Here is a 144,179-nt window from a genome sequence, read left to right as displayed (position 1 = left end):
CCTGAGACCCAGAGGCCCTGAGACCCTGAGACCCAGAGGCCATGAGATCCTGAGGCCCTGAGACCCTGTGACACTGAGACCCTGAGACCCAGAGGCCTTGAATCCCTGAGACACAGAGAGCCAGATGCCCTGAGACCCTGAGACACTGAGACACTGAGACACAGAGGCCCTGAGACACTGTGACACTGAGACATTGAGACTCAGAGACCCAGAGGCCCTGAGACCCTTAGAAACTGAGACACTGAGACACAGAGACCCAGAGGCCCTGAGACCCTGAGACACTGAGACCCTGAGACCCAGAGGCTCACAGGCCCTGAGACCCTGAGACGCTGAGACACTGAGACACCAAGACTCAGAGACCCAGAGACCCAGAGGTCCTGAGACCCTGAGACACTGAGACACAGAGACCCAGAGGCCCTGAGACACAGAGACCCAGAGGCCCAGAGACCCTGAGGCACTGAGACACAGAGACCCAGAGGCCCGGCGACACTGAGGCTTTGCGACTCAGAGACCCAGAGACCCAGAGGACGTGAGACACTGAGACACTGAGACACAGAGGCCCTGAGACACTGTGACACTGAGACGTTGAGACTCAGAGACCCAGAGACCCAGAGGCCCTGAGACCCTTAGAAACTGAGACACTGAGACACAGAGACCCAGAGGCCCTGAGACCCTGAGACACTGAGACCCTGAGACCCAGAGGCTCACAGGCCCTGAGACCCTGAGACGCTGAGACACTGAGACACCAAGACTCAGAGACCCAGAGGTCCTGAGACCCTGAGACACTGAGACACAGTGACCCAGAGGCCCTGAGACACAGAGACCCAGAGGCCCAGAGACCCTGAGGCACTGATACACTGAGACATTGAGACTCAGAGACCCAAGATCCAGAGGACCTGAGACCCTGAGACCGTGAGACACAGAGACCCTGAGACGCATGAGGCCCTGAGATCCTGAGACACTAAGACACTGAGACATTGAGACTCAGAGACACAGAGATCCAGAGGCCCTGAGACCCTGAGAGCCTGAGACACAGTGACCCAGAGGCCCTGAGACCCTGAGACACTGAGACCCTGAGACCCACATGCCCTGAGGCCCTGAGACCCTGAGACACTGAGACCCTAAGACCCAGAGGCCCTGAGACCCTGAAACACTGAGACTCAGAGACCCAGAGGCACTGAGAACCTGAGACACTGAGACACAGAGACACAGAGACCCAGAGGCCCTGAGACACAGAGACCCAGAGGCCCTGAGACCCTGAGACACTAAGACACTGAGATATTGAGACTCAGACACCCAGAGGCCCTGAGACCCTGAGACACTGAGACACAGAGACCCAGAGGCCCTGAGACCCTGAGACCCTGAGACACTGAGACACTGAGACATTGACACTCAGAGACCCAGAGGACCTGAGACACTGAGACCCTGAGACACTGAGACACTGAGACATTGAGACCCAGAGACGCAGAGGCCCTGAGACCCTGATACACTGAGACCCTGAGACCCAGAGGTCCTGGGAACCTGGGACCCTGAGACACTGAGACACAGAGACATTGAGACTCAGAGACCCAGTTGCGTCTGAGACCCTGGGACCCTGAGACACTGAGATACTGAGACACTGAGACAGTGAGACATTGAGACTCAGAGACACAGAGACCCAGAGGCCCTGAGACCCTGAGACACAGAGACCCAGAGGCCCTGAGACCCTGAGACACAGAGACAGAGAGACCCAGAAGCCCTGAGACACTGAGACTCAGAGACCCAGAGACCCAGAGGTCCTGAGACCATGAGACACTGAGATACTGAGACATTGAGACTCAGAGACCCAGAGACCCCGAGACACTGAGACACTGAGACACTGAGACGCATAGACCCAGAGGCCCTGAGACCCTGAGACACTGAGACATTGAGACCCAGAGGCCCTGAGACCATGAGACATGGAGACCCTGAGACCCAGTGGTCCTGAGACCCAGAGGCCCTGAGACCCTGAGAAACTGAGACACTGAGACATTGAGACTCAGAGACCCAGAGATCCAGAGGCCCTGAGACACTGAGACACTGAGACCCAGAGACCCAGAGACCCAGAGGCCCTGAGACACTGAGACCCAGAGGCCCTGAGACCCTGAGACCCTAAGACACTGAGACCCTAAGACACTGAGACATTGAGACTCAGAAACCCAGAGACTCAGAGGACATGAGACAAGCAGACCCAGAGGCCCTGCGACACTGAGACACTGAGACATTGAGACTAAGAGACCCAGAGGCCCTGAGACACTGAGACATTGAGACTCAGAGACCCAGAGGACGTCAGACACTGAGACACTGAGACCCAGAGGCCCTGAGACCCTGAGACCCTGAGACCCTGAGAAACTGAGACATTGAGACTCAGAGACCCAGAGGACGTGAGACACTGAGACACAGAGACATTGAGACTCATAGACCCAGTGACCCAGAGGCCCTGAGGCCCAGAGACAATGAGACCCAGAGACCCAGCGGCCCTGAGACCCTGAGACACTGAGACCCTGAGACCCAGAGGCCCTGAGACCCTAAGACACTGAGACACAGAGACCCAGAGGCCCTGAGACACTGAGACAGTTTCTCTGACAAAATAGAATTAAATATCTAACGGTTGAAAACAAAGTTTTTTTTATTAACACATATTTCAACACTTTTCCTACATGATGATGTCTCAACCCAATAAAGGAACAATACTCTTTGCACATTGTTCTCTCTGAATGTTTACAGTCAAGTAATAAAGACATTATACAGTGGGTAACAAAATAAGGAAAACATCAAATCTAACAACTGTATAATGTTTCCCGGTAGATCGGAATTTACCAGGGGATGTATTACTCTCACAGGCACACAGAATGACTGACTTTGTTCAACTTGATCAGTGAATTATCGGTATAAGTTAATATACATGAGAATATGAGTGATTCAGACCCAGCACTAAATTAGGGAAAATGTGATGAGGATTTGTACGGAGCAGGCTGAAGTTCATGTTTATGACTCTGCTGTGTGACAACATTTATCAAATTTTAACGTAGGGAAATTGTGAAATATTGACTTTTTGGTGCAGTCGTTATCTATCTATCTGTCTATCTATCTATCTATCTATCTATCTATCTATCTATCTATCTATCTATCTATCTATCTATCTGTCTATCTGTCTATCTATGTATCTATCTATCTGTCTATCTATCTATCTATCTATCTATCTATCTATATATCTGTCTATCTATCTATCTATCTATCTGTCTATCTATCTCTCCCTCTCTCTCTCTATCTATCTGAGACACGTATATAAGTCCTCTGTGAAATTGGATTAGAAGTTTCTGAATCCTGTCACCAATTGTAACAGAGTCACACGAGTTAATGCTCAAAATGTCCATCATTTTGTACAACATTTAAATTTAGTGTTTGAGAGCAAGTATGTTTCAAAGAAGAGAGTTTATTGTGTCCTGTTCTCTGCCGGATGAAACCCATAAATGAACATTGATCTTTGAACCTTGTTCTCCCGGGAATTGCCTCATTAAATAATAGATAAGTTAGACAGTGAGTGATAACATCTAACAACTGCTGACTATTTCTCTGTGGGTCTTAAAGAATCTGTGGACAATACTCTCTGTTATTAGGTACACAGAATGAATGTCTTCGTTTAAACTGATTACGGATTTATTGAAAGGATTCAGTAAAATTATACTGTTTAATTCAGACCCAGCTGGCATTAAGAGAAAGGTGTGGTGAGGAGTTGCACTGATCAGACTGAAGGTCGTATTTATGACTGTGTGTAACTGATCTTTACCCAGGGTGTGTTTGATAAGCGGTTGAATCCACTGTACTAATTTGTTCAGACTTTCTGGAACCAGGAGCGGGAACGGCTGTTCACGGTAAGAGCCCAGAATATCCTCACCACCTTTACGTTGTTTTAATGTAGGGAATCTGAACAATCTCGAGTTTTGGTGCCATGGATCGATAGGTTAGAAAGTTCTAGGAGGTCAGTGTGTCTGTGTTAGTTTTCCATAATACCAATCCAGCCAGTCCATCTTTCCCCTATTTGTCCATGTACCCCGTCATCCTTTCCTTCAAGAATTCTTCATTTCTGTTTAAACAAAGTGAAATGGGATAAAAATGCTTCCAAATCCTTCTAACAATGATAACAGTTTATCTGCAGTTAATATTAAACTGTTCAGTGTTTGTAACATCACGTGAAAGCTTCTATCGACCTCCCTTCCACATGTGCTGACAGTAATCATGCAACTGAGTTCCTTCATCCATGTATGATTTTACTAATTTTTCTTTGTCCTCTGTGAACCTTACATCTTCACTCTCGTGTGTGTCTTTTACTCGAGGGGATATTCCTGCTTGAAGCTGGAACAAAGTTTCATAAAGTTTCATCGTAACCTCCTAGGTCTGAGCAAGTCACTGAGTCATCTCATTGAGACGTATAAGATGATGAATGGGATGGATAGGATAGAGGTGGAGAGACTCTTCCCGCTCAAAAAGGACAGTAGGACTAGGGGGCACAGCCTCAAGATAAAGGGGGGGGCGGTTTAGAACGGAGTTGAGGAGGAACTTCCTCTCTCAAAGGGTGGTGAATCTCTGGAATTCTCTGCCCGTTGAAGTGGTGGAGGCTGCCTCGCTAAATATTTTTAAGACGCGGGTTGATGGGTTTTTGATAAGAGAGGGGATTAAGGGTTATGGGGAGAGGGCGGGAAAGTGGAATTGAGCCACGACAGATCAGCCATGATCTTATTGAATGGCAGGGCAGGCTCGAAGGGCTAGATGGCCTACTCCTGCTCCTATTTCTTATGTTCTTATGTTCTTATGTTCTAAGTCACGTCTGACATGCAGTGTGGGGCCGGGGACATCCTAACTGTGAGGTGTCCAAAGATGTCCCTACAACAGGCCAGAGGTCCTTTAGTCAGGGTTGTACCACATTGCCCAAGAAGTTCAATTCTGAGGGTTCCCACCACCTCTCCTGTGATAATACTGCCACTCCCTCTGGTAGATCTGTTCTCTCACGGGACAGACATTGAGTGATTCCATTCCAAAAAATGAAACCAGCAGACAAAGCTAATTACCAAATATTGAGGCTAATTAGCTGCTATATTCCTGATCACATCTCAGGCTGTGAACAAAAAATAGCGCAGATAACCAACTGGAGACTAGTCTGAGACATTCTCCTCATTAATCTACTGTTGCTGGGAGAATTATCGATGATGGAAAACACACAAGTTCAGGGCAGTAGAATAGAATAGAAGCCTGGGTACCGAGATTAATGCATCAACAATATCAATAAATTACATTTACACAGATAGAATTGTAGCAAAATAAAGTGAAAATCTAGTGATTGAAAATGAAGATATTTTAACGGTAAATCTCAGTGTTTCCTATCCTCTGGTGTGTGAACCCAATAAACCAACAATGTTTGAGTTTTGAACTTTGCTATGTTTGAAAGTTGATATTCCAATAATAAAGACATTATACAATACGTAATACAAAGAGAAAAAAAAACATCACAGCCAGTAAATGGAGACTGTTTTTCTGTGTTTCTAAAAGAGCAGGGGGAAATGTAATCACTATCAACAGGCAACAAAATGAACATCCTTGTCAAAATTGGTCAGCAACTAATCAGAACAATTCAATTAAAATGAAATGCCATTTAATTCGGATGCAGCTCTAAATAAAAGTACAATGTGTTAATGGTTTGTGCTGATCAGGTTGAAGGTCTTGTTTATGACCCTGATGTGTAGTTATTCTTTACCCAGGGTGTGTTCGATAATCTGCTGTAAACTCTACACTAATTTATCAGGACTCTCTGGAACCAGAATCAAGAACCACAGCACAAGGTAAGAACCGAGAATATACCAACAACTATTCCAGTGATTTGAGAAAGGAAACATGAGCCTTTGTTGCATTTTACAGGGTGGCCCAGTAGATTTATTGAATGGTTAACAGCACTGAGGAACGTCAGCGAGTCTGTGCCAGACACTGCAAGGTCAATCCTTCTAACCCAAATATCCCACCTCCCTTATCACCCTGTTTCCTTCAAATCGATTGGTTTTCTTTGGAAGATATCGGTGAAATTGAGACAAATATGTTCAATTTTTCCAGCAATAGTTACAGTTTCTCTGCACTTCGTCTAAACCGCTCAGAACTTTAAACATCTATTGAAAATACTTCTCAATGCTGTTCTCCATGTTGCTAATGTATCTGAATGTTATCAGTGTAACTGAATGTAATGTTACCAATGTCATTTCTGGCACCATTTTTATCAACATTTTCTTCACCTCTCTGAACAGGTTATGTTCTTGTTTAAGTACATGTCCAATGTTCAACTCATTATTCCTGCTTAAGGCTGAACTAATGTTTTAGGTTATATTCAATTTGGGCTCATACTTTTCACACTCTGAGACATCCTAATTGGGCATACCCAAAAAAGATGCTGGGGACACCCATGGCCATGCCCCAGAAATCCCCCGGTAAATCTTGTGTGACAATTACCCGAGAAGTTCAATCTTTAACTGAGCCCATCGTCCTGTAATGGATCCACCAGATATTGTGATGTAAATTACAAACTTCCAATTGTTCAGATTGACTGACAATAGTCATCACTTAGACAAATTTAGAAGAATTAAATCTACTTCAAATTTAGATCTCACTAGATTACTAAGGTATCTGTTGATAATATGGTGATCGATAGATCTTTAGATCCATAGACCACCCACCAGTGGCTAATAATCCAATAAGAACAATAGACTGCCATGACACTCCATGTTATTCCACATTTAACTTTCTAACATCCTGACCGTCCCCTCGATCCCCTCTGGCCAAATCCATAGAACATCTGTTCCCCTCCCCGTGTCCCCTGGCCCCCTGGCCATCCATCCCTCTGGCAACTTCCTTGACCACCCAAAGGCCTAACATTGCCCACTGGTCCAACGCTACACCCTAACTCCACTCCCACTACGTAACCTGTCTACAAACCTCCCAGAGATCCATGGGACAAAGCCATTTCTCTTCACCACAAGATTAGCCCCTCCATCCTGAATAGGGCAACATAACTGTCCCCCCACCAGCTGATGGATACAACACTGCCTCACTTGCAGCTCAGTGCACCCATCGAGAACCACCCAACATAGCACAGAATTCCAGCCCATCTTCCACAGCCAGGCCAACACCCCACTGACTAATCTGATAATGATTTTCCAATCGTCACTAGATATAGAGGAGATAACTGAGGGCTGCAGAAAGGCAAACTTTCTTCAATTGTTTTAAAAAAAGGTGTCAAGGGAAATGCCAAACAATTATAGGCCAGTTCGCCTTAAATTGGTGGTGGGCAAATTAATGGAAATAATCCTGAGTGGGCGGATTAATTGTCAAGTAGAAAGGTACAGATTTATCAGGAATGGTCAATGTGTATTTGTTAAAGGAAGATCTTGCTTCACAAATTTGATTGGATTCTTTGAGGATGTGATGAGAAAGGATGCTGGAGGTAGTGCTGTGTACATTGTGTACATGGAACTTAGCCAGGTCTTTGACAAGGTCCCATATGGCAGATTGGTGAAAAGTGTAAAAACCCACGGGGTAGAGTGTAATGTGGCAAACTGGATAAAATGTTCCACAGTGCTCGCTTTTGCAGCTCCTTACACTTTGTGTTACAGATTAACATTGTGGAAATGAATGGGGCAGCACGATTTGGAAATCACAGAGTCATAGCCATAGAGGTTTACAGCATGGAAACAGGCCCTTCGGCCCAACTTGTCCATGCTGCCCTTATTTTTTTAAACCCCTAGTTTAATCCCAATTGCCCGCATTTGGCCCTTATCCCTCTATACCCATCCTACCCATGTAACTATCTAAATGTTTTTTTAAAGATAAAATTGTACCCGCCTCTACTGCTACCTCTGGCACCTTATCCCAGACACTCACCACCCTCTGTATGAAAAAAGATGCCCCTCTGGACACTTTTGTATCTCTCCCCTCTCACCTTAAACCTCCAGTTGTAGACTCATCTACCTTTGGGTAGGGGAGTCTAAAATTTGCAGATGGAAAAACATTGGCCCAGTAGTGAACAGTGTAGAGGGTAGCTATAGTTTTGAAATAATATAAATGGGTTGGTGGAGTAGGTGGTGAAGAGGCAGACACATTTTAACACAGAAGAGTGTGAAGTCATGTCATTAGGGAGGTAAAGCAGTTATAGAGATTACACGATAAATGGAAATATATTAAGAGGAATAGATGAGGTGAGTGATCATGGTGTACAACTACACTGGTGCCTAAATGCAGCAGTTCAAGTAGATAAGGTTGTAATGAAGGCATAGGGAATGTTCTCCTTCACTGCCAGAGGTATAGAATATAAAACTAGGGATGTAATGTTGGAATTGGACAAAATACTGATGAGGCCACAGCTGAAATGTAGTGTGCAGTTCTTGTCCCCATATTACAGTAAGAATGGAATTGTTCTGGAATGAATGTAGAGGAGGTTTACAAGAATGGTGCCAGGGCTAGAATACTGTTGCTATGAGGAGAGATTAAATAGGTTGTGGTTATTTTCCTTGGAAAATAGTTAACTTAACCCAAAAATTACTTGAGCCCGGGCACATTATTGGAATCTGGAGCTTTTTCCTTCACAAGTGATGAACACTGCGCTATGGTTTTGTGACCGAGATATCCCACACTTTGCGCCTAGAAAATGCATTTGGTACAATTCTGATGCAATGCTGTTTCTGAAGACTCTAACACTTGATTCAGGGTTGCTGAGGTGTTCCTCCTCAGTTTTCCCTGTAATTAGATGTCATAAAAATGAACTCCTCCAGGAGGAAAACCTTGTCACAGATTATCCGTTGTTCCCAGCACGGTTTGAAAACAGAAACTCCAGGTAATCACATACACAGTATCATCATTTTTAATAACAGGGATATTTGATGCTCCCCAACTGAATGGACTCATTGAGTGGCTGCAAAGAATCAAACTCCTCCTCCTCCACTTTACCTTTCATGGTGAAGGACACTGTCCAGTACTTGAAAAAGTGAGGAGGATAATCTGTGGATCAACAAACAACTTCACTGTGGTGCCACGCAATGTGTCCAGTTCACCTGAATATTTCTGACTGGAATCCTCTGTCACCTTTGTGTGCTTTATTTCATCCCAGTTCTACAGAACTTCACTGAGCAGCCGTGTCCTATGGATAAGGCTCCTTCCCTTTTACCACAGGGACATGTGTCCTCCCTTTGTGTACAATGCCCATTTCTAACACTGGAAGCAATGGTATGGGCTTTCTGGTGTACGTCTGAAGTTTGATCCCTGTCTGAGGAAGGGCTGGTGCCTGGTTAGAGTCCCAAGTTGTCTTGCTGGTCATTTACAGAGGCAGAGACTCCCGTGTCCACCACCACCTTGGTTTGTTTTCCACCGACCTTCATTGTTTCATAGATAGGTTTCACACACCCTGACTCACATTAAAAATCCTCCTAGAGCAAAGAAAAATACAACACAAGAACACAACCTTCAGCCCTCCAAACCCTCAAGTAACTGAAATAAAAAGCCCTTCTGCCCTTACTCAGTCTGTATCCCTCTATTCCTTCCTTTTCCATCTACCCATCCAGATGCCATCTAGGGGTAACACAGTGGTTTGCACTGCTGCTTCACAGCTCCAGGGACCTGGGTTTGATTCCCGGCTCGGGTCACTGTCTGTGTGGAGTTTGCACATTCTCCTCGTGTCTGCGTGGGTTTCCTCCGGGTGCTCCAGTTTCCTCCCACAGATGTGCGGGTTAGTTGATTGGCCATGCTAAAATTGCCCCTTAGTGTTCTGAGATGTGTAGTTTAGAGGGATTAGTGGGTAAATATGAAGGGTTGTGAGGATAGGGAATGGGTGGGATTGTGGTCGGTGCAGACTCAATGGGCCAAATGGCCTCATTCTGCACAATAGGGTTTCTATGATTCTATGATGGCCTTAAATGTTGCGAATGTGCCTGTGTCAACCACCTCCTCTGGCAGCATGTTCCAGGCTCTAAATCTCTATCAGGTCTCCACTCAGCCTCTGGCTGTTCAGTGAAAACAATCCTTGTTTATTCAACCTCTCACCATAGCCAACAGCCTTCAGACCAGGCAACATCCTGGTGAACCTTATTTGTACTCTGCAAAGCTTCCACATCCTTCTGGTAGTGTGGTGACCAGAACTGCAGGCAGTACTCCAAATGTGGCCGAACCAAGGTTTTATATAGCTGCAGCATGATTTGCCAACACTTGTAATCAATACCCTGGCCATATGTCTTAATAACTATGGCCACCTATGTTGCCATGTTTAGGGAACTGTGGACCTGCACACCCAGATCCCTCTGTGTCTTAATGTTCCAAAGGTTTCTGCTGTTTACTGTACAATTCACACATAAACTTGATCCTCCAAAATGCAGCACCTCACATTTATCCAGATTACATTTCATTTGTCATTTCTGTGCCCAAGTTTCCAATCTATCTATATCCTGTTGTAAACTGAACACTATTGCCCTCTCCACCAATCTTCGTGTCACCCGCAAACTTACTAATCAGCCCATCCAGTTTTCCCCAAATGAAATAGGTCCCAGCACTAATTCCTGCAGAACATTACTAACTATAGATCACCATTCTGAAAAAAAAACCCTTGCCCTGCTGCTTTCTGGGGCGAATTTTCCTCTTCTGCCCACCATGGGAATCGGAAAGCCGAGGTAAGGTTTGTTGACCTCGGGTTGGCTTTTACAGTTTTGGGACGAGCACAGCCGTAACATCCTGCCCTCTGTCTTCTATCACCAAGCCAGTTCTGTTTCCGTCTAGCCAGCCCACCCAATTCCTTGTGATTTCAGTTGTTGTACAAGTCTGCCAGGTGGGATCCTGTCAAACGCCTTAGTACAGTCCATATAAACTACATCCACAGACCTTCCCTCATCATATATCTTTATCACCTCTTCGAAAACCTCAATCAAGTTGGTGAGACATGAATTTCCCTTATAAAAACCACGCTGCCTGACACAAGCTAGTCAATGTCTTCCAAATGTGCACATATCCTCACCAGAAGCTTCTCCACCACAGACGTTAGGCTCACTAACCCTTGATTTCCTGGATTATGCTGACTTTCTTTCTGAAACAATGGATCAACAATGGCTATTCTCCAGTCATCTGGAATCTCGTCTGTGGTTAAAGAGGATGTGACGATATCTTTTTTATTCCCCTATTTCTTTCCCCCCACAGTAAACTGGGGTCAATCCCATCTGGCCCCAAGGACTTGTCTACCTTAATTTAATTGAGATACTTATCGCTTTCTTCTTTGATATATTGACATTCCCTAGAGTGTTCACACACCTATCCTTGGCCTCAACATCCTCATGCCCAACCCTTGATGAATATGGATACAAAGTACTTATTAATGATCTCATTGACTTCCTGTGATTCCACACATACCATGTGCCCATTGCCCATGATTGGGCCTATTCTTTCTTGGGCTACTCTCTTGCTCTGAATACATGCATAAAAGATATGGGATTCTCCATCCCCCTGTTTGCTAAAAACGTTTTAGCCCTCATAATTTGATGATTAAATTCATTTTTTATTTTCTCCACACTCCTCAGAGGCTTTGTCAGTTTTTGTTTCGTTGCCTCGATCTATTTTTTGATTTTTTTTTGACTAAGCTTACAATTTTCCTGGTCATCCATGGTTCCCGAATTCTGGTATTTCTATCCTTCATTTTCTCCAGGTCAGGCATTTCCCGCATTTCAATCAATTGGCCTTTAAAAGCTTCCCACATGCCAGTCCTGTATTTGCCCTCAAAGAGCTGCTCACAATCCGCACTCCCCTGTTTCCTGTCTAATTTGGATGTATTTGGCCCTTGTCCAATTGAACCGAGGGTCACTCTTGTCCTTATCCATTCCTACCCGAAGTCTTATGGAATGATATGGAATCCTTTGCTCCTGTATCTGCTCTGAGCTTTCCAGGTGATGTATAGCTGACTGATGCTTTTTCAGATTTGAATTCCCTCACTCTGCTTTCGACTTGCTCTTAGCACCTTTACAGTTCTTCATTAAACGCCCCCTTTTTGTTGCAGTGGTGACAAACAGCATCAATAAATTTGTGATGTGTCCCTCGATACCTGAAACATCCCATTGCTTTCGCCTTTCTTCTTGCTGCCTCTTTGTTTTCTTGATGCAGTGTCCCCCTCCTGCACACCACCATTGGTCTTCTGGATATCTTTTGCTGCTGTTGAGATGGGGAATATCATTCTGTCTCAGGCAAGATTAGTTCCAAAGGAAGGTGGTGGAACTTGAAACTGAACCTTGAGAAATGAGAAATACGTAGTCGGCAGGAATCAAACATGTGCAGGGAAACCTCAGTGGATTTCTAGTGCTTCATCCTAACCACTTGGTCATGACTAAACATAACATAGCATCTAAAATCACACTGATCTCCAGTCAAAGAAATTACCAATGTTACTAAAAATGTTACCAAGTGTTTCAGCATCTCCCCAGGCTGATGTTAACTTTTCTACCCCAATCTCTCTCTCCTTTTTTCTGCATCTTGAGGAGAATTGTTTGATAGAGCAGATGCAGCACGGTTGAGGGGAAGTCGTGTCTGACAAATTTACTGGAGTTCTATGAGGATGTGTCTAGGGCAGTGGATAGAGGAGAGCCGGTGGATGTGGTCTTTCTAGATTTTCAGAAGGCGTTTGACAAGGTACCTCACAAGAGGTTACTGCAGAAGGTCAGAGGGCATGGAGTTGGGGGTAGGGTGTTAGCGTGGATAGAGGATTGGTTGTCAAATAGGAGGCAGAGAGTGGGGGTCAATGGGTGCTATTCGGATTGGCGGTTGGTGACTAGTGGAGTGCCCCAGGGGTCGGTGCTGGGGCCTCAGCTATTTACCATTTATATAGATGATCTGGAGGAGGGAACCGAATGTAGGGTGTTGAAATTTGCTGATGACACAAAGGTTGGTGGAAAGGCAAATTGTGCGGAGGGTGTGGAGAGTCTGCAGAAGGATCTAGATAGGCTGGGCGAATGGGCCAGGAACTGGCAAATGGAATTTAATGTTGGCAAGTGCGAGGTGGTCCACTTTGGTAGGAAGAATGGTAGGAAGGATTATTACTTATGTGGAGAAAAACTGCAGCAGGAGACGGTGCAGAGGGACCTCGGGGTCCTTGTGCATGAGTCGCAAAAACCCAGCTTGCAGGTGCAGCAGGTGGTCAGGAAGGCGAATGGGATGCTGGCCTTCATAGCGAGGGGGATTGAATATAAAAGTAGGGAGGTCTTGCTGCAACTGTATAGGGCATTGGTGAGGCCGCAGCTGGAGTACTGTGTGCAGTTTTGGGCGCCGCACCTGCGCAAAGATATTTTGGCCTTGGAGGGAGTGCAGAGGAGGTTTACTAGGCTGATACCGGAGTTGAGGGGGTTGAACTATGACGAGAGGCTGAATAAACTAGGCTTGTACTCGTTAGAGTTTAGAGGAATGAGGGGAGATCACATTGAGACGTATAAGATAATGAATGGGATGGATAGGATAGAGGTGGAGAGACTCTTCCTGCTCAAAAAAGACAGTAGGACTAGGGGGCACAGCCTCAAGATAAAAGGGGGGCGGTTTAGAACGGAGTTGAGGAGGAACTTCTTCACTCAAAGGGTGGTGAATCTCTGGAATTCTCTGCCCGTTGAAGTGGTGGAGGCTGCCTCGCTAAATATTTTTAAGACGCGGGTTGATGGGTTTTTGATAAGAGAGGGGATTAAGGGTTATGGGGAGAGGGCGGGAAAGTGGAACTGAGCCACGACAGATCAGCCATGATCTTATTGAATGGCGGGGCAGGCTCGAAGGGCTAGATGGCCCGACTCCTGCTCCAATTTCTTATGTTATGTTCTCATATCTCTTTCCACATATTCACTCCTTCGATCCTCCATCTCTTCAAGAGATATGGGGGGATGGGAGGAATGAGGATATTAAATTCGATGATCAGCCATGATGGAAATGCATGGCGGATCAGGCTCGAAGGGCAGAATAGCAAACTCCTCTTTCTAGTTTCTCAAAACAGAAGCAGGCCATTCCCCATCCCTGTCCCATCCTCTCTGTTCCCCGGTCATACACTGAAAATTTCCATTCGAATTCAGTAGAACGCTGAAAGACAATTCAATAAAATATTGATCAGGATAACTTTGGTGACAGACATTGTCCTATCAATAGAATAAGATGAGACTGAAAATAAAATGATCAGCTCCTTTAAATCAAACGAAAAACTGCGAGAAGTATAACTTGTAGTGGGTGAGAATGGATCTGTTGCGGTTATATTGGAATTGTTGAATGCCATAAATATCTATAACCTGATAATGTGCTGTATTCAAACTGGAGGTGGTTCTTCCACAGCCAAGATACATTCTCTGAATTTAATTCCGTGTTTAGTTCAATAATAATAGAATTGTGTTTCTCGGGTAGAAGGAGAGAAGTTTAGTTTTCAAACAGGTTCTGTAAATTAGTTCGATAACTGGCTGAAGATAGGTTTAGACATTTGAATCAGAGAGCATAGAATGATCTGTTTCTGAGTGTTGCTTTGGTCGATTTTGGTGAGCAGTTTTGCAGTTCTTAGATTCACATTTGCTGAGCGAGAGAGTTGGGTGAAGCGACACTCGAGGTGCTCCATTCATTTTTGATTATTCCTCAGAGATGAGCGACGGCCTGGTTAAGTAGGATTTGGTAGTTATTTGTGTAACCCTCATAATTATCAAAACTAGATGAAGTATAAGTCATGGGGTTGTGTTAAGGAGAGGTCATGACTCGACAGTTTGGCCATGTGGAAAGTTGATGTGGGAAGGAAAGGACATTTCCAGAGCCCACAGTGTGTCCACTTTCCTGAAGAGTTTCACGTTGTAACTACCTGGAGCTGGAACTGTGGCTGGAGTCACTGTGGAGCATGCACAACGATGTGATTACATCACATTTAGGTGGCCCTACTGCAGTTAAAGACTGAGATCCTTGCTCTTGAAATTTATATATTTATGTTAGTAAAACCCAGACGCCATTCCATGGGCCTAAGTTAGCATTGTTATACTGCAAGTAGCATCACATTATGAATCCATTGTCGAACAGGTTTCAGATATGTGGGAACAACAGTATTTTTTTGTTAAGGCTGGGCAGCAGTTGACTGCCGGTGAAGTCCTGATTAAGACACTTTGCTAAAAGGGGCAGAATGTTAGAGATAGAATCGTGCTGCTCTGGAGCATAGAACAAGGCCTTTCGGCCCATCTTGTCTCTGCCGGCCATCAAGCACCTATGTTTTCTCATCTATTTTCCAGCACTTTGCATGTAATGCCTCTGCCATAGTATTGCAACCATTTGCGTAGATGCCAAAATACTGTGAGAGTTCGCTCACCTCTACCACCCTTTCAGGCAACGAGTTTCCAGATTACCATCACCCTCTGGGTGAAAACATTTTTTTCTCAAAACCGCTCTGAATCTCCTTCTCCAAACGTAAAATCTTTCCTCCCTTTTTATTGAACTGTCTTGTGAGATGAAAAGTTTTTTTTATCCTATCTACCCAATCTATATTCCTTCATCTGGGCTAACATATTTCCCCAGGAACATATCAGTAACTTAATCAACAATGAAACTCCACTCTCTCTCTCTTTCTGGTGGTACTTCTTAAAACATTGAATACTCCTCAATGCTTATTTCCAATACTTGGTAACCTAGCAACCATTGCTCTGTATTACAAAATAAAACAATAACCATTGACAACTATTCACACAACTATTCTGTTTTGATTTGGAAGCTGTGAGCATTCAGGTATGAAATCGTAAGGTAAACACTTTTGATGTTTCTTGTCCCATTCCGTAAATTTTTACTGAGTCCTTATCTGACCCTGGTCCTTGATTTCACTGCCAATCAACATTCGTATTCACCTTGCTGTATTTCCGTCTTTTTTCTTGATTACCCCAACTTGGAATAGTCACATAGATTCCCATCCCTCTGGCAAATTGATTTGAAGCCTGTCCAACCATTCTAGCAAGAACTCCCCAAGGATATCAGTCCTGTTCCTGCCCCGATGTAATTCATGTCTTGGCCTAAAATGATTCGAGGGTTAATTGAGTAAATCAATTGAAAATGTCCTTGTGTGTAATTGATAAGGAACTCATTATGAGAAAGTGAGGTTTGGAGGGATTATGATTTCATCATAACATCCTGTGGTTGAGAAAGTAATGTCTGTACTTTGGGGCACCCTAACTACGGAGTTCCCCAGGATGTCCACACCTGGGCTGGAAGTTCTCAGTTAACACCATATGTTAATTTCCTGAGATGTTCAATCTTGATTAATCCCTTCCAGGTTTCTGCCACCACCTCTGGTCGATCTATCCTCTGGTGGGACAGACATTGTGTAATTTAATTCCAAAAAGTACAAGCGCAGAGAAGAGTAACAATACAATATTGAAGTTACGTATTAGTCACATTGCTGTTTCGAACGAAGGTTGGAAACAGAATTACCACATGTAATGAAACAGAGACCATCTCCACAACATTTCAATCATTACTCCACTGTTGCTGGAAAATAAGCTATGAAGGAAAGTGCACACATTCAAGGCTGTTTAAACTGGTTAAAATGATAGATGCCTGGATACCAAAATTAATGGAGCAAAGATGCAAATACATTACATTTACTGAGATAAAATTGTAGCAAAATAGAATGAAAAATCTAGTGATTGAAAGGAAAGGTTTTCTTCAACAGGAGAGCTCAGTGTTTCCTATCTTCTGTTGTCTGAACCCAAACAAGGGACAATGTTCTTTTCACTTTTCTCTCTCTGTACATTTATAGTCAGAGAATAACATTATAGAGTGGGTAATAAAATGAGGAAAACATCAAATTGAACAACTTCAGACACAGTTTTTCTGTGGGTCTGAAAGAGCCAAGGAAGGCAGTCACTGTAAACAGGCACACAAAATGAATGATTTTGTCTAATTCGATCAGAGATTTTTCAGAATAAGTTAATATAAATAAGGGTGTGTGAGATTCAGACCCAGCAGTAAATGAGAGCAAAACATGGTGAGGGATTGTACTGATCAGGCTGAAGGTCGAGTTTGTGATTCTGGTGTGTAATTGTCCTTAATCCAAGGTGTGTTGAATAAACTGTTGATTTCCCTACATTAATTTATCAGGAAGCAGGAATGATAATATTTGCACAAGGCAAGACCCCAGAATATCCTAACCATCACTATAATATTTAACATCGAGCACCAATGCCAAATCGACTTCTGATGAAGTTGTACAGCAGATGCATTTAAAACTTAGGTCGCTGAAGGAGCTCAGTGGTTCATACTAGGTTTCTGTCAGGACAATCCAACCAATATCACTACCCTGCCTTTTCCCCGTGACCCTGCTTCCTTTCCTTTAATACTTACTCATTTCCATTTGAAGACATTTATGAAAATGGGTTAGAAATCTGATGAATCCTTCCAACAATGGTAATAGTTTCTCTGTGGTCACTGTTCAATTTGTTTGTTGTTTTGAACATCATTTGCAAGATTCTATCAGTCTCTCTTCTTCCTGTCCAGATCCTGTCCATGCAGCTGAGGTCCTTCAAATCTAGTTTGATATTCATCAATCATTTATTCACCCTATTTAACATTGTTACCTTTTTTTCTCAAGTGAATGTTCTTTATTCTTTACGTGACCTCGTTCTGCTTGAAACTGAACGAAAATTTTATGAAGTTTCATCATAACTTTCTGTGTCTGATTGATTAATATTGGAGCTGGGGTTGGTGGTGGGCAGGGAGGAGTGTCTTAACTGCAAATTCCTCCAAAGATTTGCCCTAAGTGCAACCAGCAGAGAATCGTAATCACAAATTATTGAATATATTTGCTTTTGATTTTCCTGTTGAGAGCTAAGACTAAATATAAATATTGCAAATAACTGACTGGAGACATTTCCAGAGCAAACTAATCACTGTTCTGTTGTTACTTGGAAAGGGACCTGTGAAGGACATTGCACAAACTCAAGGCTGGAGTACTTGGCTAATATGATACTGTTGCTGGGTTTTTGATAAGCGAGGGGATTAAGGGTTATGGGGAGAGGGCGGGAATGTGGAACTGAGCCAAGACAGATCAGCCATGATCTTATTGAATGGCGGGGCAGGCTCGAAGGGCTAGTTGGCCTACTCCTGCTCCTATTTCTTATGTTATGTTCTTATGTAAGATGGAAGCCTGGATAGTGAGATTAATAGAATCACGATGCCAATGCGTTATATTTACTGGGATAGAATCGTGACAAAATATCTAGTGATTGAAAGCAAAGAAAATTCAGCATGAGAATTGGGTGTCTCCTATAATTTGGCCTCTGGAATCAATAAACAAAAATGTTATTTGAACCTGATTCTCTGTGAATTTTACAGTTGAGTAAGATGTGAGTTATACTGTGGGAAATAAAATATAACCACTGCAGATGGCCTCTCTCTGGGTCTGGAATGCCCTGGGGATGATATTTGCTGTTTTCAGGCAAACAGAATGAGTGACTTGGGTATAAATTGATCAGTGATTTATTGAAACACTTCAGTAAAATGATACTGTTTAATTCAGGCCCAACTCTCAAAAAGAGAAGGGTGCGGTGAGGGATTGTACTGATCAGGCTGAAGGTCGTGTTTATGACTCAGGTGTGTAACTGATCTTTGACCAGGGTGTGTTCAATAAACGGCTGAATCAACCACACTAACTTATCTAGATTCTCTGGAACCAGGATCGGGAGTGGCTGTACAAGGTAAGAACCAGAATATTCTGATTGTCATTATATCACTTTAAAATAAATAATCTGAGCCAAGTCGACTTTTGGTGCAGTAATTCCACAGTTTCATAGTTTAGAAAGCTGAAGGAGGTCAGTATATCTGTCTTTGCTCTCTGTCAGAACAATCCAACCATTCCCTTTATCCAGTGTTTCTGTCGGGAGCTCTCTGCCTTCCGTTCAATGGTTCTTCCTTTCCATTTGAATTTGCTCAAATGGGATAAAATGCATCTCAATCCTCACAGCAATGATAACTGCTACTCTGCAGTTAATATTAAATTGCTGATTGTTGGAACATCACATAAAACTTTCTGTCAACCCCTCTTCGCCAAGTGCTGACAGTAATGATGCAACTGTGTTCTCCCAAGCCTGGTATGATTTTCGCCACTTTCTTCTTCATCCTCTGTGAAACTGTTACATCTTCTCTCAAGTGTGTGTGTTTTATTCAAGGCAAAACTCCTGCTTGAAGGCCAACCAATGTTTCATAAGATTTGACCATAACTTTCTGAGCCTGAGCAAGTCAGCTCTGACCTGGAGGGCGGGGGCATCCTAACTGTGGCGTTACCCAAAGATATTCCTATAACTGACCCAGGGTCCTTTAGACAGGATTGCATGGCATTGCAAGTGATGTTCAATTTTTAGGGCTCCCACCAACTCCCTCACGACGACTCTATTTTCACACTTTGTAGAATTGCTAACATCTCCTCCTTATGAACCTCAATCCCATCTGTTCTAATAGCCTGTATCTCAGTATTCTCCTCAACAACATTGCCTTTTTCCTATGTGAATACCGATGAAAAACATTCATTTAGCATCTCTCCTGTCTTTTTGGACTCTACGCACAACTTCCCACTCCTGTCCTTGACTGGCCCTAATCTTACCCATGTCATTCTTTTATTCCTGACATACCTATAGAAAGCTTTAGGGTTTTCCTTGATCCTACCTGCCAAAGACTTCTCATGTTCCCTCCTGCCTCTTCTTTGCTCTCTCTTTAGCTCCTTCCTGGCTAACTTGTAATTGTTACCTAAATAAGCCTTCACGTCTCATCTTTACATAAGTCTTCTTCCTCTTCACAAGCGATTCAATTTCTTTAATAAACCTCACTCTACCACTCCCTCCCTGCCTGACATGTATATATTTATCAAGGATACGCAGTAGCTGTTCCTTGAACAAGCTCCATATTTCAATTGTGCCCATCCCCTGCAGTTTCCTTCCACATTCTATGCATCCTAAATCTCGCCTGATCGCATCATAATTTCCTTTCCCCCAGCTATAACTCTTGCCCTGTGGTATATACCTAACCCTTTCCATCACTAATGTAAACGTAACCGAATTGTGGTCACTATCACTAAAGTGCTCACCTATCTCCAAATCTAACACCTGGCCTGGTTCATTACCCAGTACCAAATCCAATGTGGCCTTACCTCTTGTTGTCCTATCTATATACTGTGTCAGGAAAGCCAGCACACATTGGCCAAAAGCTGACACATCTAAAGTACTCCAACTATAGTCTTTCCAGTCAATATTTGTAAAGTAAAAGTCCCCCATAGCCACTACCCTGTTACTTTCGCTCTGATCCAGAGTCATCTTTGCAATCCTTTTCTCCTCATCTCTGGAACTTTTTGGAGGCCTGTAGAAAACTCCCAACAGGGTGGCCTCTCCTTTCCTGTTTCTAATCTCAGTCCATACTACCTCAGTAGAGGAGTCCTCATCAAACATCCTTTCTGCCACCGTAGTAATGTCCTTGACTAACAATACCACACCTCCCCCTCTTTTATCACCTTCCCTGATCTTACTGAAACATCTAAACCCTGGAACTTGCAACAGCCGTTCCTGTCCCTGCTCCATCCATGTCTCCAAAGTGGCCACCACATCGAAGTCCCAGGTACCAACCCATGCTGCAAGTTCACCCACCATATTCTGGATGCTCTTCAAACCACCTTCCTGCCTGCTGGTACACTCCTGTGACCTTCAAACCTTATTCATGACCTCACTACTCTCAACTCCTGTATACCGGAGTGACAATTCAGGTTCCCATCCCCCTGCTGAATTAGTTTAAACCCTCCCAAAGAACATTAGCAATTCCCCACACACACACACACACGCACACCCCCCTCTGCCCATTCCACCAGGATATTGGTACCCCTTTGGTTCAGGTGTAGATCATTCCGTTTGTAGAGGTTCCACCTACCCCAGAATGAGCCCCAATTATCCAGGTATCTGAATCTGATTTATTGAATGGTTAACAGCACTGAAGAACATTAGCGAGTCTGTGCCGGGGAGTGCAGCATCAATCCTTCTGGTCCAACTATCCTGCCTCCTTGTCACCCTGTTTCCATCAAATCTATTTGTTTTCTTTGGAAGATACCGGTGAAATTGAGTAAAAAGATTGTCAATTCTTCCAGCAACAGTTACAGTTTCTCCATACTTTCTCTAAACCGCTAAGTATGCTGGGGAGTAGGTACAGAGGAGATGTCAGGGATAAGTGTTTCACACAGAGGGTGGTGGGTGCATGGAACCGGCTGCTGGTAGTGGTCATAGAGGTGGATTCGCTAGGGTCTTTAGAGACTTTTGGATAAGTACATGGAAATTAGTAAGATGGAGGATTATAGATATGCCTAGTAGGTAGGGACATGTTCAGCACAACTTGTGGGCTGAAGGGCCTGTTTGTGGTGTAGTTTTTCTATTTTTCTACTTTAAACATATCTTGAAACATTTCTCAGTCTCTGTTCTCCATGTCCCAATGCCTAATCATGTAACTGAAGATCTTCATTGCTGGAACCATTTTTATCAACATTTCATTTGTTTCTCTGAACCAGTTATTTATTTTAAGTTTTAGTCCAATATCCAACACATTATTCCTGCTTAAAGCTGAACCAATATTTTAAATTATCTGCATAGTGCTAGGGCTGGTACCTTTCAGGCTCTGAGGCATCCTAACTTGGAATTGTCACAAAAGATGTTGAGGGACAGCGCTGGCCACACTGCAGAACTTCCCACTAACACTTGCGTGACGGTTGCCCAATTACCCATTGGTTCATTGCCCTGCAATGGGAATCACTAGATACTGTGATGCAAATCACAAACTTCCAGTGGTTCAAACTGTCTGAAAATAGTCATCACTTTGAGAAAGTTAGATTAACTAAAACTACTTCAAACTTCAAACTAACTACAGTACTGAAATATCTGTCGACAACTTGGTGATTATCCTATCCACAGATCACCCACCAGTAGCGAATAGCGCTGAGCCCACGGGCCAGCCCCACTCACCACAGAAGAACTCTAGCCTGTCCTCTGAAACAACCCACACTCACTACTTTACTAACCACTGGCAACCCATAGCACCATAACGCTCGATGGTACTCCACATCTGACCTCGAAACCTCTCAGCTGCCGCCTTGATCACCTCTGGCCAAGCCAACAGAGCATCAGTTTCCCTCCTCTTGTGTGAACTACTCCATCTCCAACCTTCCATGGAATCACACAAATAACCGTGTGATCTGCAGAGCACTTCTGATTGTGATACCTGTGTGACCTTCACCGGTCCATGCCTGTCTACCCAGAGGGTCCCAAATGAGCTCTTACGAGCCCCTCGAATAACCCACTCCCCTTTCATCACAATTACAAACTTAATTACCCCCGGCCAACTGCCCGTTGCCTGAATCCCAGTGAGCACTATTCACGACTGAGCACTGTCTCCACTGATTATTCCCAGCACCTGAACGTCCCACAAACCACCCCTGACTGACCACAGTTTTCCACAGAACACCAGAATTTCCCACTGACTACCCGAACTGAACTCTACCAAGAATGAGGCCATTGAAAATCTAACATCCACTTTATTCACCACCTGACAACCCACACCTGAACACCTCCCAAGCAAGTCTTCCAATGACCATGTCCGTGACTCATCCATTCAGCCACTCCCCTGACCACCGAAATGTCTAACATTCCCCACAGCCCCACTCTACACCCCATCCCCATTCTCAAATGTGACCTGTCTTCTACCCTCTTGGAGATCCATGGGACAAGATGACTCCACTCTGCCACAAGATTGCTCCATCCATCCAGGATAGGGAAACACAACATCCCTCCCCAGTTGATGAATACACTCACAGCCTCGTCTACAGCTCAGTGCACCCACTGACAACCATCCGATAAAATCCAGCCCAGCTTCCACAGCCGGACCAACACCCCACTGATATTCTGAGATTCTAACTATAGAGGAGGCAACTGAGGGCTGCAGATTTGCAAACTTAGTTCCATGGTTTAAAAAGAGGGAAACGTCAAACAATTATCAGACAGTTAGCCTTATATAGGCGATGGGCAAATTATTAGAATCAATCCTGAGAGATCGGATTTACTGTCATGTAGAAAGGCATGGACTTGTCAGGGATGGTCAACCTGCATTTGTTGAAGGAAGATCTTGTCTCTCGAATTTGATTGAATTATCTGAGGACTTGAAGAAGGGTTGATTGATAACGGTAGTGCAGTGAATGTTTTCCATGTGGAATTTAGCAAGACATTTGACAAGGTAGGCTGAACAAAAGAATAAAAGCCCGTGGATGCATTGTAATGTGGTAAACTGGATTGAAAAGTTGGTTTAGTAACAGGAAATAAAGGGTCATGTTCGATCGATACCCTTACAACTGGAAAATTGTTTCAAGTGGTGTTTCACAGTTTTGCAACCCCTTACTGTTTGTGTTACAAATTTATGATGTGGACATGAATGTGAGGGCATGTTTGGGGAGTTTGCAGATGGCAAAAAAACTGGCAGAGTAGTGAATAGTGTAGAGGGCAGCTATAATTTTGAAATGTTCTAATGGGTTGGCGAGTGGGAGGCAAAGATAGATTCCAATGCAGAGAAGTGTGAGGTCATGCAATTAGGGAGGTCAAGTAGTTACAAAGAGTACACAATAAATAGGAATATAATAAGAGGGGTAGATGAAGTGAAAGATCATGGTGTACTGATTCCTTAAGGTAACAGTTCAAGTAGACAAGATTGTTAAATGGCATAGTGAATGTTCTCCTTCATAATGTAAAGTTTATGTATTAGTCACAAGTAAGGCTTACATTAACATTGCAATGAAGTTACTGTGAAATTCCCCAAGTCGCCTCAGTCTGGTGCTTGTTTGGGTCAATGTACCTAACCAGCACGTCTTTCAGAATGTGGAAGGAAACCAGAGCACCCAGAGGAAATCCACGCATACAACGTACAAACTCCATGCAGACAGTGACCCAAGCTGGCAATCGAACCCGGGTCCCTGGCGCTGTGAAGTAGCAGAGCTCACCACTGTGCTGCTGTGTCACCCAGAGGTATGGGATAATAAAGTAAGAATATAATGTTGTAATTGGATAAAACACTGATGAGGCCACAACTGAAGTCAAGTGTGTAGTTCTTGGCATCTTTGTAGAGAAAGGACGTGATTGTTCTGGAGAGAATGTAAAGGAGGTTTACAAGAATGTTGCCAGTGCTGGCAAGTTGTTGCTCTGAGGAGAGATTGAATGGCTTGTGGTTATTTTCCTTGGAGCAAAAGTACACAACATGATGAGGGGAAGAGATGGTGAGAATTCTAGAAACATGGGGTATAGATTCAAGATAAGTGTCAGAAGGTGTAGAGCAGACATGTGGATAATCTGTTAATCTGTTTTATTCAGAGGGTAATGCATGCCAGGAGTTCACTGCCCAAGTTCCTGATGAAGGCAAAAACCCTAAACTGTTTTAAAAGGTAGCAGAATCCGCATCTTAAGTGCGAGATTAGAAAGGATACCTGAATGTAATCGAGCTGGCATGGGCAATATGGGCTTCAAAGTTTCAATGACTCTACCCTAATGTATCCAACTATCTCCTGACTATTGCTGCAGCTCTATCCATCACTGACTCCCTCTGTACAAAACCCAGCAATGATCACTGAAAGCATGGCTCCCACTGTCTTCCCCCACTGACTACCCCATGGCTTAGCAGCTGACTACCAGACCCTCACTAACCACTGCCGCTGCCCCCAATCTGATCCACCAATTGACCACCACCCCAGGGAATTGCGCACTGATCTCCACCAATGTGAAAACACAAAGGTCAACCTCCCAAATATTCTATGGAAGCTGTTGACTATAATATCAGACGTGATGCCGGATTGCTGTTAGAGCACAGATCTTTTGGGGTATCTGGTATGTTCAACACTTAAAAAAAACTGTTGACATGAAGATAATTACGTTTCCCGAAGACTGGTTTCTGTGACATGGGAAACCTCAGGGTGATGCCGCTATAGCTTTGCATCACGTGACTCAACATCTTGTGAGTGAGGTTGACACCTCACTTTGGCAGAGACATAGTTCTACCCCTCCCATACCCTCCTGAACACTGCGTTATTCTGGGATTGGTTTCCTGGCTCACTGGTAATATCAGAGTTGTGCTGTGAAGGGCTTTGATGTTACAATTCGTTGGTTGACACAATTCTGTCGTTGATTATGAACAACAACATTTCATTGATCCCCAATCCTGAGTCTATTGATCTGTCCAAAACATATCACACTTCGTACGCTGTTAGTGCCACAAATGACGATATTGGCTATTGTAAACTTGTAGTTGAGCCCTGATTTCCACAAGGATTGAATGCTGGTCACTCTTGCTGATACTGTCATCAACAGATCTGTCAGAAACTGGTAGATTGGTGAGAAAGTTTTGAAGTAGCATTTCCCTCTTGTTGATTATCTTGTCACCAGCTGCTTTCCCAGACTAAAACTATGCCCTTTACACCCGAAAAGCAAGGTCAGATGTGTTACAACCGAGTCACTCTTCAAGTTCAATGACATTGAGGTCCCCAACAGAAAGTAGATCATGAGAAACTAAATTAATATTTCTCATCATTATTTGCTGTTGAGAAAAACATGAATGTTAGGGAACTTGGGGAAATAAATAGTGATGTCTTGAGGAGTGTATATATAACAGAGAAGGAGGTGCTGTGGAAGTCTTAAAGAACATCAAAGTAGATAAATTGCTGGGACCTGATGAGGTATATCCCAGGAAACTGTGGGAAGTTAGAGAGGAAATTGCGGGTCCCCTAGCAGAGATATTTGAGTCATCGCTAGTCACATGTGAGGGGCCTGGATATTGGAGGGTGGCAAATGTTTTGCCTTTGTTTAAGAAGAGCTGCAGGGAAAAGCCTGGGAACTACAGGCCTGTGAGCCTCACATCTGTGGTGGATAAGTTGTTAAAAGGTATTTTGAGAGACAGGATAGACAGGCATTCAGAGAGACAAGGACTGATTAGGGACTGTCAGCATGGCTTTGTAAGTGGATAAGCATCTATCACAAATTTGATTGAGTCTTTTGAAGGGGTAAGCAAATAGGTAGATGAGGATAGTGCAGTTGATGTTGTCTACGTGGACTTTAGCAAGGCCTTTGACAAGGTGCTGCATGGTAGGTTGGTGCATAAGTTTAAATCTCACGGGATCCAGGGTGAGGCAGCTAAATGGATATAAAATTAGTTTGACAGAAGACAGAGGGTGGGTGTAGAGGGTTGTTTCACAAATTCGATGCCTGTGACCAGTGGTGCCCCTCAGGGATCGGTGCTGGATCCACTATTATTTGTGATTTATATTAAAGATTTGGATGAGAATTTAGTAGGCATGGTTACAAGTTTGCAAATGACACCAAGATTGGTAGCATAGTGGACAATAAAGAAGACTATCTCGGGTGGCAACGGGATCTTGATCAATTGGGCCAGTGGAGATGTGAGGTGATTGATGCATTTTGGCAGATCGAACCAGGGCATGACTTATTCAGTTAATGGTAGGCCGTTAATGGGAGAACAGAGAGATCTCGGGGTTCAGGTTCATATCTCCTTGAAAGTGGGGTCACAGGTGGGCAGAGTGGTGAAGAAGGCATTCGGCACACTTGGTTTCATTGGTCAGAGCATTGAATACTGGGACAACTTGTTGAAGTTGTACAAAACAATGGTAAGGTCACACTTGGAATACTGGTCACCCTATTATAGAAAGGATATTATTAAACTAGAAAGAGTGCAGAGAAAGAATTACTAGAATGCTACTTGGACTTGATGGTTTGAGTTATTAGGAGAGGCTTGATAGGCTGGGACTTTTTTCTTGGAGTGTAGGAGGCTTAGGGATGATCTTCTATAGGGCTATGAAGTAAAGAGAAGCATAGATCAGCTGGATAGTCAATATCATTTCCCAAAGGTAGGGGAGCCTAAAGCTAGAGGACATAGGTTAAGGTGAGAGGGGAGACGTATGAAAGGGTCCATAGGGGCAACTCCTTCAAGGTGAGTGTCTGGAACAGGCTGCCTGAAGTAGTAGTAGCAGATACGGGTACAATTTTGTCTTTTAAAAAATGTTTAGACAGTTACATGGGTAAGATGGGTATAGAGGGCTATGGGGGCAAACGTGGGCAATTGAGGCCAGCTCAGTGGTTAAAGAAGGGTGGCATGGAGAAGTTGGGCCGTAGAGCCTGTTTTCACACTGTAAACCTCTATAACTCTATGACTGTGTGCACTCAACATTCTCAGTGCTACTTTCAAGTAATAATTAACATGAAGGAGTACTGATTCACCGGCAGAGGTGGGTGTGTCAAGGATTAAGCAGCCGGACGTTTGTGACCCTTTGATTCAATGTTATAAGCGCTGTTGGGGCCTAGAGTCAATGTTAAGTATTACCAGTAACTTCCTCCCAACAGCTGTGCCATCACATCCCTTCTATCTGTCCTGTTAGTGGGACAGACATTTACTAAATCAGTTCCCAGAAGTGAAATGATCACAGAAGCAGAATCAAAAATTATTACTGGGAGGTGCCTATAACCTGCCTGAAGGCAGTTCAAAGACTGTTAGTTATTAACTGGAGATTATGACCACTGGATATTACCTTGGTTCTGCTGTTAATGATTATCCAGTCTATCACGGAAACAGTACAAAGTCAGAGCAGAATAATCTGCTAAATTTTATAGAAGGCTGGATGCCGAGGTCAATAAATCTGAAACCCACATTAATACTACATTTAACCGTTAGAATCGGGACAGAAACAAGAGCCAGTGATCAAATACAGATATGGTGCAATATGAAAGTTCAGTGTGCTCTTCTCTCTTGTGTCTGAACCCAAAAACTGAACAAAGTTATTTGCATCTTGCTCTCTCTAGTCTTTTCTCATCAAATGATCCATAAGTTAAACAGTGAGCCATAAAATTCGAACAGCATTGCCTCTAACTACAGCATATGACTCTTTTTTGCGTTATTCATTAAACCTCACATGAGAGAGTCAGGGAAAGGCAGTCACTGTCAAGAGAGACAGCATTAATGGCATTCCCTAAATAAGCCGTGAAATTAAAACAATTAAATCCAAATGAGTTTGAGTGTAATTCAGATCCTGCTCTGTATGAGAAAGTAGTGTGGGTAGAGATTTCACTGGTCAGCCTGAAGGTTCAGGTTAATGTTTGTCACTATGTTGTATAACTGATGTTTACCCAAGGTTTGTTCAGCAAACTGCCAAACCCATTACACAAATATTCCCAGACTCTCTGGAAGCAGTATCGGGAATTGCAGCACAGGGTAAATCCCAGAATGCAGTAACCAGCCTGATATTTTAGTTTAGTCATTGTGACCCATCGTACATTTTGGTGCACCGGTTGAAAGCACGGGTAGAATGTTTGTCAGCACTGAGGGAGGTGAGCGAGTCTTCACCGAGCCCAGCAAGATCATTCCTTCCAGCTCCACTATCTCATTTTCATTGTAGTCCTGTTTTCTACAAATCTCTCTTTCCTCTATGGAATATGTTGGTGGAGTTTGATACAAAAATTCATGACCCATTTAGCAGTGGAAACATTGTGTTTCTATTTACCCTGTCTAAACTGTTCATTGTGTTTCATAGCTTTCAAATCATCTCTCAATCTCGCTTCTCTAGGGACAAGCATTCCAAGCTTCTGAAATATATCCATGTCACTGAATATCCTCCTTCCTGCTCCATTCTCATCAACCTTTGCTGAATTGTGTTTGAAGCTGTTAGATTCTTCTTTCGGTATTGCTTTTGAATTCACCACTATATCCCTATTCAAAACTGCATATTTAAGAAATAGATCGTTCTTGAGTTTATACTCTATGCCTCAGTCTGCAAAGTCCCGTATCCCCCAAGCTTATGAATCATTTTTTTCAAGCTGCTCCTCCAATGTTAACTATTTGTCTATCTGTACCCCAAGTCTCTGCTCCCACTGCCCCTTTAGAATTATTGCCTCCTTTCTTCCAAAATGTATGACTTCTAAATTTTCTGTGATGAATTTCATCTGCTTATGTTGGCCTGTTCCAGCAATCTGCCTGTGCAGTTGAAATATTACCACCATCCTCCACGCAACTTTCATGTTCTCTAATGTTTGGATTATTCCTGTTCCACTAATTCAGAAGCACTTACAGATATTAAGATAACAGTTGTCCTAGTTCTGAACTGGCATAACCCAGCTGTTTACCCCCCTCCAATCCCAAAATTCGCGGTTCATCACTGCACTGCAATTCATGTTATTCCATTAACTTTGTATTTATGCGACCATTGGATCTTTTATTTTCAAGGACATGAAATTTGCTGACCAGATTGATATATGGAACTTTGCAAAATATAATTTCACAGATGTCAAATCAATTGCATTTTCCATCAAATTTAGTCTGATCCATCCTCAAAAACATTAATGAATTTAGTCAAATATGATTTTGTGGATCGCATCACACGGGCTTCTCTGAATTATTACAGAGCTTTATAATAACTTAATGATAACTTTTCTTTAGATCAGATAAATGCAATGTTCTCATCCTGTGCTTCAGCTATGGTCTCTGACTCATTGGTACATCTTTTTTGTCACTTGTCACTATTTCTCATCTTACTATCTATTTTGCATTTCATATAATTTTCCAGCACATGTGCATTGTCCTTAATGTTAGCATCCAATATCTATTATGGTCAGTTTTAATATTACATGGCATGTGACATAACTGGCAAGGCCATCATTTCTCACCCATGTCATAAGAGCTGACGGGGGCCACCATATCGAATCATTATTAAGATTTAATGAAGAATTTGTTGTCTACTTGAAGGAAAATTAAACACCAATGATCGCACTTTAATTAGAAGGAAAATCAATTACAAAGGCAGAAATTTACTGTGTTCATAGAATTTAAATTAGTCACGGATAATTGATCCGATGCTGGAAACATCTCTTCTGTCTGATAGCTGCTATCCCGGGTACATAAAAACAAGAATGGCTATGTAGGAATTTCAGAAGTGGTAGTCATAATCTTTCAAATCTGACTTGATTCAAAGTTCTGCTTTAAAAATGGAAATTTTCTCACTCTGTTATTTAAATGTGTGTGTGTGTGTGTGAGAGAGAGAGAGAGAGGAGCCAGGCACTTAACAGGCCTGTCAGTTCAAATTATGCTGTGTGAAAGCTTACCAGCACCAGTCAGTGAGGACTGAATGAATGAATGGAAGAACAAATCTGACCTGATCAGTGAAAGCCAAAAAGGGTTTATTAAATAAAATCCACATCTGCATAACCCAGTTGATATGGCTGGGGGAATCGCTGAAAAAGTGGATGAATGGTATGTTCCATCGTTTACAAATAATATAATCTGTGTTGCTTTAAATAGATTTCAGCTGATTAAGAACTGATCAATTAATCATGTAACCATGTCAGGGATCAACTATTTCCTGTGATAGCGAATGAAAAACATGCTGATTTCATGTTAAATTAGAGCAAAATTATACCGGATGGAAATCAGGAAGTTTCTTTTGAAAAAGGATTGCAGAAATCTGTGGCGAGCTGCTAAAAAGACCCGTGCAAGCTGATACAATTAGAGTTTCAAGGCTGATGTCGATAGTTTTGTATTCTCTATTTTTTTAGCAATGCCACGTAAATGGTGGTGAGACATGGATCAACCATCATAACACTGATTTCCAAGATCTTAATGATCTCTTACCCCTCAGATATTCCACAAGTATTGTGATTTCCTGGCCTGGGAGATTCCACATAACCCAATAATACAAAAAAAAACTTCTAATGGATAGAAAAGAAAAACATTAATCAATGACAAACACAACAAAAATGTAATTTAGAATGAGAGCCATAATGGTAGAATATGGAAAAAAAACAGCTTGTTTTTAACAATGGCGATGTGTAATCAAACAGGAAAACCTAGTGAGGGGTATTTATTTGACTCACGATTGTTGATTCCATTCATGGAGCTTATACCGGTGATGATGACATTAGTTGGGCAGTATATGGAGTGTGATATACAGAATAACGTAATGATGTTTCCCTGTTGCTTGATGGGGAGTCAGACTTGCTTTAGTTTGGTAATGGACAGTTTTCAAGAGACAGCTGATTATTTGTAGGGTTCAATCTCCATCTGGATAAACAGAGTTAGATTGCCCATCGAACTGAGTGGTATTGCATGTGCGGGGCCTACTCCTGTTCTACTCCTGTGTATAAGATGGAGAGACTGTAACAGACTTACCAGCTTCCATGATATTTAGTTCTGTAAATCTCCAGGACATTCCCTACTTAAATGGATCCCTGCATCTGCCTTGAAATTGCATCATCCTGGTTCACATTTCTAGTAAAACGGCAGCAATTTGAACTTCTAGCCACTCAATTAACTTTAACATGACATGCAGCAATCTGTCTCCAGACATCCAGTACTTGATGTTTTAGCGGCACTTTAGATTTGGATGTTTAGCTGCAATCTGTGAGTTTGCTGAAGCTGAAATCCAGAATATCGGAAGGAATGGCCATTCCATGATCAATCCCTGAGGGAAAAAATGGTAGCGTTGCAATCTGAGTGAATTAAAACTGTTGCTCACTATCGATTGTTTTTGATAGTAACTAAATTGTTACTCACCAAAGCAATTTCAGTTTTGCTAATATGGATGTTACATGGTATTTGATCAGACATTTGTTCAAGGTTCACATATATAAGCTAGGATTCTACCATCCTGCTGCACTAATGTATTTAGCGCAGTGGGCTGGGAAAGTGCGGGAGTTCCCGTGACAGTTCACCTGCTGTGGTTACTCCTCCCTGTCCCGGATTTCCAGCAGCATCTGCTCAGTGCTGGAAATCGGCTGGGAGGTGGGGTTAGCCTTTAAATAGTATTTGTAATAGTATTTAAATGTTATTAGTGGGCCTGGGACTGTATTCTCTGGGCTCGCTAGCACCCCCTCACCCCACCAGAGTGTTTGATTCCAGTGGTGATTACAGCCTCTCGTGACTTTTGGGGACAGTAAAAAGTCTCTCAGCACCAGGTTAAAGTCCAACAGGTTTATTCGGTGCTTCCGAAAGCACATGCTTTTGGAACGTTGCCCCTCATCAGGTGAGTGAAGAGTTTGGTTCCCAACAGGGCATTTATAGACACAAACTCAATTACATGATAATGGTTGGAATATGAGTCTGAACAGGTAATCAAGTCTTTTCAGGTGCAGAAAATGTGAGTGGAGATAGAGATAAGCACAGGTTAAAGAGGTGTGAATTGTCTCCAGCCAGGACATTTAGTGAGATTTTACAAGCCCAGGTAAGCTGTGAGGGTTACAGAGAGTGTGACACGAACCCAAGGTCCCGATTGACACCATACCCATGTGTGCGGAGCTTGGCTATCAGTTTCTGCTCAGCAATTCTGTGTTGTTGTGTGTCCTGAAGGCCATCTTGGAGAATGCTTACCCAAAGATCAGAGGTTGAATGCCCATGATTGCTGAAGTGTACCCCGACAGCAAGAGAACACTTCTGCCTTGTGATTGTTGAGCGATGTCCATTGATTCGTTGTTGTAACGTCAGTATGGTCTCACCAGTGTTGCATGCCTCGGGACATCCTTTCCTGCAGCGTATCAACGTTGGCCAAGTAATGAGAGTATGTAACATGTACCTGGTGGATCAGGTGAGACGATGGCATCCGTGTTGATGATCCGGCATGTCTTGCCTTAGTTGCTGTGGCAAGGTTGTGTGGTATCATGGTCACAGTTCCCCTGAAGGTTGGGTAGATTGCTGCGAACAATGGTCTGTTTTAGGTTGTGCGGTTGTTTGAAGGCAGGTAGTGGAATTGTGGGGAAGGCCTTGGTGAGATGGTCATCTTCATCGATGACATGTTGAAGGCTCTAGGGAAGATGCCATCGCTTCTCCATTCTGGGGAAGTACTGGACAGCGAAGGGCACTCTCTGCCGTGCCCTGTGTTTGCTTCTGAGGAGGTCTGTGCGGTTTTTCACCATGGTGCATTGGAGCTGTCGATTGACGAATTGAGCGCCATATCCTATTCTTACAGGGGTGTATTTCATCGTCTGTAGATGATGTTGCGATCCTCCTCATCTGAACAAATCCCGTGTATACGGAGGGCTTGTCCGTAGGGGCTGGTTTCTTTTGATTGGGGTGGAAGCTGGAGAAGTGGAGCATCGTGAGATTATCCATGGGCTTGAGGTACAGTGAAGTGCTGAGGTGACCGTCCTTGATGGAGATGCCTGTGTCCAAGAATGCAATGGATTCTAGAGAGCAGTCCATGGTCAGTGTGATGGTGGGATGGAACTAGCTGATGCGAACATGTATTTGTTTCAGTGATTGTTCACCATGAGTCCAAAGGAAGAAAATGTAATCAGTCTATCTAATGTGTAGTATCGGTTGAAGGTCCTGTGTGGTGAAGAATTTGTGTTCAAACCTGTGCATGAAGATATTGGCATATTGAGGTGTGAATTTCGTTCCCTGACTGTTCCATGTGTCTAGATGAAGAACTGGTTGTTGAATGTGAAGATATTGTAGTCCAGGATGAAGCAAATGAGTTTTAGAATTGTGTCTGGAGATGTTTGTGTTGAGTATTGAGTTAGTTGCATCAATGCCGTTGTGGTGGATGCTGGTGTAGAGTGCTGAGACATCCATTGTGAAGAGGAGTGTTCCTGGTTCAACTGCTCCATGGGAGCTGAGTTTCTGTAAGTCCGTAGTGTCTCTACAAAAGCTGGGGGTTCTTTGTACAATGGGTTTCAGGATGCCCTCGATGTAACCAGAGAGGCTGTTACACAGGGTATCATTGCCTGATACGATAGGATGGCTGGGTGTGTTAGCCTTTTGTATCTTCGGGAGGCCAAGGCCATCTCCATACCTCCACTACTTGCCTTCAAACAACTGTGCAATCTCAAACAGACCATTGTACCAGCAAACTACCCGCCTTCAGGAGAACTGTGACAAGGACATCACACAGCACTGCCACAGCAACCTCGAAGACATGCCGGATCATCAACACGGATGCCGTCGTCTCACCTGAGAACACCAGGTACACGATAAATACTCGTGTGACTTGGCCCACATTGTTTACCTGATACGCTGCAGAAAAGGATGTCCTGAGACATGGTACATTGGGGAGACCGTGCAGATGATATCACAACGAATGAATGGACACCGCTCAACAATCACCAGGCAGGAGTGTTCCCTTCTTTTCTGGGAATTTCAGCAGTCAGGGGCATTCAGCCTCTGATCTTTGGGTAAGCGTTCTCCAAGGCAGCCTTCACAACACACGATAACGCAGAATCGCTGAACAGAAATTGATAGCCAAGTTCTGCACACGTGATGACGGCTTCAATCGGATCTTAGGTTCCTGTCACACTATCTGTAATCCCCGGAATTTCTCTGGGCTTGCAAAACCTCAATAACTGTCCTGGCTGGAGACAATTCACACCCCTTTCACTTCAGGTGTGATTCAATGAACCCACAAGGAGCTTTTATCAAAAACAATGTTTAATTAAGAATATTCTCAACATGTATAGTAAGAATCTTAGCAAGAATGTTTAACAATTATGAACAACAAACACATCAGCCATGATAATATATTAACTCTAAAGGGAATATTTCTAATGTCTTCCAACCAAAGACAACGTCCAACACACAAAACCCAACAAACAAACACGTTACAGCAGAGGTTAATGCCCACTCATTACAGGAATCCCGCCTGCTGGTTTGAATGCTGAAAATCCTTTGTGAAGAATCTCAGAAGAGGTTATAGAAAAAAAAATGTTTCCCCTAAACTCAGCTTCTTTCAGGCAGATCCAAAAAAAAACAGGGAGAGAAAGAGATTGTTTCTTATCTTCCTGCTAAACTGCTTCCCAAAACAAACCTGAAAGCCCCAAGAATAAACAAACCTATCACCTGACTGACACGGTTTAGCTCCACCCCCAATGACATCGCTGAGTCTTTAAACTACAGGATTTAAAAAAAAGCTTCCTTAAGGGTATACTCACATGACAGTATAGACAAGCTGCTGGCGTGGACACATCGTTGGCAACTATAATTCTTTGTGTTGAGGTGTAAATTGGTTATTTTGGCTGGAGGAGAATGGACAGATGATAAAAAATAAGGTGTAAAATCTCAATGAGGGCAGAAACAGGGGAACGTGTGCACATGCACATCGATCATTCAACACGACAGGAATAGGTCAGCTTTGCTAGGGGTACAATTGTGCCAAGCCCTACAGTAATTTACTTCAAGGTGAAAGTATATGGAAAATTTTGGTTTGACGATATAAACCTACAGGAGGATGGAGTCAGTGAGGTCAGGCTGTGTGTAACCTGAGGAGGGTGGAGATAGTGATGTCAGGCTGTGTGTAACCTGGGGAGGATGGAGACAGTGATGTCAGGCTGTGTGTAACCTGGGGAGGATGGAGACAGTGATGTCAGGCTGCGTGTAACCTGGGAAGGATGGAGTCAGTGATGTCAGGCTGCCTGTAACCTGGGGAGGATGGAGTCAGTGAGATCAGACAGTGTGTAACCTGGGGAGGATGGAGTCAGTGAGGTCAGGCTGCGTGTAACCTGGGGAGGATGGAGTCAGTGAGATCAGACCGTGTGTAACCTGGGGAGGTTGGAGTCAGTGAGGTCAGGCTGAGTGTAACCTGGGGAGCATGGAGTCAGTGAGGTCAGGCTGTGTGTAACCCGGGGAGGATGGAGTCAGTGAGATCAGACAGTGTGTAACCCGGGGAGGATGCAGTCAGTGAGATCAGACGGTGTGTAACCCAGGGAGGATGCAGACAGTGAGATCAGACAGTGTGTAACCCAGGGAGGATGGAGTCAGTGAGGTCAGGCTGTGTGTAACCCGGGGAGGATGGAGTCAGTGATGTCAGGCTGAGTGTAACCTGGGGAGGATGGAGTCAGTGAGATCAGACAGTGTATAACCCAGGGAGGATGGGACAGTGAGATCAGACAGTGTGTAACCCGGGGAGGATGGAGTCAGTGAGATCAGACAGTGTGTAACCCGGGGAGGATGGAGTCAGTGAGATCAGACAGTGTGTAACCTGGGGAGGATGGAGTCAGTGAGGTCAGGCTGAGTGTAACCTGGGGAGGATGGAGCCTGTGAACTGAGACTGTTTGTAACCTGGGGAGGATGGAGTCAGTGAGATCAGGCTGAGTGTAACTTGGGGAGGATGGAGCCTGTGAACTGAGACTCTATGTAACCTGGGGAGGATGGAGTCAGTGAAATCGGACTGTGTGTGTCAAAGGGAGGAGGGATTATGATCCAGTTAATACATTAGTATCAGTTCTCAGCTGTGTCACAGAGCAGACTGTTATCAAGGAGTTCAAATGCATTTTTGCATCTGTCACGAGCCATGCTCATGAATCAGGTTTGATGCTGCAGTGAAATGGACCTGTGATGGGTTACCGTCATTCAGTGTAACAGTGACAAGACAGCTCTTATTTCCATTGTGTTCTCCAGCCTGGGGAGATTAAAGGTCAGAATCAATCCCTGCTTCAGCTCAAGATCAAACCTCCTCGATTGGAGGGTGTGAATGTAGGGTATGGAACATGAAATAGATAATTGTGCAACAGAACATTTTGCTAATCTGAGCATTAGAATCTGTCCAACACAAAGAGGTGTTTACACCTGGAGGCGTGCAGTCTCTGTAATAATCACCCAGCCCTTCTCCAGGTAACACAATGGATAGATTTCATAGAGAGGGAATTGAACCCGGACTGTTAGTTTACCAGACAAAGAGGTCCTTAGGAAACTGAAACCTGTTATTAATAACAAAGTAAAAATATGCTTGTTTCCAGGAAAGATGCTGCATTTTGTGAGGTAAGTATTTCTAATGGCTGGGTAGAAAGAGGGAGCTGAGTGACCATCTGGAGGGACATCAGTGTCACAGGTGAGGGAGCTCCTGAGTACTGGAATTGTCCTATAGATAGCTGGTATTGGGAACTGCCTAGATTGAGCTGAAACAACTCAGCATCTTGTCTGGAACTGAACATAATTTAAATTATAATTATTAATAACTGGTTATTGAGGACTGACAGGGAATGTCAGCGGTCTCTACCTGTGATTCTGCTGAAAGAAAATCAAGGCCAAAGGAGAGAGAGCATTTGCAGATTGTCTGGGCTTGGCTAGACGTGTTTCAAATCAGGAGACACAGGCTGAGTAAAAACAAAACACACCGGATACTGGGATCGGGGGAAAAAAAAACAGAAAATGCTGGAATAACTCAGTAGCTGTGGCAGCATCAGGGAGAAAGAAAGAGATAACATTAAGGTTCAAACCAAGAATCATCTTGGACTCAATGTGTTTACTCTGTTTATTTTTTCCTCAGATGTTGCCAGACCTGCTGGGATTTTCCAGCACCTTCTCTTTTTATTTTGAGAATTGAACAGAATTATCAGTGACCCTGCGTCGCAAATAAACTCCCTGAAATATCGTGTGTAAAATGTATGGCTGTTATGAGGAGTTTCTTGGTGTAATTTTACATGGAAAATTGTATTTTTTACAGACAATCAGAATTTGGAATTGTCTAACACCACCATGGCTGAAGGATCAGATCCAACATCTTCAACAAGAGTGAAAATGGATGTGGGTAGGTTCAGAAAATAATTCAAATAGTAATTTCTCACAGGACAGAGTTCCAGACTTTGAGCAAGAATCTACAGTTCAAATGGGAAGTGAAAATGAGAACAGGGGCTGAGCAGGAAGAGGGATTGAGTGACCATCTATCAGTTCATCCTAGTCACAGATAGAGGGGGCTCATGAGTTCTGTATGAGTGATTCCAATCTTTGCTGATGAAGAAAACGCTTTGGAATCTTCTATTGAATATCTTCACCAAGGATACACAGCCAGGATTTCAGCCTCTCTTTATTCGTATTCCTCTGTCCTGGATCACTACATAGATTCAAGCTTCACTTGTCACAGACACCCTGTGGCATGTAGCCATGAGGGGGAGGGGTAGTGGGGAAGGGAGGGAGGGGAAGGAGGGACAGGGGAATGGGGGGAAGGGGGGAGGGGGGGAGAGTGGGTTGGGGGAGGGGTTGAGAGGGAGGGTGGAGTGGGGAGAGGGTGGAGCAGGGGCAAGTGTGGATGATGGTGGGGGTGGGGGAGGGTGGATGGTGGGGGAGGGGTGGGCGGGGGGAGGAGGGGGCTGAGGAGAGGGGGTGAAGAGAAGGAGTGAGGAGAGAGGGGGAGAAGGGAAGGAGCAGGAGTAGAAGGGGAAGGGCAGGGAGGAGGTGAAGGGAGAGGAGGGAAGGGGTAGGGGAGGAGGGGGAGGGGTGGGAGCGGAGGAGGGGGAAGGGGGAGGTATTCTTTCTTGGGCTACCTTCTTGCTCTGAATACATACATAAAAGACCCGGGATTCTCCTTCTCCCTGTTTGCTGAAAATGTTTTATGGCCCATTTTAGCTCCCCTAATTTGGTGTTAAAGTTCCTTCCTATTTTCTCTCTACTCCTCAGGGGCTTTGTCAGTTTTTTAGTTGCTGAGACCTATTGTATGTTTTCTTTTTGGCTAAGCTTACAATTTTCCTGGTCATCCATAGTTTCTGAATTCTGGCATTTCTTTCCTTCATTTTTCCGGTTCAGGTATGCCCTGCATTTCAATCAATTGGCCTTTAAAAGCTTCCCACATGAGAGAGGTGGATTTGTCTTCAAAGAGCTGCTCACAATCCACATTCCCCTGTTCCTGTCTAATTTGGATGTATTTGGCCCTTGTCCAATTGAACCAAGGGTCACTCTTGTCCTTATCTATTACTATCCAAAGTCTTTTGGAATTATATGGAATCCTTTGCTCCTGTATCTTCTTTGAGCTTTCCAGGTGACGTGCAGCTGACTGATGCTTTTTTTCAAGTTTGAATTCCTTTGCTCCACCTTCGACTTGCTCTTAGCACCTTTGCAGTTCTTCGATAAATGCCCACTTTTTTTTGCAGTGATGACAAACAGCATCAAAACATTTGCAATGATTCACATAGTGTGTCCCTCAACACCTGACACATTCCATTGCTTTCACCTTTCTCCTTGCTGCCTCTTCCTTTCGTTGATGCAGTGCCGCCTCCTCACCACCATTGGTCTTCTGGATATCTTTTACATTGCAGCCATTTCCATGCATTGAAAGTCACTGTGGCTTCACCCCATAACTGATGCTGACTCGGTGTGCGAGGACGGGTCATTGGGGATGATGAGGAATAAATCCGGATCCGTTCAGATGACCAGAGCCTCGCTGGAATGATATTGTAAATTTAGTGTTAAATTGAAGAGACCCATAAGGGAGAATGAATTTGTGCTTTGGGATTTTTTTCACAATCAGACACACTGGAAATCTGAGTAGTTGTATGAGATTAAGAATGAAATGGGTAGCTGCATTTTACATTGTTGGTTTTAAACCTTGGTTGTAAATTATTGCTGTTGAATAACTTTGAGTTCTCAATTGAAGGAATTAAATGTCTGAATCACTTTTCCGTTTCCATGTTGGAGAAAGGAGAGGACATCAGCTGAGTTTGATTAGGGGGTACAGGTATAGGGACACAGACACTGACACATCCACACCAGTGGAGAATATGGAGCATTTGTAAAGCATCTTTAACATTCCCAGACACTCAGCAAGAGAAAAATTCAGTGGGAAAACAAATATGTAGTGTGTACATATATATATATATATATTCGAAGGAATAGCTGGGCAGGTGACTAATTTTAGTCAGATTGTTAATCTTTAAGGTGAATCTGAGAAAAGGAAAAAGTAAAGCAGCCGAGTGCCTTCGGGAGGGAATTCCAGAGCTCAGGAGTTGGCCTGAATTGTGGACAAATTATCTTAAAGATATACAACTTGTCAGATTGGGCAAGGAAGAGATGTCGCTGGTTTCTGGGGCTGCTGTTTGCGACGTGAATAGGAAGAGAGGGGCCATGGAGAGATTGAAAAGCTGTTTAAAATTGAACTGTTCTCACACTGTGAGACAGTGTGGGTTGGTGAACACAGGTGAATTAACTGAGACATGGTGTGAGTTGGTATGGATTTCGCAAACAGAGTTTCAGAGCGGTGAGAACATGGAGCTGAATACCAGCAGTTTGCGTGTTGAACCTGCTGCCAGGTTACCGAGGGACCTGATGAGGGTGACTGGTATTTTGTGAAACAGCTGCCACTAATATCGCGGTAACATGTGTAATTGTAATATTCTGAAATATATCTTACATCACAGTGAAGATCTTAATGCTCTGCTTTTGGGCTAGCGCTTAATATAAAAAAGGATAGTAAGAGTTTTTATAAATATATAAAAAGGAAGAGGCTGGCTAAGGTGAACATTGGACCCCTAGAGGATGAGAGGGGGGACCTAGTGGTAGGGGATGGGGAAATGGCTGAGGTCTTGAATAACCTTTTTGTTTCGGTCTTCACGGAGGAGGACGTGAATAATTTGCCGGGTGTTAGCGATGGAAAGATGGTAGGAGTGGAGAGCCTGAATGGCATTATTGTTACTAGAGAGGCTGTGTTCGACAGACTGGAGGGACTGATTGTGGACAAGTCAGTAAAAAGTCTGACAACACCAGGTTTCAGTCCAACCTATTTATTTGATAATATACTCACTAGCTTTCGGGGTTACCCCCTTCGTCAGGTGAATGGAGAGTTCTGGCCTCAGACAGAGCATATAAAGCACAGACAGTTTAGAGATTACTGATTAGAATGCGAATCCTTACACCTAACCTGCTGTTCAAGACCTGAAGTGGCTGATAATGTGAGTGGAAGGAGCACTGATCACAGTTTAAAGAGATGTGTATTGTCTCCAGACAGTACAGTAAGTGAGGTTTTGCAAACCCAGGCAAGTCACGGGGGTTACAGATAGTGCGACATGAACCCAAGATCCCTGTTGAGACCGTCCTCATGTGTGCAGAACTTGGCTATCAGTCTCTGCTCAGCGACTCTGCGCTGTCGTGTGTCGTGAAGGCCGCCTTGGAGAATGCTTACCCGAAGGTCAGAGGCTGAATGCCCGTGACCACTGAAGTGTTCACCAACAGGAAGGGAACAGTCTTGCCTGGTGACTGTCGAGCGATGTTCATTCATCCGTTGTCGTAGCGTCTGCATGGTCTCCCCAATGTACCATGCTTCGGGACATCCTTTCTTGCAACGTATCTTTCTTGGACACACGCATCTCCATTAAGGACGGTCACCTCAGCACCTCACTGTACCGCAAGCCCACAGACAATCTCACAATGCTCCACTTCTCCAGTTTCCACCCTAAACATGTTAAAGAAGCCATTCCCTATGGACAAGCCCTCCGTATACACAGGATTTGCTCAGATGAGGAGGATCATGACAGACACCTCCAGACCCTGAAAGATGCCCTCGTAAGAACAGGATATGGTGCTCGACTCATAGATCGGCAGTTCCGATGCGCCACAGCGAAAAACCGCACCGATCTCCTCAGAAGGCAAACACAGGACACAGTGGACAGAGTACCCTTTGTCGTCCAGTACTTCCCCGGAGCGGAGAAGCTACGACATCTTCTCCGGAGTCTTCAACATATCATTGATGAAGACGAACATCTCGCCAGGGCTATCCCCACACCCCCACTTCTTGCTTTCAGACAACCACGCAACCTCAAACAGACCATTGTTCGCAGCAAACTACCCAGCCTTCAGGAGAACAGTGACCACAATACCACACAACCTTGCCACAGCAACCTCTGCAAGACATGCTGGATCATCGACATGGATACCATCATCACACGTGAGAATACCGTCCACCAGGTACATGGTAAATACTCTTGCAACTCGGCCAACATTGTCTACCTGATACGTTGCAAGAAAGGATGTCCCGAAGCATGGTACATTGGGGAGACCATGCAGACGCTACGACAACGGATGAATGAACATCGCTCGACAGTCACCAGGCAAGACTGTTCCCTTCCTGTTGGCGAACACTTCAGTGGTCACGGGCATTCAGCCTCTGACCTTCGGGTAAGCATTCTCCAAGGCGGCCTTCACCACACACGACAGCGCAGAGTCGCTGAGCAGAGACTGATAGCCAAGTTCCGCACACATGAGGACGGTCTCAACAGGGATCTTGGGTTCATGTCGCACTATCTGTAACCCCCGTGACTTGCCTGGGTTTGCAAAACCTCACTTACTGTACTGTCTGGAGACAATACACATCCCTTTAAACTGTGATCAGTGCTCCTTCCACTCACATTATCAGCCACTTCAGGTCTTGAACAGCAGGTTAGGTGTAAGGATTCGCATTTTAATCAGTAATCTCTAAACTGTCTGTGCTTTATATGCTCTGTCTGAGGCCAGAACTCTCCATTCACCTGACGAAGGGGGTAACCCCGAAAGCTAGTGAGTATATTATCAAATAAATAGGTTGGACTAAAACCTGGTGTTGTCAGACTTTTTACTGTGTTTACGCCAGTCCAACGCCGGCATACCCACATCATGTGGACAAGTCCCCAGGACCGGATGGAATGCATCCAAGGATTCTGAAAGACATGGCGGAGGTGATAGTGGATGTCTTGATGGTTATTTTCCAGACGTCGCTGGATTCCAGGGAAGTGCCGGAAGATTGGAAAACGGCTAATGTTAACGCCGTTGTTTAAGAAGGGTGGCAGGCAAAAGGCGGGGAATTATAGGCCGGTTAGTTTAACGTCTGTTGTAGGTAAAATGTTAGAATCCGTCATCAAGGAGGAAATAGCGAGGCATCTTGAGAAGAATTGTTTGATAGAGCAGACGCAGCACAGTTTCGTTAAAGGGAAGTCGTGTCTGACGAAATTATTTGAGTTCTATGAGGATGTGTCTAGGGCAGTGGATAGAGGAGAGCTGGTGGATGTGGTCTTTCTTGATTTTCAGAAGGCGTTTGACAAGGTATCTCAGAAGAGGTTATTGCAGAAGGTCAGGGGGCATGGAGTTGGGGGTAGGGTGTTAGCGTGGATAGAGGATTGGCTGTCAAATAGGAGGCAGAGAGTGGGGGTCAATGGGTGCTATTCGGATTGGCGGTTGGTGACTAGTGGAGTGCCCCAGGGGTCGGTGCTGGGGCCTCAGCTATTTACCATTTATATAGATGATCTGGTGGAGGGAACCGAGTGTATGATGTCGAAGTTTGCTGATGACACCAAGATCGGGGGAACGGCAAATTGTGTGGAGGGTGGGAAGAGTCTGCAGAAGGATCTAGATAGGCTGGGCGAATGGGCCAGGAAATGGCAAATGGAATTTAATGTTGGCAAATGTGAGGTTGTGCACTTTGGTAGGAATAATGGTAGGAAGGACTATTACTTACATGGCAAAAAACTGCAGCAGGCGATGCAGAGGGACCTCGGGGTCCTTGTGCATGAGTCGCAAAAACCCAGCTTGCAGGTGCAGCAGGTGGTCAGGAAGGCGAATGGGATGCTGGCCTTCATCGCGAGGGGGATCGAATAGAAAAGTAGGGAGGTCTTGCTGCAGCTGTATAGGGCATTGGTGAGGCCGCAGCTGGAGTACTGTGTGCAGTTCTGGTCGCCGCACTTACGCAAGGATATTTTGGCCTTGGAGGGAGTGCAGAGGAGGTTTACTAGGCTGATACCGGAGTTGAGGGGGTTGAACTATGAGGAGAGGCTGAATAAACTAGGCTTGTACTCGTTAGAGTTTAGAATACTGAGGGGAGATCTCATTGAGACGTATAAGATGATGAATGGGATGGATAGGATAGAGGTGGAGAGGCTCTTCCCGCTCAGAAAGGACAGTAGGACTAGGGGGCACAGCCTCAAGATAAGGGGGGGCAGTTTAGAACGGAGTTGAGGAGGAACTTCTTCACTCAAAGGGTGGTGAATCTCTGGAATTCTCTGCCCGTTGAAGTGGTGGAGGCTGCCTCGCGAAATATTTTTAAGATGCGGGTTGATAGGTTTTTGGTGGGCAAGGGGATTAAGGGTTATGGGGAGAGGGCGGGAATGTGGAACTGAGCAGCGACAGATCAGCCATGATCTTATTGAATGGCGGGGCAGGGTCGAAGGGCTAGATGGCCCGACTCCTGCTCCTATTTCTTATGTTCTTATGTTCTTATATTCATATTTACATCTGACCCTGACATTGATATTATCCTTATTACAGAGTCTCAGAATCAGGGAACGTCTGTCAATATCATGGCTGAAGGTTCAAACAGGGGAGAATGTTCAACATCTCCAAAAAGAATGAGTTTGGACACAGGTAGGATCACAAAAAATACAGATATAATTTCTGTCTTGTCTGCTGCTCTCACAGGAAGAGGGAACAGGACAGGGACTGAGTAGAAATTGGGAGTGAGGCACCATCTAGAGCAGGTTTATCCAAAGTTCAGCCCAGGGGCCGGGTGTGATTTGTGAATCTCCTCTGTGTGTCCCCGGAGGCAGTTTTCAAATTGTTGTCAAACAGCTGAGTTCAAATTCAAATTTGGACATTGTAAGGTTGACAAAGGGTGACTCGAGCAGAGTGTTCCTGAGTAACAGTGAGAGACGTGGGCCACAGAAATAGGAGTGATAGTGGCTGGAGATTCTGTTGTCAGGGGAATAGACAGATTCTTCTACAGCCCTGGCACATCACACATGGTAAGTTACCCCCTCGTACCAGAGGGAAGAATATCCTGGAACTGGTGGGATCGTCTTTGAGAAGGAGGAAAGACCAAAAAGATCCATGTTTTGAAGTAGTGACACAGATGGAAAGATGTTCATAGAGAAGCTGTTAAAACTGAAGCACTGGAATGAAAAACAAAGCATGAGTTAGTGATATCGGGATTATTCTGTGCTGGGTCAGGTCAGGAGGGAAATAAGAGGCTGGGTCAATGTGAAACTGCAAGGCTGGAACAGGAATGGGGTTTCTCATTCTCGGTTTCAGAAGGAAGGGCCCCAGCGTCTGGACCATGAACCCATCAAGGACAATGGAAAGATAAGTGGAAAAGGGAGAACAAACAATTCATACGAACATCTGAAATAGGAGCAGAAGGAGGCCATTCGGCCCCTTCATCACTTCTGCTGTTCAATGGGATCATCACTGATCTGTTTGTGTTTCAAAATCAACAGCCTCTGAAAGAAAAAAAACTCATCATCTCTGACCTAAAAAGACAACTTTGTTTTAAATAGTGTCCTGGACGTACCCACAAGGGGAAACATCCTTTCCATGTCCTCAGTGTCAATGCTGGATTTTAGAGGCTTCAGTCAAGTCACTGCTCACTTTTCTGGACTCTGAAGGAAACAAGCCCAGTCTGTCTCGTGTTTCCTCATAAGATAACCCGCTTCTTCTGGATATTAATCCAGTTAACTTCCTTTCAATAGCATCTAATGCACGAATTGTTAAATAATGAGCTCGTTAACTAGGCACAATATTCATCAAGTCATTTAGTCAGAGGTTTACAGCAGGGAAACAGGCCCTTCGGCCCAGCTTCTCCATGCCAGCCTTTTTTTAAAACCAGTAAGCTGGTCCCAATTGTCTGTTTAGCCCATATCCCTCCATACCCACCTTACCCATGTAACTTCTAAATGCTTTTTAAAAGAAAACATTGTATCTGACTCTATTAACACCTCTGGCAGCTTGTTCCAGACACTCACCACCCCCTGTGGAAAGAAATTGTCCCTCTGGTCTGTTTTGTATCTCTCCCCTCTCACCCTAAGCCTATGGCCTCTAGTTTTAGACTCCCCCACCCCCTACATTTGGGAAAAGTTGTTGACTGTCTACCTTACCTATACCTCTCATTAATTTACACTCTGTATAATATGTCCCCTCAGCCTCCTACGCTCCAGGGGAAAATGTCCCAGCTTATCTAGCCTCTCCTTATAACTCAAACCATCAAGTCCCAGGAGCATCCTAGTAAATCTTTTCTGCACCCTTTCTTGTTTAACACTATCATTTCTAGAATAGAGTGACCAGAACTGTACACAGTATTCCAAGTGTGGCCTCAACAATGTCTTGTACAACTTCGACAAGACGTCCCAACTCCTGTATTCAGTGTTCTGACCAATGAAACCAAACATGTGGAATGCCTTCTTCATCACTCTGTGACTTCACTTCTGAGGAGCTGTGAGCCTGTTCCCCAAGATCTCTTTGTTCTGTAACTCTCCCCAACGCCCTACCATTAACTGAGTAAGTCCTGCCCTAGTTCAGTCTATCAAAACACATCAACTCGCATTTATCTAAATTAAACTCCATCTGCTTTTCATCAGCCGTTTGAGATGTGGCCTTCCCAATTCCCTGTAAAACTGAAGCATAATATCCTTTTATCTTCAAATCCCCTCAAAATAAAGGACGATATTCTATTAACCTTCTAAATTATTTGCCGTACATGCAAATTATTATTTTCTGACTCATGCACTAGAACACCCAAATCCAAATGCATCAGAATTCTGCAGCCATTCTCCTGTTTTGTAATTCTGCTTATTTTGTTCTCCCTGCCAAAGCAAACAGATTCACATTCTCTCACATAGTCCATCTGTCAGTTTTACTCACCCATGCACAACCTCCTTGTATCCCCTTCACAATAACTTTTTCTACCGATGTTTGTATCATCTGTAAATTTAACCTTGGTGCCATTGCTTCTCTCAACTATTTCATTCATTAAAAAAAAACAAGTTGATGTCACAGCATAGATGCTTGCAGCATTCCACTTGTCCCAGCCTGCCAATCAGATAAAGCACCCATTCATAAATACTGTTTTCTACCAGTCAGCCAATCTTCAATCAATACTATTATGTTAATCCCTGCACTGTCATCTTTCATTTTCCACAAAACTTGCCCCTGGAATCCACGTGCAGCATGTCTACAGACTCCTCTTTATCCTTCATAGAACAGTAAGAAGTCTCACAACACCAGGTTAAAGTCCAACAGATTTATTTGGTAGCAAAATCCACTAACTTTCAGAGCACCGCTCCTTCATCAGGCAACTGGGATTTCAGTTCACAAACAGGGCATCTAAAGACACAAACTCAATTTACAAAATAATGGCTGGAATGTGAGTCTCCACAGGCAGTCAAGTCTCAAAGGTACAGACAGTGTGAGTGGAGAGAGGGTTAAGCACGGATTAAAGAGAAATGTATTGTCTCCAGCCAGGACAGTTAGTGAGATTTTGCAAGTCCAGGCAAGTCATGGGGTTACAGAGAGTGCGACATGGACCCAGTATCCTGGTTGAGGCCATTCTCGTGTGTGGAACTTGGCTATCAGTCTCTGCCCAGTGACTCTGCGTTGTTGTGTGTCATGAAGGCCGCCTTGGAGAACACTTATCCGAAGATCAGAGACTGAATGCCCGTGACTGCTGAAGTGTTCACCAACAGGAAGAGAACAGTCTCGCCTGGTGATTGTTGAGAGATGTTTATTCATCCTTTATTGTAGCGTCTGCATGGTCTCCCCAGTGTACCATGCCTCGGGACATCCTTTCCTACAGCGTATCAGGTAGACAATGTTGGCCGAGTTACAGGAGTATGTACCGTGTATCTGGTGGATGGTATTCTCACGTGTGATGATGGTATCCGTGTCAGTGATCCGACATGTCTTGCAGAGGTTGCTGTGGCAGGGTTGTGTGGTATTGTGGTCACTGTTCTCCTGAAGGCTGGGTAGTTTGCTGAGGACAGTGGTTTGTTTGAAGGCAGGAAGTGGGGGTGTGGCTACTTTCAAAGAACACCAATGAATTAATTAAGCACGATTTCCCTTTCCATGCTGACTCTCCCAGATTTCCTTGAGTTTCTCTGTGTCCAGGTACAATCTTCTTAATGATCGATTTGAGTGCTTTATCTGTGACAGAACTCAAAGTAACTGGCCTAGAGTATATTTTTTTAACCTCCATCCCTCATTGAATACACAGGTTAAATTTATCAGGTTTTCAGCCTGATGGAACCGTTTCACAAACTAGGGAATTTTTGAAAATTAACACCAATGTATCCAGTACCTCATTACCCATCTCTTTGTGATCCCACGATGAATGCCATCTCAATCTGGAGATCTGTCAGCCTCAGCTCGAGCAGTTTGCTCAGTACCATCCTTCTCGTGATTGCAATTTCATCAAATTTCTTTCCTAATCGCTGTCCTACAGATATTACTGAATGTTTCTGTATCCTCTAGAGTGTAGATAGCAACAAATTGTGTTCACTTCATCCGCTAGTTCATTATTATCTGCTAGTCTGTCCCCATTGTCACTCTCCACAGGGCCAGCACCAACTGTACCGACTCTCTTCCTGTTTGAATACTTGTAAAAACTCCTACTATCAACTTTCACCATTTTTACCTGCTACCTGTTTATTTCAGTGGAGAACACAAGTCTTAGACCCATTCTTCAGCCTCAACCTGGTTCTTGTCAGGCAACATTTTTTACACTCTTGCTGTTTACTGCAGTGAACAGTGTCATTCCCCCTCACTAAATTCTTTTGGAACAAAGTGTCCGGCTATTTCTCTCCCTGCCTGATATTACACAGTGTCTTCAGTTCAGCTTCCAGATCAGTAATCCTGATACGAATTTCCTCCAGCTGCTTATACTTTTCCTGACAAATACATCAGCAAATCGCCTTGTAATCCAAAAGCTCCCACATTTCCACAGCTGCAACGTAGCACCAGTGGTGCCTTTGCTACTTATGTTATTTACTTAAATTGATTGCTCATTTAATTAACTTAGAATAATTCCTATGTATACCACACCTCTCTCCCATGCACTGAAGTCCCACTTGAAGCTAATTTGCTGCTCTCGGTCACCGTCTTACTCTGGTGTAGTTATGTATTCCTTACACCCCTTTTACACAATACAAAATTAATATAGATACTGTTACCTGGAAAGAACAGCAATGAGTGAAACAAACATATTTCGAGAGTGTGAAATGAAACTTGCAGTGGTATTAAATCAACAGTTATTTTTTTGGTTACGTTTGGGAACAGACGGTGGTCAGTAATAATGTAGACCCTGTGAAAACTGATAATAGTGATATTGTCGGTAAAAATATGGAAATGGGGATATGTCAAATGCCAAATTTGCATCAGAATTTACAGTGAATTAGGGAATAACATGCCAGACATTTCCAGGAATCTAATGATGAATCAGAGATAAGGTTCATTCCAGTGTTTGAAACAAAGTCGGTGAGGCATTTTTCTCAGATTCATTATAGAGGTTTGAGCCTTGTTGGTGAAGCCAGTATTTATTACCCATCTTATCTTCCCTTGAAAGGTGGTGATGAGCTGCTGCTGACTTGAACCTTTGCAGTCCATGTGGTGCAGGTAGACCCACAGTCTAAGGGAGTCCGGGATTTTGAAAGAAGTGGGATATCAGTCCAAGTCAGGAACTTTCATGTGGTCATGTTCCCATACATATGCCACCCTGCTGGGGGTAAAGGTCATGGGCTTGGAAGTTGCAATAGTTTGCCAATCAAGCATGTTGTTTTGTCGTTAATAATGTTGAGTTTACTGCATGTGAATGGAGCTGGTTTCTTCTGGGCAAGAGATGAATATTCCATCACTTTACTGATTGTGCATTTTAAACAGTGAACGGGCTTTGGGGAAATCGGGAAATGAGAAATATCTGCTGTAGAATTCCCAGCCTCTTACCTGCCCTTATAGCCACAGAATTTATATTGTTTGTCAAGTTCAGTTTTGTCTCAATGGTAACCCAGGGAATATGGTCAGTGGAAGATTCAGTGATGGTAATTCTGTTGAATGCCATGGGGAGATGATTAGATTCTCTGTTGGCAGTGCTCGTTGTGTGGCAGTTGTCTGGTGTTAGTGTTACCTGCCACTTATCTGTCCATGCCTGGATACAGCCTTGTTCCTGTTGTATAGGGACAGATAGCTCAATTGAACAGCACCTCACTCCCTTAGCCACCAATGCATAAGAACATAAGAAATAGGAGCAGGAGTAGGCCATCTAGCCCCTCGAGCCTGCCCCGCCATTCAATAAGATCATGGCTGATCTGAAGTGGATCAGTTCCACATTCCTGCTTTCTCCCCATAACCCTTAAGACCCTTGTCTATCAGAAACCTATCTACCCGTGACTTAAACATATTCAATGAGGCAGCCTCCACCACTTCAATGGGCAGAGAATTCCAGAGATTCACTACCCTTTGAGAGAAAAAGTTCCTCCTCAACTCTGTTCTAAACTGAACACCCCCCCCCCCTTCCTTATTTTGAGGCTGTGCCCTCTTGTTCCGGTTTCCTTTTTAAGTGGAAAGTATCTCTCTACCTCTATCCTATCTAGCCCCTTTATATTCTTATATGTCTCTATAGATCACTCCTCAGCCTTCTAAACTCCAACGAGTACAGGCCCAATCTACTCTATCTCTCCTCAGAAGCGAACCCCTCATTTCCGGTATCAACCTGGTGAACCTTCTCTGTACTCCCTCCAAGGCCAAAATATCCTTTTGCAAATAAAGGGACCAAAACTGCATACAGTACTCCAGCTGCGGCTTCACTAGTACCCTGTACAGTTGCAGCAAGACCTCCCTGCTTTTATATTCTACCCCCCTCGCTATAAAGGCCAACATCCCATTCGCCTTCTTGATCACCTGCTGCACCTGCAGACTGGGTTTTTACGATTCATGCACAAACCCCCAGGTCCCTCTGCACAGTAACATGTTGTAATTTTTCACCATTTAAATAATAATCCATTTTAATACTATTTCTTCCAAAGTGGATAACCTCACACTTGGCAACATTATACTCCATCTGCCAGGCCCTCGCCCACTCACTTAGCCTATCCAAATCTCTCTGCAGACTCTGTGTCCTCCACACAATTTGCTTTTCCGCTCATCTTTGTGTCTTCAGCAAACTTTATTACCCGACACTCAGTCCCCTCCTCCAGATTGTCTGTGTACATGGTAAGTAGCTGAGGTCCCAGCACCGATCCCTGCGGCACTCCACTAGTCACCAACTGCCAATCAGAAAAAGCACCCATTTATTCCAATTCTCTGCTTCCTATTAGACAACGAATCCTCAATCCATGCTAACACCTTACCCCCAACTCCGTGCACCTTAATCTTCTGCAGCAACCTTTTGTGAGGCACCTTATCAAATGTCTTCTGGAAATCTAAAAACACCACATCCACCTGTTCCCCTCTGTCTACAGCACTAGTCACATCTTCATAAAAAAATCCAGTAAATTCGCCAAACACGACTTCCCCTTCATGAATCCGTGCTGTGTCTGCTTGATCGAACCATTCCTTTCCAGTGCAATATATCCAATATATGCACAGTGACAGTAATATGTATCATTCACAGGAGGAACTGCAGCAACTCACCAAAGCTCCTTCAACATTTCCCAATCCATGATCTCTGTCACCCTTGAGCGACAAGGGCAGCAGATATATGGGAAGGCCACTAACTGCAAGTTTCCCTCCAATGGCAGTTCAGGAAAGAAAACAAATTCAAACCTTACCAGCAACTCCCACATCCAGTGAATAATTAAACAAAAATGTTGGTTTTATATTTGGAATTGATAGCCTCTTTTAACAATGGATCTTCATGGATTTGGGGCTAAGTTTGTTACAGGGATAAGGTCAGATATACTTTCACTGAATGTTTCTGTGTTCCCAGAAGGTGTTTGATAACACGGTTCACAGGGGGCTTCAGTTGCTTCTTGTAAAGTGTAACAACATGGATAGAAACTCATTGACAAGTTTAATTTTCTCCATTTGTGTTCACAGATCCAAACCCCACAATCCCTGAGTTCCTGACAAACTGTGATGAATATCAACTGTTCAAATTGACAAAATTCTACCGGGACAGACTAGAGCAGGCGATGGAAGGAGGAGTGGATGGAGTCAGCTTATCGTTAACATACGAGAGGATTTTCAGTGGACAAGAACATGGGGTAAGTGGGAGGGACACAGAATGAATTATTTCAATCAGTGCAAAACTTTCAGGATATATTGACAAATGATGGTGAAAGAACAGGTTCTGTCCAGATAATCTTCGAGTATACAAGGAATCACAAGCTGCACTGATAATGGAGTTATTGACAAATAATATTCCTGTCTGTAAGTCTACACCAGACCCAGGTACCCCGCCCGGGGACAGGAGCTCGGCTGCACTCGCCCCGCCCGGGGACAGGAGCTCGGCTGCACTCGCCCCCCCCGGGGACAGGAGCTCGGCTGCGCTCGCCCCCCCCGGGGACAGGAGCTCGGCTGCACTCGCCCCCCCCCGGGGACAGGAGCTCGGCTGCACTCGCCCCCCCCGGGGACAGGAGCTCGGCTGCACTCGCCCCCCCCGGGGACAGGAGCTCGGCTGCACTCGCCCCCCCCGGGGACAGGAGCTCGGCTGGACTCACCCCCCCCGGGGACAGGAGCTCGGCTGCACTCGCCCCCCCCCGGGGACAGGAGCTCGGCTGCACTCGCCCCCCCCGGGGACAGGAGCTCGGCTGCACTCGCCCCGGGGACAGGAGCTCGGCTGCACTCGCCCCCCCCGGGGACAGGAGCTCGGCTGCACTCACCCCGCCCGGGGACAGGAGCTCGGCTGCACTCGCCCCCCCCCGGGGACAGGAGCTCGGCTGCACTCGCCCCCCCCCGGGGACAGGAGCTCGGCTGCACTCGCCCCCCCCCGGGGACAGGAGCTCGGCTGCACTCGCCCCGCCCGGGGACAGGAGCTCGGCTGCACTCGCCCCCCCCGGGGACAGGAGCTCGGCTGCACTCGCCCCCCCCGGGGACAGGAGCTCGGCTGCACTCGCCCCCCCCCGGGGACAGGGGCTCGGCTGCACTCACCCCCCCCGGGGACAGGAGCTCGGCTGCACTCGCCCCCCCCGGGGACAGGGGCTCGGCTGCACTCGCTCCCCCCGGGGACAGGAGCTCGGCTGCACTCGCCCCCCCCGGGGACAGGAGCTCGGCTGCACTCACCCCCCCCCGGGGACAGGAGCTCGGCTGCACTCGCCCCCCCCGGGGACAGGAGCTCGGCTGCACTCACCCCCCCCCGGGGACAGGAGCTCGGCTGCACTCGCCCCGGGGACAGGAGCTCGGCTGCACTCACCCCGGGGACAGGAGCTCGGCTGCACTCGCCCCCCCCGGGGACAGGAGCTCGGCTGCACTCACCCCGGGGACAGGGGCTCGGCTGCACTCGCCCCCCCCCCGGGGACAGGAGCTCGGCTGCACTCACCCCGGGGGCAGGAGCTCGGCTGCACTCGCCCCCCCCGGGGACAGGAGCTCGGCTGCACTCGCCCCGCAGCTTATTGGGATATTACTGGATACGCAAACTGGAGATCTGGTCTCAAAATCCAGAAATCCACTCGGTACTTGTGTAAACCAGTGTTAAAGGTGCCTTGTGAGATCGGAGCTTTAAACCACCATGGAACATGCTTTGACATTAATATTCGATTTTCGTCAAAGGCCCTTTATAAAGTCATAGAGATTTTCAGCATGTAAACAGGCCCTTCGGCCCAGCTTATCCATGCTGCCCCACTTTTAACCCCAAAGCTAGTTCCAATTGCCCCGTTTGTCCCATATCCCTCCATACCCATCTCGTGTAAGTCCCAATGACTTTTAAAATACAAAGTTGTATCCACCTCTACTACTACCTCTGGAAGCTTGTTCCAGACACACACCATCCTCTGGACCCCTTTGTATCTCTCCCCTCTCACCTTAAACTGTGCGCTCTAGTTTAATCTCCTCTACCTTTTGGAAATGATGTTGACTATCTCGCTGATCTGTGCCCCTCATTATTTTATAGACCTCTATAAGATCACCTCTCAGCCTTCTATGCTCCAGAGGAAAAAAACTCCCAGTCTATCCAGCAGCTCCTTACAACCCGATCCATCAAGTCCAAGTAGCGTCCTAGTAAATATTTTCTGCATTCTTTCTAGTTTAATAATATACTTCCTATAATAGGGTGACTAGAACTGGATACGTTATTCCAAGTGTGGCCTTATCAATGTCTTGTACAACTTGAAGACATCCCAACTCCTGTATTCAATGTTCTGACTAATGAAACCAAGCATGCCGAATGCCTTCTTGACCACTCTGTCCACTTTCAAGGAGCTATGAACTTGTGCCTCTAGATCTCTTCGTTCTGTAACTCTCTCCAATGCCCTATCATTAACTGATTAAGTCCTGTCCTGGTTCAATCTACCAAAATGCATCACCTTGCATTTATCTAAATTAAACTCCATCTGCCATTTGTCAGCCCACTGGCTGTTACAGTGCTAGATAACTGTCTTCACTGTCTGCCATGCCACCAATCTTGATGCTATCTGCAAACTTACTAACCATGCTGACTAAATTCTCATCCAAATCATTAATATGAATGACACATAACAGTACACCCAGCACTGATCCCTGAGGCACATCACTAGTCACAGGCTTCCAGTTTGAAAAACAACCCAATACAACCACCCTCTGTCTTCTGTCATCAAGCCAATTTTGGATCCATTTAGATACCTCACCGTGGATCCCGTTAGATTTAACCTTATGCAGCAACCTACCATGCAATACCTTGTCAAAGACCTTACTAAAGTCCATGTAGACAACATCAACTGCACTTCCCTCATCTACCTTCTTGGTTATCCCTTCAAAAAACTCAATCAAATTTGAGAGACATGATTTTCCATTCACAAAACCATGCTGCCTGTCCTCTATCAGTCATTGCGTCTCTAAATGTCTGTATGTAGATCCTGTCTCTCAAAGTACCTTCCAACAGCTTACTCACTACAGATGTGAGGTTCACCGGCCTGTAGTTCCCAGGCTCTTTCCCTGCAACCCTTCTTAAACAAATGCACAACATTTGCCACCCTTCAATCTTCAGGCATCTTAGCTGTGAGTTTAGCTGAGGAAACCTGCTGTCCTGACTCAAGCTGGCCTGTTTGTGGATCCAGACACACAGAAATGTGTTTGACTACTCATTATCCTCTGAAATGGTCTAGAAAAAGAGGCAAAGCAGCTTAATTTCTCCAATCAAGGATGTCTTGGCAGCACGATTACTGACTGAACTATCCAGGCTGAACTTGTGGCGATTCACTTGTTTATGACAGTGTTGGTAAGACTCAGTGTACTGTCTGTGTTGGAGATGAAGAACCTTCTTCAAACTGAGGAGTGGGTGTGGTGTTGTGTGATGCTATGTCCCTGTGAAATGTGCTAGATTATCAGGTGCAGCATTGCTTATCACCTCAATCTATTCGAGAATAACATCACACATCCATCACTCCACCATTATAATCAAACCAGAGGCCTAACCCTGGCTCAATGAGTTGTGTAGATGAGTGTTATGATGGCCAGAAAGGACATGGGAGATGGTCATTAAATCTCCTGCTGGCTTTTTGAAGTACAAACTTCCTGTTTGAGCGGAGGCTTTAGCCGGACTGCTGGTTCTGGGATTCAGACTTGCTGTAAATCGTGATTGTGGCTCTTCCTTTTGATTTTCAATAAATGGTTTCTGGTGATGGGGAAGTGGATTTGGAGGCTTTCTGCATTGGCGATGAGGACTCGCCTCTGTGGACGACTACATTCGTCAAGTAGCTTCAGTAATGAAAAGGAAATATGTTTGTTTTTGGGAAACCTGAGCCCTATGATAAGAGTGTACAGAGAGCATGCATTACTAATTTCATGTCAGCAACATTGAAGGAGATGAAAAACAAATGTAATATTGTTGAGAGCGTGCGAGGCCCTGACATTCAGTATGATTTAAAAAGTTTGACCTTGCTGCATGTTCCTGACTTAAACTATTGATGAACTAGTAGACCGAGGGAAAAACCTCCATGACCCGAATCCCTCTGTTATACTCCAGAGTTACCACTTCAACACGGCTGAGAAACCTGTCGGGAACCTATCACCCAATTCCTGTCTGGATGATGAAAATTAGCAGAACATTTGTGAGATCTTGCTGCCTCGAGATGAATAGTGGTGATATAGATTGGTCTGCAGCATCAATAATCTAACTAGACCAAAAGAAGCTGTTGGTGTAACTCAGTCTGGATTCACAACAAATAATTCCAATAACCTAATGTGAGAATAAAGCAGACGAGGTGCTCAGGAACTACAAGGGGCATCAGGCAGCAAAGTCATCCAACTGGGGAGAGTGTCATTGTGTAAACAGTCTTTAATAGAGAGGGCTTGTGTAAACCAGGTGTTAAAGGACCCTTTGTGAGATCGGAACTTTAAAAGACCATCAACGAAAGGCAGTGATGACCCTAAGAGTGTTGGGGAACATATGCCAGAGAGTTGCGGATGCCAGACAATAAATGATTACAAGTACTGCCAAAGGGCACAGCCAAGGTGAAATTACAGGAATCGGTAAAACGTGTGCTGCCTAGTGAAGAAACCATGGCCAATACCTGACCGTACCATGCTGCTATTCCTTCTTCCAGAGTCAGAGATATACAAGGGAATCACATCACCACAACAAAGACTGCCCTCATCATTATAGAATTACTGGGAAATGGCTAACCTCGAAGAACAAAAACAGGAACAGGCCTTTCGACCCTCCGAGCCTGCACCGACCATGCTGCCTGACTTAACTAAATCCATCTATGGTTCCAGGGAACCATATCCCTCCGTTCCCATCCTATTCATGTATTTCTCAAGATGTCCCTTAAAGTCACTATCGTATCTGCTTCCACTACCTTCCCCGGCAGTGAGTTCCAGGTACCCACCACCCTCTGTTAAAAAACTTGCCTTGTACATCTCCTTTAAACCTTGCCCCTCGCACCGTAAACCTGTGTCCCCTAGTAACTGACTCTTCACCCTGGGGAAAAAAGCTTCTGATGATCCACTCAGTTCATGCTCCTCATAATCTTGTAAACTTCTATCAGATCATCACTCCAGTGAGAAGAAAGTTTCTCCAACCTTTCCTCATAGCTAATGTCCTTCACACCAGGCAACACCCTGGTAAATCTTTTCTGAACCCTCTCCAAAACCTCCATATCCTTCTGGTAGTGTGGCGACCAGAATTTAACACAATATTCCAACTAAGGTTCTATAACATGATTTGCCAGTTTTTAAACTCAGTGCCCCAGGCGATGAAGGCCAGCGTGCCGTATGCTGCCTTGATTACCTTCTCCATCTGCATTGCCACTTTCAGTGACCTGTGTAACTGTGCACTCAGATCCCTTTGCCTATCAATACTCCGAAGGGTTCTGCCATTTACTGTGTATTTCCTTTCTGTATTAGACATCAAAAACGCATTACCTCACACTTGTCCAATTTAAACTCCATCCGCCATCTCTCCGCCCAAGTCTCCAACTGATCTATATCCCGCTGTATTCTCTGATGTTCCTCATCGCTATCCACAAATCCATCAACCTTTGTCTCGTCAGCAAACTTACTAATCAAACCAGTTACATTTTCCCCCAAATCATTTTTATATATATATATGGCAAAGTTCCCAGCACTGATCTCTGACTACCGCCAGTTGTCACAGCCCTCCTTTCAGAAAGGTACCCTCCCACTGCTAATCCTCTGTCTTTGACTGAGCCAGTTTAATATCCACCTTGCCAGCTCACCTCTGATCCCATGCATCTTCACCTTCTGCACCAGTCTGCTATGAGGGACCTTGTCAAAGGCCTTACTGAAGCCCATAGAGACAACATCCACTGCCCTATCCTCATCAATCATCTTCGTCACTTCCTCAAAAAACTCGATCTAGTTAGTGAGACACGGCCTCCCCTTCACAAGTACGTCCACTTATTTCCAAGTGGGAATAAATCCTGTTTTGAAGATTCCTGTCCAGTAATTTCCCTACCACTGCTGGACATCATAATGGATAGCCATAATGGGCATTTGATACATCCTTAGCTGGTCTCCGTTACAGGAGAACAGACACACAATCAAGCTAACCTGCACATCTTTAGACTGTGGGAGGAAACCGGAGCATCTGGAGGAATCTGGAGTTGAGTCGATGGTTAAAAAGAAAAAGGAGGCTTATGTTCGGATGAGATTGGAGGGCTCAGATAGTGCACTAGAAAGCTTTAGATTGGCTAGGAGGGAGTTGAAGAGTGAGTTGAGAAGGGCTAAAAGAGGACATGAGAAGACTTTGGCTGATAGGATTAAGGAGAATCCTAAGGCATTCTATAGGTATGTCAAGAACAGAAGGTTGGTCAGGGCAAGATTAGGGCCAGTTACAGACAGCAGGGGGAAGTTGTGTGTGGAACCGGAGGAGATTGGAGAAGTATTGAACCAATATTTCTCTTCGGTGTTCACGCAGGGGGACATGAATATAGCTGAGGAGGACATTGGGTTGCAGGGGTGTAAAATAGACAGTATTACGGTTGATAAAGAGGATGTGCTGGAAATTCTTGAGGGGCTGAAAATAGATAAGTCCCCTGGTCCGGATGGGATCTACCCTAGGATTCTCTGGGAGGCTAGAGAGGTGATTGCAGAGCCTCTGGCTCAGATCTTCAGGTCGTCATTGGTCTCTGGTGTAGTCCCGGAGGATTGGAGGATAGCGAATGTTGTCCCATTGTTTAAGAAGGGGAACAGAGACTTTGCCGGGAATTATAGACCGGTGAGTCTTACTTCTGTTGTGGGCAAGGTTTTAGAAAAAATTATTAGGGATAGGATTTATAGTTATTTGGAGTGTAATGAATTGATTAGAAATAGTCAGCATGGTTTTGTAGCGGGTAGGTCGTGCCTTACTAACCTTATTGAGTTTTTTGAGAAGGTGACCAAAGAGGTGGATGGGGGTAAGGCAGTTGACGTGGTATACATGGATTTTAGTAAGGCGTTCGATAAGGTTCACCATGGTAGGCTACTGCAGAAAATGCAGATGTATGGGATTGTGGGTAATCTAGGAAGTTGGATCAGGAATTGGCTATCAGATAGGAGACAGAGGGTGGTGGTGGATGGTAAATATTCATCATGGAGTTCGGTTACGAGTGGTGTGCCTCAGGGATCTGTTTTGGGGCCACTGCTGTTCGTAATTTTTATTAATGATCTGGATGAGGGTATAGTTGGGTGGATTAGTAAATTTGCTGATGACACCAAAGTTGGAGGTGTGGTAGATTGTGAGGAAGGGTGTCATAGTCTGCAGGGAGACTTAGATAGGTTGCAGAGCTGGGCCGAGAGGTGGCGGATGGAATTTAATGCAGAGAAGTGTGAGGTAATTCACTTTGGTAGGAGCAACAGATGTGTCGAGTATAGGGCTAACGGGAGGACTTTGAATAGTGTGGATGAACAGAGGGATCTAGGTGTGTGTGTACATAGATCCCTGAAAGTTGGGAATCAAGTAGATAAGGTTGTCAAGAAGGCGTACGGTGTCTTGGCGTTTATTGGTAGGGGGATTGAATTTAGGAGTCGCAGTGTAATGTTGCAACTGTACACTACTCTAGTGCGGCCGCACTTGGAGTACTGTGTGCAGTTCTGGTCCCCGCATTACAAGAAGGATGTGGAGGCGTTGGAGAGGGTGCAGAGGAGGTTTACTAGGATGTTGCCTGGTATGGTGGGGAGGTCCTATGAGGAGAGACTGAGGGATCTAGGGTTGTTTTCGTTGGAAAGAAGGCGGCTAAGAGGGGATCTTATTGAAACATATAAGATGATTAGAGGTTTAGATAGGGTGGATAGTGATAGCCTTTTTCCTCGGATGGAGAAAGCTAGCACGAGGGGGCATGGCTTTAAATTAAGGGGGGGTAGCTACAGGACGGATGTCAGGGGTAGGTTCTTTACCCAGCGGGTGGTGAGGGATTGGAATGCCCTGCCTGCTGCAGTTGTAAATGCGTCTAGTTTGGGGGCGTTTAAGAGATCTCTGGATAGGTTTATGGACGAAAAGGGATTGGTATAGGCTAGTGGGTCATTGTTTTTGTAACTGGTCGGCGCAACATCGTGGGCCGAAGGGCCTGTTCTGCGCTGTAATGTTCTATGTTCTATGTTCTATGAAACCCACACAGACATGAGGAGAATGTGCAAACTCCACACAGACAGTGAGCTAAGCCAGGAATCGAATACAGGTCCCTGGAGCTGTGAAGCAGCAGCGCTAACCACTGTGTCAATGTGCCGTCCCATCGCATTGGACACTGAAGGACAGACAACTAATCACATGATTTCTAGTTCAGTTGATTCACATTTGTTTATTGTTAATGATTGGAAGGAGATTTCAGGAGAATTTTCAGTCCGTGTTTATTATGAATCAGTCCTCGGCCCAGTGACTGATTTCTGAGCTGAAAACAACTGGGAAATCCCATCACTGAGCAGATCCTTTCCTTCTCATTCTCAGTGTTTATCTTTCACTCTGTGTCTCATTAATCTTCATTATTATTCTTCATAGAAAGTCACTGAACTCGTGGATATGGGAAACCGAGCGGACAGTTCCAAACTTCTCCTCAGTCTGGTGATGGGAAAAGGATCTCGGGCTCGAAGGGTGATGTGGGAATCCTTTGTGAGAATGCGTCACGGAGTCCCAAAGCTGGATAAAATACTGAAAGAAATACAGGAACTTGGTACGGTAAAATCACAGTGAATTCAATTTCCCATTTAAACACTGCCGATATCACTGTAATATTACACAGAGCTGTTTTCATGGAAGATCATTTATTTAAACAGGTGCTGATTCGTTTGATTATATGGACATCGCACGTGGTTTATCTGAATTATCCAGTAACCTGAAAGGTAAGAGAGGAAATGGAGATAATAAACCATTTCACTTCTGAGAATCTGAATGATTGGAGCCTTTTTTAAGAGATTGTGAAAATCTGGCATAGTGAAAATTAAAGACTGGAAATTGGGTGGAGCATGATTCGGTTTTATCATTAATACTCAACCATACATAGTTTCAAATTACAATTCATATCATCTCTCGTTTTTTTCCCAAAATTATGTGACTAATGCATCTTTTCACTTAATCCAGCTGTTAATTGCTATTAATTCTGAAGTCTTGTACACACCCGGTCGAAACCCGGTACTGTGTGAATCTCAGTACAGAGTTCCTGTGTGTCTGGATGTTCTAACTAACAGAAAGAAAAGATTGGGGGTAAATGGGTGTTTTTTTCTGGTTGGCGATCAATGACTAGTGTGCCTCAGGGTTGAGACTGCAATTGTTTATGATTTACAGTGATGATTTTGAGTTGTATGTCAAAATTGGCAGATGACACTAGGGTAAGTAGCAGAGAAAAGTGTGCAGAGGCTGATGAAAGTCTACAATGTAATATAGATAGTGTAAGTGAGTGGGCGAGGCTCTGGCAAATGGAGTACAATATTGATAAATGTGAGGTCACCCATTTTGTTAGGAATAACAGTAAAATGGATTATTATTTAAATGGTAAAAAATTGCAGCAAGCTGCTGTGCAGAGGGACCTGGGTGTCACTGTGCAAGAACTCAAATGTAATTTTGTCCTTCATTGATAGATGGATGGAGTTTAAAAACAGGGAGGCTATGTTGCAGCTGCACCAGGTGCTGGTAGGTTCACACCTGGAGTACTGTGTATAGATTTGGTTTCCTTCCTAGATAAAGATATACTGACACGAGAGGGGGTGCCGTCAGCTCTGTGCCAGAGATCAGTGCGGAGCTGTATAAATTATTACAATGTGCATTTGAATCTGCTTAAAAGTCACTAGCAAGCCCAGCACTGAAATTTCCAGGCCCGTTAGCCTCTCGCCCTGTCACCACCTCACGTCAGGAGTTGTTCACTCCAACGGGATTTTGTAGGGAGCTGGCAAACAGACCCCACTGGAGTGAAGGGGATGACATCAAAGCCCCTAGGAGGGTGGAGGTGGCTGGGGTACCCTGGGCATTGCCAGCCTGGGCCCCTGGCACTGCCAAAGGGGCAGAGTCCTAATGTCCAGGACACCTTGGCACTGTCTACTGGGTATTGAGCAGTGCCAAGAGTTCAGGACCTAATGGGGATCTGGCCTGTGGGAGTGAGGGTGGGGAGTCCCGCTTCCACTCTGCATTCTGTCTGAGTGACAGAGGGAGGGAGGACAGCGATTGGGGCTGGCCATCAGGGTGGGGAGAGGGGACCAGCCTGCTGGGGGGTGTGAAACCTATGTCGGGGTGGGGGATGGGCCGGGACTGTGTGGGGGTGGAGGGTAATGATGGCCTGGGTGTGTTCATGGGGCTAACGACCAGGGTGCCGGCAGTGTGGGGTCACTACGCATGTGCCGATCTTTGTGCTGACACATCGCACACACAGTAGCCGCTCAGCGCGATGCTGCCGGTCTCTCCAACCGGAATAGGCTCTGTTCACTGATCTTCCATCTGATTCACACTCGTCCACTCTGCTGTGCACAGATTGTGGGAGATTCATTCTGAAACTCCCGCTGAAAAGTCCAGCATGATTTACTCCAGTTTTTACACACATTCGACATTTAGATTCCTGTTTGGGAGAATCACCCCCAACATGTTATAGAAATATTGGAATTAAATGACAATCTGAAACTTTGTAGAAATTAATCATTGTCAAATGAGGTTTCCAATTAACTCAATTTTATATCCTACTCAAACCTTGACTGACTGTAAAATAAATCCCTCAAATCAGCAAAGACAGTGTCTTAATGTAACTAACATTTTCTCTCTGTTCTGATTGAAGATCTCCAACAGAAACACAAGGAGACACTCCGGGTACAAACTGAAACTCTGAGAGTGAACACTATCCTCATAAAGGAGAAGGTTAAGATTTTCCAGCTGGTTGATCGATACGCTGAGCTAACGGTTATTTCCCATGTTCGAGATCGGACACTTGTCGAACATGAACTGCTGGCAAGAGGCCGAGACCATGAAGAATGGAGAGAGAAACATCTCCGGAGAGAACTGGAAAAAATCCGAACTGATCAATTGTTCCAGAGCAGCTTTTCCCAGAGAAAATCCAAATCTGGGAATTCAGCAGCAGTGAGCGGAGTCCCGGGAATTGGAAAAACAACAATGGTACAAAAGATTGTTTATGACTGGGCCACTGGGAAAATATACCCACACTTTCAATTTGTCTTCAGTTTTAAATTCCGGGATTTGAACGCTATTAACTGTCGAATAAACCTGAGGAATCTGATACTGTTTTTCTATCCTTACTTTGGGAATATCCTGGGAGAGATCTGGAAGAACCCAGAGGGATTGCTGTTTATATTCGATGGTTTGGATGAATTCAAGGACACGATTGATTTTGCCGACAATCGGAGAAATACAGAACCTCAGTCCATGTGCACAGATCCTGAATTCCGGTGTAAAGTGTCTGACATTGTGTACAGTTTAATACAACACAAGCTGCTCCCAGGATGTTCAGTGCTAGTGACCAGCCGCCCCACTGCATTACATTTATTAGAAAAGGCTGAGATCAGTGTCTGGGCTGAAATCCTGGGATTTGTTGGTGATGAACGGAAGGAATATTTCAACAAGTTTTTTGAAGATCAGGCGGTGGCAGCAGCTGTTTTCAAACACGTGGAGGAGAACGAGATCCTGTACACCATGTGTTACAACCCTTCCTACTGCTGGATCCTCGCTCTGTCACTGGGTCCCTTCTTTACACAAAGAGACAGGAAACAGCAGCAAGTTCCCAAGACCATCACCCAACTATATTCCTACTATATTTACAACATTCTGAAAAACCATAGCCGAGAGATTGAAAACCCCCGTGATGTGTTACTGAAGCTTGGTGAGATGGCCTACACAGGAGTCTCCCAGAAGAAGATTGTGTTTGGAAATGCAGATTTGATTGAGTACAATCTACAACCTTCCCAGTTCCTGTCTGGGTTCCTGATGGAACTTTTAGAGAGAGATGATTCTGCCCAGTGTGTGGTTTATACATTCCCACACCTCACCATCCAAGAGTTTGTATCTGCCCTCGCACAATTCCTGACTCCAGATCCCGGGGAGATCGGGAAACTCCTCAGTGAAGCCCACAGTGAGGCAGATGGGCGATTTGAGATATTTCTCCGTTTTGTTGCTGGTCTCTCCTCCCCACAGTCAGCTCGACCCCTGGAGGAGTTTCTGGGTAAATTTCTTCATCAAACAACCTGCTGAGTGATTGACTGGGTGAAGGAGAAGGTTGAAGGGCAGATTGGAGACACACAGACTGAAACTGGGAAAAGGAACCTCCTGAACACATTCCACTACCTGTTTGAGTCTCAGAATAAAGCACTGGCTCAGAACACGGTGAGATCTGTGAAAACACTTTCATTTAATGCATTGGGACTGACCCCGATTGACTGTGCAGTCCTGTCTCATGTCATTGGACTCTGTGATACAATAAAACACCTGGATCTACAGGGATGCTTCATTCGGTGTGAAGGGATCCAGCGGCTGGGACCCGTTCTGCACAAGTGTCAGGAGTTGAGGTAACTGTTTGTTTGGTCTCATAGCAAATATTTTCATTGTTGAAAAACCATTTCCTTTGTTCTAATAAAACAGAGACATGTTCAGTTAAGGAAGTCGAGAGAGAAACAATGTCCAATGGTCACAGAGAAAGTGTGGGAGAATGGTGCAGAGTAATAATGCTCATTTCAGAGCAGCTGCAGACATGATGGGCCGATTGGCCTCATTCTGAACCTGTAATAAATCTATGATTCTCTGATAAAACTACATCATTTCAAGAAGGCAGATTCTCGTGGATAAATAGACATGGGCAGTAAATGTTGGCAAAACCAGCGATGATCACATTCCTTGAGTGAATGAAAGCATTATTGGGATACATTTTAAATAATTAGAGGTGTAAAGGCCTCCCTACAAAATTTAAAAATAAATATTTCACTCTCCCAACAAAAACCATCTGATTCTGTATGATGCTAGAAAAATAATTGTTTCTGTGTTCAGTACAGCTTACAGTTTGTGGCTAATTATTATCAGGATTATTTTTCTATACGCTGCCTCTCTTATGTATTATAGTTGGTGTGTGTTATATCGGACAGTGTCCCTTTATAATTCATGTGATCACCGGTGACATCAGTCAGGGTTGAAGTGGAAGTTCAGTCTTGTATTAAACTTTACAGTGGGCAGTTATGTAAAAACCTCCCTGTTCGGTTACAGCAGCCCACCAGTTTTCTCTTTCACTGCAGCCTCATAAAACCTGAACCACTCACTGTGTTTAAAAATAGTTTTTTTCACACTGTATTTGCATCTTTTGCAAATCAATTTAAATCATGTTGTTGATCCTTGTCCAAACAGCAAATGTTGATTTGCTACCTGCTCTGTCCAGCACCATCACTATTTTGAACATTTCAAATCTCCTCTTAGCATTCTTCCTTCCAAGGAGAACAACCTCTCCAATCGATCCTCGTGACTTAAGTTTCACATCCTTGTAGCCAATCTTGTAAATATCTTCAGCACTCTCTCCAATGTGTTCTAAGCCTTCCTAAAGTATGACACTGTGCAGTGAGATCTTTTTTCAGATTTGGTACAGCCTCCTTGCTCTTGTACTCGATGCCCCTATTGACAATGTTATGATCCCAGCTGATGTCTGGACAGTCAGGTCTAAGAGCAGAACACCGGCTTAGTAAATCGTGACTTTTATTTATTGTTTAGAAATGTAGATGAACAGAATAACAAGGCAGTTGATTAACTTTTAACAAAAGACTAAAACCTTTGTAAAGAAAAAACTACAGTGCCCCACTACTTCACCCCATCTAACTTCACAGATGTCTGCAGATCTGTAAGGATGACACGAGTTACAGAATAGATCTTATGCTTTAATGTTCTCAGTAAGTACACAGTCAGTGTAAACCAACAAGCCACCCGTGGTCAGATACACCATCTCTGAAACCAAGTGACAGACGCCGCCCAAAGTAACTGCAGTGGATTCTTCTTCAAATCCCCCCCAAATGTTTGTAACAATGTGAGAAAACTCATCTCACTGGGACTCTTCCTTCTGCTCCAGAAACTCCACTCCAGGGGAAAAACAGCCTTTGGAATCCTTTCCCAATCAACACTTCCTCTCAGATGCCTTCACCAAGGATCCCCCTCCAATATTTCAATGTTTCCTTTCAGTATTCCTCCATACTCAGCCAGGCCAGCAGTACACAGCTCCCCTTGGCTGTATGAAGGTGTCACCAACTTTAGGATTATATCAGATGTCTGGATACTCGTGAGCAAACTTTACCATGTCCACATTTAGCAGCTCTGTCTGTAACTGGGAGCCTCTCTCTGCTCCTCTCTTTAACTTTGGGAGCAGTAGCTTGTTCAGGTTCAGGTTTTATTGTCACTTTGACTTCTATCTTCCTGACACTCCTCTTTTCCTTCTTGGTTTCTGATGGTGATTTAAATTTTGGGTTCTGCTTTCTGAATCCCTGCATTGCCCTGCCTCTCCTGGCAGCCTCTGTAAACACCGTCTTGTTTCTTGGGTTAACTGGTTACAACTGAAACTCAGTGTTTCTATCATTCACTGTGGGCCTCTGAATATAAACAACCATTTTCTTAACCTCGATAACTCTTACAGTATTGTAACCCTTAAATTAAAATGCAGGGACAGTTTAAAGTGAAACCAGGCAGGCAGCTTTGTTTAACATGAAGTGAAATTAAAGTTTTGGCCCTTTCTGAGCTCACAAGCACAGAAACACAAATTAAACTTAAACTCAGGGATTATTATCTGATACCCACAAACATAAACTATTTCATAACAGTAAATCCCAAGATGCTGTATTCTTTATTAACTGCTACCTACACTTACCCTGCTAACAGCAATGATCGATGTACATATACGTCCAGTCCCTCTGATCCTGCAATCCGTTAACAATTCTACCGATTATTTTATATTGCTTCCTCATGTACGTGTTTCCTGAAAGTATCACCTCACACGTGTCTGCATTGAATTTAATCTGCCTCCTATCTGTACACTCCACCATGGTCTGTTTTTCAGTCCCAAGCTCCCCTCCTCACAGTTTCCGATGCCTCAAAGATTTCTGTGACTAACAAACTTTGAAATTTTCCTCAAGACTGTAAACACCGAGATGATTCATATATATCAGGGAAAAGCAGGAATCCCAATACTGACCGCTAGGATTCTCCACTACAGACATCCTCCAGCCTGGAAAATATCCATTACTCTTTATTCATCCAATTTTGTATCCACATTAATACTTTCCCATTTATTTAATGAGCTTATGTCACAAGTCTGTTGTGTCACTGCATCAGATGATTTTTGAATATCCGTGTACACCACATCAACAGCAGAACCATCATTGACCCTTTCTGTTGCTTCCTCCAATTCACAGCAATATAAAGCCAGTGGCAAACAGCATTTTTTGTTTACCAACCAATGGATTTAGTTTTCCTCTATGTCACTATTAGATTCACCATTTCCCTTTTGAACTCAGTGTGGGCCGCCTCAGAGTAGTTAAATGATTAACTGACCCTCTGACAATCAGCTAAGTTTAACAGGACTGCTCCAGGCTGGAGCCACAGACTTGACTAAATTAGATAGACCCACTCTTTTAGGTTGTGGTTCCTGGCTCCTGGCCCTCCCTTCATCCACTCCAACAAACTGAGATAGATGATACAATGTCAATAGTTAAGAGGCACTAAGAGGGATCCACTCTCACAGCTTTACCATTTAACTCTCAGTAAAATCTACAATTCTCATAAAATCCTGGATTTCTGTAACAGCAGAAATGATTTGAATTTCCGGAAACGTAGCAGGGTCAGTGAGATTCAGGAGGGTAATTCTGATGATCAGGAAATGAGACCAGAATGTGGGACATGTTTAAAATTACTTTCTTGTTCACAGGATATGGGCATCGCCTCCTCTAGGGGCCATTAGCAGTGGGAAATAAATGCTGGTCTAGCCATCGACACCCATATCCCGTGGACAATTAAACAAAATATATATTTTGAGAGATGTAGAAGTGGTTTCCCCCAGTAGGCAAACCAGTGAGAGTGAATTGTTCATCATTTTTCAATGCTGACTGTTGCCTTTTCCATTCAACAGAAAGGGTTTGATATTATTTATTATTGTCACATTTATTAGTGCCCAAGCTTACCGTACAAAGAGAAGGAAAGGAAAGAGTCCAGAATGTAGTGTTACAGTCACAGCTAGGGTGTAGAGAAAGATCAACTTGGGTGAGGTATCGTAACTTAAGTCAGTTCACCATTGGTGCTAAGTTTCTGACACAAAAATAGACCCAGCTATTTCTCCTGCTGAACATTAATCTGAATTTAGCGTGTTTTTCACTTTCTCCATTCAGTCTGGGTGCCAATGAAGTGGGAGATTCAGGAGTGAAAGTATTGTCTGCGGCTCTGAAGAATCCAGAATGTAAAATACAGAAACTGCAGTAAGTATCAGACTGTGTGAGATTGTGTTAATAATCAGTGAATGTATAGCACTGTAAATTATTATCAGTGTCAGTAATAGTGTCATTAATAACCATTCCACATCATTCCTGTCAGTATTTGTGTTAAACACCACGGATTCACTCTGATTCCTGAAATCTTTCTCTCTCTGATCTCCAGTTTGGAGAGTAACAGCCTCAGATATTCTCACCTCTGCTCTCAGTACAAACCAGTCAGTGATGTGTCTGAACCTGAGTTACAATAAACTGCGAGATTCAGGAGTGAAAGATGTAACTAATCATTTATAATTATTCTCAAAACCATTCATGAGAATAAAAAAGATGGACAAAAAAATTAAATGTTTATAGAATTACCAGATATGGCTGGTCATATGTTTAATTTAGTTTAATTTGTCATTCAGATTATAGATGTTTCTGTCTGTCAGCTTCTCAGTTTAATTAAACATAGAAAACTGCTGTATATCGGTAAGGCAGATTACAAACTACATGGAATTCTGATGAGTTTTATCCCGAGGGATCCACTCTCAAATTTATATTAAACGGAGCTTAAGGAGCATCTTAAAAGAGAATGCAGAGATGGAGGTGGGGAGGGTTATGAAGAGAATTCCAGAGCTTACAGCCCAGCAGTTCAAGGCACAGCTCAGCTGGCAATGGCAATAATCCCAGTGCAGAATAGTCTGAATCATCTCCCTATTAATAATGGACATTGGTTTTAATAACATAAATAGAGATACTAAATATACCATTGCTATCAGTATTCCTGTTATTAAAAACACTGTTCACTATTAGTAAACACATAATAAGCTTAGGAGCAAAGTTGGAGACCATGAAATAAAAGAGACAAAGGCAGCCTGGATATGAAGTTATCTGAGTGTCGCTGAACAGAGACTGATAGCCAAGTTCCACACACATGAGGACGGTCTCAACAGGGATCTTGGGTTCATGTCGCACTATCTGTAACCCCCGTGACTTGCCTGGGTTTGCAAAACCTCACTTACTGTACTGTCTGGAGACAATACACATCTCTTTAACCTGTGCTCAATGCTCCTTCCACTCACATTGTCAGCCACTTTAGGACTTGAACAGCAGGTTAGGTGTAAGGATTTGCATTCTGGTCAGTAATCTGTAAACTGTCTGTGCTGTTATATGCTCTGTCTGAGGCCAGAACTCTCCATTCGCCTGACGTACAGGGAAACCTCAAAAGCTTGTGAGTTTACTATCAAATAAATCAGTTGGACTAAAACCTGGTGTTGTCAGACTTCTTACTGTGTTTACCCCAGTCCAACGCCGGCATCTCCACATCCTGACAGGAAACAGGCAGGAGAGGTGAACTGTACCTTTTCATTTATAGGAAGCTGACAGTGGGCTTTCCCCAGCAACCAGTACTGTGTTACTATGATTCATTTTCTTTACATATATCACCAAATGAGAATTGGCTTTATCTAAAAATGAGATGTGAACCTGGTGAAGCTCCAGCACATGGCCACCAGACCACAGAGCGGATGTAGCATATGATAGACCGAGCTCCATCACACCAAAACCAATGGATCAGATTAGAGATTTCCTGTCTTACCGTATCCAGTCAGAAATAGAGTTAGACATGCCACAAATGTTGGACATGCCGTTTACATTAGGCGACCCAGTGGCACAGTGGTTAACGCTGCTGCCTCACAACGCCAGGGACCAGGGTTCAATTCCAGCCTTGGGTGACATCATGTGTAGAGTTTGCACGTACTCCCAGTGTCTGTGCGGGTTTCCTCTGGGTTCTCCAATTTTCTCCCACTGTCCAGAGATCTGCAAGTTCGGTTGATTGGCTATGCTAAGTTGTCCTAAGTGTCTCAGGGTGTGTAGATTAGGGGGATTAATGGGTCATATATGTGGAATTACAGAGACAGGGCCTGGGTATGATATTCTTTCAAAGAATTGGTGAAGACTCGATGGGCCAAAGGGCCTCCTACACTGTGGGAATTATATGATTCTGTAAACATACCACAAGAATTCCATCATTACTGATGAGGGAACCCAGAGCATCAGTGCCACCTTCAGCCAGAAGTGCTGAGTAGAATGATTAATCTCAGCCTCCTCCTGAGGTCCCCAGCATTACAGATATCAGTTTGATTCACTGTATGTGAGGTAAAGAAATGACTGAAGGCTCTGTGTACTGTAAAATCTGCCAGCCTGGCAGTACCCCAGCAATGGTACTGAAGAATTGTGTTCCATAACTAACCATTCCCCGAGCCAAGCTGTTCCAGTACAGCTACAACACTGGATCTACCGGACAATGGGGAAAAAAGCAGGACAAATCCAATCTGGTGAATTACTACTCCATCAGTCTGCTCTTGATCAACAGAAAATGTGGAATCCTTCCAATGCCTCATGATCATCACTGCAGGAGTTAGAACATAGAACATTACAGCGCAGAACAGGCCCTTCGGCCCACGATGTTGCGCCGACCAGTTAAAAAACAATGACCCTCTAACCTAAACCAATCCCTTTTCGTCCATAAACATATCCACGGATCTCTTAAACACCCCCAAACTAGGCGCATTTACAGCGTTCCTCAGGGTGATGTCCGAAGCCCAACCACCTTCAATTGCTTTATCAATGACCTTCCTTCCATTATAAGGTCAGAGAGAGGATGCTCACTAATGATTGTACAATGTTCAGTACTGTTCACAATTCCTCAGATACTGAAGCAGTCCATATCCATAAACAGCAAGACCTGAACAAAACAGAAAATGCTGGAAAATCCCAGCATCCTGACAGCTTCTGTGGAGAGAGAACAGTGAACCCTTCGAATCTGGATGACTCTTCAACAGATCTAATGTCTAAAGGTCTGAAGAACATTCAGGCTTAATCTGATAAATGGCAAGTAATGTTTCACTACACAAATGCCAGGGAAGGACCATCTCCAACAGAAGACAATCTAACCACATTCCCTTTACATTGAATGGCAGCACCATCACTGAATCCTCGACCAGCAACATCCTGAGTGGTGGGGGCCACACTGGGACCATTGAACAGACACTGAACTGTAAACACTGTGGCTCCAAGGGTAGATCACAGCCTGGGAATTCAGAGATGAGGAACTCACCTCCTGTCTCCCAAATTTTTGCCCAAGGCACAAGTCAGCAGTGTGATGGAATCTGCTCGTCTTGCTGGATTGATGCAGCTTCAGAAGCTCATCCGGGGAAAAGGAGCCACTGGATCAGCTGGCCATTCACCAAATTAAACATTGACTGTCTCTACCACTGACACACAGTGGCAGGATTTTACCACATACAAGGTGGAATGGAGCAGCTCACCAAGGTTCCTGAGACAGCATCATCCAAACAGGCACTATCCATCACTGAGATGGGCAAGGATATCAGAAGGATGGAACACCAACCAGCTTCAGATTTCTTTCCAAACCACACACCATTCTGACTTGGAATATATTGCTTTTCCATCACTGATGTGGGATCAGAATCCCAGATGTCCCTTCCTAACGGTTTTACAAAGAACAACACAGCACGGGAAACAGGCCCTTCGGCCCAACGAGCCCGCACTGCCATCTTAACGATATATTTTTCCTACACCTCCCTTGACCCGTGTCTATGCTTATGGTACCCCCATTGGAAACCAGATTCAGGGGAGAATAATTTAGGGACAATTTGTTACACCAATCAGCCTAAGAGCACATCTTTGGGGTGTGGGAGGAAACTGGAGCACCCGGAGGAAACCCACGCAACCACGGAGAATGCACAAACTCCCACAGACACCGACCCAAATCCATGTATCTGCACAGCAATCAGTGATAGTCACTGAACTGTCATGCTGCCCATCTGCTGGTCCAGTTTGAAGCACACACAAACGATGTGAAGTACTAGGCCACTCTCGAAACATCCAAGAGCAGCCCACGCACGACCCACCATGTGCATGCCCCTCGGTAGACAACAAGGTGGAGCGACACCTGTGGAGTAAAAGAGACAAAACATCAACACATGTAGCATTAGATTTCCAGTAACGTCCCAAGGCTCTGATCCTTATTTAAAATTGTCTCCTATAACCCTCCATCCCTGTGTCACTCATGTGCCTATCTAAGTAAACCTTAAACAAGTCCAGCGTGCCTGCCTCCACCACCTTACTTGGTAGTGCGTTTCATACCCCCACGACCCTCTGTGTGAAAAACCTCCCTCTAATATCCAAATTATACCTCTCCCCCATCACCCTAAGCTCGTGGCCCCTCGTGATATTGTCTCCAATCTGGGAAAAAGCCTGCCAGATTTTGTACCAGATGCTGTACAGAATTTAAGAAGGTGGCTCACCACCTCCTTCTCAAGGGCAATTGGGGATGGGCTGTAAGTGTTTGCATTGCCCGTGATACCATCATCCCCTGAAATAATTAATAAAGACCAGCTCTACCCTCTGAAGGGATGGGTAATTGTGTCTGTGTGTAACCCAAACACCGTCACAGAGGAGAGAGAAAACAGCTGCTACAGAACAAATTGTGTGACCATTGCACAGGCCAGAGGAATTCTAAAGATAGATCTGGTGGAACTATTCAATATACCCAGCGAGGGTCTCAATGTCCTGGTGTTGTGCTGTGTTCTATACAACCTGGAGTTAGAGTGGAGAAGCTTTGAACAAAGTGTGATGCAATACAATATTGACCAGATGCTTCATGATGAGGAACCCCATGGACCACAGGCCAGGGACATGGGATATGTGTCAGGGAGGATGGAGATTCAGTAATACAGACATGTTTTCCATGGACCTTAACTCACACAGCCATTCAGTGTAATAAATCTTCCACCATCTCCAGCACTGTTACTGTTTCTGTGAATGTTTTATAATTTCCCTGGAGCCGTCACTACGTGAAACAAAGACACTGGAATTGTATTGAGCTCATTCAGTGCTGTATTTCCCATCTCACATTCCCAGTGAACTGTTAAAGACCCAGTAATATGGTGAAGGATTTATTTAGTGGTGTTCCATCTCTGAATTTACTGAAAATACAAACATAACAAAGTGACCGGTAACAACAAAGTAAAACCCTGTGAAACCCAAGGCAGCAACTCCACCATGACAACCACCCCCATCCCTGCACTTTCCCCTGAGCTACAGGCAGGATCTTTATCTCTCTCCTCTGGGAATTTCGATGACTGTGGCCTTTGTCCTCAGATTTCCTGAGTCCTGGAAGGATCCGACTGACTGTGAATCCTCTGCACAGATACTGGAGTTGTCTCCGTGATCACAGCTTCATGAGGTGTTTCTGTTACAGTCGGAGCAGAAGAGGACCCACTGCCCACACCAGGGGCATCCTGAGAGGAGCTCCCAAATGCTGCAGGCAGCCGCTCCTCTATCCATTCAGGACAAACTGGACCCTCCCTGTTCAGCTGGGAAGTCCTGACAGTGACTCCAGGCACATTTTCCCATCCCTCCCACAGCCCGTGTCCCACAGAGCTCCTGGAGGTGGTGAGAACATGCAGCTCATGTGTATTTGCTGTGGGTGATATGCTGGATGTGACTCTCCATGAAGGTCACCAATCTCTCTGTGGAGGATGTTATTTGTGTTCATACCTGAGACATGGTAACACTGCTGGTCTGGATTGACTCCTCCATCCTTTGTGTATGGATACACACAGCCTTTGGAAACTCCACCGGATGTTAAAATACCTTACACTGCAGCTCCAGTATCTGCTGCATTGTTAAAGATTCCAGTCACATTTCACCTTCCACAAGCTGGCTCTGCCCTCTCCCCTCAAGAGTGTGAGTGAACTCAGCTATTGCTGCCTCCATCAGCTGCTCAGGTTTGTGTGTGCTGTCCTGTGCTGCCAGATTGTAACCCCTTTGCTACTCGTGTGAGACAGTATCTGCTCTGGCGGATGTTATGGGGAATAATATGACAATCCATCCTCTGACAATCCCTCCTCATCTTCAGAGCTGCACACCCGTCTCCCGCTCACCACAGCTGTTGATTTGTGAGAGAGTGAAGATTGTTAGAGGGTAATGCACATCCCAACATCTCCTGGAGACTGTTCCTAACCCAGAGCTCCATCTGACCAATGGTGAACACACAAACACCAAGTTTTGGACTCAGCAGCAGAGCCCCTCCTGTGCCCATCACTCACTCACTCACTCTCTCTGGATCCACAACCCATCTCACCATCAGTGATTGCCCACCCAGCCTCCAGGTCTCCCAGTTCCAGTACTTCATCTTCCATTGACATAAGGATAACACAATCCAGACACTCTCACTCTTGGCTCCTTCTCTGACGCTCTGTGCCCTCTTCTACAAGCACATAAATTTCCATTGTTACTCACCCATCAAAGACACACACAAGCCTATGGTGCTGCCAGACTGCCCATCATGGGCCCACCAGGATGGTCACTCAGTGTGGGCAGTACAGCAGTCATCTCTGACTGACCGGAACCCTTCACAGAGAGGCTGACATGTTCCTGAAGATTGATGCTGCTGTTTGGACATTGCCAGTGTCTGGGTGGAGATGTTCTTTCCACAATTTCTCTTCCATCCTTATTCACATATCAGCCTGTAAGTTTAACGCTCACCTTGTCAGAACATATCAGGTTATTGATCCTTTTGCCTCACTGCAGCCACGTGCTGCCTGCTCTGGCCCTCGGCAGTTTCTATCCAGACTTGCTTGGGTTGATGTGACAGGTCTCCTCCTCCAGTCCTGAGGGAACAGAACCTCCCTCCGAACCGATATAGCCTTGAGAATTTCCAGGGAAGTGTCAGTGAATTGGGTTTAATCTGCCTTCTGCCATTTCAGTCCTTTGTTCATTAACCAGGGCTCCCTCACTGCTCCCTTCAGAGCCTTTAAAAGTGCTGCTGGCTGCCTTTAAATCTGGTGCCAGCTTTGCCTGAATGGGATCTTCCCCTGCAGCCAGTGGTTAAGCTCTGGAATACACAGGGTTTTGGGGGAAGGTGGGGGAATGACACTTAGTGAGTTGCTCATTCGGAGAGTCAGTGCAGACACAATGGGCCGAGTGGCCTCCTTCTGCTCTGTAACAATTCTGTGATTCTGCCTGAGTGGACGGATTCCCCTAACCTGTCAGATATTAATGTGTCCGTTCTGGTTCTGTGTGGAGTTGGTTAGTTCAGTTGGTTTGGTGTCTGGAGTGTGATGTGGAATGATGCTAATGTTGAGGGTTTGGTCCTCGTACCGGCTGTGGGGTTCATGGAGTCCCAACTCCTCCCATTGCCCCACGTTTACTAAGTTTTATCCCTGAAGCTCCATGTAACAAATTGTCTCTCTCTCTATTGGAGAGAAATATTAATATTTCATTGGGGACTGTGGCTACTAACACTGTCCACACGGCAACATCACCAACTCACAGCTGAAATATCAATACATTTCCAACCATTATCTTCACAGAATTGTTACGGTTCACAATGAGGCCATTTGGCCCATTGAGTCTGTACTAGCTCACCAAATTAGCATTAGGAATGTGTGTCATTCTCCAGCCTTTTTCTCGTATCCTCGCTCAATGTTTATATTCAAATAATCATCTAATTCCTTTCTGACTGTTTCGATACAGCCTCCCTCCACCACACTTCCCGACTGTAATTCCAGACCCGAACCACTGGCAGTGTGAAAAAGGTTTCTCTCTCATCATCTTCAACCCCACCACACACTCCATTCCTGAGCCACTGACCATCCCATGTCCCTCCCTGTGACTCAGGGTAAGGACATGGGAATCCTGAGCTCTTCCCTTTCACCATCATCCTTTTTATCATTTAATCACTCCGACACTTCCATTTTGTTCTTTCCTTGTCACCCGCCCATCCCCAGCTCCCTGTCACTTCAAACAATTTAATTCACTGCTACTTCCAAGTTCTAATTTTAACGAATTAAACTGAAACTAAATCTGTTTCTCTCTTCACAGATATTGTCTGACCTGATGAGAGTTTCCAACATATTGATTCATATTTCAGATTTACAGCATTAATATAATTTTGCCTTCTGTATGAACTGAAGTTGTGTTTCTTGAATGTCCCGAGCTGTACATTATTATTGTTAATGATCTTATTCTTAAAAACACTGTGGATTTACCCTGATTCCTGTTATTTTTCTCTCTCTGATCTCCAGTCTCTGGGGTAATCATCTCACTGATTCTTGTGCCGAGGACCTGGTCTCTGCTCTCAGTACAAACCGCTCACTGATAGATCTGAATCTGGGTCACAATAAACTGGGAGATTCAGGAGTGAAACGGCTGTCTGTGGCTCTGAGGAATCCGGACTGTAAAATACAGAAACTGGAGTAAGTAGCAGACTGTGTGAGATTGTGTTTATAATAACTGAATATTCAACAATATAATTTCACCACTGGTATTTGTATAAAAAACACTGCCCATTACTATTGGTGTCAGTTATGAATAAGGAAAATTGTTTTTCCTCTGACTCCTGTTGCTTCTCTCTCTGATCCCTGAGCAATGGGATGTCAGTCCCACAGATCCTTATGTTGAGGGTGTGGGGGAATAATGTTATGGTTCACCCTCTGAGGTTCTCTCCTCCTCCTCAGATGTGCACAGCTCTCCCTGGACATAGGCCCTTCGGCCCATCAAGCCTGTGGCAGCGACTCATTCTTATTCAGATCCAGTACTTGTTGCTCATTCACAGTTTCTATTCCTCTGTTCGTCTCCCGTTCATGTTTCTATCGAGATAAACCTTGAACATTGGGAACGTGCCTGCTTCTGTCAACTTCACTGGCTGTGCATTCGAGGCACCCACCATCCTCTGTGAAAACTTTCCCCGCACATCTCCTCTAAACTTTCCCCCTCTTGCCTTCAAACTGTCCCGTCCTGTAGTTGACCTTTCCACCCTGGGGAAAAGACTCCAACTATCAACCATATATCTGCCTCTATCAGGTCACCCCTCAGCCTCTGTCTTTCCAGTGAAAACAATCCGAGTTTATTCAACTTCTCTTCATACCTTAACCAGACCAGGCAACATCCTTGTAAACCTTCTTTGGTTCTGAATATTGTTTGGGGTCTATAAATGATTCCCACAAGTGATCTTTTAACTTTGTTAATTCTTATCTGTACCCAAACTGATTCTGCATCTTGATCATTGGAACTAAGTTCAACTCTCTCTCTACTTACATCATCTGTTACTAACAGCGAGACTCCACCACCATGTCCTGTCCTCCATTTACTGTCATCTATTCACTCTCCCCTTCTCCAAAGCATCCACATCCTTCTGGTTATCTGGCGATCAGCACTGCACTCAATATCCCATATTGGGCCTAACTAAAGTTTAATACAGCTGGAACATAACTTGCCAACTTTTATACTCGATGTCCCGGCCAATGAAGCGAGCATGCTGCATTCCTTGTTGACCAAGTTATCCACCTGTGTTACCACTTTCAGGGATCAGTGGACAAGTACACACAGATCCCTCTGTGTGTCAATGCTCCTGGTGTTTTACTCAGACAGGGAAGGCTGGGGGACAACCATGTGGAGTTCTATCAAATTATAAAACGAAGGAGAAAGGTTTCTTTCTCAGGGTCAATAACCAGTTGTATTGATTTAAGACATTGAACAGAAGTTCCAGAGGAGAATTGAAGATGACTCAGTGGTTAGCATTGCTGCCTCACAACATCAGGGACCTTTGTTTAATTCCAGCCTCTGGTGACTGCCTGTGGAGTTTGCACGATCTCCCCATGTGTGCGGGTTTCTGTCAGGTACTCTGGTTTCTCCCACAGCCCAAACTAGTGTAGGTTAGGTGGATCGACCATGCTAAATTATCCCTTAGTGTCCTAAGATGTGTAGTTTTGGTGGATTTGCCATGGTAAATGTCCAGTGATAAGCAGTTGTGTGGGCCTGGTTAAGATGCATCTTCGGAGAGTCAGTGTAGAGTGGATGGGGCGATTGGGCCCCTTCTGCACAGTGGGGATTCTCTGGTTCTGTGGAAATGTTTTTTCACCCAGAGGGTAGCGGGAATCTGGATCTCACTGTCTGAAAGGGTGGTGGAGTCAGGAACACTCTCAACATTTAAGAAGCATTCAGACAAACAGTTGAAATGCCGCAGGGTACAAGGCTATGGAGCATGTGCTGGTAATGGATTAGAATAGATTGGTGCTTGATGGCTGACACAGACACGGTGGGCCGAAGGGCCTCTTTCTGTGCTGAAAACCTCTATAACGGCCCAGGGATTGGAAGTTATGAACCAGAACCTGAATCTTCACTAATCCCTGTTATTTCTCTCTCTGATCCCAATGCAATGGAATGTCAATCACATTGATTTTTGTGCCCTGGGTGTAGGGGAATAATGTAACGGTGACTCTGAGGAACCGTTCACATGTTTACAGGGGGACAGGGGTCACCCAGTCTCACAACCCTTGGTTTATGAGGAAGGGGAAAGAGTGAATGGAGGCAATTGTTAAAACGCAGGCCAGAAAATCCAAGGTGTTTTGTGAAGTTAGCCTGGACCTTTGGTTTTACATTTGATTTTGGTATTGATGAGCATGAGGTGTTTCACTCCAGGTATGAATCAAGTGACCCACTAGGAAGCTTTTATCAAACACAGTTTATTTAAGAATGCAATTGGAATATAACAACAAGAATTAGCATAACCTTTACCAATTGCAAGACATAAACATGACACAGTATAACTCATAACAGCTAGCTATCTCTGTTGTTCCTATATAAAGCAATACCCACAGACATACACCCTTCTCCAACATTAGTTAGCACAAAAACAAGAATGCTCACGTGTTGCCGATTTCCAGCTTTTTAACACTTCCAGACAGCCAACCGACAATTGTTTTCAGAGAAGGATTTAGCCTCTGAACAGCCCAATCGCAGAGAGGTAACCCCAGTCTCTGACAGCTTCCAACACAGCAACACTTCAACAGCAAAAACTCCAACTTCTGAGAGGGAAACAGCACTGCTGTTTGTCTTAACTTCAAGCAGCTTCTGAAAGCAGAATAAAAACTAGAATGTTCTGTGAAAAATAGCTGTCCCTCGGTCACATGACATAACCTGTCAATCACCCACAATCAAGCTCTACTCTGCCATCCCAGGGGAACACTGAAACAACAGAACACTGCATTAGTTCAGATTAAAATCAACATGATGTCAATTATACTGCTTCAGTAGCAATAAAGGAAACCGGTTACAGATAGCACGGTGCCGACAGTATAACCTGCATAGAAACATGATTAAAATAGAAACTAGAAGCAGGAGTTGGCCATTCGGCCCTTCGAGCCTGCTCCTCCATTCATTTTGTTCATGGCTGGTCATCGAATTCAATATCCTTCAATATTCAGTATATTTCTTAAGGGTATAGTTTGTAATAAAATGTACATTCCAACACATCCTTCAGCTGGTTCCATGTTACCAGTGATGGGCGAACGAGCTCTGTGTGCCAGAGAGTCTCCTGTACCCATTCATTCAACTGCTCACTCTGAGCTTCACAACAGATATCACAGTCAGTGATTTCCCACACAATCTGCTATTCTCCCACCTCCAGCAGAATGAGGGGAGATCTCATTGAGACGTATAAGATGATGAATGGGATGGATAGGATAGAGGTGGAGAGACTCTTCCCGCTCAAGAAAGACAGTAGGACTAGGGGGCACAGCCTCAAGATAAAGGGGGGATGGTTCAGAACGGAGTTGAGGAGGAACTTCTTCACTCAAAGGGTGGTGAATCTCTGGAATTCTCTGCCCGTTGAAGTTGAACGGGAGGACTTTGAATAGTGTGGAGGAGCAGAGGGATCTAGGTGTATGTGTACATAGATCCCTGAAAGTTGGGAATCAAGTAGATAAGGTTGTTAAGAAGGCATACGGTGTCTTGGCGTTTATTGGTAGGGGGATTGAATTTAGGAGTCGCAGCGTCATGTTGCAACTGTACACAACTCTGGTGCGGCCGCACTTGGAGTTTTGTGTGCAGTCCTGGTCCCCACATTACAGGAAGGATGTGGAGGCTTTGGAGAGGGTGCAGAGGAGGTTTACCAGGATGTTGCCTGGTATGGAGGGGAGGTCCTATGAGGAGAGGCTGAGGGATTTGGGGTTGTTTTCGCTGGAAAGAAGGCGGCTAAGAGGGGACCTTATTGAAACATATAAGATGATTAGAGGTTTAGATAGGGTGGACAGTGATAGCCTTTTTCCTAGGATGGAGAAATCTAGCACGAGGGGGCACGACTTTAAATTAAGGGGGGGTAGTTATAGGACGGATGTCAGGGGTAGGTTCTTTACCCAGAGGGTGGTGAGGGATTGGAATGCCCTGCCTGCTGCAGTTGTAAATGCGCCTAGTTTGGGGGCGTTTAAGAGACCTCTGGATAGGTTTATGGACGAAAAGGGATTGGTTTAGATTAGTGGGTTAGTGTTTTTTTTTAAAAGCTGGTCGGCGCAACATCGTGGGCCGAAGGGCCTGTTCTGCGCTGTAATGTTCTATGTTCTATGTGGTGGAGGCTGCCTCGCTAAATATTTTTAAGACGCGGGTTGATGGGTTTTTGATAAGAGAGGGGTATTAAGGGTTATGGGGAGAGGGCGGGAAAGTGGAACTGAACCACGACAGATCAGCCATGATCTTATTGAATGGCGGGGCAGGCTCGAAGGGCTAGATGGCCTACTCCTGCTCCTATTTCTTATGTTCTTAAGATCTGGACGTTGTCAGCATTTTTAACTCATTTCCTGTCCTTCCGTGCACCCTTCTACAGGCACGTGAAGGTCCACTGTTACTCTTGTTGTACTGGAGAATTTCTCATTTCCCGAGTTGTGATAATTAAACTTAACAAAGTTTGCTTTTCTAAAAATCAACTAGTTTTTATTATCACAAAACTGCATGCAGTTTATGGCTGAATCTTGGAAACAGAGAACATAGAACATAGAACATTACAGCGCAGAACAGGCCCTTCGGCCTATACCAATCCCTTTTCGTCCATAAACCTATCCAGAGATCTCTTAAACGCCCCCAAACTAGACGCATTTACAACCGCAGCAGGTTCTATCCCAAGACTGCACCCACTACAAGGATCAATTCAATAATTATACATTTTCTTATCAGTGTACATGTTAGTAATACAAGCAGTGGGACATTGAACAAAACAAATTCTGTGACTCACTCATCCCCGACCTTGGTTCAGTGACTCCTTCATGCCTTGTTTCCTGTAATAAACAGGTTCTGTGACTCCCTCAACGCCGACCTTATCTAATGTCCCGTACGTTATCTCAAGGTATCTGGAGTCAACTGTGTAAAGGCCGACTGAGGCCAAGCATTTGGCCTTCACTGGTTGTAGTCATTTCTTTGTTCCGAGTCAGTCAGTTTTACAGGGGTCTGGCATGTTGAGTTGGTCCTTACTCTATCATTTTAAATACTTGACCATTTTTCTCATCAGGCCACTGCTTCATTTGTACCCTATCACATTATCCCATCAAAGACACAAGTCTGTGCTGGTAACAACCTGACTGACCATCGTGTCTGCACAGGGAAAGCCTGTGACCATCTCACAGTGTAAGAGTTATCTGACTAACCAGAACGCTGCAGAGAGAGGCTGACATGTCTCTGACAGTCGATGCTGCTGTCTGGGCATTTCCTGTGTCTGTGTGGGGATGGCCTTTCTACCATTTCACTCTCATTCTCATTTGACCCCATATCCCTCTGCTTACATGTTATAGGATGCTTCACCACCTTGTCAGAACATAGCAGGTTCTTCATCCTTTTGCCTCACTGCAACCGTATAACCCACGCCTGCTCAGGTCTCCGGCAATCTCCATCCCGTTATACTTGGATTGATGTGACAGATACTCTCCAGTCCTGAGAGAACAGAAATTTGCTCCAAACTCACGTAGCCTTGGGGAACACGACCAAGTGTTGCTAAGTACATCATTGAATTGAGTTTAACCTTCCTCCTCCTATTTCAGCCCTGTGTTCAGTAACCAGGCCTTCCTCACTGCTCTCTCCAGAGCTGCTGCCTATGAAATTGCTGCTGGTGCCAGCATTGCCTGAACCGGGACATCCCCTGCAGCGAGTGGTTAACGGCTGGAATTCACTGTCCGAGAGTGTGGTGGAGACACGTTCAGTTGAAAATTTCCGAAGGGAATTGGATTATTATCTGAAAAGGAAGAATGTGCAGGGATACGGGGAGAATTTGGGGGAATGACACTGAGTAAATTGCTGATTCAGAGAGTCAGTACAGACAGTGTGGGCCGAATGGTCTCCTTCTGCTCTGTAACAATTCTGTGATTCTACCTGAGAGAGATACCAATGGCCCTTAGTGGACACTGGTTAAATTATCTAACCCTGTTAACACTGCAACATCACCAGCTTCCAGTTAAAATATCAAAACATTTCCAAACATTATCTTCACAGAATTATTGCCGAGCTCCACAAGGTGAAATGTGTCTGCCCCGGCTCACCAAACTAGTATTAGGAATTTGTCTCATTCTCCTGCCTTCTCCTCGTATCTTTACACATTGTTTCATTCGAATGTTCATCGACTGCCCTCTGTGATGCCTCGAATCAGCCTCCCTCCACCACACTTCCCAGCTGTAATTCCAGACCCGAACCACTGGCAGTGTGAAAAAGGTTTCTCTCTCATCATCTTCAACCCCACCACACACTCCATTCCTGAGCCACTGACCATCCCATGTCCCTCCCTGTGACTCAGGGTAAGGACATGGGAATCCTGAGCTCTTCCCTTTCACCATCATCCTTTTTATCATTCAATCACTCCGACACTTCCATTTTGATCTTTCCTTGTCACCCGCCCATCCCCAGCTCCCTGTCACTTCAAACAATTTAATTCACTGCTACTTCCAAGTTCTAATTGTAACTAATTAAACTGAAACTAAATCTGTTTCTCTCTTCACAGATATTGCCTGACCTGATGAGAGTTTCCAACATATTTATTCATATTTCAGATTTACAGCATTAATATAATTTTACCTTCTGTATGAACTGAAGTTGTGTTTCTTGAATGCCCCGAGCTGTACATTATTATTGTTAATGATCTTATTCTTAAAAACACTGTGGATTTACCCTGATTCCTGTTATTTTTCTCTCTCTGATCTCCAGTCTCTGGGATAATGCTCTCACCGATTCTTGTGCCGAGGACCTGGCCTCTGCTCTCAGTACAAACCGCTCACTGATAGATCTGAATCTGGGTAACAATAAACTGGGAGATTCAGGAGTGAAACGGCTGTCTGTGGCTCTGAGGAATCCGGACTGTAAAATACAGACACTGGAGTAAGTAGCAGACTGTGTGAGATTGTGTTTATAATAACTGAATATTCAACAATATAATTTCACCACTGGTATTTGTATAAAAACACTGCCCATTACTATTGGTGTCAGTTATGAATAAGGAAAATTGTTTTTCCTCTGACTCCTGTTGCTTCTCTCTCTGATCCCTGAGCAATGGGATGTCAGTCCCACAGATCCTTATGTTGAGGGTGTGGGGGAATAATGTTATGGTTCACCCTCTGAGGTTCTCTCCTCCTCCTCAGATGTGTACAGCTCTCTCCGGACACAGCATCCATTGATTTGTGAAAGGTGGGAGAGTGAATAGATGACAGTAAATGGAGGACAGGACGTGGTGGTGGAGTCTCGCTGTTAGTAACAGATGACAGTACAGCAGCGAGAGGTGAACTTAGTTCCAATGATCAAGGTGCAGAATCAGTTTGGGGAGAGATAAGAATTAACAAAGTTAAAAGGTCACTTGTGGGAATCATTTATAGACCCCTAACAATATTGAGAATCTCTGACACAGTCCACAGGAAATAATAATGGGGTCTTGTAAAAACAAACTGCAATAATCACGGGTGATTTTAATCTTCATCCATGAAGAAGAACAAAGAGCCACAGAACACAGTAACAGGCCCTTCGGCCCACCAAGCCTAACTCCTAATCCTTATTCAGACCCAGTACTTACTGTCCATTCGTGGTTTCTATTCCTCTGTCTCCTGTTCCTGTGTCTATAAAGATGTGTGTTGAACATTGGTAACATGTCTGCTTCCACCACCTCCATTGGCAGTACATTCCACACCCCACCCTCTGTGAAAACCTTCCCCACACGTCTCCCCTAAACTTTGCCCCTCTCACCATCATCCTGTGCCCTCTTGTAGTTGACCATCCCACCCTGGGGAAAAGTCTCTGACGATCCACCATGTCGATGCCTCTCATAATTGTGTTCACCTCCATCAGGTCACCCCTCAGCCTCCCTTTTTGTTCTGAAAACAATCCGTGTTTATACAATCTCTCCTCATAACAACCCTCCATGGCCAGGCAACGATCTGGTAAACCTTCTTTACACCCTCTCCGAAGCATCCCCATCCTTCTGGTAGTGAGGTGAACAGAACAGCAAGCAATATTCACATGTGGCCAACTAAAGTTTCATCCAGCTGTAACATAACTTGCTAACTTTTATACTCGATGCCCCAGTCAATGCTGTCTGCCTTCTTCACCACCTCATCCACCTGTGTTACCATTTTAGGGATCTGTAGACTTGTACACACAGATCCCTCTGTAGGTCAATGCTCCTATGGGTTCTTCCATTTACTGTATAAACCGCTCAGATTGTAAAAAGTTGAATAGAAGATTAGTTCACAGAATGTATTCAAGTAATTTCCTGGAGAAGTACGTTCCAGTGTCAATCACAAAACAAGCTGTTTTAGACATGGTGATGTGGAAATGTGTGGCGTTTCCAACAAAAATAGATTCCTTTCATTTGAGAAACAGCAGCAGAAGTGTTCCAGCCATTACTAATTCAAGGATTGTATTAGATTAAGCAAAGATATGGCACCGGGTTTGGCACTGCTGCCTCACAGCGTCAGGGACCCGGATTCATTCCAGTCTTGGACGACTGTCTGTGGAGTTTGCACATTCTCCCCGTGTCTGTGTGGGTTTCCTCCGGCTGCTCCTGTTCCCTCCCACAGTCCAAAAAATGTGCAGGTTGGGTGGATTGGCCATGTTAAATTGCCCATTAGTGTCCAAGATGTGTAGGTTAGGAGGATTAGCAACATATGCGGAGTTACAGGAAACCGGGCAGCTGCAGGTCTATTAGTCTGACAGTGAGAGTATGGAAGATCCTACAATAATTTATAATAAAGGAAGTGAGAACAGAACACTTCGTAATTAATGGCAGGATTTGACAGGACCAACATGGATTTATGAAAGGCTGGCACGGTGACACAGTGGTTAACATTATTGTATCACAGCCACGGGCCCGGGTTCAATTCTAGCCTTGGGTGACTGTGTGGAGTTTCTACATTCTCCCCATGTCAGTGTGTGTTTCCTCTGGGTGCTCCGGTTTCCTCCCACACTCCAAAGATATGCATGGTAGATGGATTCACCATGATAAAATTGTCTTTAGTTTCCCAAGATGTGTAGATTAGTTGGATTAGCCCTTGTAAATTTGTGAGGTTATGGGGAGCGGACCTTGGTAAGATACTCCGTCAGAGTGTCTTGATAGGTGGAATGACGACCTCCTACACGAGGGATTCTGTAGTTGGATGATTCACTCACTAGAGGTTATTAAAGAAAATTGGAGCATATGGGATTGGGAGCAATATACCAGCATGGATTGGGAACTGGTTAGTGGACAGAAACAAGGAGTTGGAATATGTAGGTTATTTTTGGGTTATGATGTGGAGATGCCGGCGTTGGACTGGGACAAACACAGTAAGAAGTGTCACAACAGCAGGTTAAAGTCCAGCAGGTTTATTTGGTAGCAAGTTAGTGGCGTTTGCTTCCAAATAAACCTGATGGACTTTATCCTGGTGCTGTGAGAGAATTACCTGTTTTTGGATTGACAACCTCGAACTAGTGGAGTACAGCAGCTATCCAGAGCCTATATCAATGATATGGATGTAGGGATCAAATGTAATATTTCCAAATTTGCGAATAATAGAAAACCATGTGGAAATCTGAATTGTGAGGAGGATGCAGTGATGTTTGAAGGGGATGTGGAGAGGCTCAGGGAGTGGACAGATGTTTGCCAGCTGGATGACAAGTTGGAAATATGTGAGGTTATCGAATTGTGTAGGAAAAACAGACATTAAGACATCTCCAAATATATTTTGATGTCCTTGTCCATGAGGAACTGTAAGTGAAGATGAGAGCAATTAAAATAACAAATGGTATGTTAGACATTATTCTAAGAGGATTTGAGTTGAGGAAAAAGATGTCTTCCTGTAATTATCTGCAGCCTTGCTGAGACCAACCTGGAGAATTGTGGACAGTTTTGGTCTCCTGACTGAAGCAAAGATGTACTTGGCATGTAAAGAAGGTTCACTAAAATAGGTCCAGGGACAGATGGGTTGTCCTCTGAGGAACAAAAACACTTTATTCTCAGGCCTTTAGAAGAATGACAGCTGAACGTATTCAAACCTACACTATTTTACGGAGTTCAATAGGCCAGATGCAGAAAGGATGTTTCCTCTTGCTGGAGGGTCTGAAACCTGGGACACAATCTGAGAATAAGGGGCAGTTATTTAGGCTGAGATGAGGGGTATTTGATTCCCATTAGAATGCTGGTGAATCAAGGAATGCAGGGATAATGTTGGAAATGGTGTTGAAGCAGAGGATCAGCCATGGTCACATTGAATGATGGAGTGGATTTGAAGGACAGAATGGATGATTCCTGCTCCTGTTTCTTAACATTCTTATTGCAATAGGAATGGAAGGTAAGAGTAAGAAGGTTTTGCTGCAGCTTTACACGTCCTTCATTAGAACACAATTGGAGTAATGTGTATAGTGTTGAGCTATTTACCTAAAGGATAGAATTGTATTTGAACCAGTTCAGAGAAAGTTCACTCGGCTGATTCCTGGGATGGAGAGGTTTATTTTATCAGGAAAATTTCAGCAGATTGGAGCAAAATGTGTGAAAGTTCAGAAGATTAAAAGGTGATTGTATTGAGGAGATGAAACAGGGTAGTTGCTGAGAGGCTGTTTCTTTTTGTCCAGAACAAGGGGACAGATTTTCAAATGTAATTATCAGTCCCTTAAGACTGAGAGGAGGAGAATTTATTTTTTAGATGGTCACTGGTCAGTGGAATTCTGTTCCCTGGAGACTAGTGGAGGCAGAGTCATTGAATATATTCAAGGCTGAGTTAAGAATGATTTTGGATTGAGAAGTGAATCAAGGGTTACAGAGGAGTGAGCGGGAAAATAATTGTGACTACAATTCGATCAGCCTTGATGGAGCTCGAGGGGCTGAATGGCCTTCTGCTGCTCCTAGTTATTTTGTTCTTATCCCAATACGTCCTTCAGACTGCTCTCTGTGACCAGTGATGGATACACAAGCTCTATGTTTTATCCTCACCAGACACTCTCCTGTACCCATTCATTAGGCCTCCCACTCAACCCATCTCACCAGCAGTAATGACCCACTCTGTCCCCAGGCCTTCCTGATCCAGGACTTCATCTTCCATTGGTGTAAGGATGGTAAGATCTGGATGTCTCCACTCTTCTTCACTCATTCCCGGATGGTGTTTGCTCTCTTTCCAAACACACAAATTGTCCCTCACTCATCAAACACATGCTCTAGCCCAGGGTTGTCCAACGTGTGGACCAAGGGGTGAATGTGACCCTCGAAGCCCCTCAATGCGGCCCCCGGAGCGAGTTTCCAGAATCTCAGTCACACAGTTCAGTTTGAATGGAGGAATCTGTATGGAGCTGCTCCAATCACAGGCCGTTTCTTTCCCATGTTTGCTGCTGATGGGTTTTTGAGCCAATCTGCAGCAAATGTGGGTGCAGGGTGTGGACATTGCTGGTTAGACCGGCATTCATTGCCCATCACTAATTACCCTCACATCCCCGAGGGGCCTGTAGCAGTCGGTAACATGCGCTGGTCTTGCCAGTGACACCCCTATCCATGAACAATTGAACAAAAACATACTTTGAGAGGTGGACAGGTGGTTTTCACCAGTAGACAAACCAGTGATAGCGATTTGTTTCATCATTCTTATACCCCAGGAGGCGGGACAGTAAGTTGCAATGAGGAAATAAGAATGGATATGGATAGGTGAGGAGAGTGGGCCAAAATCAGGCAGATGGACTTTAAGGTGGATAAGTGTGAGGTCGTGCATTTCGGTTGGAGAAATGGCAGAGTGACTTATTATCCAAATGGGGAGAGAGTTCAGGGTGCTGCAGTGCAGAGGAATGTGGATGTCCTCGTTCATGAGTCCCAGTAAACTAGCATGTAGCTACAGCAGATAATAAAGGAAGTGAATGTGAATGAAAGGAATAAAATATTAAAGTAAGAAGGTATTGTTGCAGCGATACAAGGTGAGGCCCCACCTGGAGTATTGTGCACAGTTTTGGTTCCCTTATTTGAGGAAAGATGTAGTGGAATTGGAGACAGTTCAGAGGAGGTTCATTAGATTGATTCCAGAGGTGAGGGGTTTGTCGTATGAAGAGAGATCGAACAGTTTAGGCTCAGACTCTGTGGGATTTAGAAGAATGAGGGGAGATCAGATTGAAATATAGAAGCTGATAAAAGGTATGGATAAAGTAGCTTCCACTGGTGGGACATTCTAGGATGAGAAATCCTCATCTTAGGATAAGGGGCAGCAAATTTCAAACAGAGTTGAGGAGAAACTACTTCTCCGAAAGGGTTCTGAATCTGTGGAATTCACTACCCCAAAGTGCGGTGGGTAAACTTACAAAGGATTTAGACAGATTTTTAATTGGTAATGGGTTGAAGGGTTATGGGGAGATGGCAGGAAAATGGGGATGAGGAACATATCAGCCATGATCGAATGGCGGAGCAGGCCCGATGGGCTGAATGGCCTAATTCTGTTCCTGTATCTTAGGTACTGGTGAATTAATGAGCTGAAGACTCAGCTCAGCTGTCAATGGTAATAATCTCAGTACAGAATAGTCAGAATTATATCCCTATTAATAATGGGCAGTGTTTTTAATAACACAAATAATGATACTACAAGTCCCATAGCTATCAATATTCGTGTTAGAAACACTGTCCACTGTTAATAGACACATAACCAGCTTGGCAGTAAAATTAAAGACCATGAAATAAAACAGACAATGGCAGCATGGATATGAAGTTATCTGTGAGACAGACAGGAGTGGGTGAACTGTACTCTTTCAGTTAGAGGAAGCTTACAGTGGCTTTTCCCAGCAATCAGTACAGTGTTACTGTGGCTAATTGTCTTTACAGATATTAACAAATTAGACTGGGGTGTATCTAAAAATGAGATGTGAACCTGGTGAAGCTCCAGCACACGGCCACTTGCAGCCCAGAGAGAGGAAGCAGCATATGATAGACCGAGCCCTGGATCAGATCAGAGATCTGCAGTCCTGCCATATCCACTCATAAATAGTATTAGACATGGAACAAATGTTGGACATGCTGCTAACATTAGGTGACACGGTGGCACAGTGGTCAGCACTGCTGCCTCACAGCGCCAGGGTCCAGGGTTCAATTCCGACTTTGGGTGACTGTCTGTGTGGAGTTGGCACATTCTCCCCGTGTCTGTGTGGGTTTCCTCCGGGTGCTCTGGTTTCCTCCCACAGTCCAAAGATGTGCAGGTTCGGTTGATTGGCTGTGCTAAGTTGTCCCTAGCACTCTGAGGATGTGTAGGTTAGGGGGATCAGTGGGCCATATATGTGGAGTTTCAGAGACAGGGCCTGGATAAGATACTTTTTAAAAATTGGTGCAGACTCAATGGGCCCAATGGCCTCCTTCTGCACTCTGGGAATTCTATGATTCCAGAAACAATCCACAAGAATCCCATCGTTACTGATGAGGGAACCCAGACCATCAGTACAAACAACGAGGCTGAAACATTAGCAGCCACCTTCAGCCAGAAGTGCTGAGTAGAATGATTAATCTCAGCCTCCTCCTGAGGTCCCAGCATTACAGATATCAGTTTGATTCACTGTATGTGAGGTAAAGAAATGACTGAAGGCACTGTGTACTGTAAAATCTGTCAGCCTGGCAGTACCCCAGCAATGGTACTGAAGAATTGTGCTCCATAACTAACCATTCCCCGAGCCAAGCTGTTCCAGTACAGTTACAACACTGGATCTACCGGACAATGGGGAAAAAAGCAGGACAAATCCAATCTGGTGAATTACTACTCCATCAGTCTGCTCTTGATCAACAGAAAATGTGTCATCCTTCCAATGCCTCATGATCATCACTGCAGGAGTTCCTCAGGGTGATGTCCGAAGCCCAACCACCTTCAATTGCTTTATCAATGACCTTCCTTCCATTATAAGGTCAGAGTGAGGATGCTCACTAATGATTGTACAGTGCTCAGTACTGTTCACAATTCCTCAGATACTGAACCAGTCCATGTCCATAAACAGCAAGACCTGAACAAAACAGAAAATGCTGGAAAATCCCAGCATCCTGACAGCTTCTGTGGAGAGAGAACAGTGAACCCTTCGAGTCTGGATGACTTTTCATTGGAGCTCGGGGGCTGAAGAACATTCAGGATTAATCTGATAAATAGCAAGTCTGGCTTCAGTATGTTGTGTGCCAGGAGAGGACCATCTCAAACAGAAGGCAATCTAACCACATTCCCTTTACATTGAATGACAGCACCATCACTGAATCCTCGACCGTCAACATCCTGAGTGGTGGGGCCGCACTGGGACCATTGAACAGACACTGAACTGTAAACACTGTGGCTCCAAGGGTAGATCACAGCCTGGGAATTCAGAGATGAGGAACTCACCTCCTGTCTCCCAAATGCTTGTTCTCCATCAACAAGGTACAAGTCAGCAGTGTGATGGAATCCGCTTGTCTTACTAGAATGAGTGCAGCTTCAGAAATATTCAAGATGCTCATCCGTGTCAGAGGAGCTGAATGGATCAACAGGCCATCCACCAAATTAAACACTGACTCTCTCCATCACTGACACACAGTGCCAGCAGTGTGTACCACATACAAGGTGGATTGTAGCAACTCACCACATTTCCTGAGACAGCATGTTCTAAATGTGTACTAATTATCACCGAGATGGTCAAAGATGTCAGAAGAATGGAACATCAACCAGCTTCAGATTCCTTTCCAAGCCACACACCATGCTGACTTGGAAAGTATTGCATTACCATCACTGCTGTGGGATCATAATCCTGGATGTCCTTTCCGAATGGCATTGTACCAGGTGGCTGCAGAATTTAGGAAGATGGCTCACCACCCCCTTCTCAAGGGCAATTGGCAATGGGCTACAAGTGTTGGCATTCTCTGTAACACCATCATTCCATGAAAAAATGAAGACCAGCTCTACCCACTGAAGGATTGAGTAATTGTGCCTGTGTGTAACCCAAACTCAGTTACAGAGGAGAAACACAACAGCTGGGACAGTGCAACTAGAGTGACCATTGAGCAGGTCGGAGGGTTTCTAAAGATAGATCTGGTGGAACTATTCAATATACCCAGCGAGGGTCTCAATGTCCTGGTGTTGTGCTGTGTTCGATACAACCTGGAGTTAGAGTGGAGAAGCTTTGAACAAAGTGTGATGCAATACAATGTTGACCAGATGCTTCATGATGAGGAACCCCATGGACCACAGGCCAGGGACATGGGATTTGTGTCAGGGAGGATGGAGATTCAGTAATACAGACATGTTCTCCATGGACCTTAACTCACACAGCCATTCAGTGTAATAAATCTTCCACCATCTCCAGCACTGTTACTGTTTCTGTGAATGTTTTATAATTTCCCTGGAGCCGTCACTACGTGAAACAAAGACACTGGAATTGTATTGAGCTCATTCAGTGCTGTATTTCCCATCTCACATTCCCAGTGAACTGTTAAAGACCCAGTAATATGGTGAAGGATTTATTTAGTGGTGTTCCATCTCTGAATTTACTGAAAATACAAACATAACAAAGTGACCGGTAACAACAAAGTGTAACCCTGTGAAACCCAAGGAAGCAACCCCACCATGACAACCACCCCCATCCCTGCACTTTCCACTGAGCTACAGGCAGGATCTTTATCTCTCTCCTCTGGGAATTTCAATGACCGTGGCCTTTGTCCTCAGATTTCCTGAGTCCTGGAAGGATCCAGCCGACTGTGAATCCTCTGTACAGATACTGGAGTTGTCTCCGTGATCACAGCTTCATGAGGTGTTTCTGTTACAGTCGGAGCAGAAGAGGACCCACTGCCCACACCAGGGGCATCCTGAGAGGGGCTCCCAAATGCTGCAGGCAGCCGCTCCTCTATCCATTCAGGGCAAACTGGATCCTCCCTGTTCAGCTGGGAAGTCCTGACAGTGACTCCAGGATCATTTTCCCATCCCTCCCACAGCCTGTGTCCCACAGAGCTCCTGGAGGTGGTGAGAACATGCAGCTCATGTGTATTTGCTGTGGGTGATATGCTGGATGTGACTCTCCATGAAGGTCACCAATCTCTCTGTGGAGGATGTTATTTGTGCTCATACCTGAGACATGGTAACACTGCTGGTCTGGATTGACTCCTCCATCCTTTGTGTATGGATACACACAGCCTTTGGAAACTCCACCGGATGTTAAAATACCTTACACTGCAACTCCAGTATCTGCTGCATTGTTAAAGACTCCAGTCACATTTCACCTTCCACAAGCTGGCTCTGCCCTCTCCCCTCAAGAGTGTGAGTGAACTCAGCTATTGCTGCCTCCATCAGCTGCTCGGGTTTGTGTGTGCTGTCCTGTGCTGCCAGATTGTAACCCCTTTGCACCTCGTGTGAGACAGTATCTGCTCTGGTGGATGTTATGGGGAATAATGTGACAATCCATCCTCTAACAATCCCTCCTCATCTTCAGAGGTGCACACCCGTCTCCCTCTCACCACAGCTGTTGATTTGTGAGAGAGTGAAGAATGTTAGAGGGTAATGCACATCCCAACATGTCCTGGAGACTGTCCCTAACCCAGAGCTCCATCTGACCAATGGTGAACACACAAGCACCAGGTTTTGGACTCAGGAGCAGAGTCTCTCCTGTGCCCATCACTCACTCACTCACTCTCTCTGGATCCACAACCCATCTCACCATCAGTGATTGCCCACCCAGTCTCCAGGTCTCCCAGCTCCAGCACTTCATCTTCCATTGGCATAAGGATAACACAATCCAGACACTCTCACTCTTGGCTCCTTCTCTGACTCTCTGTGCCCTCTTCTACAAGCACATAAATTTCCATTGTTACTCACCCATCAAAGACACACACAAGCCTATGGTGCTGTCAGACTGCCCATCATGGGCCCACCAGGATGGTCACTCAGTGTGGGCAGTACAGCAGTCATCTCTGACTGACCGGAACCCTTCACAGAGAGGCTGACATGTTCCTGAAGATTGATGCTGCTGTTTGGACATTGCCAGTGTCTGGGTGGAGATGTTCTTTCCACAATTTCTCTTCCATCCTTATTCACATATCAGCCTGTAAGTTTAACGCTCACCTTGTCAGAACATATCAGGTTATTGATCCTTTTGCCTCACTGCAGCCACGTGCTGCCTGCTCTGGCCCTCGGCAGTTTCTATCCAGACTTGCTTGGGTTGATGTGACAGGTCTCCTCCTCCAGTCCTGAGGGAACAGAACCTCCCTACAAACCGATATAGCCTTGAGAATTTCCAGGGTAGTGTCAGTGAATTGGGTTTAATCTGCCTTCTGCCATTTCAGCCCTTTGTTCATTAACCAGGGCTCCCTCACTGCTCCCTTCAGAGCCTTTAAAAGTGCTGCTGGCTGCCTTTAAATCTGGTGCCAGCTTTACCTGAATGGGATCTTCCCCTGCAGCCAGTGGTTAAGCTCTGGAATACACAGGGTTTTGGGGGAAGGTGGGGGAATGACACTTAGTGAGTTGCTCATTCGGAGAGTCAGTGCAGACACAATGGGCCGAATGGCCTCCTTCTGCTCTGTAACAATTCTGTGATTCTGCCTGTGTTGCCTGAGTGGACGGATTCCCCTAACCTGTCAGATATTAATGTGTCCGTTCTGGTTCTGTGTGGAGTTGGTTAGTTCAGTTGGTTTGGTGTCTGGAGTGTGATGTGGAATGATGCTAATGTTGAGGGTTTGGTCCTCGTACCGGCTGTGGGGTTCATGGAGTCCCATCTCCTTCCAGTGCCCCACGTTTACTAAGTTTTATCCCTGAAGCTCCATGTGACAAATTGTCTCTCTCTATTGGAGAGAAATACAGATATTTCATTGAGGACTGTGGCTACGAACACTGTCCACTCAGGTTCGTTCTTACTCACATCTGAACATCACACCCCAGGCATCTTTCTCCACACCCATTTCAACATCCTGATCTTCACGTGGGGGGGGGTTACTCCTCTTACCGGTCTAAGGCTGGGTCTGTAAAGACAAATGCCTCCTTGTCCGTATATGTTCAGTTCAGACCTCTTACACACTCTCACACTCTTCCATCACAGATGAACATCTACTGCACCTACTGTACTTTGACCCATTCTTTTAAGTTTGGTGATCTATTCCGGGGCTCTGGTCGTTCCAGAGTTTAACCACTGTCTGCAGGGGAAGATCCCATTCAGGCAAAGCTGGCACCAGATTTAAAGGCAGCCAGCAGCACTTTTAAAGGCTCTGAAGGGAGCAGTGAGGGAGCCCTGGTTAATGAACAAAGGCAGAAGGCAGATTAAACCCAATTCACTGACACTACCCTGGAAATTCTCAAGGCTATATCGGTTTGGAGGGAGGTTCTGTTCCCTCAGGACTGGAGGAGGAGACCTGTCACCCTGAAGCTCCATGTAACAAATTGTCTCTCTCTCTATTGGAGAGAAATATTAATATTTCATTGGGGACTGTGGCTACTAACACTGTCCACACGGCAACATCACCAACTCCCAGCTGAAATATCGATACATTTCCAACCATTATCTTCACAGAATTGTTACGGTTCACAATGAGGCCATTTGGCCCATCGTGTCTGTACTAGCTCACCAAATTAGCATTAGGAATGTGTGTCATTCTCCAGCCTTTTTCTCGTATCCTCGCTCAATGTTTCTATTCAAATAATCTAATTCCTTTCTGACTGTTTCGATACAGCCTCCCTCCACCACACTTCCCGGCTGTAATTCCAGACCCGAACCACTGGCAGTGTGAAAAAGGTTTCTCTCTCATCATCTTCAACCCCACCACACACTCCATTCCTGAGCCACTGACCATCCCATGTCCCTCCCTGTGACTCAGGGTAAGGACATGGGAATCCTGAGCTCTTCCCATTCACCATCATCCTTTTTATCATTTAATCACTCCGGCACTTCCATTTTGTTCTTTCCTTGTCACCCGCCCATCCCCAGCTCCCTGTCACTTCAAACAATTTAATTCACTGCTACTTCCAAGTTCTAATTTTAACTAATTGAACTGAAACTAAATCTGTTTCTCTCTTCACAGATATTGCCTGACCTGATGAGAGTTTCCAACATATTTATTCATATTTCAGATTTACAGCATTAATATAATTTTGCCTTCTGTATGAACTGAAGTTGTGTTTCTTGAATGTCCTGCGCTGTACATTATTATTGTTAATGATCTTATTCTTAAAAACACTGTGGATTTACCCTGATTCCTGTTATTTTTCTCTCTCTGATCTCCAGTCTCTGGGATAATGCTCTCACCGATTCTTGTGCCGAGGACCTGGCCTCTGCTCTCAGTACAAACCGCTCACTGATAGATCTGAATCTGGGTAACAATAAACTGGGAGATTCAGGAGTGAAACGGCTGTCTGTGGCTCTGAGGAATCCGGACTGTAAAATACAGACACTGCAGTAAGTAGCAGACTGTGTGAGATTGTGTTTATAATAACTGAATATTCAACAATATAATTTCACCACTGGTATTTGTATAAAAACACTGCCCATTACTATTGGTGTCAGTTATGAATAAGGAAAATTGTTTTTCCTCTGACTCCTGTTGCTTCTCTCTCTGATCCCTGAGCAATGGGATGTCAGTCCCACAGATCCTTATGTTGAGGGTGTGGGGGAATAATGTTATGGTTCACCCTCTGAGGTTCTCTCCTCCTCCTCAGATGTGCACAGCTCTCCCCGGACACAGGCCCTTCGGCCCATCAACCCTGTGGCAGCGACTCATTCTTATTCCGACCCAGTACTTGTTGCTCATTCGCAGTTTCTATTCCTCTGTTCGTCTCCCGTTCATGTTTCTATCGAGATAAACCTTGAACATTGGGAACGTGCCTGCTTCTGTCAACTTCACTGGCTGTGCATTCGAGGCACCCACCACCCTCTGTGAAAACTTTCCCCGCACATCTCCTCGAAACTTTCCCCCTCTTGCCTTCAAACTGTCCCGTCCTGTCGGTGACTTTTCCACCCTGGGGAAAAGACTCCAACTATCAACCATATATCTGCCTCTATCAGGTCACCCCTCAGCCTCTGTATTTCCAGTGAAAACAATCCGAGTTTATTCAACTTCTCTTCATACCTTAACCAGACCAGGCAACATCCTTGTAAACCTTCTTTGGTTCTGAATATTGTTAGGGGCCTATAAATGATTCCCACAAGTGATCTTTTAACTTTGTTAATTCTTATCTGTACCCAAGCTGATTCTGCATCTTGATCATTGGAACTAAGTTCAACTCTCTCTACTTACATCATCTGTTACTAACAGCGAGACTCCACCACCATGTCCTGTCCTCCATTTACTGTCATCTATTCACTCTCCCCTTCTCCAAAGCATCCACATCCTTCTGGTTATCTGGCGATCAGCACTGCACTCAATATTCCATATTGGGCCTAACTAAAGTTTAATACAGCTGGAACATAACTTGCCAACTTTTATACTCGATGTCCTGGCCAGTGAAGCGAGCATGCTGCATTCCTTGTTGACCAAGTTATCCACCTGTGTTACCACTTTCAGGGATCAGTGGACAAGTACACACAGATCCCTCTGTATGTCAATGCTGCTGGTGTTTTACTCAGACAGGGAAGGCTGGGGGACAACCATGTGGAGTTCTATCAAATTATAAAACGAAGGAGAAAGGTTTCTTTCTCAGGGTCAATAACCAGTTGTATTGATTTAAGACATTGAACAGGAGTTCCAGAGGAGAATTGAAGATGGCTCAGTGGTTAGCATTGCTGCCTCTCAACATCAGGGACCTTTGTTTAATTCCAGCCTCTGGTGACTGCCTGTGGAGTTTGCACGATCTCCCCGTGTGTGCGGGTTTCTGTCAGGTACTCTGGTTTCTCCCACAGTCCAAACTAGTGTAGGTTAGGTGGATCGACCATGCTAAATTATCCCTTAGTGTCCTAAGATGTGTAGTTTTGGTGGATTTGCCATGGTAAATGTCCAGTGATAAGCAGTTGTGTGGGCCTGGTTAAGATGCATCTTCGGAGAGTCAGTGTAGAGTGGATGGGGCGATTGGGCCCCTTCTGCACAGTGGGGATTCTCTGGTTCTGTGGAAATGTTTTTTCACCCAGAGGGTAGCGGGAATCTGGATCTCACTGTCTGAAAGGGTGGTGGAGTCAGGAACACTCTCAACATTTAAGAAGCATTCATACAAGCAGTTGAAATGCCGCAGGGTACAAGGCTATGGAGCATGTGCTGGTAATGGATTAGAATAGATTGGTGCTTGATGGCTGACACAGACACGGTGGGCCGAAGGGCCTCTTTCTGTGCTGAAAACCTCTATAAAGGCCCAGGAATTGGAAGTTATGAACCAGAACCTGAATCTTCACTAATCCCTGTTATTTCTCTCTCTCAGATCCCAATGCAAAGGAATATCAATCACATTGATTTTTGTGCCCTGGGTGTGGGGGAATAATGTAACGGTGACTCTGAGGAACCGTTCACATGTTTACAGGGGGACAGGTGTCACCCAGTCTCACAATCCTTGGTTTATGAGGAAGGGGAAAGAGTGAATGGAGGCAATTGTTAAGACGCAGGCCAGAAAATCCAAGGTGTTTTGTGAAGTTAGCCTGGACCTTTGGTTTTATATTTGATTTTGGTATTGATGACCATGAGGTGTTTCACTCCAGGTATGAATCAAGTGACCCACTAGGATGTTTTGTCAAATACAATTTATTTAAGAACGCTGTTAGAATATAACAATAAAAATTAGCATAACCTTCACCAATTGCAAGGCTTAAACATGACCCAGTATAACTCTTAACAGCTAGCTATCTCTGTTGTTCCAATATAAAGCAATACCCACAGACACACACCCTTCTCCAACATTAGTTAGCAGAAAAACAAGTATGCTCACATGTTACCGATTTCCAGCTTTTTAACACTTCCAGACAGCCAACCGACAATTGTTTTCAGAGAAGGATTTAGCCTCCGAACAGCCCAATCGCAGAGAGGTAACCCCAGTCTCTGACAGCTTCCAACACAGCAACACTTCAACAGCAAAAACTCCAACTTCAGAGAGGGAAACAGCACTGCTGTTTGTCTTAACTTCAAGCAGCTTCTGAAAGCAGAATAAAAACTAGAATGCTCTGTGAAAAATAGCTGTCCCTCAGTCACATGACATAACCTGTCAATCACCCACAATCAAGCTCCACTCTGCCATCCCAGGGGAACACTGTAACAACAGAACACTGCATTAGTTCAGATTAAAATCAACATAATGTCAATTATACTGCTTCAGTAACAATAAAGGAAACCAGCTACAGATAGCACGGTGCAGACAGTATAACCTGCATAGAAACATGATTAAAATAGAAACTAGAAGCAGGAGTCGGCCATTTGGCCCTTCGAGCCTGCTCCTCCATTCATTTTGTTCATGGCTGGTCATTAAATTCAATATCCTTCAGTCCTCAATATATATCTTCAAGGAATAGTTATAATTCAGTGTACATTCCAACAAGTCCTTCAGCTGGTTCCATGTGACTGGTGATAGAACATAGAACATTCCAGCGCAGTACAGACCCTTCGGCCCTCGATGTTGCGCCAACCAGTGGAACCAATCTAATGACCCTCTAACCTAAACTATTCCAATGTTATCCATACGCCTATCCACTGACCATTTGAACGCCCTTAAAGTTGGCGAGTCCCCTGGGATGGCAGAGTAGAGCTTGATTGTGGGTGATTGACAGGTTATGTCAACTGCTGCAGGCAGGGCATTCCACGCCCTTACTACCCTCTGGGTAAAGAACCTACCTCTGACATCCGTCCTATAATTACCACCCCTTAATTTAAAGCTATGTCCCCTTGTGTTAGCCATCACCATCTGAGGAAAAAGGCTGTCACTGTCCACCCTATCTAACCCTCTGATCATCTTGTCTGCCTCAATTAGGTCACCTCGTAGCCTCCTTCTCTCCAACAAAAATAACCTTAAGTCCCTCAGCCTTTCCTCATAAGACCTTCCCACCATACCAGGCAACATCCTGGTAAACCTCCTCTGCACCCTTTCCAATGCCTCCACATCTTTCTTATGATGCAGCGACCAGAACTGTACGCAATACTCCAAGTGCGGCCGCACCAGAGTTTTGTACAGCTGCAACATGACCTCACGGCTCAGAAATTCAATCCCTCTGCCAATAAAAGCTAACACACCGTACGCCTTCTTAACAACCTTATCAACCTGGGTGCCAACTTTCAGGGAGCTATGCACATGTACCCTGAGATCTCTCTGCTTGTCAACACTACTAAGAGTCCTTCCATTAGCCCTATATTCTGTACTGCTGTTACTCTTACCAAACTGAATCACCTCACACTTTTCCGTATTAAACTCCATCTGCCACCTCTCAGCCCAGCTCTGCAGCTTATCTATGTCCCTCTGCAAACTGTAACATCCACCCTCACTGTCTACAACTCCTCCGACTTTGGTGTCATCAGCAAATTTACTAATCCATCCTTCTACACCCTCATCTAGGTCATTTATAAAAATGATAAACAGCAGTGGCCCTAAAACAGATGGGCACACACGCTCTGTGTTGCGGGTACAAGAGAATCTCCTGCACCCAACATTCAACCACTTCCGTCAGCTCCACAACAAATATCCTAAACAGTGATTTCCCACCCTGTCAGCTGTTCCCCCAGCTCCAGCACTTCGAATTCTAGGTGTAAGGATTACAAGATCTGGACGCTGTCACCATTTTCAGCTCATTTTTCTGGCGTTTTGTACTCTCTTCTACAGACACATAAAGTTCCATTGTTACTCTTCCATCAAAGACACAAGCCTCTGCTGGCGACAACCTGACTGACCATTGTGTCTACACAGGGAAATGTCTCCTGCATTTGGCCATCCCATTCTCACAGTGCGAGTGTTATCTAACCAGAGCTCTGAAGAAAGATGGTGATTTGTCTTTGACAGTTGATGCTGCTGTCCAGACATTGCCTGGTCTTTCTACAGTTTCACTTTCATTCTCATTTGACCTCATATCCCTGTGCTTACATGTTATAGGATGCTTCACCACCTTGTCAGAACATAGCAGGTTCTTCATCCTTTTGCCTCACTGCAACCATATAACCCACGCCTGCTCAGGTCTCCGGCAATCTACATCCCGTTATACTTGGATTGATGTGGCAGATACTCTCCAGTCCTGAGAGAACAGAAATTTACTCCAAACTCACGTAGCCTTGGGGAACACGACCAAGTGTTGCCAAGTGCATCATTGAATTGAGTTTAACCTTCCTCCTCCTATTTCAGCCCTGTGTTCAGTAACCAGGCCTTCCTCACTGCTCTCTCCAGAGCTGCTGCCTATGAAATTGCTGCTGGTGCCAGCATTGCCTGAACCGGGACTTCCCCTGCAGCGAGTGGTTAACGGCTGGAATTCACTGTCCGAGAGTGTGGTGGAGACACGTTCAGTTGAAAATTTCCACAGGGAATTGGATTATTATCTGAAAAGGGAGAATGTGCAGGGATACAGGGAGAATTTGGGGGAATGACACTGAGTAAATTGCTGATTCAGAGAGTCAGTGCAGACAGTGTGGGCCGAATGGTCTCCTTCTGCTCTGTAACAATTCTGTGATTCTACCTGAGAGAGATACCAATGGCCCTTAGTGGACACTGGTTAAATTATCTAACCCTGTTAACACTGCAACATCACCAGCTTCCAGTTAAAATATCAATACATTTCCAAACATTATCTTCACAGAATTAGTGCAGAGCTCCACAAGGTGAAATGTATCTTCATCAGCTCAACAAACTGTTATTCAAAATTTGTCTCATTCTCCTGCCTTCTCCTCGTATCTTTACACATTGTTTCATTCGAATGTTCATCGACTGCCCTCTGTGATGCCTCGAATCAGCCTCCCTCCACCACACTTCCCGGCTGTAATTCCAGACCCGAACCACTGGCAGTGTGAAAAAGGTTTCTCTCTCATCATCTTCAACCCCACCACACACTCCATTCCTGAGCCACTGACCATCCCATGTCCCTCCCTGTGACTCAGGGTAAGGACATGGGAATCCTGAGCTCTTCCCTTTCACCATCATCCTTTTTATCATTTAATCACTCCGACACTTCCATTTTGTTCTTTCCTTGTCACCCGCCCATCCCCAGCTCCCTGTCACTTCAAACAATTTAATTCACTGCTACTTCCAAGTTCGAATTGTAACTAATTGAACTGAAACTAAATCTGTTTCTGTCTTCACAGATATTGCCTGACCTGATGAGAGTTTCCAACATATTTATTCATATTTCAGATTTACAGCATTAATATAATTTTGCCTTCTGTATGAACTGAAGTTGTGTTTCTTGAATGTCCTGCGCTGTACATTATTATTGTTAATGATCTTATTCTTAAAAACACTGTGGATTTACCCTGATTCCTGTTATTTTTCTCTCTCTGATCTCCAGTCTCTGGAGTAATGATCTCACTGATTCTTGTGCCGAGGACCTGGTCTCTGCTCTCAGTACAAACCGCTCACTGATAGATCTGAATCTGGGTCACAATAAACTGGGAGATTCAGGAGTGAAACGGCTGTCTGTGGCTCTGAGGAATCCGGACTGTAAAATACAGAAACTGCAGTAAGTAGCAGACTGTGTGAGATTATGTTTATAATAACTGAATATTCAACAATATAATTTCACCACTGGTATTTGTATAAAAACACTGCCCATTACTCTTGGTGTCAGTTATGAATAAGGAAAATTGCTTTTCCTCTGACTCCTGTTGCTTCTCTCTCTGATCCCTGAGCAATGGGATGTCAGTCCCACAGATCCTTATGTTGAGGGAGTGGGGGAATAATGTTATGGTTCACCCTCTGAGGTTCTCTCCTCCTCCTCAGATGTGTACAGCTCTCCCCGGACACAGCATCCATTGATTTGTGAAAGGGGGGAGAGTGAATAGATGACAGTAAATGGAGGACAGGACATGGTGGTGGAGTCTCACTGTTAGTAACAGATGACAGTACAGCAGCGAGAGGTGAACTTAGTTCCAATGATCAAGATGCAGAATCAGTTTGGGTAAAGATAAGAATTAACAACGTTAAAAGATCACTTGTGGGAATCATTTATAGGCCCCTAACAATATTCAGAATCTCCGACACAGTTTACAGGAAAAATAAATGGGGTCTTGTAAAAACAAACTGCAATAATCACGGGCGATTTTAATCTTCATCCATGAAGAAGAACAAAGAGCCACAGAACACAGTAACAGGCCCTTCGGCCCACCAAGCCTAACTCCTAATCCTTATTCAGACCCAGTACTTACTGTCCATACGTGGTTTCTATTCCTCTGTCTCCTGTTCCTGTGTCTATAAAGATGTGTGTTGAACATTGGTAACATGTCTGCTTCCACCACCTCCATTGGCAGTACATTCCAGACCCCACCACTCTCTGTGAAAACTTTCCCCACACATCTCCCCTAAACTTTACCCCTCTCACCATCATCCTGTGCCCTCTTGTAGTTGACCATCCCACCCTGGAGAAAAGTCTCTGACTATCCACCATGTCGATGCCCCTCATAATTGTGTAACCTCCATCAGGTCACCCCTCAGCCTCCCTTTTTGTTCTGAAAACAATCCGTGTTTATACAATCTCTCCTCATAACAACCCTCCATGGCCAGGCAACGATCTGGTGAACCTTCTTTACACCCTCTCCAAAGCATCCCCATCCTTCTGGTAGTGAGGTGAGCAGAACAGCAACCAATATTCACATGTGGCCAACTAAAGTTTCATACAGCTGTAACATAACTTGCTAACTTTTATACTCGATGCCCCAGTCGATGCTGTCTGCCTTCTTCACCACCTCATCCACCTGTGTTACCATTTTAGGGATCTGTAGACTTGTACACACAGATCCCTCTGTAGGTCAATGTTCCTATGGGTTCTTCCATTTACTGTATAAATCACTCAGATTGTCAAAAGTTGAATAGAAGATTAGTTCACAGAATGTATTCAGGTAATTTCCTGGAGAAGTACGTTCCAGTGCCAATCACAAAACAAGCTGTTTTAGACATGGTGATGTGTAAATGTGTGGCGTTTCCAACAAAAATAGATTCCTTTCATTTGAGAAACAGCAGCAGAAGTGTTCCAGCCATTACTAATTCAAGGATGGTATTAGATTAAGCAAAGATATGGCACCGGGTTTGGCACTGCTGCCTCACAGCGTCAGGGACCCGGATTCATTCCAGTCTTGGACGACTGTCTGTGGAGTTTGCACATTCTCCCCATGTCTGTGTGGGTTTCCTCCGGCTGCTCCTGTTCCCTCCCACAGTCCAAAAAATGTGCAGGTTAGGTGGATTGGCCATGTTAAATTGCCCATTAGTGTCCAAGATGTGTAGGTTAGGAGGATTAGCAACATATGCGGAGTTACAGGAAACCGGGCAGCTGCAGGTCTATTAGTCTGACAGTGAGAGTATGGAAGATCCTATAATAATCTATAATAAAGGAAGTGAGAACAGAACACTTCGTAATTAATGGCAGGATTAGACAGGACCAACATGGATTTATGAAAGGCTGGCACGGTGACACAGTGGTTAGCATTGTTGTATCACAGCCACAGGCCCGGGTTCAATTCCAGCCTTGGGTGACTGTGTGGAGTTTCTACATTCTCCCCATGTCAGTGTGTGTTTCCTCTGGGTGCTCCGGTTTCCTCCCACACTCCAAAGATATGCATGGTAGATGGATTCACCATGATAAAATTGTCTTTAGTGTCCCAAGATGTGTAGATTAGGTGGATTTGCCCCAGTAAATTTATGAGGTTGTGGGGAGCGGACCTTGGTAAGATACTCCGTCAGAGTGTCTTGATAGGTGGAATGACGACCTCCTACATGAGGGATTCTGTAGTTGGATGATTCACTTACTAGAGGTTATTAAAGAAAATTGGAGCACATGGGATTGGGAGCAATATACCAGCATGGATTGGGAACTGGTTAGTGGACAGAAACAAGGAGTTGGAATAAATAGGTTATTTTTGGGTTATGATGTGGAGATGCCGGCGTTGGACTGGGACAAACACAGTAAGAAGTGTCACAACAGCAGGTTAAAGTCCAGCAGGTTTATTTGGTAGCAAGTTAGTGGCGTTTGCTTCCAAATAAACCTGATGGACTTTATCCTGGTGCTGTGAGAGAATTACCTGTTTTTGTATTGACAACCTCGAACTAGTGGAGTACAGCAGCTATCCAGAATCTATATCAATGATATGGATGTGGGGATCAAATATAATATTTCCAAATTTGCGAATAATAGAAAACCATGTGGAAATCTGAATTGTGAGAAGGATGCAGTGATGTTTGAAGGGGATGTGGAGAGGCTCAGGGAGTGGACAGATGTTTGCCAGCTGGATGACAAGTTGGAAATATGTGAGGTTATCGAATTGTGTAGGAAAAACAGACATTAAGACATCTCCAAATATATTTTGATGTCCTTGTCCATGAGGAACTGTAAGTGAAGATGAGAGCAATTAAAATAACAAATGGTGTGTTAGCCATTATTCTAAGAGGATTTGAGTTGAGGAAAAAGATGTCTTCCTGTAATTATCTGCAGCCTTGCTGAGACCAACCTGGAGAATTGTGGACAGTTTTGGTCTCCTGACTGAAGCAAAGATGTACTTGGCATGTAAAGAAGGTTCATTAAAATAGGTCCAGGGACAGATGGGTTGTCCTCTGAGGAACAAAAACACTTTATTCTCAGGCCTTTAGAAGAATGATAGCTGAACTTATTCAAACCTACACTATTTTATAGCGTTCAATAGGCCAGATGCAGAAAGGATGTTTCCCCTTGCTGGAGGGTCTGAAACCTGGGACACAGTCTGAGAATAAGGGGCAGTTATTTAGGCTGAGATGAGGGGTATTTGTTTCCCATTAGAATGCTGGTGAATCAATGAATGCAGGGATAATGTTGGAAATGGTGTTGAAGCAGAGGATCAGCCATGGTCACATTGAATGATGGAGTGGATTTGAAGGACAGAATGGATGACTCCTGCTCCTGTTTCTTAACATTCTTATTGCAACAGGAATGGAAGGTAAGAGTAAGAAGGTTTTGCTGCAGCTTTACATGTTCTTCATTAGAACACAACTAGAGTAATGTGTATAGTGTTGTGTTATTTACTTAAGAAAGGATAGAATTGTATTTGAACCAGTTCAGAGAAAGTTCACTCGGCTGATTCCTGGGATGGAGAGGTTTATTTTATCAGGAAAATTTCAGCAGATTGGAGCAAAATGTGTGAAAGTTCAGAAGATTAAAAGGTGATCGTATTGAGGGGATGAGACAGTAATTGCTGAGAGGCTGTTTCTTCTCGTCCAGAACAAGGGGACAGGTTTTCAAATGTAATTATCAGTCCCTTAAGACTGAGAGGAGGAGAAATTTATTTTTTAGATGGTCGCTGGTCAGTGGAATTCTCTTCTCTGGAGACTAGTGGAGGCAGAGTCATTGAATATATTCAAGGCTGGGTTAAGAATGATTTTGGATTGAGGAGTGAATAAGGGTTACAGAGGAGCGAGCGGGAAAATAATTGTGACTACAATTAGATCAGCCATGATGGAGTCTGCTCGAGGGGCTGAATGGCCTTCTGCTGCTCCTAGTTATTTTGTTCTGACCCCAATACGTCCTTCAGACTGCTCTCTGTGCCCAGTGATGGATACACAAGCTCTATGTTTTATCCTCACCAGACACTCTCCTGTGTCCATTCATTAGGCCACCCACTCAACCCATCTCACCAGCAGTAATGACCCACTCTGTCCCCAGGCCTTCCTGATCCAGCACTTCATCTTCCATTGGTGTAAGGATGGTAAGACCTGGATGTCTCCACTCTTCTTCACTCATTCCCTGATGGTGTTTGCTCTCTTTCCAAATACACAAATTGTCCCTCACTCATCAAACACATGCTCTAGCCCAGGGCTGTCCAACGTGTGGACCAAGGGGTGAATGTGACCCTCGAAGCCCCTCAATGCGGCCCCCGGAGCGAGTTTCCAGAATCTCAGTCACACAGTTCAGTTTGAATGGAAGAATCTGTATGGAGCTGCTCCAATCACATGCCGTTTCTTTCCCATGTTTGCTGCTGATGGGTTTTTGAGCCAATCTGCAGCAAATGTGGGTGCAGGGTGTGGACGTCACTGGTTAGACCGGCATTCATTGCCCATCACTAATTACCCTCACATCCCTGAGGGGCCTGTACCAGTCGGCAACACGCGCTGGTCTTGCCAGTGACACCCCTATCCATGAACAATTGAACAAAAACATACTTTGAGAGGTGTACAGGTGGTTTTCACCAGTAGACAAACCAGTGATAGCAATTTGTTTCATCATTCTTATACCCCAGGAGGCGGGACAGTAAGTTGCAATGAGGAAATAAGAATGGATATGGATAGGTTAGGAGAGTGGGCCAAAATCGGGCAGATGGACTTTAACGTGAATAAGTGTGAGGTCGTACATTTCGGTTGGAGAAATGGCAGAGTGACTTATTATCCAAATGGGGAGAGACTTCAGGGTGCTGCAGTGCAGAGGAATGTGGATGTCCTCATTCATGAGTCCCAGTAAACTAGCATGTAGCTACAGCAGATAATAAAGGAAGTGAATGTGAATGAAAGGAATAAAATATTAAAGTAAGAAAGTATTGTTGCAGCGATACAAGGTGAGGCCGCACCTGGAATATTGTGCACAGTTTTGGTTCCCTTATTTGATTAAAGATGTAGTGGAATTGGAGGCAGTTCAGAGGAGGTTCATTAGATTGATTCCAGAGGTGAGGGGTTTGTCGTATGAAGAGAGATTGAACAGTTTAGGCTCAGACTCTCTGGGATTTAGAAGAATGAGGGGAGATCAGATTGAAATATAGAAGCTGATAAAAGGTATGGATAAAGTAGCTTCCACTGGTGGGACATTCTAGGATGAGAAATCCTCATTTTAGGATAAGGGGCAGCAAATTTCAAACAGAGTTGAGGAGAAACTACTTCTCCCAAAGGGTTCTGAATCTGTGGAATTCACTACCCCAAAGTGCGGTGGGTAAACTTACAAAGGATTTAGACAGATTTTTAATTGGTAATGGGTTGAAGGGTTATGGGGAGATGGCAGGAAAATGGGGATTAGGAGCATATCAGCCATGATCGAATGGTGGAGCAGGCCCGATGGGCTGAATGGCCTAATTCTGTTCCTGTATCTTAGGTACTGGTGAATTAATGAGCTGAAGACTCAGCTCAGCTGTCAATGGTAATAATCACAGTATGGAATAGTCAGAATTATATCCCTATTAATAATGGGCAGTGTTTTTAATAACACAAATAATGATACTACAAGTCCCATAGCTATCAATATTCGTGTTAGAAACACTGTCCACTGTTAATAGACACATAACCAGCTTGGCAGTAAAATTAAAGACCATGAAATAAAACAGACAATGGCAGCATGGATATGAAGTTATCTGTGAGACAGACAGGAGTGGGTGAACTGTACTCTTTCAGTTAGAGGAAGCTTACAGTGGCTTTTCCCAGCAATCAGTACAGTGTTACTGTGGCTAATTGTCTTTACATATATTAACAAATTAGACTTGGGTGTATCTAAAAATGAGATGTGAACCTGGTGAAGCTCCAGCACACGGCCACTTGCAGCCCAGAGAGAGGAAGCAGCATATGATAGACCGAGCCCTGGATCAGATCAGAGATCTGCAGGCTTGCCATATCCACTCATAAATAGTGTTAGACATGGAACAAATGTTGGACATGCTGCTAACATTAGGTGACACGGTGGCACAGTGGTCAGCACTGCTGCCTCACAGCGCCAGGGACCAGGGTTCAATTCCGACTTTGGGTGACTGTCTGTGTGGAGTTGGCACATTCTCCCTGTGTCTTTGTGGGTTTTCTCCGGATGCTCCGGTTTCCTTCCACAGTCCAAAGATGTGCGGGTTCGGTTGATTGGCTATGCTAAGTTGTCCCTAGCACTCTCAGGGTGTGTAGGTTAGGGGGATCAGTGGGCCATATATGTGGCGTTTTAGAGATAGGGCCTGGGTAAGATACTTTTTAAAAATTGGTGCAGACTCAATGGGCCCAATGGCCTCCTGCATTCTGGGAATTCTATGATTCCAGAAACAAGCCACAAGAACCCCATCATTACTGATGAGGGAACCCAGACCATCAGTACAAACAACGAGGCTGAAACATTAGCAGCCACCTTCAGCCAGAAGTGCTGAGTAGAATGATTAATCTCAGCCTCCTCCTGAGGTCCCCAGCATTACAGATATCAGTTTGATTCACTGTATGTGAGGTAAAGAAATGACTGAAGGCACTGTGTACTGTAAAATCTGTCAGCCTGGCAGTACCCCAGCAATGGTACTGAAGAATTGTGTTCCATAACTAACCATTCCCCGAGCCAAACTGTTCCAGTACAGCTACAACACTGGATCTACCGGACAATGGGGAAAAAAGCAGGACAAATCCAATCTGGTGAATTACTACTCCATCAGTCTGCTCTTGATCATCAGAAAATGTGGAATCCTTCCAATGCCTCATGATCATCACTGCAGGAGTTCCTCAGGGTGATGTCCGAAGCCCAACCACCTTCAATTGCTTTATCAATGACCTTCCTTCCATTATAAGGTCAGAGTGAGGATGCTCACTAATGATTGTACAATGCTCAGTACTGTTCACAATTCCTCAGATACTGAAGCAGTCCATGTCCATAAACAGCAAGACCTGAACAAAACAGAAAATGCTGGAAAATCCCAGCATCCTGACAGCTTCTGTGGAGAGAGAACAGTGAACCCTTCGAATCTGGATGACTTTTCATTGGAGCTCGGGGGCTGAAGAACATTCAGGATTAACCTGATAAATAGCAAGTTTGGCTTCAGTGTGTTGTGTGCCAGGAGAGGACCATCTCAAACAGAAGGCAATCTAACCACATTCCCTTTACATTGAATGGCAGCACCATCACTGAATCCTCGACCATCAACATCCTGAGTGGTGGGGGTCGCACTGGGACCATTGAACAGACACTGAACTGTAAACACTGTGACTCCAAGGGTAGATCACAGCCTGGGAATTCAGAGATGAGGAACTCACCTCCTGTCTCGCAAATGCTTGTTCTCCATCAACAAGGTACAAGTCAGCAGTGTGATGGAATCCGCTCGTCTTACTGGAATGAGTGCAGCTTCAGAAATATTCAAGAAGCTCATCCGTGTCAGAGGAGCTGAATGGATCAGCAGGCCATCCACCAAATTAAACACTGACTCTCTCCATCACTGACACACAGTGCCAGCAGTGTGTATCACATACAAGGTGGATTGTAGCAACTCACCACATTTCCTGAGACAGCATGTTCTAAATGTGTACTAATTATCACCGAGATGGTCAAAGATATCAGAAGAATGGAACACCAACCAGCTTCAGATTCCTTTCCAAGCCACACACCATGCTGACTTGGAAAGTATTGCATTACCATCACTACTGTGGGATCATAATCCTGGATGTCCTTTCCGAATGGCATTGTACCAGGTGGCTGCAGAATTTAAGAAGATGGCTCACCACCCCCTTCTCAAGGGCAATTGGAAATGGGCTGCAAGTGTTGGTATTCCCTGTAACACCATCATCCCATGAAAAACTGAAGACCAGCTCTACTCACTGAAGGATTGAGTAATTGTGCCTGTGTGTAACCCAAACTCAGTTACAGAGGAGAAACACAACAGCTGCGACAGGGCAACTAGAGTGACCATTGAGCAGGCCGGAGGGTTTCTAAAGATAGATCTGGTGGAACTATTCAATATACCCAGCGAGGGTCTCAATGTCCTGGTGTTGTGCTGTGTTCGATACAACCTGGAGTTAGAGTGGAGAAGCTTTGAACAAAGTGTGATGCAATACAATGTTGACCAGATGCTTCATGATGAGGAACCCCATGGACCACAGGCCAGGGACATGGGATATGTGTCAGGGAGGATGGAGATTCAGTAATACAGATATGTTTTCCATGGACCTTAACTCACACAGCCATTCAGTGTAATAAATCTCCCACCATCTCCAGCACTGTTACTGTTTCTGTGAATGTTTTATAATTTCCCTGGAGCCGTCACTACATGAAACAAAGGCATTGGAATTGTATTGAGCTCATTCAGTGCTGTATTTCCCATCTCACATTCCCAGTGAACTGTTAAAGACCCAGTAATATGGTGAAGGATTTATTTAGTGGTGATCCATCTCTGAATTTACTGAAAATACAAACTTAACAAAGTGACCGGTAACAACAAAGTACAACCCTGTGAAACCCAAGGCAGCAACCCCACCATGACAACCACCCCCATCCCCACACTTTCCACTGAGCTACAGGCAGGATCTTTATCTCTCTCCTCTGGGAATTTCAATGACAGTGGCCTTTGTCCTCAGATTTCCTGAGTCCTGGAAGGATCCAGCCGACTGTGAATCCTCTGCACAGATACTGGAGTTGTTTCCATCATCATAGCTTCATGAGGTGTTTCTGTCACAGTCGGAGCAGAAGAGGACCCACTGCCCACACCAGGGGCATCCTGAGAGGGGCTCCCAAATGCTGCAGGCAGCCGCTCCTCTATCCATTCAGGGCAAACTGGACCCTCCCTGTTCAGCTGGGAAGTCCTGACAGTGACTCCAGGATCATTTTCCCATCCCTCCCACAGCCCGTGTCCCACAGAGCTCCTGGAGGTGGTGAGAACATGCAGCTCATGTGTATTTCCTGTGGGTGATAGGCTGGATGTGACTCTCCATGAAGGTCACCAATCTCTCTGTGGAGGATGTTATTTGTGTTCATACCTGAGACATGGTAACACTGCTGGTCTGGATTGACTCCTCCATCCTTTGTGTATGGATACACACAGCCTTTGGAAACTCCACCGGATGTTAAAATACCTTACACTGCAACTCCAGTATCTGCTGCATTGTTAAAGATTCCAGTCACATTTCACCTTCCACAAGCTGGCTCTGCTCTCTCCCCTCAAGAGTGTGAGTGAACTCAGCTATTGCTGCCTCCATCAGCTGCTCGGGTTTGTGTGTGCTGTCCTGTGCTGCCAGATTGTAACCCCTTTGCTACTCGTGTGAGACAGTATCTGCTCTGGCGGATGTTATGGGGAATAATATGACAGTCTATACTCTAACGACCCCTCCTCATCTTCAGAGGTGCACACCCGTCTCCCGCTCACCACAGCTGTTGATCTGTGAGAGGGTGAAGAATGTTATAGGGTAATGCACATCCCAACATGTCCTGGAGACTGTTCCTAACCCAGAGCTCCATCTGACCAATGGTGAACACACAAGCACCAGGTTTTGGACTCAGCAGCAGAGTCTCTCCTGTGCCCATCACTCACTCACTCACTCTCTCTGGATCCACAACCCATCTCACCATCAGTGATTGCCCACCCAGTCTCCAGGTCTCCCAGCTCCAGAACTTCATCTTCCATTGGCATAAGGATAACACAATCCAGACACTCTCACTCTTGGCTCCTTCTCTGACGCTCTGTGCCCTCTTCTACAAGCACATAAATTTCCATTGTTACTCACCCATCAAAGACACACACAAGCCTATGGTGCTGCCAGACTGCCCATCATGGGCCCACCAGGATGGTCACTCAGTGTGGGCAGTACAGCAGTCATCTCTGACTGACCGGAACCCTTCACAGAGAGGCTGACATGTTCCTGAAGATTGATGCTGCTGTTTGGACATTGCCAGTGTCTGGGTGGAGATGTTCTTTCCACAATTTCTCTTCCATCCTTATTCACATATCAGCCTGTAAGTTTAACGCTCACCTTGTCAGAACATATCAGGTTATTGATCCTTTTGCCTCACTGCAGCCACGTGCTGCCTGCTCTGGCCCTCGGCAGTTTCTATCCAGACTTGCTTGGGTTGATGTGACAGGTCTCCTCCTCCAGTCCTGAGGGAACAGAACCTCCCTCCAAACCGATATAGCCTTGAGAATTTCCAGGGAAGTTTCAGTGAATTGGGTTTAATCTGCCTTCTGCCATTTCAGCCCTTTGTTCATTAACCAGGGCTCCCTCACTGCTCCCTTCAGAGCCTTTAAAAGTGCTGCTGGCTGCCTTTAAATCTGGTGCCAGCTTTGCCTGAATGGGATCTTCCCCTGCAGCCAGTGGTTAAGCTCTGGAATACACAGGGTTTTGGGGGAAGGTGGGGGAATGACACTTAGTGAGTTGCTCATTCGGAGAGTCAGTGCAGACACAATGGGCCGAGTGGCCTCCTTCTGCTCTGTAACAATTCTGTGATTCTGCCTGTGTTGCCTGAGTGGACGGATTCCCCTAACCTGTCAGATATTAATGTGTCCGTTCTGGTTCTGTGTGGAGTTGGTTAGTTCAGTTGGTTTGGTGTCTGGAGTGTGATGTGGAATGATGCTAATGTTGAGGGTTTGGTCCTCGTACCGGCTGTGGGGTTCATGGAGTCCCAACTCCTCCCATTGCCCCACGTTTACTAAGTTTTATCCCTGAAGCTCCATGTAACAAATTGTCTCTCTCTATTGGAGAGAAATATTAATATTTCATTGGGGACTATGGCTACTAACACTGTCCACACGGAAACATCACCAACTCCCAACTGAAATATCGATACATTTCCAACCATTATCTTCACAGAATTGTTAAGGTTCACAATGAGGCCATTTGGCCCATTGAGTCTGTACTAGCTCACCAAATTAGCATTAGGAATGTGTGTCATTCTCCAGCCTTTTTCTCGTATCCTCGCTCATTGTTTCTATTAAAATAATCATCTAATTCCTTTCTGACTGTTTCGATACAGCCTCCCTCCACCACACTTCCCGGCTGTAATTCCAGACCCGAACCACTGGCAGTGTGAAAAAGGTTTCTCTCTCATCATCTTCAACCCCACCACACACTCCATTCCTGAGTCACTGACCATCCCATGTCCCTCCCTGTGACTCAGGGTAAGGACATGGGAATCCTGAGCTCTTCCCTTTCACCATCATCCTTTTTATCATTTAATCACTCCGACACTTCCATTTTGTTCTTTCCTTGTCACCCGCCCATCCCCAGCTCCCTGTCACTTCAAACAATTTAATTCACTGATACTTCCAAGTTCTAATTTTAACTAATTGAACTGAAACTAAATCTGTTTCTCTCTTCACAGATATTGTCTGACCTGATGAGAGTTTCCAACATATTTATTCATATTTCAGATTTACAGCATTAATATAATTTTGCCTTCTGTATGAACTGAAGTTGTGTTTCTTGAATGTCCCGCACTGTACATTATTATTGTTAATGATCTTATTCTTAAAAACACTGTGGATTTACCCTGATTCCTGTTATTTTTCTCTCTCTGATCTCCAGTCTCTATGGTAATGATCTCACCGATTCTTGTGCCGATGACCTGGTCTCTGCTCTCAGTATAAACCGCTCACTGATAGATCTGAATCTGGGTTACAATAAACTGGGAGATTCAGGAGTGAAACGGCTGTCTGTGGCTCTGAGGAATCCGGACTGTAAAATACAGAAACTGCAGTAAGTAGCAGACTGTGTGAGATTGTGTTTATAATAACTGAATATTCAACAATATAATTTCACCACTGGTATTTGTATAAAAACACTGCCCATTACTATTGGTGTCAGTTATGAATGAGGAAAATTGTTTTTCCTCTGACTCCTGTTGCTTCTCTCTCTGATCCCTGAGCAATGGGATGTCAGTCCCACAGATCCTTATGTTGAGGGTGTGGGGGAATAATGTTATGGTTCACCCTCTGAGGTTCTCTCCTCCTCCTCAGATGTGCACAGCTCTCCCCGGACACAGGCCCTTCGGCCCATCAAGCCTGTGGCAGCGACTCATTCTTATTCAGACCCAGTAGTTGTTGCTCATTCGCAGTTTCTATTCCTCTGTTCGTCTCCCGTTCATGTTTCTATCGAGATAAACCTTGAACATTGGGAACGTGCCTGCTTCTGTCAACTTCACTGGCTGTGCATTCGAGGCACCCACCACCCTCTGTGAAAACTTTCCCCGCACATCTCCTCGAAACTTTCCCCCTCTTGCCTTCAAACTGTCCCGTCCTGTAGTTGACCTTTTCACCCTGGGGAAAAGACTCCAACTATCAACCATATATCTGCCTCTATCAGGTCACCCCTCAGCCTCTGTCTTTCCAGTGAAAATAATCCGAGTTTATTCAACTTCTCTTCATACCTTAACCAGACCAGGCAACACCCTTGTAAACCTTCTTTGGTTCTGAACATTGTTAGGGGCCTATAAATGATTCCCACAAGTGATCTTTTAACTGTGTTAATTCTTATCTGTACCCAAGCTGATTCTGTATCTTGATCATTGGAACTAAGTTCAACCCTCTCTACTTACATCATCTGTTCCTAACAGCGAGACTCCACCACCATGTCCTGTCCTCCATTTACTGTCATCTATTCACTCTCCCCTTCTCCAAAGCATCCACATCCTTCTGGGTGTCTGGCGATCAGCACTGCACTCAATATTCCATATTGGGCCTAACTAAAGTTTAATACAGCTGGAACATAACTTGCCAACTTTTATACTCGATGTCCCGGCCAGTGAAGCGATCATGCTGCATTCCTTATTGACCAAGTTATCCACCTGTGTTACCACTTTCAGGGATCAGTGGACAAGTACACACAGATCCCTCTGTATGTCAATGCTCCTGGTGTTTTACTCAGATAGAGAAAGCTGGGGGACAACCATGTGGAGTTCTATCAAATTATAAAACGAAGGAGAAAGGTTTCTTTCTCAGGGTCAATAACCAGTTGTATTGATTTAAGACATTGAACAGGAGTTCCAGAGGAGAATTGAAGATGACTCAGTGGTTAGCATTGCTGCCTCTCAACATCAGGGACCTTTGTTTAATTCCAGCCTCTGGTGACTGCCTGTGGAGTTTGCACGATCTCCCCGTGTGTGCGGGTTTCTGTCAGGTACTCTGGTTTCTCCCACAGTCCAAACTAGTGTAGGTTAGGTGGATCGACCATGCTAAATTATCCCTTAGTGTCCTAAGGTGTGTAGTTTTGGTAGATTTGCCATGGTAAATGTCCAGTGATAAGCAGTTGTGTGGGCCTGGTTAAGATGCATCTTCGGAGAGTCAGTGTAGAGTGGATGGGGCGATTGGGAGCCTTCTGCACAGTGGGGATTCTCTGGTTCTGTGGAAATGTTTTTTCACCCAGAGGGTAGTGGGAATCTGGATCTCACTGTCTGAAAGGGTGGTGGAGTCAGGAACACTCTCAACATTTAAGAAGCATTCAGACAAGCATAAGAACATAAGAACATAAGAACATAAGAAATAGGAGCAGGAGTAGGCCATCTGGCCCTTCGAGCCTGCCCCGCCATTCAATAAGATCATGGCTGATCTGTCGTGGCTCAGTTCCACATTCCCGCCCTCTCCCCATAACCCTTAATCCCCTCTCTTATCAAAAACCCATCAACCCGCTTCTTAAAAATATTTAGCGAGGCAGCCTCCACCACTTCAACGGGCAGAGAATTCCAGAGATTCACCACCCTTTGAGTGAAGAAGTTCCTCCTCAACTCCGTTCTGAACTGCCCCCCCTTTATCTTGAGGCTGTGCCCCCTAGTCCTACTGTCTTTTTTGAGCGGGAAGAGTCTTTCCACCTCTATCCTATCCATCCCATTCATCATCTTATACGTCTCAATGAGATCTCCCCTCATTCTTCTAAACTCTAACGAGTACAAGCCTAGTTTATTCAGCCTCTCCTCATAGCTCAACCCCCTCAACTCCGGTATCAGCCTAGTAAACCTCCTCTGCACTCCCTCCAAGGCCAAAATATCCTTGCGCAGGTGCGGCGCCCAAAACTGCACACAGTACTCCAGCTGCGGCCTCACCAATGCCCTATACAGCTGCAGCAAGACCTCCCTACTTTTATATTCAATCCCCCTCGCTATGAAGGCCAGCATCCCATTCGCCTTCCTGACCACCTGCTGCACCTGCAGGCTGGGTTTTTGCGACTCATGCACAAGGACCCCGAGGTCCCTCTGCACCGTCGCCTGCTGCAGTTTTTCGCCACGTAAGTAATAGTCCTTCCTACCATTCTTCCTACCAAAGTGGACCACCTCACACTTGCCAACATTAAATTCCATTTGCCATTTCCTGGCCCATTCGCCCAGCCTATCTAGATCCTTCTGCAGACTCTCCACACCCTCCGCACAATTTGCCTTTCCCCCAATCTTGGTGTCATCAGCAAATTTCGACACCCTACACTCGGTTCCCTCCTCCAGATCATCTATATAAATGGTAAATAGCTGAGGCCCCAGCACCGACCCCTGGGGCACCCCACTAGTCACCAACCGCCAATCCGAATAGCACCGAATAGCAGTTGAAATGCCGCAGGGTACAAGGCTATGGAGCATGTGCTGGTAATGGATTAGAATAGATTGGTGCTTGATGGCTGACACAGACACGGTGGGCCGAAGGGTCTCTTTCTGTGCTGAAAACCTCTATAAAGGCCCAGGGATTGGAAGTTATGAACCAGAACCTGAATCTTCACTAATCCCTGTTATTTCTCTCCCTCTGATCCCAATGTAATGGAATGTCAATCACATTGATTTTTGTGCCCTGGGTGTAGGGGAATAATGTAACGGTGACTCTGAGGAACCGTTCACATGTTTACAGGGGGACAGGTGTCACCCAGTCTCGCAATGCTTCTTTTGTAAGAAAGAGAAAAGAGTGAATGGAGGCAATTGTTAAGACGCAGGCCAGAAAATCCAAGGTGTTTTGTGAAGTTTGCCTGGACCTTTGGTTTTATATTTGATTTTGGTATTGATGAGCATGAGGTGTTTCACTCCAGGTATGAATCAAGTGACCCACTAGGATGCTTTTATCAAACACAGTTTATTTAAGAATGCAGTTAGAATGTAACAACAAAAATTAGCATAACCTTTACCAATTACAAGACATAAAGATGACACAGTATAACTCATAACAGCTAGCTATCTCTGTTGTTCCAATATAAAGCAATACCCACAGACACACACCCTTCTCCAACATTAGTTAGCACAAAAACAAGTTTGCTCACGTGTTACCGATTTCCAGCTTTTTAACTCTTCCAGACAGCCAACCGACAATTGTTTTCAGAGAAGGATTTAGCCTCCGAACAGCCCAATCACAGAGAGGTAACCCCAGTCTCTGACAGCTTCCAACACAGCAACACTTCAACAGCAAAAACTCCAACTTCAGAGAGGGAAACAGCACTGCTGTTTGTCTTAACTTCAAGCAGCTTCTGAAAGCAGAATAAAAACTAGAATGTTCTGTGAAAAATAGCTGTCCCTCAGTCACATGACATAACCTGTCAATCACCCACAATCAAGCTCTACTCTGCCATCCCAGGGGAACACTGAAACAACAGAACACTGCATTAGTTCAGATTAAAATCAACATGATGTCAATTATACTGCTTCAGTAACAATAAAGGAAACCGGTTACAGATAGCACGGTGCCGACAGTATAACCTGCATAGAAACATGATTAAAATAGAAACTAGAAGCAGGAGTCGGCCATTTGGCCCTTCGAGCCTGCTCCTCCATTCATTTTGTTCATGGCTGGTCATTAAATTCAATATCCTTCAGTCCTCAATATATATCTTCAAGGAATAGTTATAATTCAGTGTACATTCCAACAAGTCCTTCAGCTGGTTCCATGTGACTGGTGATAGAACATAGAACATTCCAGCGCAGTACAGACCCTTCGGCCCTCGATGTTGCTCCAACCAGTGGAACCAATCTAATGACCCTCTAACCTAAACTATTCCAATGTTATCCATACGCCTATCCACTGACCATTTGAACACCCTTAAAGTTGGCGAGTCCCCTGGGATGGCAGAGTAGAGCTTGATTGTGGGTGATTGACAGGTTATGTCAACTGCTGCAGGCAGGGCATTCCACGCCCTTACTACCCTCTGGGTAAAGAACCTACCTCTGACATCTTTCCTATAATTACCACCCCTTAATTTAAAGCTACGTCCCCTCGTGTTAGCCATCACCATCTGAGGAAAAAGGCTGTCACTGTCCACCCTATCTAACCCTCTGATCATCTTGTCTGCCTCAATTAGGTCACCTCGTAGCCTCCTTCTCTCCAACAAAAATAACCTTGAGTCCCTCAGCCTTTCCTCATAAGACCTTCCCACCATACCAGGCAACATCCTGGTAAACCTCCTCTGCACCCTTTCCAATGCCTCCACATCTTCCTTATAATGCGGCGACCAGAACTGTACGCAATACTCCAAGTGCGGCCGCACCAGAGTTTTGTACAGTTGTAACATGACCTCACGGCTCCGAAATTCAATCCCTCTACCAATAAAAGCTAACACACCGTACACCTTCTTAACAACCTTATCAACCTGGGTGCCAACTTTCAGGGAGCTATGCACATGTACCCCGAGATCTCTCTGCTTGTCAACACTACTAAGAGTCCTTCCATTAGCCCTATATTCTGTACTCCTGTTACTCTTACCAGAGTGAATCACCTCACACTTTTCTGTATTAAACTCAATTTGCCACCTCTCGGCCCAGCTCTGCAGCTTATCTATGTCCCTCTGCAAACTGTAACATCCACCCTCACTGTCTACAACTCCTCCAACTTTGGTGTCGTCAGCAAATTTACTAATCCATCCTTCTACACCCTCATCTAGGTCATTTATAAAAATGACAAACAGCAGTGGCCCTAAAACAGATGGGCACACACGCTCTGTGTTGTGGGTACAAGAGAATCTCCTGCACCCAACATTCAACCACTTCCGTCAGCTCCACAACAAATATCCTAAACAGTGATTTCCCACCCTGTCAGCTGTTCCCCCAGCTCCAGCACTTCGAATTCTAGGTGTAAGGATTACAAGATCTGGACGCTGTCACCATTTTCAGCTCATTTTTCTGGCGTTTTGTGCTCTCTTCTACAGACACATAAAGTTCCATTGTTACTCTTCCATCAAAGACACAAGCCTCTGCTGGCGACAACCTGACTGACCATCGTGTCTACACAGGGAAATGTCTCCTGCATGTGGCCATCCCATTCTCACAGTGCGAGTGTTATCTAACCAGAGCTCTGAAGAAAGATGGTGATTTGTCTTTGACAGTTGATGCTGCTGTCCAGACATTGCCTGGTCTTTCTACAGTTTCACTCTCATTCTCATTTGACCTCATATCCCTCTGCTTACATGTTATAGGATGCTTCACCACCTTGTCAGAACTTAGCAGGTTCTTCATCCTTTTGCCTCACTGCAACCATATAACCCACGCCTGCTCAGGTCTCCGGCAATCTCCATCCCGTTATACTTGGATTGATGTGGCAGATACTCTCCAGTCCTGAGAGAACAGAAATTTGCTCCAAACTCACGTAGCCTTGGGGAACACGACCAAGTGTTGCCAAGTGCATCATTGAATTGAGTTTAACCTTCCTCCTCCTATTTCAGCCCTGTGTTCAGTAACCAGGCCTTCCTCACTGCTCTCTCCAGAGCTGCTGCCTATGAAATTACTGCTGGTGCCAGCATTGCCTGAACCGGGACATCCCCTGCAGCGAGTGGTTAACGGCTGGAATTCACTGTCCGAGAGTGTGGTGGAGACACGTTCAGTTGAAAATTTCCAAGAGGAATTGGATTATTATCTGAAAAGGAAGAATGTGCAGGGTTACGGGGAGAATTTGGGGGAATGACACTGAGTAAATTGCTGATTCAGAGAGTCAGTACAGACAGTGTGGGCCGAATGGTCTCCTTCTGCTCTGTAACAATTCTGAGATTCTACCTGAGAGAGATACCAATGGCCCTTAGTGGGCACTGGTTAAATTATCTAACCCTGTTAACACTGCAACATCACCAGCTTCCAGTTAAAATATCGATACATTTCCAAACATTATCTTCACAGAATTATTGCAGAGCTCCACAAGGTGAAATGTGTCTGCCCCGGCTCACCAAACTAGTATTAGGAATTTATCTCATTCTCCTGCCTTCTCCTCGTATCTTTACACATTGTTTCATTCGAATGTTCATCGACTGCCCTCTGTGATGCCTCGTATCAGCCTCCCTCCACCACACTTCCCGGCTGTAATTCCAGACCCGAACCACTGGCAGTGTGAAAAAGGTTTCTCTCTCATCATCTTCAACCCCATCACACACTCCATTCCTGAGCCACTGACCATCCCATGTCCCTCCCTGTGACTCAGGGTAAGGACATGGGAATCCTGAGCTCTTCCCTTTCACCATCATCCTTTTTATCATTTAATCACTCCGACACTTCCATTTTATTCTTTCCTTGTCACCCACCCATCCCCAGCTCCCTGTCACTTCAAACAATTTAATTCACTGATACTTCCAAGTTCGAATTTTAGTTAATTGAACTGAAACTAAATCTGTTTCTGTCTTCACAGATATTGCCTGACCTGATGAGAGTTTCCAACATATTTATTCATATTTCAGATTTACAGCATTAATATAATTTTGCCTTCTGTATGAACTGAAGTTGTGTTTCTTGAATGTCCTGCGCTGTACATTATTATTGTTAATGATCTTATTCTTAAAAACACTGTGGATTTACCCTGATTCCTGTTATTTTTCTCTCTGATCTCCAGTCTCTGGGGTAATGCTCTCACCGATTCTTGTGCCGAGGACCTGGTCTCTGCTCTCAGTACAAACCGCTCACTGATAGATCTGAATCTGGGTTACAATAAACTGGGAGATTCAGGAGTGAAACGGCTGTCTGTGGCTCTGAGGAATCCGGACTGTAAAATACAGAAACTGGGGTAAGTAGCAGACTGTGTGAGATTGTGTTTATAATAACTGAATATTCAACAATATAATTTCACCGCTGGTATTTGTATAAAAACACTGCCCATTACTATTGGTGTCAGTTATGAATAAGGAAAATTGTTTTTCCTCTGACTCCTGTTGCTTCTCTCTCTGATCCCTGAGCAATGGGATGTCAGTCCCACAGATCCTTATGTTGAGGGTGTGGGGGAATAATGTTATGGTTCACCCTCTGAGGTTCTCTCCTCCTCCTCAGATGTGTACAGCTCTCCCCGGACACAGCATCCATTGATTTGTGAAAGGGGGAGAGTGAATAGATGACAGTAAATGGAGGACAGGACATGGTGGTGGAGTCTCGCTGTTAGTAACAGATGACAGTACAGCAGCGAGAGGTGAACTTAGTTCCAATGATCAAGATGCAGAATCAGTTTGGGTAGAGATAAGAATTAACAAAGTTAAAAGGTCATTTGTGGGAATCATTTAATCGCCCCGAACAATATTCAGAATCTCTGACACAAGAACAAAGAACCATCCAACACAGTAACAGGCCCTTCAGCCCACCAAGCCCACGGCAACTCCGAACCCTTATTCAGACCCAGTACTTACTGCCCATACGTGGTTTCTATTCCTCTGTCTCCTGTTCCTGTGTCTATAAAGATGTGTGTTGAACATTGGTAACATGTCTGCTTCCACCACCTCCATTGGCAGTACATTCCAGACCCCACCACCCTCTGTGTGAGAACCTTCCCCACACGTCTCCCCTAAACTTTACCCCTCTCACCTTCATCCTGTACCCTCTTGTAGTTGACCATTCCACCCTGGAGAAAAGTCTCTGACTATCCACCATGTCGATGCCTCTCATAATTGTGTAACCTCCGTCAGGTCACCCCTCAGCCTCCCTTTTTGTACTGCAAACAATCCATGTTTATCCAATCTCTCCTCATACCTTAACCGCCCTTGACCAGGCTACATTCTGGTGAACATTCTTTGCACCCTCTCCAAAGCATCCCCATCCTTCTGGTAGTGTGGAGAACAGAACTGCAAGCAATATTCAAATGTGGCCAACTCAAGTTTCATTTGGCTTGCCAACTTGTCACCCTCACCACAAACTGCATTCCCAAACCACTGACCATCCCATGTCCCTCCCGAGCCACTCCGAGTAAGGACATGGGGATCCTGTGATTATGGTCCTGTCCCATCATCACTTTTACCATTTAATCACTCCTGTAATTCCAGTTTGTCCTTTCTTTGTTTCATCCCCAGCCACCCACCGCTGTCCCTTCAAACCTGTCAATTCACTGCCAGTTCCCAGTTCCAATGGAAGCTCAAACTTTACCCCTGTTTCTCTCTTCACAAATATTCCCCTAACCTGCTGAACATTTCCAGTTTATTTATATTTCATTTTCAGCATTGAGTATTTCCTCATTCTACAGAAATGCAAGTTGTGTTTTTGGAATGTCTCCTACAATACATTATTATTGTTATTAACAGTATTATATAAAACACTGGGGATTGAGCCTGATTCCTGTTATTTCTCTCTCTGATCTCCAGTCTGTATCAGAACGCTCTCACAGATTCTTGTGCTGAGGATCTCACCTCCGCTCTCAGTACAAACCAGACACTGAGGGATCTGAACCTGGGATCAAATTCCTTCACAGATCAATCTGTCTCCGCTCTCTGTACAAAACAGTCACTGAGGGTTCTGGACCTGGGATCAAATTCCTTCACAGATCAATCTGTCCCCGCTCTCTGCCGCCTCATACTGACCTGCAGGAGTCTGGAGGAGATAAAGTGAGTGTTTGTGTTAATTTTTAGTGTAATAATTAAAATATAAATGGATTTAAAATATAAATGGGCCTGAATCTTCCAAGCAGCAGCAATGGTAAGCAGATTGCCGGAATGTGTGAAAATTCCCCCAACCTGAAACTGCTGCATATTTCTCCCCGAATCTTCAGCACAGTGACCCCGGGGAGATCCATCAGAGCAGAGTCGGGGAAGAGAGAGCACACACCCTATTTACAGCACAGTGACCCCGGGGAGATCCATCAGAGCAGAGTCGGGGAAGAGAGAGCACACACCCTATTTACAGGACAGTGACCCCGGGGAGATCCATCAGAGCAGAGTCGGGGAAGAGAGAGCACACACCCTATTTACAGGACAGTGACCCCGGGGAGCTCCGTCAGAGCAGAGTCGGGGAAGAGAGAGCACACACCCTATTTACAGCACAGTGACCCCGGGGATCTCCGTCAGAGCAGAGTCGGGGAAGAGAGAGCACACACCCTATTTACAGCACAGTGACCCCGGGGAGATCCATCAGAGCAGAGTCGGGGAAGAGAGAGCACACACCCTATTTACAGGACAGTGACCCCGGGGAGCTCCGTCAGAGCAGAGTCGGGGAAGAGAGAGCACACACCCTATTTACAGGACAGTGACCCCGGGGAGCTCCGTCAGAGCAGAGTCGGGGAAGAGAGAGCACACACCCTATTTACAGCACAGTGACCCCGGGGACCTCCGTCAGAGCAGAGTCGGGGAAGAGAGAGCACACACCCTATTTACAGCACAGTGACCCCAGGGAGATCCATCAGAGCAGAGTCGGGGAAGAGAGAGAACACACCCTATTTACAGCACAGTGACCCCGGGGAACTCCATCAGAGCAGAGTCGGGGAAGAGAGAGCACACACCCTATTTACAGCACAGTGACCCCGGGGAACTCCGTCAGAGTCGGGGAAGAGAGAGCACACACCCTATTTACAGCACAGTGACCCCGGGGAGATCCATCAGAGCAGAGTCGGGGAAGAGAGAGCACACACCCTATTTACAGCACAGTGACCCCGGGGAGCTCCGTCAGAGCAGAGTCGGGGAAGAGAGAGCACACACCCTATTTACAGCACAGTGACCCCGGGGAGATCCATCAGAGCAGAGTCGGGGAAGAGAGAGCACACACCCTATTTACAGCACAGTGACCCCGGGGAGATCCATCAGAGCAGAGTCGGGGAAGAGAGAGCACACACCCTATTTACAGCACAGTGACCCCGGGGAGCTCCGTCAGAGCAGAGTCGGGGAAGAGAGAGCACACACCCTATTTACAGCACAGTGACCCCGGGGAGCTCCGTCAGAGCAGAGTCGGGGAAGAGAGAGCACACACCCTATTTACAGCACAGTGACCCCGGGGAGCTCCGTGTTAGTTGATTGGGGGAGTGAATGGGTTGGTGTGTAGATGGATGAATGGTTAGTCAGGGAGCTGGGGAGAGGTTGGAGGATTAGTTCTGGGTGTCGGGGGAGTGGATGAGTTGTATTGTGTTGGGTTGGAGGGTTAATCGGGAGTTTGGATGGTGACTGGGAGTTGGTCATGTTGTTGGGGTCTAAACAGATGTGGTTGTGTGGTGGGGGGTTGGGATTGGTTAATAGCTTTGAAGAGGGTAGTGGGGTGGTGTTGGTTCTGGGGGAATGAGTTTCAGTCAGAGGTTTAGTCAAGAATGTATTCAGGAGGCAGCTGGATAGAGCACTTGGGGTGAACGGGATCAAAGGTTATGGGGAGAAAGCAGGATGAGGCTATTGAGTTGGACGATCAGACATGATGGTGATGGATGGTGGAGCAGGTTCGAAGGGCCAAATGGCCTCCTCCTGCTCCGATCTTCTATGTTTCTATGTCAGGTGAGGAGAGGTTGGCTCAGGATGAGGCCAAGTTGGGAGGGTTAGTCCGATTAGTTTAAGGGCTCATGGGAGGTCACCAGGCTGGAGGGGAGGTAGGGATGAGTGGGTCGAGTCAGATTGTGGGAGGTGTAGTATGGGGGATCAGTGGGAAGTGATTGGGGGACTCGGTTGTGCTATTCAGGTATTAGCCCAGGTGGTGAGCTGTCTAACATTACCTGAGTAACTATCCAGGTAAATTTTGTGGATCTGTCCCAAGTCTCTGACTCTAACTGCAGCAGGGGACTTCCCCAATAGTAGTTACTACCTCTGGGACAATTCCCAGGTAGATCAGTGTGTCAGGACATCCACAGGGTCCCAATGCTCATCTTCAGTTGTGTGTCTGGGTCTCTGGTGATCCAGAGACCAGAAGATTTGTCCCATTAACTCCAGTCTCCTGTTATTTACCCTGTTGATCAATCTGTTTATTTCCTGTTTCATCTTTAATCTGTTTCAGGCTGGAGAGGAATCAATTCAGTCCAAATGGAAGGAGACAGCTGGAGTCACTGCGGGGATTCAGATTGGGACTGACAGTGAAACTGTGAACATTTCAATCTATGAACATTGCGGCTCCACCGGTTACAGTGAAATCCTGAATTGTGAAGATCTTCGACAGCTCCTTCCAAACCCTTCATTCCTGCCCCTCTCCCTCCCTATTCCATCAGCCCCTCCAGCCTGGCAGTGATTTCCCTGCTTACCTGGTTTCCCAGCTGGAAAACTGTTGTAGTTTTAGTCTCCACATTGAAGGAAAGATTGCTGCAAACCATTGTTTAAGCAGCAATGTGTTGTCAGTGTTCTCAGCAACAGAGTCTTCACCCTCCTTTCAAAATGGAGCAGCAGAGATCATTCTCCAGAGAGAGGGAACAGTGTGTGTGATTCTGACAGTACCCAGCAGAGGACAGATTGGTCAATCTTGTCAGAGTTTCCTCTCTGTCTCTGTGAATGAATTAAAGGCTCCACCAGCCTCTCCTCAAAACCTCTTTCACTATCTGGGGATTAAAGAGACACAATGCCACCATCTGCTGGTGGCTCACACCTACTGCAGGCGCTGCTCTGTGTGAGCCTCAGACAAGTTCAGTCAGTCCCATGTCTGCATCTGGGAACCGGTTACTGCAGTGTGAATATTGATCAATATTGACAGGGATTGGAGTTTACAGCAAGAACCTCGGCTGGTGAATTAACCCTTTTATCACCAGACACTGTACATGAACTCTGTTCCCTCATTCCCTATGGGAGATATTGTCTGGAGATTGTCATTGGGGATGATCTCAGACTGTAATGTGTTCATTTGGTGCAGTTATTAGACACTAATCCCATTCAGAATGGGAGTGGGTAAACTGTGCTGAACTCTGTAATTCCTGTTTCCAAGATAACACATCTGCACCTATTTCCAGACACACAGGCCCAAACTGACACCCACACATTCACAAACACACACACAGATACTCTCAGGCACAGAGAAACACACTCTCACAAACACACACACCCAGACACTTGCACATTCTTACCCACGTACTGATACAGAGAGACTTAGAATCTATCTTAAATACACACAACACGCAGCCATACACCCCCAGAAACACACATCACAAACCCACGTGGTTAATGATTTCTCAGCACCCCATAACCAAGTAAAATTTAATATGGACAATAGTGATAACATTTCCTCTGAAACCGATATCCCTAGAACGAAAGCAACAAATGAACACTGGTGCAGGATTACACAGGATCAGAGCCTCGGAAATGCAGTTTCCTCTTTCCTTGTTCCTTATATCTCACTGAGCAGATGCAGAGCTATCGCACAGAAAGCTAGAATTCACAATTTCACTCTGTCCCTGCACACTCACCCCAGCTTTATTTAATTTCTGAATGTATGATTTATTTTGGATTGTCCCAAAGATCTCAGGACTGATGCATGATGTCAGATATGACCATTATTTATCAAACTGTTTATTTGACCATGACAGATATTACCTGGAGTTTGTCAGATTGTTGTTTTTCATCCATCTGCAGTTGCAGATGTCAGCGTTGAAAAGTGGAGAGATATTCTATACCATTAAAAACATCACATTGAATCAGGGAAATTCTTCAAAGACTATGAATTAATCACTTTCAAATTAGTATCATTTCTTCAGAACAAACTATTCACATCATCTATTATTACAATTTAAACTCACTTTATTGTGTTGTCTGGTCTGTACTAGTTTTAACTGAACACTGCTCAGTATGTGACATGATCTATGTTATTGAGTTTTGAAAGAGAAAGGGTTAATGTTGCTGCTCTGTAATTGTAATGGATATTCCTAATATTATCATCTGTATCACTGTAGGAATTTGAAATCAAATGCTAGTTGGTTAATTTGTCAAATTCTAATTGGGAACCATTGGAATGCTGAAACTAATACGGACACAAGCTAATAAAGAGTGGGGGACTAGTATAAATACTGTAACTAACAGTGAGAGTGAAACTAAAAAGACCGTAAGATACAGGAACAGAATTCAGCTATTCTGCTCTTGCTGATCTTCCAGCTGAAAGAACTGTCCTCGGCCGAGTGTTACACACTGGCACATTCCAAGGTCCAGGACGACGTGCTGAGGGACGGGCTGAAGCTTGGGGCAGCTGCCGCAAAGGCACAGTGGGGAAAGGCCACACTGTAAGGCCCTTTAACTGAGGCAGACCGAGGGCCCAGGAACTGCAGAACACCCTCGACCTGCGGAGCTGTGTGCCAATCTGAGCACTAACGGCACACAGTCATTTATTGAGGCAGGGATATGACTGTAATTTGTATAGAACTGTAAAAAGGTTTTATTCTGCACTGTTTGCAATTCATAGACATAGAACATTACAGCGTAGACAGGCCCTTCGGCCCACGATGTTGCACCGACCAGTTGAAAAACAATGACCCTCTAACCTAAACCAATCCCTTGTATGTAGATTTGCAATGGTTTGAGATTTTTATGAATAAAGTATATTTTTGAAATTAAAAGAATTCTGCTCATTGAGTCCACTCCACCATTTAATCAGGGCTGATAAGTTTCCAACCCCATTCTCCTGTCTTTTCTCCATAACATTTGATCCCCCTTCCCAATCAAGAACCTATTGATCTCAGTCTTAAATACACTCAATGAACTGGCCATGCATAGCCTTCTGTGGGAATGAATTCCACAGATTCATGACCCTCTGGCTGAAGAAAGTCCTCCTCATCTCAGTGCAAAACAGTTGTCGTTTTATTGAGGCTGTGCCCTTGGATCATAGTCTCTCCTACAAATGGAAGCATCTTCCTCATGTCCACTCTATCCAGGCCTTTCAGTATTCTGTAAGTTTCAATGAGGATCCCCTCATCTTTCTAAACTCCGAGTACAGACCCAGAGTCCTCAAACACTCCTCCAATCTCCAGCTTTTCATTTCTGGGATTATTCTTGTGACTCTCTTCTGGACCTTCTCCAGGACCAACACATTCTTTCTTTAATACAGGCCCAAATGTGCTCTCAATACTCCAAAGGTAGTCTGACCAGAGCCTTATAAAGCCTCAGCAGTGCAACCCTGGTTTTGGTGGCACAAATTATTTTAATTTCTAAATGTGGCAAAGAATTTGAGGTTAACAAATAAAACTCAGCTGATAAGGTCATTTATTACATGTCAATGTCCTAGATTGGTCTGTCATGGTTAACCTAACAACAGGAGATTCAGATACAGATTCCAGTCGTTTTCTCATCTGGGATTTTAATTGATGATTTATCTTTTGATTTGAATTATTTGTCATGTGTATTAAGATACAGTGTAAAGTATTATTTGTTGTGCACTAGACAAGCAAAGCATGCCGTTCATAAAGAAGGAAGAGAGTGCAAAATGTAGTGTTACAGTCATAGCTCGGGTGTAGCAATGCACTACGGTGTTCTAATGCAAGATCGGTTCATTCAAAACTCTGACAGCAGCTGAAAAGAAGCTGTTCCTGAATCGCGACCTCAGACGTAGAGCAGGAGCCAGACCAAACCGTGAGACAAACAGAAAGAATGTTTTCTGTGGTGAGAGTCATAGTGGGAACGCCAAATTTCCTTAGTCTGTCTGTGATCGCCTTGGATAAATCTGAAATTGGAGAGATGATAATGTTTGACTTGAATATCTGATGGTGTAAAGTATCTGGGAGCAGAGTGGATTTGATAAAGGCTGGAATACAGACTGGGGGAATGAGTGGGAAGATGTTGTGCTGAATGAATGGTTCTTGTAGGAGAGGGATGGATGGAGGGAAGGAGGGTGAGATGGACGGAGGATGAAATGGATGCAGGGAGGGTGAGGTGGACTAATGGAGAATTTGAGAAGCTGCAGTTTCCATTTGAGGAGGGTCCCAGAGCCTCTGAGCAGCTGAACTGGGGAAGCCTTTGGGCAGAGACGGCGCTGCTGCTGTTTCCCCTCCCGGCCACCAGGGGCTGCTGTAACCCCCCAGGCTGGTGCTGCAGCTGCTGCTCCTCCCAGTGTCACCTCCTGCCTCCTCCGGCCCAGCCGCTGCTCGTTGGCGGAACATCCGGGGCCTGTGGAGGGGGCGGGGCCTCCGCCATGTTGCCGTGATGTCACGGTGAGGCCCCTCCCCCTCCCCCTCCATTTGTTTTTAAATAAAAAGGAAGAAGTGAGTGTTGAGCAATGGGGAAAGTGAGAGAAATTCCGAGCCGGAAACCCCGCCAGGAACCGAATCAAAATTAAATCAAATCCATATTTATATCCAGAGGCCGGGGCGGGACCGCGCCTGCGCGCTGTGTTCTCCCAGACTGCACCGCGCGGATCAGGATTAAAAAAATCACAACTTAAAAAAAACAGTATCGATATCCCCGAACCGAGAAGGAACGACAAATTGCTCCTCTGGACACTTTTGTATCTCTCCCCTCTCACCTTAAACCTGTGCCCTCTAGTTTTAGACTCCTGTACCTTTGGGAAATAAAAAGATATTGACTATCCACTTTGTCTGTGCCCCTCATTATTTTATAGACCTCTACAAGATCGTGCCTCAGCCTCCTACACTGTAGAGAAAGAAATCCCAGTCTATGCACCTTCTCCTTATAACTCAGGCAAAGTTCAATTGGAAAATGATGTTGCTGAATGTTTTTATGATATTTGCGGGTGTATCTCGCACAGTTGACTGTGGAGAACCATGGGAAGAGTATCATTTAAACTTTTGGAAGACTTTCAACAAGGTCTCACATCGCAGACGAGTATGATCACTAATGTTGTTCAGGGAAGGAAACCTGCCATCCTGACCTGGTGTGGTCTACATGTGACTCCAGAGACACAGTCATGTGATTGACTTTCAAATGTCCTCTGAAATGGCCCAGCAAGCCACCCAGTCGTAACAATCGCTACAAAGTCTCAACAAAGAAAGAAAACTGGACAGACCAACTGGCTTTGACCTAGGCACTGGGAAAGATAACAGCAAAACAAAAAGCCCTGTCGACATTGCAAATACACCTTACGCACAAGTGGGGGCTAATGCCAAAATTGGGAGAGCTGTCTCACAGCCCAGTCAAGCAATGCCTGACATAGCCAAACTCCCGGAATCATGCCTCACCCCAGATTCCAACAGTGCCATCCCTGGATATGTCCTCTCCCACCGGCAGGACAGACCCAGCAGACTCCTGTATACATCGGGAGGGGGTTGCCCTTAATAGTGACTCCTGGCCCCATGAATTCTCATGGCTTCATGTTAAATATGGGCAAGAAAACATCTTACTGGTTAGCTGTCCTTCTTCCATCGGTGAATCATTTATCTCTGCATTGAACAACACTTGGAGGACGTATTGAGTGAGGCAAGTGTGCAAAATATATTTTGGGTGGGGCTTTTCAATATACAGAACCAAAAGTGGCCTGGCAGCGGCACTGCTGATGGAGCTGGCTGTCTCCTAAGGATATTACTGGGAGACTGGGTCTGCTGCAGCTGGGGAAGGCACCAGTCTTCATTTCAAAGACATAAGAACATAAGAAATAGGAGCAGGAGTAGGCCATCTAGCCCTTCGAGCCTGCCCCGCCATTCAATAAGATCATGGCTGATCTGTCGTGGCTCAGTTCCACTTTCCCGCCCTCTCCCCATAACCCTTAATCCCCTCTCTTATCAAAAACCCATCAACCCGCTTCTTAAAAATATTTAGCGAGGCAGCCTCCACCACTTCAACGGGCAGAGAATTCCAGAGATTCACCACCCTTTGAGTGAAGAAGTTCCTCCTCAACTCCGTTCTAAACTGCCCCCCCTTTATCTTGAGGCTGTGCCCCCTAGTCCTACTGTCCTTTCTGAGCGGGAAGAGTCTCTCCACCTCTATCCTATCCATCCCATTCATCATCTTATACGTCTCAATGAGATCTCCCCTCATTCTTCTAAACTCTAACGAGTACAAGCCTAATTTATTCAGCCTCTCCTCACAGCTCAACCCCCTCAACTCCGGTATCAGCCTAGTAAACCTCCTCTGCACTCCCTCCAAGGCCAAAATATCTTTGCGCTGGTGCGGCGCCCAAAACTGCACACAGTACTCCAGCTGCGGCCTCACCAATGCCCTATACAGCTGCAGCAAGACCTCCCTACTTTTATATTCAATCCCCCTCGCTATGAAGGCCAGCATCCCATTCGCCTTCCTGACCACCTGCTGCACCTGCAGACTGGATGGGTGAATAAAGATGCAGTTTGATGTTAATTACACGAGACTGTCGGCTTTGAAGATTCCCCAGTTCCATGTGCTGAGAGACAGGAATGATTAAACAATGTCTACAATTCAAAGCCTTCAGACAAGTGAAAAAACAGGAGAACAACTGAATCCACAAACGCTGCCACAGACAGTATTCCAAGCTTCAACTTCATGTTTGAATGTGAAATAAACCCCAGGCCACACTGGGATGCTGAACTATTTGATTCCTGTTTTTTTTCTCCCAAACTTCAAAATAAAAATCTGTGCTGAAACATTCCTTGGACAGAGCAGAGGGAATTTGACTCTGGATTTAGCCCATTCCAGGATTTGTGTTGGGAACATTTGAGGAACGGAGCAGATTAAACATTATTCCTAACCGCTGGAATTGAAGTTGGGGGCTGATTGAATCAAACATTGAAAACAATGAGGGAAAGGGAGAGGCTGATAAAGAACAAGTTTTTTCCTGCTGGTTGGGGATTCCAGGATTTGGGAATATTTGGGCGTTAGCCTCAGTTTGGAATTTGAGAATTGTAGGAATGAAAACATTGCCAGATGTGCTGTGGGGTTAGTTTGAAACAATCTTCTGCAAATGGCTATTGATGCTCAGACACTTGTTATTATTTTCAATCTGGGGTTTGATCGATTTCCCTTAGTTCAAAGGGGTAAAGAGAAAGAGAGTTCGATCACAGATCAGCCAGGATCTTATTGAATATTGGAACGGGCTTTCAGGAAGATTGTTCCAGATTCCAAACACCCTCTCGGTGAAGTGATTTTCCACATTTCACTTCCCCATCATTTCCAATCTGGGCCCTCTAGTTCATCACCATCTCTTGAGAGGGAAGAGTTTCTCACTCTTTAACCTGTCCATAACCCTGAGGATCTTCAATCTCTCTCTCAAGCCTCACCTCGGCCTTCTTTTCCCCAAGGAAAACAGTCCCAACCTCTCCACTCTACCCTCGGAGCTACGGATCTTAATCCCTGGAATCATTCTTGTGAACCTGCTCCGCACTCTCTCCAATCTCTTCACATCCCTCCAGAACTGGTCGCAGGCTCCAGATGAGGCCTAATGAGTGTCTACCCTGATAATTGGGAAGTGATTCATTTTGGTAGGACAAACTTGAATGCAGATTACAGGGTCAGCGGGAGGGTTCTGAGGAATGTGGAGGAAAAGAAAGATCTTGGGGTTCATATCCACAGATCTCTGAAGGTTGCCACTCAAGTACATAGAGCTGTGAAGAAGCTTATAGTGTGTTAGCACTATAATGTCATTTACTGTTATTAACAGGGGGTTTGAGTTTAAGAGCCGTGGGGTTACGCTACAACTGTGCGACCACATTTGGAATATTGTGTTCAGTTCTGGTCACCTCACTATAAGAAGGATATGGAAGCATTGCAGAGAGTGCAGAGGAGATTTACCAGGATGGTTTGGAGGGTAGGTCTTATGAGGAAAGGTTGAGGGAGCTGGGGCTTTTCTCTTTAGAGCGGAGGGAGATGAGAGGCTACTTAATAGAGGTTTATAAGATGATGAGGGGGGATAGATAGAGTGGATGTTCAGAGACTATTTCCTCATGTGGATGTAGCATAACTATTCGGTTCATGGTGGGAGATATAGGAGGGATGTCCGAGGTAGATCCTTCACTCGGAGAGTGGTTGGGGTGTGGAATACACTGCCTGCCGTGATAGTGGAGTCGGACACTTTAGGAACTTCCAAGCGGTTATTGGATAGGCACATGGAGCACTCCAGAATGATCGGGAGTGGGATAGCTTCGTCTTGGGTTTGGACACAGCTCAGCACAACATTGAGGGCCGAAGGGCCTGTACTGTACTGTTCTATGTTCTATTTTACAAGTTCAATATGAGCTCCTTCCTCTTGTACTCAGTTCCTCCATCAATAAAAACTGGGATACCACATCCTTCGTTTACTGCTCTCTCAAAGTTCCCTCCCCACTCCCTGAATGGATGGAGATATTCCAATCCTAGAACCCCTACAGTGCAGAAGGAGGCCACTCGGCCTATCCAGTCTGTACTATCAACTATCCCACCCAGGCCCTACCACTGTAATATCACAGATTGACCCTGCTAATCCCCCTGACACTAAGGGGCAATTTGAATGGCCAATCCACCTAACCCACACTTCTTTGAACTGTGGGAGGAAACCAGAATTTCTTTAATCTGTCCTTAAAGGATTATTGACTCATCTTTAAACGTCCACATGAGCCCTGACAGAACAAGGCCAACATGGGGGAATCTAGTGTCAGGTTTGAAAATGGATTCATTAGTGTCACAAGTAGAGTTGTATTAACACTGCAATGAAGTTACTGTGAAAAGCCTGTAGTCACCAAGCTCTGGGACCTGATTGGGTTACACTGAGGGAGAATTTAGCACGGCTGATACACCGTGGGGGTAAACCAGAGGAAACCCACGCAGACACGGGGAGAATGTGCGAGCTTCACACAGACAGTGACCCCAGCACTGTCTCAGAGTAAGGGGAGGGGGTAGGATGTTTAGGACTGAGATGAGGAGGAATTTCTTCCCTCGGAGTCCTAGAGTCACACAGTGAAGAACAGGCCCTTCGGCCCATCGAGTCTGCACCAACAGGAGCTCCCACTAAAGCTGTGCTAGCCCAGTTTTCCATCTCTTGTACCATATCTTGGAATGTTGTGATGTTTTGAGTGCTCATCCAAATGTTTTTGAAAGATTGTAAGGTTTAGGAGAGAGGTTTAGGACAGAGATTACTGATACAAGGCCCAGATTGTAATAACAGAGAGTCTATTAATTGTAGTTAATAGTTTTCTTGTAATTTAAATTTCATGTATAAATAAATAACTTTTCTCGTTCCTTATTCACAATTGTTCATTGTGTCTCTTTCTGTCTCCTTGTCTGTATCTGTGTATCTCTCTGTGTCTCTGTATTTCTCTGTATCTGTGTCTCTTTCTGTCTCTTTGTCTGTACCTGTGTATCTCTCTGTGTCTCTGTATTTCTCTGTCTCTGTGTCTCTTTCTGTCTCTTTGTCTGTATCTGTGTGTCTCTCTGTGTCTCTGTATTTCTCTGTATCTGTGTCTCTTTCTGTCTCCTTGTCTGTATCTGTGTATCTCTCTGTGTCTCTGTATTTCTCTGTATCTGTGTCTCTTTCTGTCTCTTTGTCTGTATCTGTGTGTCTCTCTGTGTCTCTGTATTTCTCTGTATCTGTGTCTCTTTCTGTCTCCTTGTCTGTATCTATGTGTCTCTCTGTGTCTCTGTATTTCTCTGTATCTGTGTCTCTTTCTGTCTCTTTGTCTGTATCTGTGTCTCTCTCTGTGTCTCTGTATTTCTCTGTATCTGTGTCTCTTGTCTTCGTGTTTCTCTGTGTCTGTGTCTCTCTGTGTTTTTCTCTCTGTGTGTCTGTGTGTCTCTTGTCTCTGTGTTTCTCTGTGTCTCTGTCTCTCTGTGTTTTTCTCTCTGTGTGTCTGTGTGTCTCTTGTCTCTGTGTCTCTGTCTCTCTGTGTTTTTCTCTCTGTGTGTCTGTGTGTCTGTGTGTCTGTGTGTCTCTGTGTTTCTCTGTGTCTCTGTCTCTCTGTGTTTCTCTCTGTGTGTCTGTGTGTCTCTTGTCTCTGTGTTTCTCTGTGTCTCTGTCTCTCTGTGTTTCTCTCTGTGTGTCTGTGTGTCTCTTGTCTCTGTGTTTCTCTGTGTCTCTGTCTCTGTGTTTCTCTCTGTGTGTCTGTGTGTCTCTGTGTTTCTCTGTGTCTCTGTCTCTCTGTGTTTCTCTCTGTGTGTCTGTGTGTTTTGAAGCTAAGGGCCTAGTATTTCCAGCTCTGAGCTGAACCCACAATCTCCGGAGCGAAGATCGCTGTATTGAAGGCAGGTTTTAAACGTCTGTTAGCCTTGTTGGGGATCTCACTGCAGTTTGAGAAAAGCAAACACTGATCCCACACTAAAACCCCCCCAACACAGGACTGATCAGAGAGTGTGAAATGGAACTGCTGTCAGACTGGGTTATTAAACTGACTTAAGGGATTTGAAAAATCTCTCAATGTTTCACTGATTAAAATCTCTAATGTCCCACGTCATAAATATCTGATCATTGGTGTATCTCTCTTTTACAGATCAAGTGATGGGTTGAATTTTGGCCGCTGTAGATTTCCCTCAGCTGATTATGAAGATCTCTGAGTGACACAAACACAATATCTGCTCTCGGTGACTGTAACAGTCAAATTGTCTCTGTTTATCATTCTGAATCTGGAACTGAGACAATCGTGGACAGGATTGCAGTTTTCAGTGTGAAATGTATAAGGGGATTTTTGTTGTAATGTAATTGTAGTTAATAGTTTTCTTGTAGTTTAAATTTCATGTATAAATAAAGAACTTTTCTTGTTCCTTATTCACAATTGTTCATTTCCCGTGATGTTGAGCTCTGTTTTTTCTCTTTCTGGTCTCTGTTACAGTTGTACAGATACCGGGCAGCTCAGATCACATGGGTTCTGATCTCAGTGTGAAGATCAAAAGGATATATGTACTTTTGTTAACTTTAAAATCAATTTTCCTGTAAAATACTCTCTGAATTTTTTAATAAACATTGGATGCAAAATTAGATCTGACTTTGCCTAATTCTGTCTCTCTTGTATTTCTTGATTAGTGTATTTATGTGTGTGTCTCTCTATCTCTATCTTTCTGTGTATTTGTACATCTCTCTGTCTCTATTTATCTGTATCTCTCTCTCTCCCCCTCTCTGTCTCTCTGTTTATCTGTGTGTCTCTCTCTGTCTCTGTATTTCTCACTATTTGTGTCTCTCTGTATCTCTGTGTATATCTCTCTGTGTATCTGTATATGTCACTCTTTATTTGTGTCTCTCTCTGTCTCTTTGTTTCTCTCTATCTTTATTTCTCTGCGTATCTGTGTGTCTCTCTGCCTCTATATTTCTCTCTGTCTCCATCTCTCTTTAATAGAACATAGAACATTCCAGCGCAGTACAGGCCATTCGGCCCTCTGTGCATGAGTCGCAAAAACCCAGCTTGCAGGTGCAGCAGGTGGTCAGGAAGGCGAATGGGATGCTGGCCTTCATAGCGAGGGGGATTGAATATAAAAGTAGGGAGGTCTTGCTGCAGCTGTATAGGGCATTGGTGAGGCCGCAGCTGGAGTACTGTGTGCAGTTTTGGGCGCCGCACCTGCGCAAGGATATTTTGGCCCTGGAGGTAGTGCAGAGGAGGTTTACTTGGCTGATACCGGAGTTGAGGGGATTGAGCTATGAGGAGAGGCTGAATAAACTAGGCTTGTACTCGTTAGAGTTTAGAAGAATGAGGGGAGATCTCATTGAGACGTATAAGATGATGAATGGGATGGATAGGATAGAGGTGGAGAGACTCGTCCCGCTCAAAAAAGACAGTAGGACGAGGGGGGGGGGGGGGGGGGGGGGGGGGGGGGGGGGGGGGGGGACTAGGGGGCACAGCCTCAAGATAAAGGGGGGGCAGTTTAGAACGGAGTTGAGGAGGAACTTCTTCACTCAAAGGGTGGTGAATCTCTGGAATTCTCTGCCCGTTGAAGTGGTGGAGGCTGCCTCGCTAAATATATTTAAGACGCGGGTTGATGGGTTTTTGATGAGAGAGGGGATTAAGGGTTATGGGGAGAGGGCGGGAAAGTGGAACTGAGCCACGACAGATCAGCCATGATCTTATTGAATGGCGGGGCAGGCTCGAAGGGCTGGATGGCCTACTCCTGCTCCTATTTCTTATGTTCTTATGTTCTTATGTTGCGCCGACCAGTGGAACCAATCTAATGACCCTCTAACCTAAACTATTCCAGTGTTATCCATATGTGTATCCAACGACCATTTGAATGCTCTTAAAGTTGGCGAGTCCACTACTGCAGCAGGCAGGGCATTCCACGCCCTTACTATCCTCTGAGTAAAGAGCTTTGTCTCTGTGTTTCTCTGGATCTGTGTCTCTCTCTCACTCTGTTGTGTGTGTGTGTCTCTCTCTGTCTCTGTGTGTGTGTGTGTCTCTCTGTCAAGCTGTATCTGTGTCTCTCTGTATCTGTGTGTTTCTTTATATATGTGTCCCTCTCTGTATTTTTTCTCTGTCTCTATTTGTCTCTGTCTCTGTATCGCTGTGTCTCTGTATCGGTGTGTCCCTCTCTGTATTTCTCTCTGTGTCTCTCTGTTTCCACGTCTGTGTGTCTGTCACTGTATTTCTCCCTGTGTTTCTCTCTTTCTGTCTGTATATGTGTGTCACTCTGTATCTGTGTGTCTCTCTCTGTATCTTTGTGTGTGTGTGTGTCTCTCTCTGTATCTGTGTCTCTCTGTCTCTCTCTCTGTATCTTTGTGTGTGTGTCTCTCTCTGTATCTGTGTCTCTCTGTCTCTCTCTCTCTGTATCTTTGTGTGTGTTTCTCTCTCTCTCTCTATCTGCGTGTCTCTCTCTCTGTACCTGTGTGTCTCTGTATTCCGAAATTGCCCCTTAGTGTCCCAAGTGTGTTTCTGTGTGTGTGTGTGTGTGTGTGTGTGTGTGTGTGTATGTGTTTCTCTTTGTGTGTGTGTGTGTGTGTTTCTCTCTTTGTGTGTGTGTGTGTTTCGCTCTTTGTGTGTGTGTGTGTGTTTTTCTCTTTATGTGGTTGTGTGTTTCTGTGTGTGTGTTTTTCTCTCTTTGTGTGTGTGTGTTTCTGTGTGGGGGTGTGTGTGTGTTTCTCTCTGTGTGTGTGGTTTTTTCTCTGTATATGTGTGTGTTATTTTCTCTTTATATGTGTGTGTGTGTTTCTCTGTGTGCGTGTGTTTCTCTCTTTGTGTGTTTGTGTGTTTCTCACTGTGTGTGTTTCCCGTTTTGTGTGTGTGTTTCTCTCTGTGTCTTTCTGTGTGTGTGTGTGTGTGTTTCTCTCTTTATGTGTGTGTGTGTGTGTTTCTCTCTTTGTGTGTGGGTGTTTTTTTCCTCTGTGTGTTTGTGTTTCTCTTTGTGTGTGTGTGTGTATCTGTGTTTCTCTCTTTGTGTACGTGTCTGTTTCTATCTTTGTGTGTGTGTGTGCTCCTCTCTTTGTCTGTGTGTGTGTTTTTCTCACTTTGTGTGTGTGTAATTCTCTCTTTGGGTGTGTGTGTGTTTCTTCCCTTAATATGTCTGTGTTCCTCTCTTTGTGTGTGTGTGCATCTGCATTTCTCTCTTTGTGTGTGTGTCTGTTTCTATCTTTGTGTGTTTGTGTTTCTCTCTTTGTGTGTGGGTGTTTCTCTCTTTGTGTGTGGGTGTTTTTTTTTCTCTCTGTGTTTGTGTTTCTCTTTGTGTGTGTGTGTATCTGTGTTTCTCTCTTTGTGTATGTGTCTGTTTCTATCTTTGTGTGTGTGTGTGCTCCTCTCTTTGTGTATCTGTGTTTCTATCCTTGTGTGTGTGTTTCTTTCTCTTTCTGTGTGTGTGTGTGTGTTTCTTTCTCTTTGTATGTGTACATGTGTTTCTCTGTGTGTGCGTGTGTTTCTCACCGTGTGTGTGTCTCCCGCTTTGTGTGTGTGTGTTTCTCTCTGCGTTTCAGTGTGTGTGTGTCTCTCTCTTTATGGGCGTGTGTGTGTGTGGTTCTCTGTATGTGTGTGTTTCTATCTTTGTGTGTGTGTGCTTCTCTCTTTGTATGTGTGTGTGTGTTTCTCACTTTGTGTGTGTGTGTGTTTCTCGCTTTGTGTGTGTGTGTGGTTCTCTCTTAGTGCATTTGTGTTTCTCTCTTTGTGAGTGTGTGTGTTTCTCTCTTTGTGTGTTTCTCTGTGTGTGTTTCTGTGTGTGTGTATTTCTCTCTGTGTGTTTTTGTCTGTGTGTGTGTGGTTCTGTTTGTGGGTGTGTAGTTTTCTCTCTTTGTGTGCATGTGTTTCTCTGTGTGTATGTGCTTTTTTCTCTTTGTGTGTGTGTTTGTCTCTTTGTGTGTTTCTTTGTATGTTTGTGTGTGTGTGTGTTTCTACGTGTGTCTGTGTTTCTCTCTGTGTGTGTCTGTGTTTCTGTATGTGTGTTTCTGTGTGTGTGTATTTCTCTCTTTGTGTGTGTGTGTGTGTGTGTGTTTCTCTCTTTGTGTGTGTTTCTCTGTGTGTGTTTCTGTGTGTGTGTGTATTTCTCTCTGTGTGTTTTTGTCTGTGTGTGTTTCTGTGTGTGTGGTTCTGTTTGTGGGTGTGTAGTTTTCTCTCTTTGTGTGCATGTGTTTCTCTGTGTGTATGTGCTTTTTTCTCTTTATGTGTCTGTGTTTTTCTCTTTGTGTGTGTGTGCTTCTCTCTTTGTGTGTTTCTTTGTATGTGTGTGTGTGTGTGTTTCTGCATGTGTGTGTGTGTTTCTCTGTGTGTGTGTCTGTGTTTCTGTATGTGTGTGTGTCTGTGTGTGTGTGTGTTTCTCTCTTTGTGTGTGTTTCTGTCTCTGTGTGTTTCTCTCTTTGTATGTGTGTGTGTTTCTCTCTTGGTATATGCGTCTCTCTCTGTACGTGTGTGTGTGTGTGTCTCTCTCTCTGTGCGTGTGTATCTGTGTGTGTGTGTGTGTTACTCTCTCTCTGCGTCTCTCTCTCTGTGTGCATGTGTGTCTCTCTCTCTCTCTGTCCCTCTCTGTGCGTGTGTGTGTGTCTGTCTTTCTGCGTGTCTCTCTCTCTTTGCGTCTGTGTGTGTGTGTGTCTCTCTCTCTCTTTGTGTGTGTGTGTCTCTCTCTCTGTGCGTGTGTGTCTCTGTCTGTGTGTGTCTCTCTCTCTGTGTCTCTCTTTGTGCGTTTGTTTGTTTCTCTCTCTCTCTCTCTCTGCAACTGTGTGTGTGTCTCTCTCTCTGTCTGTGCACGTGTGTGTGTGACTCTCTCTCTGCATGTGTGTGTCTCTGTGTGCATGTGTGTGTGTGTCTCTCTCTGCGTTATCTCTCTCTCTCTCTCTGCATGTGTGTCTCTGTTTGTGTGTCTGTGTGTATCTGTCTGTGCATATGTGTATGTCTCTCTCTCTCTCTGTGTGTCTCTGTCTCTCTGCATCTGTGTGTGTGCATGTCTGTCTCTGTGCGTGTGGTGTGTGTCTCTGTGTTCTGTCTCTGTCTCTTTCTGTCTCTGTGAGTCTCTCTTTCTCTGTCTCTCTCACTTTCTCTCTGTGTGTTCTCTCTCTCTCTCTGCGTGTGTGTGTGTCTCTCTGTATACAGGTGTGTGTGTGTGTGTGTCTCTCTCTCTCTCTCTCTTTTGCCTGTGTGTGCGTCTGTCTCTGTGTGTGTGTCTCTCTCACTCTTCTTGTCTCTGTCTTTCTCTTTCTCTCTCTCTGTGCGCATCTCTCTTTCTTTCTCTGTTTGTGTGTGTCTCTCTCTCTCACTCTGTGCGTCTCTCTCTCTCTCTCTCTCTGCGTGTGTGTGTCTCTCCCTGTATACATGTCTGTGTATGTCTCTCTTTTGCCTGTGTGTCTGTCTCTCACTCACTCTGTGCGTGTCTGTCTCTCTCTGCATGTGTGTGTGTTTCTCTCTCTCTCTCACACACTCTGTTACACACACTCTGTCTCATACACATACACTCACACTCTCTCTCACACACTCTCTCCCTCACACACACTGTCTCTCTCTCTCACGGACACACTCTCTCCCTCACACACTCTCTCTCACGTACACTCTCTCTCTCTCACACACACACTCTCTCTCTCTCACGGACACTCTCTCTCTCACGTACACACGCTCTCTCTCACACACATACACACACATGCATACACATACACTCTGTCCCCCTCTCACACACACTCCCTCTCTCTATTTCTCTATCTCTCACACACACATGCACACTCTCCCTCAAACGCACACACTCTCTCACACATACTCTCAAACATAAACTCTCTCTCTCACACACACATATACTCTCTCTCTCACACACACATATACTCTCTCTCTCACGTACACTCTCTCTCTCTCACACACACTCTCTCTCTCTCACACACACTCTCTCTCTCTCACACACACTCTCTCTCTCACACACACACTCTCTCTCTCACACACACACTCTCTCTCTCTCACACACACTCTCTCTCTCTCACACACACTCTCTCTCTCACACACACACTCTCTCTCTCACACACACACTCTCTCTCTCACACACACACTCTCTCTCTCACACACACACTCTCTCTCTCACACACACTCTCTCTCTCTCACACACTCTCTCTCTCTCACACTCTCTCATACACTCTCTCTCTGACGGACACACTATCTCTCACGTACACTCTCTATCTCTCACACACACACTCTCTCCCTCACACACACTCTCTCCCTCACACACACTCTCTCTCTCACACACACTCTCTCTCTCTCACACACACACTCTCTCTCTCACACACACACTCTCTCTCTCACACACACACTCTCTCTCTCACACACACACTCTCACTCACACACACTCTCTCTCTCTCACACTCTCTCATACACTCTCTCTCTGACGGACACACTATCTCTCACGTACACTCTCTATCTCTCACACACACACTCTCTCCCTCACACACACACTCTCTCCCTCACACACACACTCTCTCCCTCACACACACTCTCTCCCTCACACACACTCTCTCCCTCACACACACTCTCTCTCTCACACACACTCTCTCTCTCACACACACTCTCTCTCTCACACACACACACTCTCTCTCACGTACACTCTCTCTCACACACACTCTCTCTCACGGACACACTCTCTCTCTCACACGCACACACACTCTCTCTCACGTGCACTCTCTTTCTCACGGACACTCTCTCTCTCACGTACACACGCTCTCTCTCACACACATACACACACATGCAAACACATACACTCTGTCCCCCTCTCACACACACTCCCTCTCTCTATTTCTCTATCTCTCACACACACATGCACACTCTCCCTCAAACGCACACACTCTCTCACACATACTCTCAAACATAAACTCTCTCTCAAACACATTCTCTCTCTCACACACACACTCCCTCACACACACACACTCTCACATACTTTGTTACACACATCCTCCCTCTCACACACATACGTTTTGTCTCACATACTCACTCTCTCACGTATACACACTCTCTCACGTACGCACTCTCTCTATGTACGCACTCTCTCATGTACACACTCTCTCTCTCTCACGTACACACTCTCTCTCAAACACTCTCTCTGTCATGTACACACTCTCACACACATACACATACATGCATACACATACACTCTCTCCCCCTCTCACACACACTCCCTCTCTCTATTTCTCTATCTCTCACACATACATGCACACTCTCCCTCAAACACACACTCTCTCACACATACTCCCAAACATAAACACTCTCTCTCAAACACACACTCACACACACACTCTCTTACACACACACTCTGTTTCACACACACTCTCTCTCACATACTCTGTTACACACATTCTGTCTTTCACACACGTATATTCTGTCTCACATACACACTCTCCCTCTCATGTACGCACTCTCTCTCTCACGTACACACTTTCTCTCTCACATACACACTTTCTCTCTTACGTATGCGCTCTCTCTCACGTACGCACTCTCTCACGTACGCACTCTCTCTCACGTACACAATCTCTCTCTCACGTACACACTCCCTCTCTCTCACATACGCACTCTCTCACATACCACTCTCTCCTTCTCACAGACTCTCTCTCACATACTCTGTTACACACACTCTCTCTCTCTCACACACATACATTCTGTCTCACATACACACTCTCTCACGTACACACTCTCTCTCTCACGTACTCACTCTCTCAAACACACTCCCTCTCTCACACATGCATACACATATACTCTCTCCCCCCTCACACGCACTCCATCTCGTTATCTCTCTCTCACACACTCTCACTCTCTCACACACTCTCTCACACACTCACTCTCTCAGACACTCACTCTCTCTCACAAACTCACTCTGTCTCCATGTCTGTCTCTATCTGTCTCTCTCTATCTTTGTCTCTGTATGGTTATGTGTCTGTGTCTCTCTCTCTCTAGGGGTGTGTGTGTGTTTATGTCTGTGTGTGTCTCTCTCTCTCTCTGTGCCTTTCTATTTCTCTCTCTTTTTCTCTCTCTCTCTGTGCCTCTCGCGCACTCTCTTTCTCTCTGTGTCTCTCACTTTATTTCTCTATTTCTGTGTGTGTGTTGCTCTCGATCTGTCTTTCTCTCTCTCTATATCTGTGTGTGTCTCTCTCTCTCTTTCTCTCTCTGTATCTGTGTCTCTCTCTCTGTATCTGTGTGTCTCTCTCTGTCTCTTTCTCTCTCTCTGTATTTTTCTCTCTCTCTGTATCTGTGTGTGTCTCTCTCTATCTTCCTGTAACTGTGTGTTTCTCTCTCTCTGTATGTGTGTGCGCCTCTCTCTCTTTCTCTCTCTGTATCTGTGTCTCTCTCTCGGTATCTTTGTGTGTGTCTCTCTAACTTTCTGTCTCTGTGTGTTTCTACCTCTCTGTATCAATTTCTCTGTGACTCTGTGTTTCTGTGTGTCTCTCTGAATCGGAGTGTCTGTACCTGTGTGTCTCTGTATTGAGTCTCTCTGTATCTGTGTGTCTCTGTACCTGTGTGTCTCTGTACCTGTGTGTCTCTGTACCTGTGTGTCTCTGTATTGAGTCTCTCTGTATCTGTGTGTCTCTGTACCTGTGTGTCTCTGTATTGAGTCTCTCTGTATCTGTGTGTCTCTGTACATGTGTGTCTCTGTACCTCTGTCTCTCTCTGTATCTGTGAGTCTCTTTGTATCTGTGTGTCTCTTTGTATCTGTGTGTCTCTTTGTATCTGTGTGTCTCTGTACCTCTGTGTCTCTCTGTATCTGTGAGTATCTGTACCTGTGTCTCTCTCTATCTGTGTGTCTCTCTCTGTCTGTGTGTCTCTTTGTGTCTGTGTC

The 144,179-nt window shown here is 45.0% G+C and overlaps 1 protein-coding gene across 1 annotated transcript; it reads left to right on the top strand.

The window, feature by feature from the left end:
• The first annotated feature begins 60,181 nt into the window (after window positions 1–60,181).
• On the top strand, window positions 60,182–125,278 carry LOC145338703 (NACHT, LRR and PYD domains-containing protein 3-like). Its single transcript, XM_080183102.1, is given in 12 exon segments — window positions 60,182–60,314; window positions 60,418–60,483; window positions 62,400–64,137; window positions 67,975–68,061; window positions 76,173–76,343; window positions 83,104–83,274; window positions 95,584–95,754; window positions 101,746–101,916; window positions 113,631–113,801; window positions 120,869–121,039; window positions 122,595–122,834; window positions 125,191–125,278. Coding segments are annotated over 12 exon segments (3,351 nt in total). The 5' UTR covers window positions 60,182–60,208.
• Window positions 125,279–144,179: the final 18,901 nt, after the last annotated feature.

This window comes from Carcharhinus amblyrhynchos, unplaced genomic scaffold (assembly GCF_965287045.1).
Source record: "Carcharhinus amblyrhynchos unplaced genomic scaffold, sCarAmb.v2.hapA chromosome_144, whole genome shotgun sequence".
NCBI lineage: Eukaryota > Metazoa > Chordata > Chondrichthyes > Carcharhiniformes > Carcharhinidae > Carcharhinus > Carcharhinus amblyrhynchos.
The sequence above is the reverse complement of the archived record's forward strand: the minus strand, read 5'-3'. Positions and strand labels throughout refer to the sequence as shown.